Source organism: Candoia aspera, chromosome 1, assembly GCF_035149785.1.
Source record: "Candoia aspera isolate rCanAsp1 chromosome 1, rCanAsp1.hap2, whole genome shotgun sequence".
In the NCBI taxonomy this organism is placed as follows: Eukaryota; Metazoa; Chordata; class Lepidosauria; order Squamata; family Boidae; genus Candoia; species Candoia aspera.
Window position 1 is genome coordinate 190,203,875 of NC_086153.1, and position 144,179 is coordinate 190,348,053.

Sequence of the window (144,179 nt, forward strand, 5' to 3'; positions counted from 1 at the left end):
TCAATATGCTCCTTACCTTTGAAGCCCTAAATTTCTTGGAGCCCATGTACGTAGCTGAAGGTCCACACATTTTCCTAGTAGTTTGTGTGTGGCTATCAATGCACTCTTACTGGGGTCAGAAAGAAAGGGGGATTTTTCAGATGTGGAATCCCACTTATGGAGACTTACCTAGAGAGCCAGTGTGGGTTGGTCTAGGACTGGGGAGAGTCAGGTTCAGCTCCAACTTTCAGGGTGGAAACTGACTGAGTCACCTGCCCTCGGTACAAACTACCGAGGTTGTCGTTGTGGGGACATCATTGAAGGGAGATCCCCATGTAAGCTGCTAAGACTTAAAAATTCTCCTGGGTAACATATCAGCCCCCAAAGACTAAATATCACTGTCAGCAGTTAAATCTATTGTCAGATAAGAGACTTTATAAGCCAATATGATTGTGTGTCAAATAGCAGTATCAAAGAGGAGAGTGTATTCAACACACATGCAAGCATTAAGAGAACATCTGGAGAATATTCCACATCGAAAGCAGCAGGGAAGAATTTAGAGAGGAAATCCATTTCAGTATCTGTGGCAAATGTGCCATCTGTACAATGAACACTTTAGCCCTGGATGTGGTCTATGCTGGGATTATAACTCCTTGTGTTCTGGAGTTATAATCCCAGCATAGGATTATATGAGGAAAGAGAGGAAAATTCATAAATCCTATGGTTACTGGATCTCCTTCCAGGGACTCTAGAACTGCAACCTTATACTGTAATATTTAGGTATTTAAAAAAAAACCTGTCAGAATGTAGATTCTCATGATTGGTCATGATATTTGGACCTGCTGAGAATTATAGTTCAGTGACACTCATGTGGCCACAGTTTTCCCATCCCTCTTTTTCAAAGAAATTCCATTCAACTCAACACAACGATAGGATTTCTTTTTAATTCAGTCAACCATCTGAATATTGAACTTCAGTTTCCCAGCTGAACTAATAATCAGTGTTAGAAATAACTTCTATAAATTTGCCTTAAAAAAAAAAGCCTGGTATGTAATAGGTGAATAAGATGGAAGGACCTACAGAGAAAATACCACAAAAAAGCAGGGTGTGGGGGGCAGATGTTGGGAGCCATGGCAAAGTGTACTGTCCTGGGTCAGGTTCTGTAAAGTGTTGCATGTTGAATGTGGGTATTTATATTGTTGGAAGAGAGAGAGCATGAGAGGGAAGCAACAGACTTTCCAGCCAATATTTCTGCTACTCATTGTGTCATCTTTTTCCTATAATAAATAATGATTCCACTGTCTATTTCTGTTATTGTGTTGTTTATCAGAAAGATAGACCTCTAATAATGTCATCATCATATCACAGTTTGCCATCACTCTTGTGCTCGTTTTATGCTAAAGAGCTCTTTCCACACATTTTTTGTATTCCTGCAGATACAAACATCTCTGCAGTATTGCCTTCATATTACAGATTAACACAAGAAGAATCAGGGAATTGTATTTGTGAGGCTGTGCATAGCTTTTAGGTTAATGGATTGTGTTCTTTTCCCCCTGCATCACAGACTCCCTCCCATTCCTTGACTCCCTGCCGTTCACATTCTCTAATTGCTTTCCCCCTCTGAACATCAAATGCCTTCCTCTTTCAAAATAAGAAGAGGATGACTGCTCCTCTGGAGCAGAGTAGGCCATGCATTCAGGCTGGATATCTTTTGCCAACTATGGCCAGCTCAATGCTTTAGGAAATCAACATGGGGTAATTATCTCACCATGTCCCCAACATTGCTACTTATCCACATCTAAATATGGAGCTTCAACTAGCATGGATTATTGCCAATAACAGATCTGATCTGATCTGATCTGATCTGATCTGACTTCTATGGATTTTCCTGTTTTTAAAAAACCCTGGGCTACAATAGGTTAACTATTAAGATGGAAGGACCAAAAGAGGAAGTAGCAGAGAAAAAAATAGGATCTACTACAGATGTTGGGAGACATGCAGACTTTTAAGATGGAACAAATTTCCTCATATGGAAAGCAGGATAATATTGCAGGGAAAAGGGTTGACTAAATGAGCACAGCTGAAGTAACTCTGAAAGAAAGGGCGGTGGTACCTCAAACAACATTCTTATCATTGCTTAAGTCTTCCGCTTGTAAAATTTAAATGAAGAACTTGGGTGGCCCTGCCCTGCCCGGCCAACAGATAAACTCAGAGATATCTTAGCCAATCAGAGCTCATCTGCTAGACAGCAAGGACTGTCTCCATTTTTTGTGCCAAAACCTGAATCCCTTTCACCTCCAAAAACTAAAAATAAAAAGTAAACTGCAAGCCTCTCATCTGCTTGGAGGTGGGATGAGCCAAGCATCCCTCACCCCATACAAAGAAATGGGTGCAAACTATTCTGCCTCCGTGGAGAGCAACATTTGACCTGACGTGTCAATTGCATGCCAGAGTGGAAGAGCCCTAAACAAATTCCCCTACTTCTGTGATTTTAGGAAGAGGTGGGCAACATAACAAAGGCCAGGGGATGCAACCTAGTCCCCCAACTGGCCAGAGGGCAGCATCTGATGTCATCACAGTGAGGGACAGCAGTTATTGAGAGGAGTCATTTTCTTTTTTTAATTTTTAAGTCTGGGAGTGGGAGCACAAACTGTAAGAAGCAAACTATTCCAATTTCTACCCTTTAAAAACCCACAAGGTTAAAAACTCTGGCTGTCCTGCAAAGCCACACACAGTACTTGATGTATGCGTGTGAATTAATAACTCTTATTTTGAGCACCAAGGCATATGCTTTAGACCAGGAGGTGGCAAGGAATTTAGACAGAAGAGCAAATTTAACTTAAACTCTAGCTTAGAGTTAGAGAAAGTTATAGTGACAGGAACAATATAGGAAAATCATAGGAGCTTCTAGGAAGTCCTGAATAAGCCACATGAAAACATCCATATTGTACACCAAGAACTGCTATGTGATTGCCACACACCAACTTTTAATAAGATTCCAGAGCAACCTGCTTGATCTTCTAAATCTGCTGTTAACCTGGCAGCAGATCCCCTGAGATCAGTGGATACTAATTTTATCAACACAAACATTCCTCCTTGCTTTCTTTCTGGTGGTCTTATGCAGCAAAGGCATTCCTCACAGATAAATGGGAGATTTCAGCAGACTTGTAGATCAATACAATAGATATGAAATCATCATCATCATCATCATCATCTCCCCCTAAAACTAAGCACAATAAGTGTGGTATAGTGGTTGAAGGATTAAACTAGAACCTGGGAAACCCAGGCATTCATGTATATATGTAACTGTATTCTATCAAATTTGTACGCTGCAGAATCTTCAAGACTCACAACTTCCACCATCTAATAAAATGCTCAAAGCACAATACTTCACACAAACAATTATTACAGTATGGGTAGTCCTCAATTTACAACAGCAATTGGGACTGGAATTGCCATCGCTAAGTGACATGGCCATAAAGCACGAACTCATGTGACTGTGCTACTTAGGGATGGCAATTCTGACAGTCCCAGTTGCTGACATTAAGCAAATCAACTTGGGTCGTTAAGCGAGGACGTCACATGACCACAGGGACGCTGCAGCGGCTGGAATTCAGTGCTGTCACAAGTTTGAATCGTTGCTGAATGAGTGGTCATTAAACAAGGACCACCTGTACCTAACGATGGGGTCAAGTCTAACCTTAGCTATAGAAAGACACTGACTTTGAGCCAGTCACTGCCTCTCTGATCAACTTATCTCAGCAGAATCATAAATGTGGGGGAAGAAGATGCCCATGTAACCTGCCCTGAGCTCCTGAGGAAAGGTGGGCCATCAGTCTAGCAATGAAGCCAATCCAACGAAGTGGAGAGGGGTGGAGAACCAGGAAGAGGTAGATTGGAACAGCTGAAACCCAGAACCACAGCAGCACCCGATCAGCAACATTCCAGTGAAGGATGTGTTTCTTCCTTCTATTTCCAATGTTTCAGCTGCCAGCACCATTACTTTGGTCGCACTCCATGCTCAAGAGGGAGATATAGTTCATTGGCTTGAGAAATTTGTTTGAAAGGCTTTAGGAAAATAAGAGAGGGGAAAAACAAAGCAAAAAACACAGGAGTGTACAGAGCAGCCACAACGTGCTGGGTTTTTGTTGTGTGGGATGGAAAACCAAGTTGCTAGCTTGGTGGGGGGCAGTCAGCGATTAAATGGAATGTCCTAGAGAAGGGCATGGAATAGGACCTTTCACCACTGCCACATTCTATTGCAGACCCCACTTCCACATCCTGTGTTTTGCAAAACAGCTTTCGCCGATAATTGCACTTTCAGCCAATTTATCAATTTTACTCTTTTGAGCAGGAAAGAAACAGAGGTTCAAAAACAAATTCATGAAGCTGACCCAGTAATTCTGGGATAAACAGCTTTGTGAAATAGCACCCCTATGCACAACTTTGTTTCCTAGAATAATTTGCCAGCTTCTTCAGCATGTTTACCTGAAAGTAAGTCCCACTGAACATAAAGTGCTGACTCCTAGCTAACCTGTGTTTCTCCTCCATCATACGGCATGGTGTAGGATTTGTTTTTCCTTTGGAATTTTGGGAGACGTTCCCATTTTGTCATTTCACCGAATATTGCTGAATCAAATTGACCCATTTCAATGCAAGTGGAAGAGTGTCACTTGCTTCATTGTCGATTCCACTTGTAGCTCCTGGGAGCTGCAGGGCATGGAAGAGATGGGCTGGGTGGTGGGATTTTGCCAGTGCAAAGTCTGGCACTGGCTCATTGAAGGTCTGCTGGCAACACACCAGTCTTAGGAGATTTCAAAGAGCAACAAAGGAATATAGGCAAATTTATAATCCTTTCCTTGGGAAAATTAAACTTCAGTCTGCTAAATTAGATGACCTTCAATTTTTCCCCAGGGGATTGATGTAAAGCTGGAGAGTTTATCTGAAGAAATTAAAACAGAAAGTTGAAGTCAGAGGGCTAGCTGAATGGCTAGTTCCTGGGTTGTTTGTTTAGCCCATATTTAATGAAAGCATGGTGGAATAGATCTATTAAAGCTATCTCTGGATGGAAGTATGCATTCTGTAGCTGACAGAGTTCTATTTCTGCCACAGGCAAGCCAGTCAAGAGAGGGAAGGGAAGGAGTAAATTCATCACAGCACAATGGTACAAAAGATACTTTATGGGCTTAAAGAAAATACCTCTGCTGCAATGCAATTATTGCCCTTAAAGAAGTCCAGGATGGGATTTGGTTTTTCAATAAGATCTTAACAATAAATTACCTAGTAATCTCTGAAACCTCTCTCTGTCTCTGTAGACAGGAGATTTTAACACAAGGTTGTGACAAAATTATAACCACTCAGCTGATTCTCAGCATGGATATTCAGATTTATTTTATTGTATTGATTATTGTCCTGAAGATATCTGGATATCTAGATATATACACACCCCACCTTTCGATAGCAACACTCAACAGCAGCTTACAACAAGAAAATATATACACATAGCCTTGGTTCTCACAGCATGCTAAAATTAAGCCATGGTTTAAAAACTACATAGGCTAAACCAAAACCAACAAAACTACATTATGCCTTATTATGTTGTGTAAACCAGACCATTATATTAAGCCATCATGGTTTGGCTTCATATGTTCTGCTTTGTTAATCATGATTAATGGAACAGCATGTTGCACAAACCCAGTGCAAATTCTTTTGAGCCTATATTCTTATGAAAACTCTGTGAAGTGTTACAAACCCATGTATACAATATGGCATAAATGGCTCTTCCATCCCCATTCTGCTACCCATGTGATCCTCATAAACTCTATGAAGTAGGATGTCACCAAGTGAGCTTCATCATGGTTAGTTGTGGATTTGATCCTGGATCTCTTGATCCAACACTAATCCCTATATTGGACTTCTAAGCCTCAAACCACCTGTGATTTTGGAGATACACGAATCCATCTCCATATCTTCAAAGAGCAGGTATGGCAGCTCTTTGAAGAGATGGAGATGGACTCATGTATCTCCATCTTCCAGGGAGAAATCATCTCCCTTATAACTGCTGCCAACCATCAGTCAAGACCTATACAGAGAGCAATACAGAGGCTCAGTTTGTAGCTATTAGCAAGTCTTCCACAGATGTACATCTAGAGACCCTAGAATTTTTAGGTTTCCATCCAAAAATACCTTGAATTGAAACATTATTTGAGGTTTTATTTGTTGTTGCTCATGTTTTTGTTTTCATCATCATCATCATCATCTCTAATTCAGTAACTAAAATTATTTAGATAGCAATTTTCCCTGACCATTCATGCTTTTATTTTTGATTTTGTGAAGCTTTTAAGTGGTATTTTTATTATATATTGCCTAAGGCACCTGTGAAATGAAGAATGCAATTCATAAATGTACTCAGTCAGTCAATAACTCAATCAGTCATACAATCATAGGGTTGGAAAGGATCTTGCAGGACTTCTATCAATGAAGTGCTTCCAAGGAAAGCTGCAATCCTGAGCATTTTTATCTTCAAGTAAAATCTAGTTTGATTGTAAGCCTCCCAGAGTCCCTCTTTTGAGGGAGATGGGCAGTGACTAAATCTGAAATATAAATAAATAAATTACTTTTATGCCATTATTTTCTAAAAACATAGCACTGAAAGGTAGTTTAAAGGTAGGAATATTCTAAATGCAAATGACAATTTGTCCCATGTAGCAATTAGATTCAGTGTGTTATATTTAATTTATCCAGAGTTGTTGAAAGTTTGCTTATGTTGGGGTACCCAAATGGAAAACAAGAAAATTTGATGTAGAGTGTTTGGAAAATGTTATGTGTGAACGCATTCCATGACATACTACAGAGGTTAACCCCAATCCCTATTAAATGTAACTAATAACTGGCCTCCAGAGTTAGCTAAAATTGAAAATATCATCATTCCTTAAATTCTTCACTAGGATATGCAAATGTGACTTACTGGATGTTGCTGAATGTGCAAGAATGTCTATTATTTTCTGAATCAAAGTGTGTAACATAGAAAATATTTTACAGTGAATATTTTATAGTGAAGTGGTAAGACATGCTTTTGCCATCATTAAGTCCCATCCACCTCAAACTCTATGAACTCAAAAAACTGCTTTAAGTTGATATCAACTGACATCCTATCTCCTGGTGCCAAGACAGCTATCTTGTGTCAGGGAGAGGTAGAATCAAATATGTCTAGTTACACGCCGTTGCCTCTTCATTTCACTTCCAACTGCTGTGAGAAATGTGGGAAGTATCATATTCATTATTCAAACTGATAACATGAGAGGTTCAAAAGATACTGTTTGCTAAATTTCTGAATCAATATGTCAAGGATTGCTGTGTTATGTCATGTTACATTGTGTTATGTCCTAATCTGGTTTAACAAGATTACATGATGTATTAGATCTTGAAGTAAGAATTCCTTTGAAATGTTTGGCAGACTTACAAGCCATCAGGTATTTTTTTATTATTATTATGGACACACAGGTCAAATCTGCAAGCAATTTAATGCCCATACATCTCAACCCTTGTCAAATGAATCCTTCCCATAAGAGTGCTACAGGAAGTGTTTTTCCAGATGCTGAGTGCCCATGGCCCCATTCATCTCAACTGATTGTTTGGGCTACTCATGTCAAGGAAGATTAAATCAGAAGTAGCTTGCTTCTGCCTTTTCTGTCTTGCAAATCATCCTTCTTGTATGCATTCAATATCCAGATAAACTTTTAGAAGATCTTTTAAAAGATGAGAAAGGTCTTCAAAAGTCTCCTGGAAAACAATTCCTGGTGGATTGATACTTTACGGGAGAGAGATAATTTACATTTGATCTCATTAACACTTCATTTCCTTTTCAAGAAAATATTGAACCCAAGACTACCATTAAATTCAGGGATATCAAGAAAATTACATGGAACTGAAGCAAGAACGAGGGTCCAACTTCAATGTGAGAAATAGCAAATAAATGTCTTATATTGATTAGACATCTAAGAAGAAGATGGAATATGTTGTAATAGAGTTTCCTCTGGCTTCCAGAAAGGATCAACATGGCATTTTATGAATGAAATCACTCCTTTTAGGATAAAAATACAATTGATGACAGTTAGCAGCCACAGCAGTGGTTCTTCTTCCTGCATCACCCCTGGAAGGAAGAAGGCTTCTTCTCTAAAAGTTCCCACCACATTCCCCTTGTCAGCATTGTCTGCTTGCTGTTATCAGAGGATAAACCACACGTGCTCAGTATTGATGCTGACACCTAGAAATACTCCCTTCTGTTCCCATAGAGAAGAGACTGTGGTAGCAGATGCTGTGCATGCAGAGCATCCTAATTCCATCTCTTGCACTGGGTAGGAGATGACCAGAAGGAACAGGTAGCAGATAATGAGAAAGAGGTCTGCCTGGGAGCCTGAACTTTTGCTGCTCATCAGAATAAATAATATTGGTCTGAATGAACAAATAGTCTGACCCTCCATAAGGCAGCTTCACTCCATGTCAGCTACCTAGGAATTGGAAATATTGTTTCAGCTCTGGCTCACGGCAAGAATGATAAAGCTGACTTGGGTGTTTTTATGATAGCCAGAGCAGACTATTTAAAATACAGGCTGCAGACCTCTGATATCTGTGGCATTCGGACAACTCCTCATTATTTTCAAAGGCACAGAAGTTGATCTAGCTATCTTGTGCATTACACTCATGCCTCAAGATAACAACGCATACATACACATTTATCATGCGCTCTCTGAAGCTGCTGCTGACATTGTGTGGCTCATAAGTAGATAGATCTTGTACTGCTGATGCCACAATACAGTTGCATCTAACTTTAATCACAGGTGCCTCTTGAAGGACCGCAATGGGCTCTCAAAGTACACAAGAATTGCTTTGCTGAATAACGGGCACAATCCATCTGGGACAATGTTTTTCTTCTAACCATAACTAGTCAAACAGCATTGGAAATTCACAAATGAACAATAATAATGTTGCCAGTCTGTGGTCTGCAGATCACTGATGGAGAATCAGATATTCCAATTATTTGATGTTCAATCTGATGCTACCTTAAAAGTTGTGATATGATTTGTTTTGCAACTTCATATGAATGCACTGCAATGAGTACTATATTCTGAATGAGTATTATAAAGTAATTAGAATAGCTGCATTTTAATAATACTGATATAAAAATTTAACCCTTACCCACAATAGGCTTCGTTTAAAATGGCTTGCTTCTCCAAGGATCCGCCAAGACTTGCAGTGACAGGCTTGCACAAAAGTGTGGAACCACAGAGCTACTACAATGCTAGCCACCCGTTTTTGTAGGGGCAGACCACTTTATAAGGACCAGGTACTAGGGCTGGCCCTCAAAGTTGCTCTGTGAAGCAGCCCAGCCCCCTTGTTTCTAAGAGTCAAATGGCCACACTGCTTTGCTTCACCTCTTCTCCTCTGAGATCTTGGCCACCATATGCACAATGAATTGTTGAGGCGAGGCAAGGTCTGCAGCAGGTACAGAAATGATGCTGAGTGGGTTGGACTGCCATGCCTGTGGGCCAGTTAGAGTCTTTCAGATTTTTTCTTTTCCCAAGGGCAGGAGTTGAGGGTTTTTATTACGCCTATGTTGCTATTTACACAGAGGTTCTCATAGGCTTCCCACGACAAAAGGGCTTGCAACCACACCATTGCTTTTGTTCAGAAAGAGCTCCAGGGAGTGCAACAAAGGGTCTTGTGACTGCCTACCCTTCTTGTCTTTTCTCTCTGGCGTCTGGTTTCTACAGACAGATCACCTTTGAGACAGTGCTAGAATTACGGAGGGTCCAACATACTCATTCATTTGCATATTTTCTCTGAATCAGTGAAGCACCACAATCCTGCAGGTGACCGAAAGATTATGATAGGAAAAAATAAATAAATGCATAAATACTATTCTATAATATAATCACTATAAAACAGAAATAAAACTGTAAAAAAAAAGATGCAAATATTACAAACTAAAATTGTAGAGTTAAGGCAGTTTCATTTATTGTATGTACCTGAAAAGAGGAGCAGGGTTTTTTTTTAATTATTTTATTTTTATCCCTTTATTATTTTTACAAATAACTCAAGGCAGCGAACTTACCTAATACTCCTTCCTCTTCCTATTTTCCCCACAGCAACAACCCTGTGAGGTGGGTTGGGCTGAGAGAGAGTGACTGGCCCAAGGTCACCCAGCTGGCTTTCAGGCCTAAGGCAGGACAAGAACTCTCGGTCTCCCGGTTTCTAGCCCAGCACCTTAACCTCTAACCAAACTAGACCAAACTTTTTAATACACACAAACACACACACACACACACTAAAACTTATCTTTACCATGGGTAAGTCTTAAATCCATTGAGAATACAATAACTTTTTCTGTCTAATCTTTTAATGTGGGATGTTTTTTTAAATTCAGAATCTCTTTCCATTTGGGGAAGTATGGTAACAGCTCACAGAAGCTGAGCAATCTTCAACTGACAGTTCGGAACCCTGCCAGCAACAGATCAGCAAAAGTGGGAATAGGTGAGGAGTAGCATTCATTTCATTCATTTGTTTGTTCATTTAACCTAAAAATTGTTTTTTAAATGTGTTGTTGTTTGCAAGAAGTCTACCTTTTTGCTACTTCTTAACTCTTCCCAGCCACGTCCCTTTTTAGTTCTATAGACATCTGAGTTTCCAGCTCATAAAGATCCGGCCAGAATAGGTGACAGGAAGGGTGATTTCCACTGAAAAGGAAGAATAGATTGACATCACTGATTGTTTCCCTTTTCAGAAGGAACCCCCTTGTGTCTCTTTCCTAATATGCCTTTCTGTTACCTGAGAACATTTATAATAAGCAAAAGGTCTACCTTAGCAGATCTGCAGACAGTTGACTTTCTTAAGCAACTTAAAACTGAATCAAGCTGCAGATTGGGCTAGCAAGTCTTCCCATCCCGCAAGATATTGGGGGGGGGGTATTTTACTTCTTCCTGCATTCATGCCCATGGGCACAGTGGGATGGCTGCATTAGTGTTATCATCTGCCTTTCTGCCAGCAAAAAAAGTAAGCCAGCATAAAATTTGCTGCCCTCATTGCTGAGTTATATTATATTCTGCCACAATAACAGAGCTGATAACTGGTGTTATCCTTATTATTTTGAAGCATGACAGATTAAGAAACACAATTGCTGAATTCCCTTGGCTTCATTTACCCTCCCACCAAGCCTAATCTGCTGGGGGAAAAATAATCGTCAATAGTTTTCCCTATCTTGGAGTGGGTTGGGGTTGGGTAAGTGCAGAAAAGTGCTTGCAACAGCATCTTCAGCTATATGCCAAGTTGCCCAAATAACAGGTCCGTGCTTGTGACTTGTCTGTCAAGATGTTTCTGAACACACTAAACCCATATCCTAAACTAGGGTGGTTGACAATTTTCAGTCATGGAAATGGGGCACTGAGTGAAGCAGGAGGGAGCAATTGATAATGGGTGAGTCCAACCCAACCCTTGTGGTCAGCATCACCCAGGAGTAGCTCATGGCTGGTCATTGTGATGAAATGTCTAAAAGGCTCCTGGAACTCAGAAGGGGCAGCAAGACCATTCAGGGAGGAAATGGGGCCATTACAGGAGAGATCCATGAGTCCAGGGGAGGGGGGAAGCATGAAAAAGAGAGGCAATGTGTAAATTGTGTGGGAGAACTACTTCAAGATTCTGTTATGCTGTCCTGCTAGCGATGAAGCTTTTTCCAGAAGTCCAAATGGTTCTTGGTACCTGAGTTTCTTAGCCTCACAGAGCTTTACAGGTACAATTATTCCTACCAACTCACCCAAATAACAGAAACAGCAAAAATGCAGCCGCCTCAAAACCCTTGTTGGTGGAAGCAACAGAAAACCTGTGATTAACCACAGTGACAGAATCAGTAGTGCATAGCTGGCAGAATCTCCTCTCTTTTCTCATTTGAATCAATGTGCTTTACACCACAGGACTAGCAGCACTCTTTCAAAGGAGTTCTACAGCCCTGTTTTTAAAAAAAGACTTAGCGCTCTTTCAAAAGAGCCCTAAACCCATGCAAAATGGCCATGGAGAGCAAAGACCAGAAGGAAGAGGCAGCCCACAGGCACCTAACATGTCCAAATGCAGCTGAGCAGATCTCACCCGCTGACCCTTATCAGCAATCATATTGTCTATGAAGGATATCGGCTTGTATCCTTAGCCAGAACTGCGTTCCGCTACTTAAAACTGGAACAGCTTAGAACAGTTAGGGGCTCATGAGGAAGAGCCCAAAGATTCTGTTAGGAAATCCTGAAGGGATTCTCCTTCTGTAGAAGCTGGAGTGAAATTTTCTCTCAGTAGTTTTCAGCTTTGCCATTTATTTGAGCTGCACTAGTTGGCCTGTCCTGCTGATATTCCTCTTTAAATAACTAGACTAGAGCACCTCACATTCTTTTTAGACTTGGCCGGGCATACTATATTTGGAATTTTGAAAGCATTTTATGAGCATTTTTACAAAATGTCTGTCACGGACAACTGGTGCAGCTACTTCCTGCCAGCTCCTCCCAGGATTCTTTATAACCTCAGCTTAATTTTTACATGGGGGGTGGCAAGCAGGCATCTTTCCAAATAAAGCACTGAGCTGCAGTCCTCCCTGATTTTACTTTGTAAGACTGCTTCTGAGTTTTATGTGGGGACAAAAGGCACAATGGGAAATGTAACTGTTGTTTAACATTGATATCTTGCAAAATACTAGTTTTCTGGCTTATTGAATAAAGGCAATGAAATCAGGTGGCATAGAGAGACTAGCAGGTCCAAGAATAGTGCCTCTGGATATTACATTGATAACCTAGGAATTTGATGTTCCTAAAACTTCCATTGGCATGAAGACCAAAATCACTGCCTTCTAAACATCCTTAAAAGCTCTTCAAAAGTACAGTATAACCAACAGGCAATTTTAATCCACCTCTAGTAACTCTACTCACACATAAAGGGTATATTCTGTAGACTGTGATGTGCTGATTTTAATAGATCCAAGTATCATAAGTGTCTTAAGTGCAGGCAATGGTTTTCCCTGCAATACTCTATTAAAGTGAAAGTTGGACTGTGAAGAAGCAGGATAGAAAGAATATCGGCACTTTTGAACATTGGTGTTGGAGAAGACTCCTGAGAATACCATAGACAACCAAGAAAACAAACAAGTGGATCATCAAACAGATCAACCCAGAGTTCTCACGTGAGGCACAAATGACCAGGTTCAAATTATAGTACTTTGGTCACATTATGGGAAGACCTAGCTCTCTAGAGAAGTTTAGAATGCTAGGAAAGGTGTAAGGAAAAAAAAAAAAGAGGACCACCAGCAGCAAGGTGAATGAACTCAATTGGAGCAGCAATGGGTGCACCTTTGAAAGACCTGAAGGACCAGGTTGGAGGAAAGATCCTCCTGGAGAAAATCTATTTGTGTGGTCACTAAGAGTCAATATCTTAGTGTCTTAGGGCCATAGTCAATCACATGTCTTAAAATAACCCATCTGGTTTTGCTTGCTGAAGTGTCTAAATAGGGGGAGGGGGAAGGGGAGGGGGAGGGGGAAGGAGAGGGAGAGGTGAAGTTAGTTTTTCAACATTTTTTTTTGCATAAGTAGCTGATGTTGTGTTACAACATTCTTACAAGTAACAGCAGTGAAGCTGCTTCCAATGAAGCTATCCATTCTGTTTCATTATTATTTTGACAGTGGTTAAAAATGCTTGCTTTTCCATTAATTTTTCAATATTTTCTTCAATGGTACTGGCTTGTTCAGTTAAATTGCTATCACTTGCTGTTCCTCACTGATGTCATCATACATAGCCAAATCAGATAAGTTATCTTTTTATTTACTGGCAGCATCCAATGAGATGCGCCTCATGACCTCATCCTGCTCTCTACATGATAGGGCGCAGTCACTCACGTGACATTCAGGAAAGGGATGCGGCAGCTGGAGCAGGATGCGGGAAGAGCCATCAGAGAAGCAGCATTTTGTCTTTTTTTCTGTGAGGGAGACAAGTTTCTCCTCTTGAAAGAGGTATTTTTGATCAAAATACAAAAACTCGTGAATATGAAACACATGGCTGCTTTCGCATACGCATATGTAGTCAAAATGATTGTATTTAATCCCAGGAAGTGTAAAAGTGTTGAGAAAAAGGAGCATATTATTTTGAAAAAGAACAAAAAGGTCAGATTTGTACACCATTTCCATACTTATGTGCGACTACACTTGCACACACGCCACACATTTACAAATCACCACTATAATTTTATTCCATTTCTATGATGTTGTATTGCATTGATTTGTAAAATTGTTTATGGGTTCCTTTTGTTGACTCCCTATGCACCAATCCAGCATAACATGTCCTCCTGAAAAACACATCGCAGGTGAGTGGTTTTGGAGGAAAAGGGTCAACTGATGCTGTTACAGATTAATTGTGGCTGACAGTAGCCATGCCAAGTAAACATGCCCATATCTCTTTCTGTTCAAAATTTATGCTTCCTTCTGTTGTTTGTTCTCTCTAGCCTTCTGTTTTCAAGTTTTTTAAAAATTATTTTTAAGGGTTTAATCTGAGTTTTTTGGATGAAGAGTGGTGCAATCTAGATATATACATACATAAATACAAGGAACTGACGTGACATTGTGCAACCATTTGAATAAACTGCAGCGTTGAATGCAGATTGGAAGACCTTTCTCATTCAAAGCACTACATGGGCAGACAGATTGTGCCCTCACTTTGACGCGGTGGGTCTGTGCATCTAAATATGAATCTGTTTTCCACTGGCGCTTTCCAGTCCAGCAACTAGCAGATACAGAAACTTATTTATGCATTACTGAATCAGTGAAAATTAAAGGGAAGGTACAAAATAAAACCAGTGCCACCATTTAACAGGACAACATGCTTCTTGTGCAGAGATTACTCCAAACAACATATAGCTGTATGCTGAGCCTTTAAAAATTTTGTTCATGCCACAGAAAAGAACAACACAGTGAGAGCATTATGAAGCCGCCTGCTAGTGAGGATACCATAATAGCTCATTTCCTGATCATTAATCCAGACCTCATGCAATCACTCAAAGGAATCCATTTTCCTCTGCCTCGATCTTGGAGGCTGCTGCCCTGTTGTCACCAGTGCCAGGGACCCTTGACTCAGCAGCCCATGTCTTTCCTTAATTAGAGCCTGCGATAACCTGTGGTCAAGCTCACTTTGCCAGTGGCCATCTATCATAGTGCCTGAACTCCTTGGCATCAATCTTGGATACAGAGACAGCTGGAATGGGAGCCCCACTGAGGACAGAGGAGGGCATATTGTGCATAAATGGAAATGGCTGCTCTGCTGAAGGCAAGCCTTCCTGGGTTGCTCCTGGCCCCCTTGGAAAGATTGCAAACCGAGGCAAGAGAGTCAGGTTAGGGTGGGTTTGGTAACAGGGCAGCAGCTATCAGGCCAGCATGGTTTTCTGCCCACCCGAGGATGGGCGGAGAACGCTTTCAGGTAGCCGTGGGGAAAGGCCTTGGAACTCAGCGGAACGCTGGCTTTCTAATTTTGTTCTGACCTCCTGTCAAAAACCAAGCAGCAGACCTTGGTGATTTCAAAGGTTCATTAACAACCACCACCACGACAACAAAGTTGAGTTCTCTTCCCAACCTACTGTTTTTCTATTAATACCAAACCTCATATTCTTACAAATTCTCCCAGACTGGTTTTGTCTGTGGTTACAGCTGCTAGATCCTCTGTGCTTCTCAGTGGAAATTATGTATAATCTCTTCTGTAGAAGAATGGCAAATTCAGCTGTGGGAGTGTGCATCGATGTCAGAAATAACCTCATATTTGAAAAACAAATCTGATATACAATTCAGTTCAGTATGGAAACCATCCCTGGATCATAATTCCACATAAAGGCTTGTTCTGCATCCAAAGTTTGGGTTTCTTCTAACAAAAGCACTTTAACATTTAAGTTACTTTATGACTAGCAAAATAAGGATAGAATTTTTAGACTAGGTAGAAATTATCATAATCTCGCATCTTGATATCTAATGTATACTATACTGGTTATTATAGTTAATTATTGTATATTATCTTGATTTTAGTAATGATCTGAAGTTTTAAAATGACCTAAGGTATTTTAATATGATGAATCAAACTAATGTGACTTTGAAGTTTTCATTTAATTTTATAATGCTTGTAAATCCATTTACTTTTTGCTTTTTCTGCTGTTCCTTCTGGCTTTTTCTTTATTATGTTTTTAAATATTTCATAAAACAAAAAAAACAAAAAAATCAAATCCACAATCAAAAGGAATGGCTTTGCTAGGACAAACCAAAATATTGCAAAAGAATAGATTCTTCATAATTCCTCATGCTGCTGGGTCTAACAAAAGGTGGGAGGGGGAGAGAGAGACTGAATTGAAGGGTTCAAAAACTTGCTCATCGTTTGAAGAGATTTTGTTTGGGTAGCTCACTATTTTTGTGACATGGTGGAAGTTAGCTTCATGTTTCTGCTGAGTCATAGTGGAGTGAAACTGAAATATCAATATTGGAACAGGAAAAGTCTATAGAATAGGAAGTCATTCCACAAACTCCACTTGGGTAACTTAGCATCATACCTGAAATCACCTGGAGAGAACCAGGTTTCACACCTCTGCTCTATAATCATCATACAAGAAGCTTGCCTATCCAAAGCTATGTGAGTTATTTTTGTGCTCTTAACTAGCTCTGGCTACTGTAGGCCATCAAATAAAGTCTGAAGGAAAAAGGGAGGGAGAAGGCAAGAAACTTCAACTCTTTTGGCTTGTTTTAATGCTTTGCCTTAGTAGCCACATCTGGCCTCCAGGCCTTTGGACCAACCCCCATTTACTTTTAGCACCAATGGTCCCTAGTCCTGATGGTTGACTGCTAGCTCCGGAATCAAAAGAGGCATGCCAAAGCCAAATAGTGGGAGAGAACTATTATTCTTGTAGCTTGCCTAGAAGCTTCCTGGATGCATCTAATTGGCCACTATAAGGTGGAGAATGTTAGAGTAGATACCTCCTGTGCAATTAATGGGCTACCATGTAACACAGAACGCTGGCCTGATCTAGTGGGACTGATCTTATGTCTTAAGAGAGCTGCAAGATGAATAGGTAATCTGCATCACGTAGGCAAGCCAGAAGAAGTTGCTTTGTTTTCTGCTAGAACCCTAAGAACTGCCAACCAACCACAGCCACATGTAGTCATCTATTTTCACTTTTGCTATTGTTGTTCTTATGCAGTTGTGAGCTTGAAATCTACGTCAGACTATCTCAAATCATCCAAAGATCTGTCAATATATTCTGATCTGCTCTCTGTCCGCCAGACCCTATAACAGAATCTACAGTTTGATCCCTTGGATCACTAATGGTAAGACAAAGCTGGTTGTATAAAAGAAATATACACCTGTAGCAGTTTCAGTTGACTTTACCTCATGGGCTATCTCTTAAAATGGAGTTTTGACCTTCTATAACATAAGCCAGTGATGTCAAATCTCAGCACCTGTGTTCACTATATACCCACTATATACCCAACATACCTGATCCTAGAAACTGATGTTACTGTCAAGGCTAAATCTTTCTTTTTTTTTTTTGCAAGACATTGAAAACAATTTTGGAGAGCTTTGGGGAGATGAATAGGGGCCATGAGCTTTTGATTAATTGATTGTTTGACTACTTGTTTATGTATTCTGTTTATTCAGTGGGTTATTATTTATATTTATACCCTGCCCATTGTATTGTCATTTTTATGGATGTGTATAAACCCACAAGAGTTTCTTTTGGTTGTGCTGAGTACAAGCCAAATAAATAAAATTTACTGAAGATAACAATAGCAGTCAGGTCAATACAGCCAGCTCGCTCGTCCTGGTGGTGGGATGCATCATCTTCTTCATCATCATCATTGCTATAACTTTCAGGTAGGTGTGTATGTTCTGACATATCAAACTACAAATGTGATACCATTACAGTCTTGGGCAGTGGACTAGAAAGGAGTAGATAGACCTGGAGACTGCCCATCATAGTGGTTGAGCTACTGGGGAGACTGACAGAATATTCAGAAGCTGGGCCACAATGGCCAGGAAACAAAAAAAAAGTCAAAGTCTTTGGGGCAAGATTTCCCTCCCCACTCTTCCTGTCAGTGAGTGTTGCAATCTGGATGCCAGTGAAAGAAAACAAAAAGCCTGGATGGCCACTAGAGACACAGCTGAGATCTGGTCTCAGGAAATCTGATTGGATGCGGTCTATCTCCTTCAGGTACTGAGCATAGCACAACTGTGCTGAGGGAAGAGCAGGCAGCTGGCTTAACATGCATAAGTGTGCTGCATTCCCACAGCTAATATCTACTCTGCCTTGCTGACAAGACAGGCGAATGTGTGTTCCTGATGGTTTGATTCAAGCAAGTTAAGGTGCAATGACTGGTGGTTGAATTTCATCTCCCGTCAGCATTGCCCTCCACACCTACCTGGTAAGAGAAATTAGCACAAATTGTGCTCCTTAACACAGTAGGGAGCTGGGGGCATAGCGCATAAACCACTCAGAGTCCCTCCTTGGGGGGAGATGGGCAGTAGTACAAATTTGAGAAACAAACAAACAAACAAACAAGCATTACTAGGATTGCCCCTGCTGCCGCTCCTGTTCCATGCAGTGGGTAGAGTGAGCCAAATGACCCATCCATGTGGTAGGTGGAGCAACACCCCCTCCCCCCATTCAGTAGTAGAACCCACACCAGAAAATAGCTGATGGATGGGAGGGCAAACACTTATTGGGGATTAAGGGAGACTAACAGGTTGATCACAAAACTGCACCTCTACCGCTCTTCCTAAGCACACAAGTGGTGACCCAGAAAAGGGATCCTTGTGGGGACCTGCCTTTGATTCTCACTGTTTTCCTAATGCTGGTCCCAATGGGGTGGCAGAGACAAGTGGTTTTCCTGGCCCCGTCGGGGATTTGTAGCCGGGTTGCCTCTAGAACTTGTTTAAGAACACATAATAGTGATTAGCCATAAACAAGTGGCAGAATAAGGCTATCTTTCCAGGCAAAACCAACATCTGTGAGAAGGTTTTGGAGATGTCATCTGACAAGAGTGCTTAAGAGTGCATACAAGTTATGAAAAAGATTTATGCTGAAGCCAGGTATCATGTTGGTCCAACAGTACAAAACCACTGTGACCATGAAGGGCAGTGCCTAGCAACTGGAGTGGAGGGGATAGGCAAGTATAATGTAGCCCAAAATGGCCAGTAAGAACTGGGCAGATCCCAGTCCGACTAGGTCATCACCATAACTGGTGACCGAAACGACACAGAACTTGTATTTAGGAAGGCCAGATCAGAAGACACCGATTCCACACCAGGAAGCTTTTGCACAAGCCTAGACTTGCTCATGTATCGCCTCTTTTGTGAGAGCTGCATTGGTTGCCAATTTGCTTCCGGGTCCAGTTCAAGGTGCTGGTTATGACCTTTAAAGCCCTACATGGCTTGGGGCCAGGATATTTGCAGTACTGCCTCTCCCCAGTCATATCCACCCAGCCCACCAGAGCGGGGAGGCAGGGCATGTTGTGGGTTCCTTCAGGTAGAGAAGTACATCTAGTGGGGCCAAGGAAAAGGGCCTTCTCTGTAGTGGCTCCCTCCCTTTGGAACACCATCCCCCCAGATATAAGATTGGCCCCCTCCTTGCTCCTGTTCCAGAAGGCCCTGAAGACATGGTTCTGTCAGCAGGCCTGGGTGCCCCAAGCTGCTTTGGAGCCAATCAAGTGGCTGGTATGAATGTGTTTGCTGCCGCCAGGGGGTGTCTATTCTGTTTTTATGGTTTTTCATTCTGTAAGCCACCTGGAGTCACAGTGTGTGAGTTGGGTGGCCTTATAAATCTGTTAAATAAATAAATCAAATCAAATCAAATAAATACAAAACTGGGGAGCCTTGGCTAAAGACTGAGGGTGACAGGAAGGCTGTGTCATAAGGATACATCCTTCATGAATTGTTCATGAGGCATCTTTCAGCCAATGTTAGAGAGAATGTGTGAGTATGCCCTTTTTCCACCCCTCTTTTTAATTTTAAGGCCCTTAACATAGAAAGGAACAAGTCAGATTTATTATACCTATCCTACTCACTGATGTATCGGATGGCAAATAATTTGTGGTGCCCACTTTTTTTATCCTTCCTGTTTACTATTATGTTGGATTTTAGGGTGTGTGCGTGTGTGTGTGTGTGTATTCATTTAAATAAATTGGAAGTGACTTTGAAGGATAATCTTGATGGAAAGAGGTCCTAGAGTTTTAAAAATAGTTAACAGTTAAGTTTGTGATGCTATACCAATTGCTTTGAAGTAAGTCTCATTGAATTACTACCAAGTAGGTATGCATAGGATTGTAAATGTAAAGTTTACAAGTTGTTCAACTCCTGGTGACTTCACGGACCCAATCATGTACTTTCTTGGCAACAGCACAGAAGCGGTTTGCCCTTCGCTTCTTCCAGGATGTTCTTCAACTTCCCAGTTTAGCCTACTGCCTTAATATACCCTGGAGGGCTCCCTCCAAGTACTATCCAGGCCTGACTCTGCTTAGCCTCTGAGCCCAGCCAAGGTCAGCTTGGTGCTACCATCTACTGCTATAAACCCCCCCCCCCCAAGGTTCTGAAAGAGAAAGGATGGCCCTGTCATTTAAGTATAGGGAAAGCTTCCTACCTCTAAAAATGTATGGGAACTATTTTCATGTGATTATTAGAGTTTGCATAACCATTTGTCAAGGATAAAATAAGTTAACCGAGTCCCACCACAGTGCTAAGGTTTGGCTTGTTGACCAGCATGCAGTCTCTTGTAATTTTACAATTGTTGCAGGTGACAGCCCTTGAATTCAAAGCTATTAATAAGAATCCTGGCTTTGGAATCCAATGTATATATTCCTGTTCAAGGAGGGGGCTTTGGTGTGCTCAGAGATATTAAAAGGAAGAGACCATCTAACCTGAGCAAAGATATTTTTTTCAGCATCTAGGGATGAAGCACTGCAGAAGGAACACTAAAGCTACAGTGAATTACATTTAATAATCCATCCTGTGTTGTCAGATAAGTGTGTATTCTTTATAAATCACTCAGTCCGGGGAGGAATTTTTCTGGCCAGATTGCTAAAAGTTTCAGATAAGGATATATATCTTTGTGGAGAAAAGAAAACAAGACTGTACTGAATCATTTAGCCTAAAAGTTACAATAATGCTCAGGGCAGAGTGCAGGTGATACAGCCATTATTGAAGGAGAAACTTTGCAGGTAAGAAAGCCAAAAGCAGAAGCACCTGTGTTTCTCAATGACAACATTCTCTATGTTCATTAAAACTCAAATGTCAGATTTTGTTGTTGTTTATTTTACTTCTAGGCAACTTTTGATTGCTTTGATATTGGCCAGCTACTTATCCCTGTCAGGTAATAAGCAACATTACTGGGGAAAGAAAAGCTTTGAAAATTGCCATCGTTTTTCACTGTTTCAGTTACTGGTATTGTCAAATGCTAACTAGTACCTGATTCAGAAGATCAGGTAATTAACTCCTTTGGCCAGATACATAAGGAAACTTAATCTTGTTGCCAGAGACCCTACCTTGAATCCAGTTATGTTCAATCTGGTCAGCCCATCCTTTTGTGGTCATGGAGAGATGTAGTAATGATACTGCTCAAGTGGGCAAGGCCACTTGTTCAGGGGATGCTGGATTTTGGGAAGATGTGGTCTTTGCTCTATTTGTGTGTGTGTGTGTGCCTTCTAGTCAGCCTTGACTCCTGGTGACTCCCAGGACAAGTCCCTGAAGTTTTCTTGGCAAGATTTTTTTGGAAGTAGTTTGCCCTTGCCTTCTTCCTAAGGCCGAGAGAGAACGACTGGCCTAAAGTCACCCAGGTGGCTTCATGTCCAGTCAAACTGGCTCTCCTTTGCTCATTTTAGGTGCAGTAAATCTGTCCAGAGGTGCAATCTTGGGTGGTGTGTGTGCAGTCAGAGAATCCAAGAAAGGTTCAAGGGCCATATGCCTACTGCAGGTAGCCCTGTCCTGTCTGAGGCGAAAGACTGGACTAGAAGCTTTCACTCTGATGTGCTCATCTGGGGAAGAGCTATAGTCCAGAGATAAAGTATATGATTCATGCAGAACATTCTATACTGTTATCTAACAGTCAAGGGACAAGTAATTGGAAAGAGTGTTACTAGGGAGATTTCTGCAGGGCTAGATGGGACCACTGATCTGATTCAATACATAGCATCTTCATATGTCCATATTTCTGATACTCAAAGTCAGAAAGTAGCCACTATCTGTTAATAAACATCACTCTCTTTTTGGATAAACTATAACTTGAGATGGAGCACAGTGCTTAATGATGCAGAAAGTTGTAAATATCATCAACCCCAATACAAATGGATCTTCAGGTTAAAGGATCTCAGCCAGCAAGATTTTGCCCAAGATTCAGGAGACTTACCATGTGTCGTTCTGTACTGAATCAGGTATCTCTGGCCTGGCTTAAACAGTAAGTGCCTTATGTGTGGCAAGTTCATGGATATTTGACTAGATAGGATTCCTGCATGTGTTCATCACATAAAAGAAAACAAGCCTTGCATATACATCTTAACAATATAGAACAGTCCATTGATCAATCTCACATCATATTATGCATATTCTATGGAAGGGATGCATAACCCAAACTATTCCACTTTTGCCTACCCAGTCACAGTATTAAACATATCATACGTGTGAACCAGTCCTCAGAAAAATGGGTTATGCATTGTTGATGGGATAGCAGTCCAGCCTGAGTTGCAAGCATGATGGGCCACTGAATATTGTTACGGCATTCACCTGAGTGACCTACAGTGGGCACGTTGGCTGGTGAGGACTGGAGTGGTAGTTCAACAAATTTGGAGGACAACAGAATTAAGAAGTCAGCTCTCCTACACAGTGCCATTTCAAAGTTCTTTCTTTGGGTTGGTATCTGACATGAAGCTTGAATACATAAGCCTTTTCTGCCTGGTTATTTCTAATAACTCATGATCTTCAGGAACAGTGCTAAGTAGCTGGTTCTTGGTTAATTACTCATTAATAGAAATGTCATAAAACTTAAAACAGAGAATAACTGGAAACTCATCTCCACCTGATATAGCTCCTAGAATAGTGTGAGTACTTTTGAAGCATTTCTGATAGCGTAGCATGTTCAGCAGTTTGCATATTTCACTTGTATGCACAACACTTATCTGAGTGTCTGTACTTCTCAGAAGGATGTAAAGTGACTGTAGGAATAATGATTGCCAACAACATAAGAAGATGTATTTTCATAAAAACGGTGCTCTAAATCCTTCTATGTTAAGATTGGCTAGGAAAGGCAGGATTCTTTGCTGTTGGCAAGGGATTACAAGTAATTTTCACAAAAGAAAGTAAATGCTTTTTTCCCCTTAAAGACAGGTTTCTCCAACCTGGTGCTCTCTGGATGTATTGGACTGAAACTCCCATAGGTTTTAGGCAGCAAAGCTAGAAGAATGATGGGAACTGAAGTCCAGTATACCTGGGAAGCACCTGGCCTCAATTATTAAATGTTCTCTCTTGAAAGTAAGCTAACATTTCTACACTATTGTTGTTAAAATGACTACAGTAGTCACTAAAATCGGCTGTGATATAGAATGATTTGGCTGACCCTGCGCTCTGGAACCATCTCCCCACCCCTGATATACAATGGGCCTCAATTCTGCTTGCCTTTAGAAAAGTCATCAAGACCTGGCTTTCCCCCCAGTCATTTGGTCCAGTTGAGTGAAGTCCCTTTTGGGTCGTTCAATTATTTTACATTTTATATCTTATATACTGGGTTTTTTTTAAAATGTTGTATGGTTTGTTGTTTTGTTATTTTTTTAAGTTGTGCTGCCTTATAAATGCATGAATTCAATAATGGAATAACTGGTATTCAAAATCTCTTGATATCAAATTAATTCCTTGGGACCCTTTAGGAGCTAAAGTACCACAGAGTTCAATGGGATTTTATTTATTGCTCATATTTATATGGCCGCCCATCTCCCACAAGGTGACTCTGGGTGGTGTCCAACAACTTTTCAAGTCAATATAATCTCATTTCTCAAAACTTAAAAAAAACCCCACAGACTTCTGTGGTAGACCATTTGCTGTGGACAGCGAAGGTCTCTATTAGTTCTAGGTGACACTGGGTGAAACTCTGCCTGAGAGCCTGAAGAGCATCTAGCCAAGTAGGCTACTTGGACAAGTGACCCGAGAACTTTCTTGCAAAAGAATCCAACATTTAATAAGCAATGACAAAAGTTTCATCCCTGCATGATAAATGAGCATTATGGAGAAGAAAATGAGAGGCCTGAACAGAATGAATGTGACCTTTAAGTGACTATTTTAATAATATCTTTTTTTTAAAAAAAAGCAGTTACATTTTTTTTTAAATGATGGGATTATCCTGCAGACCAATCTCAAGAAGAGAATGAGCTTGATGCTACAAATATCAACTGCTCTGAAACCGGTTTCCAATTAATTTCCCACTGGTTTTGCTGTCCTAGGCTTCCCTGAACTCTAGTGTGGTTGGCAGAGTTCTTTCTTAGAAAGCTGGAATTCCTATCTGAAATTACAGCCTACCATTTTCTCCCAATAGGGAGTGGTGACAATTAAACAATTTCCAAAGTGGTTCCAGCTTGCATTTGCACTGTAGCAGAGAGCCTGAGGTGCGCATAGGACAAACACACATTCACCATCTCCCGGTGTTGGCAATGCACCAAGCAGTGTTATGACTAAACTTAATCAGCTTTGATGGGTGTTCCACGCACTCGCCAAAGAACAAATACACCAAGCCACCCCTTTTGAAAGCTTAGCCCAACGATATAAAATGGCAGCGGCATGGTTCATCTCTTCAGCTGACAGAATGATGTGGATTATTGCAAGGACAACAGCCCTGGATATGTCAACTATTTTGCAAAATAATGTATGTCATCTCCTCCCCCCACCCATTACTGTTTTTCAGAGGCATCAACAGTGTCACCAATATTAAGCGGCCTCCGTTTGAAAAACCTAGCTCAGCTCTTCCTTCTCTCCTCCTCCTCCTCTCCTACCAGGCCAAGTCCACAGAGCCATCTGCGCAGACAAACATACATATGGCTGTCATTTGTCCAGCACTTTACACAATGTGAAGGCTTTTTAAAAAAAAAATAAAAAATGCTTGAAACGCCAGCCCATGTGGCAGATGATGTATGTGTTTCTTCAGGCCTGTGATTACCAGCACAGAGAAGCTGCGCGCTGCTCTTCACCTCATCAGTTCCACAAGCTGCACTCCAAGGTGTGTGAAGCATTTGTAGCAAGATGGCTTCTGACATGTAGCCAGGCAGAGGCATTCTGCTGGGAATATATGACTTCACGTTTCCTTCCAACTGAGGTCAGCATCTGACCTGCTGAAATTAGTGTGGGTGTGGGTGCAGGTGTGTGCACACGTGGTGAGAATGGTGGTTCAAAAGCCAGAATGAATTTATTTGGAAGGAGGACAGAGGGCATTAGGGGTGGCCTGACACCTCTTAAAAGCCCCTTAACATGATAAGGAGAAAAGGAAGATTAATCCAGAGTGATACAGAACTTTTAAAAAGCAGAGGCATGTACGAAGGGGAAAAAAATCAACCTGCTGCCATAAGGTGATTCTCATTTTGGTCTTTTGAACCCAAAGCACTTTTTAAATGTTTTAGTGTATGTTGAATGATACAAACTGACATCAATCTGCATCAGTTTTCTTTTTATATTCTTCCATGGCATGTACTGAAGACTAGCCACATTCACACGTGCACCCACACATACACATGAATCAACCCAATGTGGTAGCTTTGGATTGTGTAATCAACACAACACTACATTTCAATTACGTGCCAATCACTGCAGACTTAGGATATTGCAAGAAATACCAAATGCCCAGTTAAGAATGGTTTGGCCAGACAATGCATTTTTAAGACCTCTTCAGATCACAAATGGCTCAGACTAAAATGAAATGCCAGGTCTTCTGTTGAAAGACTGGAATTTTTCATTCATAATTTTTGGTTACAGTTTTACTTCTGGGGGGGAGATAAATTGAGAGAGATTCCTCCTGCACGTGTGTACTGATTGTATTTGATTTTGTGGCTCCTTGGCACAGGAATATTTTGTCCTTAATTCGTTAATGTCTGCTATTTATTTGGGCTACATTTTGGAGTTGGTTCTGAATGTAAGCTACTCAGAGCTGGTCAAAGATTGGAGTGGTACCTAAGCTAGTTAAACAAACTTGGGATATTGATAAAGGGAGAAAATCACACTGGTTGTTATGGAGATTGCAGGTGAGGGAGGGGATGCCTTCCAGGGAGAAAAATACACACAGTATAGAAGACCTTGGAGGCCTGGCCAAGAACTTCAGGCAGGACCTGCCTTAGAGTTTCTGGAGTTTTCCCCTTAGAACCTGCTAGTTTTGCTCAGTTTGGCAAGATTCTGTTTACATGGTAGAAACAATAAAGACTACAGCTTCATTCCTAGCTCAGTGTAGTTTCTTCGCCTTATTCCTGACACTGGTTAAATGGTCTCTTGCGTCTTTTTTCAAGGAGAGAAGAGTAAGATACAAGTGTAAATCTTTAGTGTCAGCTGCTCTGGCTGGCTGGGCAGGACAGGACAGGTCCAATCCACCAAGAAGTAACAAAAGCACTGTGTTGCAGCATCATTGCTGCCCTCAACCTATGTGGTGCCTGCACCTTTGTGGTGTGAAGGTCTTCTGGGTTAGGGAATAACCTTGCCTAAGAGTGGAGCATTAATTCAGATAGATGAAGATCAAGATACTTTGCCTTCTCCTACCTCTGCCCATTTGCTTAGTCTTCTACAATGAGTACGTCATCTCTGGGAAAGTATGAATGGATTGGTCTGTTTGCAAGCAGCATGCTTAGACTTAACCCTGGAAAACCTAGCTTCCTTTCTCTCGTGTTTGTGTGTCACTACAAGTGTAGTGTTCTAATTGTCTTTGACTTCAATATCTGATTTTGCTAATGGCTAATCGCTTTTGGCTTGAATCTGGTTTGCTTACATGTTCTTTTGGGAGTATCAAATGCCTGGTCCCCTTTGATTTACTATTACAATTACTATTATTGCAGAGTACAAAACGATTAGCAGCATTAAATACAAAACACCAACTACAGTACAATTAACTCTTTTTCAACAGTCAGGAACAAATGCAGAAGAACGAACCAAAGGCATCTTAAGCAGTTTAGGAAGATGATTATTGAAAATGTCCAGCATAATTATAAAAGCAAGAAATTCTGCAGCGTGGCCACCACAATCAAGACACTGATTAAGGTGATGCAAAGGCTGGCAAAAGCAGGCGTTCTAACTTAGCAAAACTTCTTTGGGGTCATGTTGGAAGAATTCCATGCTGTATATTAAACCAAAAATCCAGCTAAGTGCCACCGAGTCTAAAATCTGGGGGCTGTTATGAATTGGTACCCCAGTCACATATAACTGGGGGTTATTTCTGCTCATATAACAGGACTTTCCCTCTCTTCTTTGTATACCCTTTGCTCTGGAAAATGTGGGCTGCAGAGGGAGGGAAAGGAAAAATCTGTTCCACCAGCAGGTTCTGTTGTGATGACAATAAGTATTGAATACAACCCATTGTACCTCCAGGTGAAGACGGACAAATACACCTTCAACACTCACTCACGCGTCCTTCCAAACCTGATTAGAAGAAACCTGCATCCAAAACACGCCTTTCAAATTCACAGCCCTTTTCTTTCCATCAACTGAAGTTTCTCACGAGTAGACACAGTAAAGCAACAGCATTGCTACTCTCTGCCAGGTGGGAGCATTTTTCAAGAAATACCTTGCTCCCATATAAGTGTATTCATGTGAGCAAGCATATCAATGCTTGTTACTTGTCATCTTTGTCTGTGCCTAACTACAAAAATGTGGAAAATGGTGCCTGGATAATGAAAGAAGAATAAAAAAATGCAACAGAAGATGCCTTGGGGGCAAACACAGCCTCAGATTTAAGCTCCCAAACAGGTACAAAGCTGTTATGAAGTCCTTTGGAATAATATGCAAATACTTAATTACATACTTATAGAGGCCCATTCATTGCTTTTAGACATCATCCATTTATTCAAGACAGTTGCTCAGATGCCCCTTAATTAACTATTAATCATTATGTGGTTTGCTACCAAGGGAATTTCTACCCACACAAGTGTTTCCTTCTGGTGATGTCTACAGGGCAGTAGACAAGATGGAGCCATACCCCATGCCAAAATCCTATAAAGTACAGGAGATAGGTAGGAGAGGGAACATTTCTTCCCATAGATCCTCCTCCTATCCCTGCCTCCTGTGCTTTCTTCAGCTGTTTCTCTCCCATCAAGAGTTCCTTTTGGTCTCCACTATGAAGGGGGGAAAAGCTGGTGAAATGGTTTTAGAGATGAAAATCACAATAAAGGTTCCGCCTTTAGCCATTACCATTCTTCTTGCCCATGTTGCCATTTAAAGTTTCTTTGCACCACCAGTCCTACTCTCATGCCTTACAGGAAGTTAAGATAACTTGCATGCTTTAAAGTTCTGCTGCTGCCACACCTATCTTACCCTTTGGTATTCAAAAACTATCTTTCCCCAACCTGGTGCCCCTCCAGATCTGTTGAACTACAACTACCACATCCCCTAGTCAATATGAATAAATGCATTTCTTGCTAGGAATTACAGGAAATGGAGTCTGCCACATCTTGAGGGCCCTGAGTAGGTGAAGTACTTTAAGCACTGTGGAAAATCCAGGATCTTGTTTTAATCCCAGTATGGTAGTTAAACAATGAAAATACCATGGATCAGCTTTTGCAGTTCTGGATAACCTTTGAACCTGCAGAGGGTATGGAGTCACGGAAGAACAATTCAAATCTTTTATGAATTCAGACAAATCCAAATAGAATTTGGGATGAGATTGCATTGTTATCAATTTCAAGAACAATCCTCTGTCCTCTGTCCTGGGAATAATCACACTGAACTTACTTTTAAAAGAGATCTGTAGGATTGTTCTTTAAGGAACCACTAAGATAAAATTCTGTCAGAGAACTACAAAGCACAAGTCAAGGCATTATTTTCAGGGTTGTCTCTTATGAAAACCCTTAGTACAATCAGCATTCATACTTGGTTTAAATTCTCCTTTGTGAAAACAGTCTACAGTGCATTAATCAATTTTTCAAAACAAAACATTCTGCCTAATCCATTTACATCCATGAATTGTAATCATTAGTATGGAAATGGCGTGGATGTCATATGGTTACAGATTCAAGAAACAGAATCTGTGACTTGTTCTTAATCTGTATGGAGTTATTTTAGCAGATAGTGCGTGCACATGTGTGAGAGATCTGCGACAGGTGTAACCTTATTTATTTTAATCCCTTTATTATTTTTTTATAAATAACTCAAGGTGGCAAACATACCTAATACTCCCTCCTCCTCCTATTTTCCCCACAACCACCCTGTGAGGTGAGTTGGGCTGAGAGCGCGCGACTGGCCCAAAGTCACCCAGCCAGCTTTCATGCCTAAGGCGGGACTAGAACTCACGGTCTCCTGGTTTCTAGCCCAGAGCCTTAACCACTACACCAAACAGGCTGTTATGTAAATTCATTAAATATCATAGACAATTACACTGATTTTGAACTAATATTGCTCAAATAATGCTAAGTATTATACACACATACTGTCTGTCTCTCTTTCTGAAGAATGCTCACCAAATGCTGGTTATATAGAGTCAATTCAAGCTTTAGCTCAACGGCTAACAAATAGGGCCATAATAGGCCATAATATACAAAGCCCTCTTCCTTTCTACCTCAAACCCTCTTCCTCCTCCTTAGGTGGCCAGAAACAGTGCTCTTAATTTTTGGCAGACAATTGTTCAAGTCTCTCTTTTAATATATTTTGGATCCATTGTGGACCCCAGTATATTTGCACTGCCATTTTATTTTATTATTCATTTACAATCAAATTGGGCTGGGAGGGGGGATAGCTATGCATGGAGCCAAAGGTAAGATCTTGTAGTTATATTTTATATTTGTATTTTATAGTTATAGTTATATTATATTTATATATATTTACATGTACATTGTATTTTTTAAGTGATAGGTTATTTTTATTATTTGTAAACCACCCAGAGTCATCATATACGAATTGGGTGGTCGAGAAGTTCAATAAAATAAATAAATAAAATAAAATAAAATAAATCAGGGCTATTATAGAAAATACATAATGTTCCTACTTCACAAAGGATAGTTGTAACCTGTAATAGAGCTAAGTAAATAAGGACAGTTCTTGTTATATGTAGAACAGTTGCATAAGTATTATACATCCTTCCAAGTCTAGCAGCTGTTGTGTTAGATTGTCCTTGTTGGAAGAAGGGAATGGTCAGCTGCAAAGCCTCAATGAAATACATCCAAGTGTCCTTGTGAAGATACTCAACACAAATACCAGCAATACATGATTGGACAGTGCCAATGCGGCAAGGTCAAGTCACAGAGGAGGAAATAACCCATGTTTAGTACAGAAATAAAAGTTGCACCATTTTTTATTTCCACTGTTTAATATACTGTGGTGGTTCACTATAAATTCTCAAGCAGCCTTATTGATCCCACTGAAGAAAACTTTAGCAGATGCCTAGGCATCCAAGGGAAGAAGAAGAAAAAAAAAAGGGGGGGGTTGATGAAACTCATGCTTTGAATCTGTAATGCAAATTCCTTCCACTTATATACTTGTGTTGTGATGCCATCATGTATATTTCATCATTTTGGATTCACTGTGATTAGGAATGGACATCAGCGGCGAAATGTTTAGAGGAATGTATCCTGAAATTAGAGAAACTCCCGTATTTAATTTCAGCTTCTATTGTAAAATCAGTTAACAAACGGCATTTTCTTAGTAACACCCCATTAATCAGAGAAATGAAGTTTGCTGGTATAGAGATAATTTACTTGATTTGGCAGTGTTCTGGCCTGCTGCTCTACTTGTGCCAAAATTACGATTTCTTCCCTAGCAGGTAATAAATAGCAACCAGTATGACTAATATTATGAAAAAGCACAATGAAATCTGCAATGATGAGCTTAAGATTGTGGCAAGAACTTTTTTATTTGTTAAAAAAAATACTAGCCATCCCAGGTATTAAAAGGAGAGCCTCTGCTAAAAGGCAGAGATGATAGAAGAGGAAAGACTTTGAAGTAACATAGCTTCAATTCATCTGACTAAAAAAATATGGCCATATTTTTATACATATTGATATGAGTCAGCAAGATTTTCTCAATCCTACTGAAAAAGGTCAACATTTATATTATAATGTCAGTTTAGTATCCACTGTATCTTTGATCCAGCTCCATTTTCAACTATTTAGTCACTTTCTTTCTCTTAATGCTATAGATAAGCACATCCAGGGTCGTCTTCATTATGCTCCAACTGCGAATTATGACCATCCCTTATTAATGCATGCTGGACCATGCAGCTATGTCAATTCAATTCACTTCACTTCACTTCACTTCATTTCAGTTCTAATCTACTCTTTAAAAATTCCACTGTACTGCTGCAATACCACATAATTATGATTTTCATGTAAAGAGCAAACGTTTCGCAGGCAGAAGAACCTGTGGCCCTTGGACGGTGTTAGAATCCAACTTTCATTAGCCCATCAGCACAGCATGTAATCAGGAAAGGTGGGAATTAAACAGTTTCCGTGTCACTGTTGTCAAAGCAACGTAATTTGAGACCATGAAACAGTAACAGATTTCTATGCAGTGTAATTGACCTGTTATAAGGACCAAAAAATCTTGCCAGGACCCAGAATTATCAAAATAAGTCACAATATATGCATTTTAAAAAGTCCGTATATTATACTTCAGTCTAAAGCTATACATTGGCTGAGCAGGTCATATCATAACAAATCAGCACTATAAACTGCACCTCCCTTCATAAGGAAAGAAAGTTCCATTACACATTTTCAACAACAACAAAAACTCTTTGCAATGTTAAGGGCAATATCCCTATCCCTGATTCTATGAAAGAATCTAAGTTTTTTACATGATGCTCATCAATATTACTGAATGCGCTATAGATGGTGATATACACAGAGACACACGTTACATTAGCCATGTACTGCCAGAGTAACTTACATCTTTTATTAATTAAGCTGTTTCAGAATTACAATTCTATTATGGACATTAAATGTAAGTAGAGTTTCCCTTGTTGTTAGCTACTAGACTGTTTTAAAATTAATTTTCCAATCCTAGAAACCTAACATTTTTAAGCCTACACTTAAGCCACCATAATTGTTTTAGTTCTTAAAATGGTACTTTCTCCAAATGAAAAGTTTGAAAGAGTGCAGTAACTACTTAGCTTTGTCATTTGAACAAGTATTTCTCGTGTTTAACCTACTTTAAATAGAGCATTCTGATAACTCAGAGCATTAAAAAGGAAATGATGTTGATTGGGGGGCTGATGGAGAAGACAGCTACGTTTACAAAAAAAATAATTATATGGAATAGCCTTATGGATTTGCAGCTCATCTTACCTTACTTATTGAGTTTGCAATGTAATTCACTCATCTCCATATCCTTAAGTGCAGTCTAAGTGGCTCAAATAGATTTATGCACACTTTATTTGCTTATAATAGATCCTATCTCTTGCTAAGTCATTTCGAGATAGTGGGGATTTATAGTCCAAGAGACACTTTCAAACTGAGTTAATGCATAGTGTCAGGCTTTAAGAAGTTAAAAGGTTGACTGGATGCTGCTGAACAAGACTTGCAGTCATTTTGTCTTGTAAACTAGAATTCAGATTACTGATGATGCAAGCATGAAACAAATTGGGCTACCAACATTATATAGGGGAAAAAACCCTTTTATTCCATAATACAGAATAAAATCATCTGGTAAAAGGGAACACAGACAGACACACGCAGTGGCCAAGCCATCCTCAAAGAACTAGCCTTCCACTAATTCCCTGAACTGAAGTATTTTCAAAGAGCAAGAATATTCCTTTTCCACAGCCTTTGTTTTCAAATGAAAAGACTGATCAAATGAATTGGAAAAAGCCAGAGAACAATTTTGAATTACATACTATGATTCTATCTTGGCTATATTTGACTAATAACTTAAATACAGGTTCTAATTAATAGTTTTTAGAATACATTAGCAATTTTTTATCTTCACAGGATATAAAAAGCTAAGGTAGGACAAATACCTTCAGATGACCTGAGCAAACACTCAGGGACATGTAACTAAAAAAGAGAGATGACCAGCTCAAAAACAACAGGGGAATTATTCAGACTGACTTTCTTGATCTCCAGAACTATGAATGGTTAGAAAGCTGAATAATTTCTTCTTTTATATATTATTTTCACATTTTTACGGTAAATTAATGCATTTTACTGGTTTTTCACTATGCTTAGTTTTTTGTGTTATTCATTGTTAATATTTAAATAATGTTTAATCAGGCAAGAGAATTCTGTTTATATAGCAGGATAAAAATACAATTTTATGTTTTCATTTATTTATGTAAACATTTTTACATAAATACATTTAACTATAATCCCAATATAGTAGTTCAATGGGTGTTATGCAAATAATTGTAAGAATGTAGCATGTACAGGCAGTTTAAAATATTAAGAAAAACACTTATAGAATTATCTAAAGTTTATTGTTTTACATCTTGACACAATATTGCTTCAAGGTCACTTCAAAAGAATATTAAAATGGCACACAGGCATTTACAATGAAAAACTCAAATAATTTTGTTTTAAATGCAGTAGGTTTCTTGAATTTATCACAGGTAATTTCTCTTGGGCTATAAGCGTTTCGGCCCAGCTGACTCAGATGGTAAACTAAGCCCAGTTTTCAAATCTGCTGCTACTATTCGTTAAACAAAACAAACATGGTCAAAATATTAATTATTACTATCACCAAAGTAAACCAGTTTGGAGAAGGAGCATTTCCTTGGGCCATCTTAATTCTGACCTTTGAAATAGTGCTGCTCTATTCTTCTGCAGAATGCAGTGAGGTTACTGTAGCCTTTCACTTTTTCCAACAGTTCATCACTAATCAACTGGGTAGTAAGGATTGTGAACAGATGTCCAAATACCAAAGCATCTAATTCAGTTGGCCTATGAATAAAAGAAAATTAGTGTGTTGAAAGAGAGAACATGACCACTGCAAGTCACACTAAGCATTAGTGCCAGGTGTATATCCAGACCACTGCATAACATCTTGATCCTGCCATTTTGAGGAGAAAATGCTACTGAGTGCCTTTATTCCACTTCTTCTCCTTACCATGGTGACAGAGGGTTGCCAGTTTGAGGCCTGAAAACTACAGCAGTGATGAAGAAGCATAAAAATGCTTTGCTGAGTTGGAACCACGTCTGCCCTAATGATGAAGGAATTGGCAGGGAGGGGGATGTTAATGCAGGCAGAGAGGACTAGGATTTGGCACCTAAGTGTCCAGTCACTGCACAGTAGCAATGATCTTGAAGCCTTTGTTTTCTGAGTTCTGACTTTTAATCTGAAGATCTAGAGGTGGACTGCATTCAAACTCAGTGTTAACATAAGAGAATGGAAAAAGTCTTCCCCCCGTCCCCCACTGCCAAACAAGGTATTCTGAGAGAATGGAATTGGTATGAATTCAAATTATCAACACACTGAAAATATGAATCAAATGCAATTTTTAAAACATTCTATTCTATTATTTAGGGATAGATGATATTATTAAAGGATTACTTATAATGGGAAATAACATACTGCAGTGGTAGCTCACATCTTAGATTTTTGATTGTGTTACGGATTTAGACAAATAATAGTAAAAAAAATCAAAACTTGAAAACTTCTTTGGAAACTCATTTCACTGAAATTTTTCACATAGTGCTTTCTCAATTGATCCCATTAACCTTCCAGGATGTTCCTCAGTGCCTCCTTCAGTGGTTGTCTCAGGTTGCCCAGAGGTAATCTGGCCATTCTTTCACTGATAAATTAAGACATACAGTAAGAAGCTGCTCCCTGCTTCTTAGCTCCTCAACCAATAGGCAGGTACTATGAAGCCTTTTTTTACCAAAAAGTGGAGATGAGAAGAATTTTATCTTTTGTCTATAAAAAAGGAGATTTGGGGAAAATTGTCTTCTTGGCAGAACATTAACTTAAACAAGTAACTTACTTCTTATTGAAGAAATACAGTTGTGTTCCAAGCCTTTGAGAAAGGGCTTGACAACACTGATCTACATCTTCAAGCACCTAAAAAGAATACAGGTATCACAGAAGAGCAGAAAATAATTTTAATGAAATGCTAGAGAAACAAAAGCCTCAGTGAAAAATACATTGCACACATGAGATTCAAAGGATGCTTAACAACATTCATCCTACAAAGATCTCCCCCTTCCTGTGTGATTTTCTTTTAAATTATTTACCATTTAAAGAATGCAAAAACAATGTATTTGCACCTGTTTAAAAAAACAAACAGGAATAGCCACTACAATTATCATGTTTCCATACCAAGTATATAGATTCAACCCAGAGACAAACCTATATAAATGACCTCATACATACTTTTTCTGAACATGTGGTTTGTTTCCCAGCTTTCTTCAAACAGCCTTCCTCCAAAGATTAAAGGGACCTCCAAAATAATATCTGACAGCAGTTGCTGTTAGAAAATAACCCTGATGTACATACTAGAGCGCATTTGGGAACTTCAGTTAATACCAACTTCTACTGATAGTTGTCTATCCAATGCCCAGTACTATGACCTTATTACTCAAATATTGAAAGATTTACATTGGATGCCAATTTTTTTTTTTCAGTATTAATTCAGCACATTGATCCTAACTGTTAAAGCTCTGAACAGCTTACCGTCTGGCCATCTAAGTGTCCTCCTGTTTCTTTATGGACATACCATATCATAAAAACAGAAATTAAAAAATATACATATCAAATCAAAGTATACCCCAAATAAAACCATCATCTCAAATTATAAGTAGCAGAGGCTAGTTTAGAAGCCATACATTTAACTGACTAAGAAGATACAAAGAAACCAGCGCCTCCCTGAAACCTTACATTTTGCATTTTCTAGGGGAAAAAAATCCAACTTGGGGAACTAATGACTGACCTGATCAAGCGACTTATTGCCCCAGCCAACAGCCTTCATTTTACGCTGGACCTCCCATTGCTTCTGATAGGCCAAAATACGATTCAGAGGCCAAGGATAAGGAGAACCATATCTTGGATTAGTGATCTTTAAAGGGAAAAAAAGTATTTTTGTGCTCTTATATAACTGAGAAAGCTGTGTTTTAGAAAAGACTAGGGTTAGTATGATTTTATTGCCATGGCTCTGCCTCAGAACATGATTCTGTGGAATTATTTATAACTTGCAGCTAAAAAAGCAAGCCTTTAAAATTATATTAAAAACATTTTCACTTTAAAACCAGCACATCCAATAATGACATACAGCTACCCCAAAATGTATATGCAAGCAAAATTAAAGCAAAAAAAAAAGGTATCATTAGTGGTATAAACCTCTATGTTTCATTTATGAGTAGGGACTTGCAGTTGTGAGCAAAAGTGTTTTCTCATTAAAATTTAATTAAGATGTATGCTGCAGAATCACTCACCTCCTGGACTGTAGCATCATCACACCACTGAAGATACAGCTAGAAACCAAAGAACACTAAACTTCATAACAGAGAAGGTTACAGACATTTATTCCTTGCAGCTTTGTCTCCTAGCCCTACCAAACAAGCCATTAATAATATTTAAAACACATAACTATGGTTACTAGATCTGTCATGAAGCAAATACAATATTTCAGTGTACCAAAAATAACCTGAAAAGGACTGCAAAGTGTACATTAAAAGTGTGCTGCTTTTTGAGAAGGACTGTTAATCATAAGTCCACCTTTTTTGTTTTATACACAAATGGTAGCTATGGCTTGCAATATCACAAAGAAAATAGCACTTTACTCCCTCTCTCCAATATAATTCATTTCCCAAGACTGACAAATTACTAGTGTTTTGCCATACCTCTGCTGTCAAAAGCATATTATTGACTAATTCCATGTAGGCTTTCATCTCAGCTTTTTGGACTTCATCCAACCCATCACTAAGTGAATGGCCCTAAGGCAGGAGAGAAGGAAGGAAAGAGAAAGGAGAACAAAAATTACCCGTTTGGGTTCTTTCCAAACTTTGCTGAAGTCCAGTGCTGTAGCTCATTCAGAACAATCCTTTGTATCGTTACACATTAGAGGCAGCATTGTAGACCTCAAAGACTATTAAATACTCTGGGGGAGGGGGGGAATATTGAAGTGAAATCTTTTAAATAGAAAAGTATAGAGTGATCAGTAAACAGAACTTCCCACTACAGACCTTTGTTTTGCTTTTCTGCTGAGTGGTTTTTATAAATACAACATCTTTGTAAATAAACTGAAGTGAGTTATGATGATGTAAATACCTTATTAAAATACGATGCATGGGTATCGATTTACAAGACTAAAGAAAGAAGCAAGAGTAAGCATAAATATTGATTATTTGGAATTTTTTAAGATTTAAACAAAGTGTTCTCTATGCAGTAGATTGCAGAAGCCAAGAAGTAAGTGCAACATTACTTCTTGGCAGCAGCCAAGATAGCAGAGAGAGCATGCAGCAATCGGGAATAGACAACCTGGTGTGTCTTTTAAAATCTTAATTTCAAAAGCCACTGCATGCATGGCCAAGGATCAGAAATGATCAAAGTTACAATCCAAACCCTCTGGGGGGCACCGGGATGCCTACCCTATCTTAGATGTAAGACAAGCTCCAAAGGGCTTTTGGACAGCTCAAGCCTCTTTCTATATGACCAAGACATACCAAGAGAAATAACTAAATGGAAGCCCCTTCAAAGAGACATCTGAACCATTATAATTGGCAGAAAAATTTATCTAAAGAGGCTTTACCGCAGCTGACTCAACTGAGAATTCATTAGGTAATTAATGGTGAAACCTTTTCATACTGGAGTATATAATCAGAAATCTCTTTACGCTGAACAAATGTTAGGATTCAAGCTATAATTTAGCTTTTTCCCCATTTAGTTACTATGTGATTAGTTTAGAAATTTCTATCTACTCTATCTCAAGTGAAAACAATCAACAGGCAAGTTGATATTATGATAACATTTCATCATGATACTGTATAACAAAATAAAAAAAAAAGTCTGAGAAAAATGCTGGAGGAAAATATATATATATATATATATAGAGAGAGAGAGAGAGAGAGAGAGGGAGAGAGAGAGAGAGAGCATGTGTATGTGTGTGTGTGTTATGGAATTGGCTTTTAAGGCCATAAGAATTAGTAAACAACCTGAATGAAAAGTTGCTCACTTAAAATCAAAATTACACACACAACCAGAAACCTACATTCCACAAATTTCACCTTCATAAGATGGCCCAACAAAACCTGGTGGGAAATCACCAACAAATACCAATCTTGTAGATTAGACTGAGAAGTATAAAAAAATTCCAAAATACAATTTCATGCTCCTTCTATATTGTTGCAAAGAAAACTACAGGGACGTGTCCATTACATCACAATTCAAAGGAGACTTTACAGTACTTATCTTTTCAACCTTCTTCAACTTAAGGCTCCCTTATATGCTAACTGGGGAGATCTAGGAGCTGCAACTTCAATACAACTAGAAGACATCAGGTTGAGGATGGCTGCTGAGGTGCTCCTTCTGAAGTTCTTGAGTAATAAAGATTTGTGTGCTATCTGGATAAATCATTTTGTTTTCTATATAGACATATAGAGAACAAGATGAATATTGTAGAGAATATTGTTTGTACAAAAAAAAAGAGTTCAGCCCAAGAATAACAATATCTACTAACATAAATGTACAAGCCTTTTTATACATAAGCACTCAGCAAAACAGTAGCTCATTGAATTGGATGATATCCTAAAGTGTATTAATATAGTATTTTCTGAAGCAATAAATTATGTTACTTTATTTTTAAAGCTATGATTTTATTAAATCATCAGGATAATTTCATAAGCAAATAATTAAGACAACTGCTGAACAGGTATTTATCAAATTGTTTTAATATATACACATTACCTTGGCTTTTACAAACTGGACAATGGGGCCAAGTTCCGAAACTACTTGATTTCCTACATGAATGAAGGGCACTTTTCCTATGGGTGAAAAAAAGAGTATATTTCAACATCATCACCAAGCATATCATTCTAATCCAGTGATTTACCTAAATTCAAAAGAATAGTGTTCCACTGAAATTAAAGAGATTTCAGTGTTGTGTTTATCTGTTTGAAAGATGTATGAAAACACTAGTTTATAGCATTTGCTCTAGGCAAAGGTAGTTGATCCTTTCCTGAATATGAAACTCTGTGAAACCCAAATGCTGTTGTCTTCATTCAGTGATACCAAGACCTCCACTCTTCCTAAAAACCCTAACCCTTTGCATCCTGGGAATTCTGGACAGCACACAAGTGCTTCTTATCGACACAGAAGAGCTACTGGTGTTGAACATTCTGTGTCAGATCACATTTCTTTGTAAAAGCTTCTACGTGGTCACTTCTGATTCTGTGGTAAACCCAAAAGCCCAAAGTATAAGAGTCTTCTCCTGTTTGAGGGTTCATACTCCACAATATAACTACCTTGAGCACCATTTATTAGCAGAAAGGCTACTGCACATGCACAAACGAGCATGCATATTTTGTTTTGGTACTGTATAAATCTGCACATCAACTGACCAATTGTTAATTGTAACTATTTCTTCAGAGGAGCAGGGAAAATCAATTTTAAAATCAACTAGCCTCAACACGGTAATAACAAATCAAAGATTGTTGAAACAAATGTCACAAAACACCTGCCACTTAGTATTTGTTCCAGATACTAAAGTAAATGCTAAAGTTGATGGACTTCAACAGTATAGCACTGTGTCAGTTTCACAGAAGTTATGTACAATATAAAAGATACATTCTTTAAAAAGTAACATCCATAAACAGCACTCAGGGCAACTTCTAGCAAGAGATTCATCAGTGGCGCTGCTAGTGTTTGTGTTTTCAAAAAAGGGGAAAAATAGGTCACTATCATTTTTTATTCATGACTGCTAGGTATAGTCCAATATCCGCTATCACAAAAATACAGAATTTTCATTTTGAGACAGGCTGAAAACTTTAGGCTAAGGCAGCCAGCCTAACTTTTATACCCTTCTCTGCTTCTTCCTATTCCCCAGTGAAGAGTTCTGAAGAATTCAAAAGCTTGCACACTCCTCTATGACAGCTGACCTAGCTATAAAACTATCCACCCACTATGATTCTAATAAAAATAATTATCTGTGCGAACTCTGTGCTCATACCTTGGTGACACATCATCCGAAACTGAGCAAACAGTGAACTAGGTTGCCTGGTGTTCATTTGTTGACACTGAAAGGCTGCAATCCTAAAACCTCTTACTGTGGGATAATATCCGTCTCTTCAACGAGGGACTACACGAATAACTGCGGAGGTTAAACAATTCAGAATATTCTTGCTTTTAATTTTATTTTTACTGAGGAAAGGCAAAGAAGATCCTGGTCACTGCCAGTTACACTGGCTCGAAAAAGGAATCACAAGGAAGAAACACAGTGCCTCCGCACAATGACGTGCACTGCAAAAGGAACGCAGGGGCTTTTGAACTTCCAGACCTCTCCACGGTCCTATCGATCAAGCTTTTACCTCCACAGAGCTACTATACACAGAATGAGCTTTTGGTGTTCCTACAGCAGGAGTCAGCACATCCGTGCTCTCACAAGGCTCTCAGAAACAGATGGAGAGAAAGAACAGAGCCAACCAAGCAGTCCTCAGATGCAGAATCCCATAAAAGGGGGGAAATGCATTCGTGGTTCTGAATTTTAACCTCATACAATTAGGGCCACAGTTCCTGCCACACAGTTGTCAATGGAAGCACCATTTATCAAAGCACTAATTTATAGGCAAGAATGCACGTCATAATGCGTGATAAAAAGGGTTTTGCGGTAGGCAGTAGGAAATGCTTTCAACCTGCCAACTCCAAGACTGAGAAAATATTCCCATTAACATTTAATTTTACTTTATTTAGATATTTTTTTGCCCAGCTAATGGGGAATAAGAACCCACCACATTATTGGCTAATAGCAGGCTATCTTCATAGAAAGCAACAGACATACTCCCAATAGTTCTAGGCCGTAAGGGGACATGCCCAGATGATGAAATTTAGGAGAACAAGTCTCAGTGAATTCAGCCCCACAATACTCACTTGAAGCATCTTTTAGCCTGTTAACCAGCCCAGCTGTGCCTACTGCAGGCACATCTTGTTTCCTGCAATGAGGAAAGTATGTATGCATGTGAGTATGCACGTCTAGGTCTTTTCATGCTCTTCATCTGGGCTACCATATCTGCTCTGCAAAAATCTGGGCGACCTCTAGATAGAAGCAGAGAGTTTTATTTTTCATTCTCTTTTCTGCCATTTAGTGGTCACCTGGATTTTGTAATCCAGATATGGTAGTCCTACTCTTCATATGCAATAAAGCTCCAGCCGTGTGGGAAACTCCTTTCTGAACATGCCCCCTTCGGTAGGTAATAAGCATCAAATGTATAAGTAACAGACAATGCTACTTTAGTGCATAATGAGACCAAATGAGGGAGGACGGCAGCAATCCCGTGTATTTACATATGGAATTGCCCCAAATTAGAAGAGGATGTTTACTGTAGAAGGACCTGCTTTTACAAACTGAAAGGGGTATGTAAGTGTGTGTACAATGATTGGTTACCTCCATCTGGGCCCTCTCTCTTCAATCATTCTGAGAGCTCAATTCTGTAAAGTAATCTTTGTTAGGGTATTAAAGGAAAAAGCTGCTCAAAGGTAAAATGTAAGAAAGAAGACAGGTCATCTCTTCTCATCTCATGTTAAAACCAGACTCTTCCATCTCCTTCCATCATGACTGAGGCAATTCACATTTAAACACACAGAATTGTTGGCAGTATGTCTACCTCGGCCTTACAATACTGTCTTTTAATACACTTTAATGATGAAAATGTATTATTTCTGTTTCTTGCAGGAAAAAAATCTGCAGCATAACAAGAAGCAAGCCACTGCATAGTACAGCATACAGTAACTCCAACTGATCTCCAAGATGAGATACTGTTGCCATAGTTTCCAAGCACAGGTGTAATGTAAATGACTGCTACACTTACCAGATGGGGACATATATTCTGCATTTGCCCTACAAACCACTTGGACTGGCAGATTGCACATTTGTAAAAAAGCCTGAAAATAAAGAAGAGTAAATTAAAAGTATACACATATGAAGGCAAAAGCAATTTTTAAAAAATATTTAGAATTTTAAGCCACAAGATATATTCTTTCCTTTGTAATTATTTCCCAAAACAGGTAACTGGGAGAATTGTAGATACTGGCTCCTCACATTGCGCTTATCACAAACTATAGATGCACACAGAATTACAGCAATCCAAAACATACATCAGTCTATCCCCTTTACTCATTTCCTTGTACTTTACTATGATAACCTCTCTTTAACACACTGGAAAAAAACTCCTGCATTCTGTTTGAGACCCACATTACTGTTGTTTTAAAATGAATCAATGAAAGCTTCTGCTACAATACTAATTTCTCATGAATCTTAGCCCACAAATTAAAGTGTAGCCCACTTCACATGTTTAAAAAGATGCCATTCTGTTGTTCTTCTGTTACCTTTAGTCAAGCATTAAAAGTGCCCAGTCTACAGCACATAAAGCTGTCATACCTGTGCCTTGCATTACAGAGCTGTGCTAACTGAAAAATACATCCTGGCTCTCCTAATGGACTAGCAGCTTAGGAGCTCAAATTGTGGGTAAGGATCCCCTAGGAGACCTCTGTTTAAACATATCTCACTCCTAAGGAAGTAAAAGGCTTAATGTCTTTGAGCCCCTGAATAGGCCATCTCTGCAAACAGGGAAGAAGGGCTGAGTTCTGGAGCAGATCAAGCCTCGAACAGTCAAACAGGCTGTGTTGTTATACCTGAAAATGAGGATGGCAGGAGTAGTGGGCAGCAATGGCAAAAGCACTGCTCCTCATAAACCTTGTGCTTTGATTCATAGGTTCTTCCACAGCAATGGAACACACATTCCAGACAAGCAAAATTTCCATTAACCTATTCCCACAAAACGTTCAATGAACAACATGAAGAGGGAAGATATCCATAAAGTATGAAGAAAGATTCCAAACTCTGGTATTTTGAGTAACGCCAAGGCTTTTCTGGAGCTGCACGTTATTAATCTTATAAATAAATCAAAACCATTCAAGTAGTATTGTAATGATTAATATTTAAAACACAGCTGTAGAGGATGTCAATATACAGACACTGAAGAGGATCTGCATTTTCTTACATTAAAAAATGACAACTGAAAAAAAGTGGAAATTATACCACATGAACTAATGCAAAAAATATTCCAGTTTTCCTATCAAGCGGTGGCAGACGCTGTAAATTGCAAAGTCTGTCTAAAATTATAAATGAAAATGGTTCAGTATCACTCCTGGAGTGATAGAGTATATGCCTAATGCAGTTATGATAATAGTCACATTTGTAGTTTAACATAAATTAAGAGTTTAATTGTATTTGTGACTACTTTAAACAAAGTAACACGTCCTTTTGTACCTGCAAATGTAATTTATTGCAAAGCCAGGTTCATTTTCCAGAACAATCTGTTTTATACTACCCTGGAATGCTGCTATAATGTAATTCCTGCTGCAGAATGTGGGAAGGGTACACTCACTGGTACCACAGAGGAGGCTTTGAAGATAAATGAAGATGCTATTCATTCAGGGGTAATTTCATCTTAGAACCATATGAAAGATGTTTCACTCAGACACGGTAGATGCCTGGCTTGGGATTTCAGTCTATTTTCAGCTACAGTGTAATGTTGTTAAATCGATTATGTTGATACTGTATTTCTAATCATGAAGAATTTCAGCTATTATTCTACTTAAAGAATGGATTGTCAGACTTTCATTATACAGTCTCTCTCCAGTTTACAACACAATTATAGTTTCAAATCACAAACTGAAATTATAAATTCACACTAAAAGAAACAAAAATCAGTAAAATGAAAATGAGATAGTCTGCAGCAACCTTTTTTAAAATCATTATAGAAAAATGTCCTTTTTTTCACTGCAAAGCAACTAATGAGCTTCCAATGCATCATGAAGATTTCTTTCATGTTTTACCCCAATTGTGTTTATGTTTCTATGGTATGTTTATGTTTGGTGAGCAAACTCCATCATCTTTCTTCAAAATACATAAACATTACAGCTTCCAGAACTGCATGGAATATATTATCATTTATTTTAATTATTGTTTATGTCCCACTTTTCTCCAAGCCATGAGGGAAGACTGAGTGCTGCTCCCTATCCAATTTTAACAAGGATACAGATTCAGTCGATCCAGGACTGCATGTACACAGTTGTAATCATACTAAATTTAATGCTAATTAAATACATTTAAATATATTGATTTAAATCAAATTTAGTTTGGTCTTAACCATGCTGACACTTGCGAATGTGGTGCTGGCACATCATACAAAGGGTGTTTAATAGCATCCTTCCATTAAAACACTATGTTTACATAGCAAATGACAGCCACCCTCCAAAAATGAAGCAGTGAAGCTTCTTTCTGGATATTCATTTCGCTGAAAGCTGGAAAACAGTTGAGATAAAGTAAATAAATACATTACTAATATGTACCTAAGAACAGCAAATCAGGATTAAATGTAAGTTTGTGTGTCTGTTTACACATACTGTCTATGTGTATACAAAACATACATACATACATACGTGTGTGTGTGTGTGTGTATGTGTGTGGATGTACTGCACAAAACAATATATCTAAAGGGAAGGGGGAAATAGTTTCTGCAAGAATGGTGATCTGAGTCAGATTTATAATAAAGCAATCATCACATCCTTATTATCTTTACAATCCTGAGAATATTTATCACAGAAAATTACCACTCCAGTGCACAAATAGGAAACAGAGGATGCCAAACAACAAATCCTAAAATTTCCAGCGTTTAAGAACTATAGCTGCATTTCCTGACAAGAAAAAAAGCAGGAATCACTTTTCAAGATGTTTTTCTTCCTTTGTTTCTAGGCAGGAAGTATAGACACAAAAAGAAGAGTAAAAATTTTGTAATCTTATAAAAGATGGAGCAAAGAAAGAATCTACACAGCATATTCAAAAAACAGGAAGTGGGGAGTTTTTCCCATGTTAAACGTCTCATTGACTCTAATGGAAGACCATTTACTATTATAGCTCAGGAGCTGTTTCAGCTCCTGCTCCATTTGGGAGAAATGAATATGGTCAGAGGGAATTTAACATGGCAGCTTTCTCTCTCATTGCTCCTGTCTTAAATTCTTTCAGTCTTGTTTCTGCATCAGTTTGTAAATTTTCTGTTAAAAAGCCCATCTAAAACTGCACACACCTTGTCCCAAGCATTTTTCATATCATATATACTTGCAGATAAGTCCATCTGCGGATCAGCCGACCCTCGAAATTGCAACCAAAATACCTACCATGAAAAATGTGTCACCTGGGATAAGCTAACTGTGAAAATTTAAAACAGAATCTGTTCTGAAAAACAAATTCTATTGATAAAAAATATGAAAACAAATAAAGTCCCTCAGAATTTTTTGAAACCCTATACAAAAATTACCAAAATCTTAAAAAATCCACATCTTTATCATCCAATTTTGCAAAAAGACATTCGGATTCTTCGTTTGTAATACTGTCAAGTGTAGACACCGTCATTACTATCTTCCTCGCCTTCATCTTTGTCAGTGGCAGCTGCTCCATCAGCTTCATGTATTGAGTCATCTTCTGTTCCATCCATGGCATTGCTCATGCCACACTTCGAAAATGAACGGCGAACCATATCCAAAGAAATATTTTCCCACACATCATTCTGCTATCACCTCTATACAGTATCTAATTCTTTAAACTGCCCCCCTTCCTTAACTCGGCTGGGCCAGGTATCATCCATTCTTGCCATTTTTCTGACCCTGTCTTTAAATGGCTTGTTCAAACGCACTCCAACAGACTGCAGCACTGAGGTAAGGCCACCTGATAACATATAACAGCCAGAGTTGTCTTTAATGGTTTCACTTTATCCTCAATATTGTCTGCGATACGCACTCAGAACATGTCCCAGATGAGAAGGGAAGGTTACTTCTTGAGAGCAGCACCAAGCCATTTGTCCCAAACCTCCTCAAGCTACAGACTGTACCATATTTGTCCATCCAGCCCTTTTCATGGCAACGCTCAGTCACACAGACACACAACCCCACACCTGGAAACTTTGCTTGCTTTGGGAGCTTTTTCCACTTAAAAAGAATAACTGGATGTAACTTAGTTCTGTTCACTAAACATGAAAGAACCACAGTAAAGTTATTCTTTTCATTTCCTGTTGACCTTACAAAAACCGTTTTTGCCAATACTTGTCACAGTTCAATTGTATGTTACATCGAATGTCATCAGTTTCATCCATATTTCTGATATCACCAAGTTCATACCTATAAAGCTTACACTGTTCAATAATAATTTGAAAAGAAACCACCTTTTCTTCAAGAGTTTTGGGTAGTTCTTGAGAACTTTTACTTTGCTGTCTCAAGCAAAGTCCACATCTATTCATGCATTTGCAACACCAGCCAACAGAGACACAAAAATTTGCGATGGCCTCAGCCTGGTATTTTTCAGACTTTGCCATCTGAAGTGCAGGCAGACAAATATTGGTCCTGGTAATGGCTATGCAAGTAATTTTCTAGTGCTGGGACCGAAGACACTCCATATTGGCATGCCTTCTTCCATTTTGGCATATCTTCTGAACTAGTTTTCCTTTTTTTCCATTCACAAACTTGTTTTTCATTTACCTTAAATTCTCTGGCAGAATTGTTCATCTCCTCCACTCTCCTAATAACTTTTAGCTTGAAAGCTGCATTATATGATAACCATTGGCTATTTCCAGACATGTTGATTACCTACCTACCAGAAATGCATGCAGCAACAGAGGCGAAACTGCAAACTGTTATGTCATCACACAATTTTAAATACAGTAAATGTGCTGAGGCACATTCTTGTTTGGATGTAAATTCATGAAGATCATATTGAAATGTCAGTCAATTAAATCTCTCTCGTCTAATTAGCTTAAGAGATGGCATAGTTCCTGGCCCACTGGAAAATGAAAGTCACAGAGTCCTCCACTTCTACAGACTTCTATAATATGCAATCAGAATTCACCTCTTCCAGCTTTATCACTAGAAAATCACTATAAGAGATACAAGGAGAAGACTAGAACTTTCTACTGCTTTGCTAAGACAGCTTATTTATTTTTCAAATTTTGCCACCGCCCATCTCCCCACAGAAGCTTCTTGTGTAGACTTCCCTCTTTGCAGAAAAACAAAATATAAACATCCTATGATCCCTGAGTGACTCCTTCCAAGGAATATAGAATTGTTTCTTAGAGCATTTCTACAACTGTTTTTTGTTCATTTTTCTAAAAATAAGTCACTCTGGTGAAAAAAATGGAAAGAAAAGTTGTATGCCATCTTCTTTAAGTGCTGGTTATTTCAACTAATGCTAAATATATTAGCCTCATAAATAGAACTGCCTCCTGAAATGATATTAAGCAAAGGACAACATGAGGAAAACAGCAGAATCTATTTAATTGATAAACTTAGATATGAGAAGGAAAAGTGATGGAAATTCATTGAAATGAGATATATTCATTAGAAATTGGAACTGAATTATAGAATAAAGTGGTATTCAGACCTTTCTCTGTTTTATTACTTAAGAAATTTATATCATATCTTTTCAACTGCTAAAAGGACAACTTCAAGGATACTTTAGATACCTATATTATCTTTAATCACAGTTTTAAAGATTAGAAGAAAAAAGTCAGAACATTCATGTAATGTACCTACACTTGTAAAAAAAAAAGACAATATTGAACCAAAATCAAATGACATTAAAAAAATTAAACGTCCTCCAATATAAAGTGAAAAACGTATTTTGAAAAACTGCACAACAAAATATATTCAGATAATTTTATTGTTATAAAAACTTTTTATGTTTTGAGTAAAATTTTCAAATGCTTATTTCTTTGGGAGAAGAATTAATGTTATTCAAGAGTCAACATATTAAATTAAAATCCACTTCCAAATGTCTCACAAAAACTCAGGAGAGAGGAGGCATACTGTTGATTTACAGAAGAACATGCACAGAGTAAGGACAAGGCCTAAAATTCTGTTACTATATTTTTTCAGAACTCTCTCCTTCAGAGTATCTAAAAAGGCTCTTGCTTTAGGAAAATACATTTTCAATTATATCCAATATTGTCTTTCTGCCAACCAGTAACATATGGCAGAAGAGATTTTCTCTCCACCTGTACCCCTGTATAACCACAAATCTGCTCTCGAGAGCTGAATGTTCTCTGAAGGGGGTGATGCATGCAGGCACAGAGGGGAATAAAGGAAAAATAATTTGCAAGTACAAGTCAACTTACATATCTTGGAAACCATTAACATTGCAATCTTATACAGTTCTAATTGAAAGAAAGCTCTCAGGTAAGCACATACAGGATTGCAACTGATTATCAGAGTGAGAAATACTGTTTTAATCTACTTACATTAGACAATTAAATAAATAATACATATTCTTTGGTAATGTGATTCTTACTACACTGAGCCTATCTATATTTGTATGTTATTGACAAAAAAAGTAAATAGCCTCAGAAAAATGATATAAGTAGAAGAAAGTAAATGGAATGTACAGTTACTATAGTTTAACAGAAGGCACCTATATCATGGACAACACAGAATTCCCAGTTTAAGGTTGTAAATGTTCTAAAACACATTATGCAATTACTTAATATCTTATTCAGCTTCAACCTTAATGAAGACAAGATTTCTATCAGTGTTCTGAATTTACAATACAAAAAGAAATAACCATTGCTACCAAGAACTCTAAATAGTGTTTTGATTATGTGACATCAAGTCAGTATCAATTCTCAGCAACCATATAGACAGACCTTCTCCATCTGTCCCAGCCTGGCCCTTCAGGTCTCCTAACAGTACAACCATCACCTCTGTAATCAAACCTACCTATCTTATTGCTGGTAGTCCTCTTCTTTTCTTTCCTTCCACATTTCCCAGCAACATAGACTTCTCTAGAGAATTAGGTCTTCACATGATGTGTCAAGATGATCATCTGAACCTGGTCATTTGTGTCTTGAGTGAAAGCTCTGGACTGATTTGTTCTATGATCCATTTGTTTGTCTTCTTAGGTAGCCATGGTATTTGCAAGAGTTTTCTCCAATACCAAAGTTCAAAAGCACCAATACTGCTTCTATCCTGCTTCTTCAAAGTCCAGCTTTCGCTTCCAAACAGTACCACAGGGAAAGCCATTGCCTACACAAATTTAGACTTTGTAGGCATAGACACATCATAGCATCAAAACATCTTTTCCAAGGATTTCACTTAATAGCCTGCCAAATATTAGTCTGCAACTCATTTCTTGACTGCTGGTTCCTTTACAATTGATAGTTGATTCTAAAAGACAGAAGCTATCCAGCACTTTAATGTCTTCATTATCAGTTCTAAGGTTTGTGTTGGAGCTGTTGACATTAGTTTGGTCTTCTATGCATTGAATTATAGACCCATTTTTTTCACTGGGCTCTTTGACTTTCATTACTAGAGCTTGCAGATCATTTGCATTTTCAACTATCAGAATAGCGTCATCAGTTGTTTCTTCCTCCAATTTTAAAAACACACTAACCTTCCAATCCAGCCTCCCTCAATACATATTCAGCATATAAATTTATTCAACTTTTGACTAAATGAGGTGAGAGTATACAGCCTTGTCTCACTCGTTTGCCAACCTGGAGCCAATTTGTTTCACCATGTTCTGCCTAGACTGTGGCTTTCTTTCCTATGTATAGTTTCCTATGTATAGACAATGAGATGTTTCAGGATTTCCATTTTCCTAAGGACATTCCACAGCCTGACATAATCAGCACCACTGAAAGCCTTTCCATAATAAATGAAGCACATGTTGACTTATTTTTGGTATTCTTTCATTTTCTCAATTATCCAGCATGCATCAGCAATAATATCTCTTGTTTCTCACCCTTTCCCAAAGCCAGCTTGAACAGCGGCATTTCCCTTTCCATGTAGGGCTCTAATCTGCACTGGATTATCCTAAGCAATATTTTGCCAACAAATGTGTGAAATTAAGGCTATTGCACAATAAATTGCATGCCCTGTTAGGTCTCCCTTCTTTGGCATTGGTATGTAAATCAAGCTCTTCCAATCCGTTGGCCACTTTGTCATTCTCCAGATTTGCTAGAGTAAAGGTTAGAACCTTTACTGATTCTTCTTCTATTGCTTGACATATTTCTGTAAATATTCCATTAATTCCTGTAGCCTTCCAGCTTGGTAATGATCGGAATGCTGATTTAACTGTCTTCTAGTAGCAGAGGTTCTTGTAAACAGGGAATATTTCCTAAAGTATCTTGGATGTTGACATCTCTACTGTATAGAGAATGTCAGTATATTCCTTCCATCTTCTTTGAACTAATTATCAATAACTGTCCATTGGTATCCTTCAGCATACTAATTTGGGGTCGAAAATTCCTTCCCATTACAGAAATCAGTTGGAAAACTTTCCTTGCTTTTCAGTGTCTCTTCCATTTTCAATGGTTTTACAGATGTCATTGAAATACTGCACCTTGTGTCTTCCAACAATTTTCCAAAATTCTCTGTGAAGCTCCTTCCTAAGATCTTTGTCTTTCTTGGCTTTGGCTTCTTTTCTCTTCTTGGCAATTTCCATCACTTGTTCTGACATCCAGTTTGCTGTAATGGTTGCCTAATCCCAAATACTCAGTCTCACAAGCTCGGGTTTAAAGATAACTGATTTATTAAAGGAATAGTATGCAAATACAGAGAAAGCTGAGAATGAGCAAAAGCGCGCCAAATACAAACTTAAGAGTCTTGCGTTCAAACCAGTCCCGCCCCGAATGCATGACAGCCAGCACCCCCTCCCAGGTGCAAGCAACCGTTACACGCGCCTGGGAAAGTAACCTTGAACAGGCTTGCAAACCCAAACATACATTCCAGTGTTGGGAAACAAAGAGGAGGGCAGGAATGGAAAACCCCCAGCATGAAATAACGTGAATATAGTAAGCAGAGAGGTTTGACATGTGAACCGTTACGATGTACACAGATCATTGAAACGTGGAACATGACATATCGCCCATCCCCAGAAAATTGCTAAGGGGCCGGCTTGGCAGGGTAGGCAGAATGAAAGCGATTCACAAGGATAGGTGAATGTACATCAGTGGCAGACACCCATTCGGGATGAGGGAAATGTTTCCAGCGAACAAGGTATTGCAAAATAGAGCGCTGGCGACGGGAGTCGAGGATGTCGGCCACTTTGAAGCGTTGTTGGTTATCAATCAGGATCGGAGGAGGTGGGACCGGTTGGGGGTGCCAGCGGTCGGATGGCAAATACGGCTTGAGTAAGCTGCAATGGAAAACAGGATGTAAACGTTTTAGGTTGTGTGGTAAATCAAGTCTAAATGTAACAGGGTTATTTGTGCAACAATGGGAAATGGCCCCACAAATTTAGGACCCAGTTTTTTGGAGGGTTGTGGGGAATTTTGTGGATAAATAGACTTTATCCCCGACAGCAAAGGCAGGTTCTGGGGAGCGCTTGGCATCGGCGTGTCTTTTGTAGGTGGTTTGGGAGTGGGCTAGAGCTTGTTGAATATTGTGCCACGAGTCTGTGAGAGTGTCAGCCCAGTCCGTGAGGGAAGTCGGAAGTGGTTGTGAGTGCGGGAGCTCGGGTATTGGGACGAACTCACGCCCAAAGACAGTCTTAAAGGGAACTTGTCCAGTAGTTTGATGAACGGCGTTGTTGTAGGCAACTTCTGCAAAGGGGAGTAAGTCAACCCAGTTGTCTTGTTGATAATTGACAAATGCTCGAAGGTATTGTTCTAGAGTAGAGTTAACGGCTTCAGTAGATCCATCTGTTTGTGGATGCCAAGCAGTGGAAAGGGCTTGTTTGGTTCCAAGGAGTTTCAAAAATGCCCGCCAAAAGTGTGACGTAAATTGTGTGCCTCTGTCACTCACCAAACGGGAGGGTATTCCGTGGAGGCGGTACACGTGAAGGAGGAACAGACGTGCGAGCTGCTGTGTGGTAGGAATGGAGGCACATGGTATGAAATGGGCTTGTTTAGAAAAGAAATCTTTGACCACCCAAATGACGGTTTTTCGTTGGCTGGGAGGGAGGTCAACAATAAAGTCCATAGATATGTCCTGCCATGGGACGGATGGGGTGGAAACGGGTTGTAAAAGTCCCTGTGGTTTGCCAGTCTTGCGTTTTGTCATGGCACAGACAGGGCAAGTAGTAACATATGTTTTAAGGTCTTTCAGCAAAGATGGCCACCAGAATTGGCATCTGAGCAAGTGAAGGGTTTTGAGGTACCCAAAATGTCCTGCTAATTTGTCATCGTGGCATCTCTGGAGGACCGTTTTTCGTAAAGCTGCAGGAACGTAAAGACGATCGTTCCACCAGGCAAAACTGTCTGCAAAAGTTACAGTGTGTTGGTTTGCTTGCAACCAAGTATCAGTTTTGAGGTGGGAAAGCAACTGTTGTTTCAAATCTGAGGGAATTGGCAAGCGTGCTGGAGTGGAGGGAGGCGGAGCGGAAGGGGGCTGAGGTTGTTGCAATCGCGCCCGGCTGCGCGTCACCGCTGCCAAACCCAATTGTTTTTCTGTCCAGACTGTACCTTGTATTGATGGCCCCGGGCCAGCATCTTGTGGTCTCCGGGAGAGGGCATCAGCTAGAAAGTTTTTCTTGCCGGGTATGAATTTAAGGGTGAAATCAAAGCGACTGAAAAATTCAGCCCAGCGAAGTTGTTTGGGGCTGAGTTTGCGGCTGGTGCTTAATGCTTCCAAATGTTTATGGTCAGTCCAGACCTCAAAGGGGTTGGACGCCCCTTCTAATAAGTGTCTCCAGGTTTCCAAAGCTGTTTTCACAGCAAAAGCCTCCTTTTCCCAAACGTGCCAGCGTCTCTCTGTTTCCGTAAATTTACGGGAGAGATAGGCACAGGGCTTTAAGGCGTTAGAGTTATCAGATTGGAGCAGTAAAGCTCCCACGGAGAAATCAGAGGCATCCACTTGCACTATGAAAGGCTTAGTGGTGTCAGGGTGCTGCAGAATTGGTTCTGTTGTGAAGATTTGCTTGAGCGACTCAAAAGCCTGTTGGCAAGCAGGAGTCCATTTAAGGAGCGCTCCCGGATTTTTGGAACAGCGCGTATCGCCTTGCGCCTTGGTTTTTAGCAGTTGAGTGAGGGGGAGGGCAATTTCTGCAAAATTTTGGGCAAATGCCCTGTAAATATTTGCGAATCCTAAGAAACTTTGCAATTGCCTTCTGGTGCGGGGAGGTTCCCATGCCACAATGGCTTCAACTTTGGCAGGGTCCATTTCAATACCCTTAGCAGAAATTCGGTATCCCAAGTAGTCTATTTGTGATTGATGGAAAGCACATTTGGATAATTTGGCATATAATTCCGCATTCCTTAACTTAGTAAGCACTTGACGCAGCAAGTGAACATGTTGAGACATGGTTTCAGTATAAATCAATACATCATCCAAATACACCAATACCCCCTTAAATAGGTGGTCATGCAAGACCTCATTGATAAGTTGCATAAAAACCCCAGGGGCACCAGAGAGACCAAAAGGCAAAACTTTGTATTGGAAGGCACCCAGGGGACAGTTAAAAGCTGTTTTCCACTCGTCCCCTTCCTTTATGCGAATGCAAAAGTAGGCTTCCCTTAAATCCAATTTTGAGAATATTTTGCCTTTGGACAGATGTGATAACATGTCTTTGATTATGGGCAAAGGATATTTATTTGATATTGATACCGCATTGAGCCCGCGGAAATCTGTACATAACCTTAAGGAACCATCCTTCTTTGGTCTAAATAGAACAGGTGCCCCCACCGGGGAGTTTGCCGGCTCAATGAAACCCCTAGCAAGATTTTTGTCAATGAATTCCCTTAGCGTAGCTAGTTCTTTCGGAGACATGGGGTAGATTTTTGGCGGAGGTAATTTCACATTAGGGAGGAAGTCAATGGCACAGTCTGTTTTTCGGTGAGGTGGCAATGTATCTGCCTCCTTCTCCCCGAATACCTCAGCTAGATCCTGGTATTGGCTGGGTAGTCCCTCGAGAGGTTGAAGTGTTTGTACAGTGGTGTGCGCTACCCCTCCACCCTCCATGTCGTCTAGGAGATCCTTTTCGGGTACTTTGTAAAATCCATCCGCAAAGGTGACAGTTCTATGTAGCCAGTTGATAAAAGGATTTTGTTGTACGAACCAGGGCATACCTAAAATGACCAGAGGGCCCCCCACTGGAGCTACAACAAATGGTAGCTTTTCCCCATGGGAACCCATTTGTAAGGCAACCAGTCCTGTGGAATGAGTGACTGCTTTTCCCCCCGCCATAGTTCCATCCAATTGGGTGAAGATCATAGGTCTTGGCAAAGGGAACGTGGGCAGTTCCAGAGCCGCTACGACATCAGGGTGCATAAGGGAACGGGAGCAGCCCGAGTCAAGCATGGCCCAGACTTCCACAGTTTTGGTTTTAGAGCCTATTTTAACTTTTACAGTCAGTGTAGGGAAATTCCCACTCACCGAATCGTGGTCACGCCCGGTTTCTTCCACCTGCCCAATGGCGCCCTTCAGGGCAGGTGGTAGCCTTTTCCCGCCGGCTGTTCAAATTGTAATTCCTCTTCCTCTTCCCCGAATGGTAGTTCTGGTGGGTCTAGCTCCGCGATGGCAGCTTTCATTTTCCGCGGCAGAGCAGGCGACTTCACTGAAGGTTTCGCCTGCCGTTCCTCTGGACGGCGTCTAGGGCACGAAGTGGCGCGATGCCCTTCTTTTTGCACATCTCAGGCATTGACCTTTGGAAAACCGTCGTTCCTTTTCCTCTTCCCAGGTTTTTGGTTTGAGGCGGCTGGCAAGTCCAGTCGTACGCGCTCCTCTGGCAATTCGGGATTGTCTAAGTTCTTTAGTATGGGCATAGGTCTGCAGGGCATTTTCCGCGCTGCCCGCCAACTGAATCCATCCGTATAGCGTTTTAGGGTCGTCTCTTCCCAGCGCCCAACGGAGGATTTCTGGTTCTAGCCCTTGCTTGAACATTTTGATTAAAGTTGGCTCGGACCAATCTTCCACCTTCCCTGATAAGGCTTTAAATTCAAGCGCGTAGTTGGCAACGGAGAGGGACCCTTGATAGAGTTTTCTCAGGGCGTTTTTTGCTGTCTCTTGGGCTAGAGGGTCTTCGAAGTGCTGTTTAAGTGCCCACAGAAAGTCATCGAAGTCCTCTAACTCTGTTGCCTCGGTTTGGCACAGTTGCACATACCAATCAGCTGCCCTCCCTCTCAGTTTGTTGGCAATAAAATTGATTTTGCCATGTTCCGAACGAAAGCTTCGGCCCCAATCCTCCATATAATGCTTAGCATTAGTAATAAAGAAGGAGAGTGTAGTGGGATCCCCATCAAACTTCACCCCAAACGGTGGGAAGTTTCTTACCGGCTCGGCTGGCTGTGGCGGCTCCATAAACGTCAACGTACGCCGAGCCCCCAAGGGTGGCCGATCTCTGGGCAGTCTTGCCTCTCGCCCCCCCAACTGGCGGGACGCTCGAGTCCTGCTCCTTCCCCTGGGTGGCAGGGTGCTGTGTCTTGGGTAAGCCAGCTGTGACGGCTCTTCCTCCCAATCTTCCTGAGTTGGCTCTGCACCCTTGGGGAGATCCTTTAGGATTGTCACTATCATATTCATTTTGTCCTCGATTGCTTTTATACGAGGAGTGACCGGCTCTTCCATAGGTTGGTTGGTTACCACCACCCTCGGTGACAAGGGGATTTCGGGCTCCCAGGATAGTTGTGGGGACCCCCTCCCCGGTGCCCTTTCCACTATGGATTTGTGTTCACTCCTGAGGCTCTCCTGCATGGATAACAGCAACTCATCTAATTGAACTTCCCGCATTTCTCGACGTGCTGCTCTTTGCGCTCTCGAAGTTAGAGCGGGCCGGGTCCTTGTCAAATCCTGCTCTTCCTCGCTCCCTTCACTCACGCGAAGCTGTTGGTCGGTCATCGCTAGCGCTCCCTTTTATCCAACGTTTGGATGGGGCTAGCGGGAGATGATTGAAATGATTCTCAGCTTTATGTAATGGTTGCCTAATCCCAAATACTCAGTCTCACAAGCTCGGGTTTAAAGATAACTGATTTATTAAAGGAATAGTATGCAAATACAGAGAAAGCTGAGAATGAGCAAAAGCGCGCCAAATACAAACTTAAGAGCCTTGCGTTCAAACCAGTCCCGCCCCGAATGCATGACAGCCAGCACCCCCTCCCAGGTGCAAGCAACCGTTACACGCGCCTGGGAAAGTAACCTTGAACAGGCTTGCAAACCCAAACATACATTCCAGTGTTGGGAAACAAAGAGGAGGGCAGGAATGGAAAACCCCCAGCATGAAATAACGTGAATATAGTAAGCAGAGAGGTTTGACATGTGAACCGTTACGATGTACACAGATCATTGAAACGTGGAACATGACATTTGCTCTCTTCTATTTATTGGTCTCTAGCAGTCTCTTTTCACATGGATGCTTAACAATTTCTTTATGTTCACTCCAGAGTTTCTCTGGTTCCCTATCAATGAGGTTAAGGACTTCAAAGCAATTCCTGATTTTCTCCTTGAAAATGGTGGTACATGCTCAAGATCATAACACAGAACCTGACTGGATTTGCTCTTCTGCTTTAGCTTGACTTGGAACCTTCAAATGAGCAGTTTGTAATTTGAGTGAGCTGCTGGCCATGTCCTTGCTGTTATTAATGAGCTTTTCCACTTCCTATCAATAATATAGCCAGTTTGATTTCTGTGTATGCCATCTGGTGATATCCATGTATAGCGGTGTTATTTTGATTGACTGAAAGTGTGAGCAATGAAGAAATCATTGGATTGGCAGAAACTGAAAATCTGTTCTGCTTTATTTGTTTCCTAGGCCACAAAGTCCAACTATGTTTCCTTCCTATTTCCACCTTTGGCATTCCAGCCTCCAACCAGAAACAGCAAATCTTGCTTGCATGTTGTGTCAATTTCAGTTTAAACTTGGCTATAAAACACATCAATCTCCTTGTCTTCTGCATCAGCGGCTGGAGCGTAAACTTGGATAATCGTTATATTAAAGGGTTAACCACAAAGTCTAATTGATATTACTCGGTCACTGACTGCATTGTATCCAAGTATTGTCTTTGCTATATCCTTCCTGACTATGAAAACAACACTACTCTTCTTTTTCATGTCCTGTGTAGTAAACAGTATGATCTTCTGATGGAAAATGTCCAGTGCCAGTCCATTTTAATTTGTTGATGCCTAAGATATCAATATGTAGTTGATTCATTTCATCTTTTACAATGAAATGAATCCCATGTTCAGATTCTTACATTCCATGTTCCTACTGTGATTCTGTCTTTGCAGCTTCAGATTTCCTTTTTCTGGATAGCAACATCAGCAACTAGAGAAGTCATTATAAGTCGCATTTTCAGTTGAATTTGGGGACACCACTTGAAGCATTTGTTGTGTTGAGCTATTTCAATTGCTTTTGTTTGATTTGTTCATTGCAAACAGCTGAAAGTCTGTACATTTTGACAATCAACCTGATTTGCAATGGGGGGGGGGTTTGAATAATTTCAATTACAACTGTATATAGATGATTTTTAAGTATTACAAAAAATAAGGGAACTTATAGAAATGCAATGGATCCTTCCATAAATGTAAATTCCTTCAGTGAAAAAAGCAGTTAAGTTTCAATCTAATCTTATATGGTCTGGGAGTCTCTTATACTTCTATATATAATTTTTCTTAAGAATTTTGATTATAATAGTAAAATCTAATACAAACTAAACTTTAAAAAAAGAAAAGAAGTAAACAAGTGCAAGAAAAAAGAAAAAAGAAAAAAGAAAAGGAAGACTATAACAAAGAAAGAGAAGAAATATATAAAGAAGTAACTTACAACATCCCAACAAGTATAAATAAATATAGTGACTCTTCACCCCCGCTAAGGTTACAAACATTTATCTCTTTATCCCATATCCCATGTCTTATCTATAAACAAATCCATAAAACATCATATTTTTGGTCCTGGTGTCAGCAGAAAGTTCATAAAGGTCTGCCGGAATTAACAACGTATCTTGTTTTAACCTTGATCAAATGAACCAACTGTATATTCCTTCCTTTTCCTTCTAACAGTCTTCATCTTTAGCTCATTCAAATATTGTCATAGGATTTGATTTCTCTTCATTTCTTCTTTGTCCCATCACACAGAGTTCTTTAAGGCTTTAACAAGCCTCTTTTGTAAATCCAGTAGGAAAAAATTATCCAGGTCACTCTCTTGGTTTGTCATTTGTATTTCCTTTTTAAAGTTTAAAACCTCAACCAGTTTCTTTTGTAGATTCAGCGAAACATCCTTTTCTAAGCCATTGTTTTAGCCTGTCACTTGTAAATCCACTTTCGATACCATCTCTATCTTGTCAGATAAAATTTGTTCTACATCTGTCATTTCTTCAACAACACCTTTTGGACATAGTCTATCCATAGAAGCAGACATAATTACTGATATTGTTTATATTGTGGCTACTATTTTATGATTCCATTCTTCAAAAATCTCCAATATTTTCACTGTTATAATGTTTTGCATCATTTTATAGGCTTGTAAATCTTTCCTCTAAAGGGGATGCGGTGGCGCTGTGGGTTAAACCACTGAGCCGCTGAGCTTGCCGATCGGAAGGTCGGCAGTTCGAATCCGCGTGACGGGGTGAGCTCCCGTTGCTAGTCCCAGCTCCTGCCAACCTAGCAGTTCGAAAACATGCCAATGTGAGTAGATTAATAGGTACCACTTCAGTGGGCAGGTAACGGCGTTCCATTCAGTCATGCCGGCCACATGACCACGGAAGTGTCTACGGACAAACACCGGCTCTTCGGCTTTGAAACGGAGATGAGCACCGCCCCCTAGAGTCGGACACGACTGGACTTAATGTCAAGGGAAAGCTTTATCTTTACTAAATCTTTCCTCTACCTAAAAACTTTAGTCCCCTCTAATGTCCAGTTTTTGAAATCATGAAATTGCTTATCTTTGTTGTGTCTTGTAAAAACCAAAATAGTATCTATTTCCCATGAGAAGCTGTTTGTTCTTTATAATTAATTCCAAAATCTTACTGTAAAAGTTTCAATATCCCAATTTTATCTAGTCACTTAGTCCATTTATAACTTTCTAAGACTTTGTTCAGGATTGAAGGTAGAATCACAGGGCATTTTCAAACTTGTCATTCTGAAAGTCTCTAATAGCTTAGAAGCAGTTAATGAGCAATTTCCAAAAGTGATTAATTACAAATTGAGGTTTGCGAACATAAGTGTCCTTTAAAAGTTTCTAATGCAGTTGCAAGCAAGATAGCTAATCCCATCATCTCCCAGCACTCAAACCAACAGAAAACTCCTGTCCTGAGGTCTCCTCATGAGGAGCAGCCATCCAGTCTCCCATCCTCTCCTTATCTGGTGACTCACCAGTTCCTTGGTCTTTGCCATGGGCATTGGCTTCGCTTTCACAGAGCCGTCTTCAGTTCACCATACCTCCCCCTGGAAGTCTTGGGAGTCTCTCATACTTAAGAATGATGAAAAGTAAGTCTACTGACTGCAGTGGATCTAGTCTAAGCATAGCTAAGTCTAGCTCTAAGCCATTGTTTTAACAGTGCCATCAGCGTCCATGTTACTTTATCAAGCAGGCAAAGGAGAAAGGAAGTGAGGACAGAATTTAAGGAGAAGAATGGGTCCCACTTGGTTGCACTGGGGAATCAAAAGTGGATGAAGAGTTAAGCAAGAATTGTGCAGGATATATATTGGTTTAAGCGTACATCTCCACAGAAATACTATACTGTGTCACAGAACAAGAAAAGCCTTCTCAAGAAGTTGGATGCAGCTGAAAGCCAATTATCACCACCATTGCCAAAGTTATCACAAAGAGTTAAGGATTTAGTAGAGCTGAAATAAAGCAAGTGCTGTTTCAGGTAGCACCTATATCATACATGAACCAAAAAGGGTAAAAGGTATAGGAAAAGTATCTGGAAGAGAAGAACAGAAACAAGCAGTAGTATACTAATGAACAGATTTCTGCATGCTTATTCTTTGTATTTCCAAATTTCCTCTACATACACAAATGTTCCATTACAATGCCTGTATTTTTTATTTATTTTCTATAAAATATTTATCATTTTCCGTGAAATCTTAAACTACAAGAGCTTACAATATAATTGTAAAACAATATACCATAGAAATTGGAACAGAAAAGGTTCCTAACAATCCAGTGGATAAAAGATGGCAACTTTAAATGCCTGAGAGAGAGAAAAAAATAACATAAAAGATTTTAAAGTAGTTACCAGGCAAAATTTGGAGTGGAAGGTGTTCCAGAATTAGGGGACAAAAAATAAAACGGTTCTCTCAATTCTAGCTCTCCATGTTACCTCTGATGGCAGCGGGACTCAGTGGATGCTGACATTACAGTAGGTGCAGGTGTTCAATGTTCCTGAGAATCTCAACCCATGAAAGGCTGTAAATGTCTAAACCACCACTTGAATTGGGCTTGGAAGCAAACTGATAACTGGTAAAAGTCTCCCCAAGTTGCAGAATGAAGTTTCTGGTTATCTACCTCAATCAGAAACCTGTCATATTTTTAGCCAATTACAGCTACTGAACCATCATTAAATAGTTAAATGATTTCAACCACACAAACAAAATAGTGTATGTAAACAAACAAAAACTTTGTAAAGCAGAGAACCACTACCAAAACTACAAAAAAACTAAAAATTCCTAATCATAAAACAATATAGGTTTCCTAATCAATTTCCAACAAGTACCCTCTGCCGCTCATGAAGGACATGTTAGCTCACTTGTCTAAGGGCAAGATTTTCTCCAAGCTCGATCTTTGTGAAGCCTATTTCCGCATCTGCATACGAGCTGGAGATGAGTGGAAAACCGCTTTTAATTGTCCACTGGGTTCATTTCAGTACAAAGTCCTCCCTTTTGGGTTGGCAGGGGCGCCCGGAGTCTTCATGCAATTGATTAATGAAGTATTACATGATCATTTGTTTAAAGGAGTCCTGGTTTATTTAGACGATGTTCTCATTTACACTGAAACCGAGGAGGAACACGAACGCCTCCTCAAACAGGTGTTAAGCAAGCTTAGAGATGCCAAGCTTTATGCCAAGCTTTCCAAATGTGAGTTTCACAAGACCCAACTTGACTATCTAGGCTATAGGGTGTCTGACAAGGGCATTGAAATGGACCCTGAAAAAATTCAGGCGATTTTAAGTTGGGAACGTCCCCGCACCCGGAGGCAATTGCAAAGTTTCCTCGGGTTCAGTAATTACTATCGCCAATTTATCCAGGGGTTCGCTGAGATTGCTTTGCCCCTCACTGATTTACTCTGTACCAAGGGCTTGGGGGAGACACGCAAAGTAAAAAACCCTGGGGCAGTGCTGAATTGGACGCCTGAATGCCAGGCAGCATTTGAGAAGTTAAAAACCCTCTTTACTGCTGAGCCTATTCTACAGCACCCCGATCCTGAACGCCCCTTTGTGGTCCAAGGTGATGCTTCTGACTCCTCAGTTGGGGCTATATTGTTACAGAGAGATTCTGAAAACCACATAAAACCCTGCACTTATTTGTCCAGAAAATTTTCTGAAACTGAACGCCAGTGGCATGTTTGGGAAAAGGAGGCTTTTGCTGTAAAAGCCGCTTTGGAAGCCTGGTGTCACCTCCTGGAAGGCGCTAAATGCCCTTTCAAGGTTTGGACCGATCACAGGAATTTGGAAGCCCTCCGCGTCTCAGTCCTAAACAAATTCGCTGGGCTCAATTTCTCAGTTGCTTTAACTTCCACTTAAACTTTATTCCAGAAAAGAAAAACTTTCTGGCCGATGCTTTGTCACGTTTACTTCAGGACCTTGACCAGGTAGCAGATGTGGTTGGGACTGTTCTCACTGAACCACAACTGGGCTTGGTTGCTGTCACTCAGAACCAGACCCGTGCGCAGGCAACTCCGCCCCCAGCCCAGTCTGGGAAGCGGAAAGTGCAAGTTCCTTGTCAGTTACAGAACGACTTTCTCCAGGCACTGAAATCTGACACTTGGTTGCTAGCTAATAGAGACAATGTTTCTTTTGAAAATGGTCTGGTGTGGGTGGAACACCGCCTTTATGTGCCTGAAACTTTAAGAGCTGATGTTTTGCAGCGTTCCCATGATGATAAACTTGCTGGACACTTTGGTTTTGTGAAAACCTTGCATTTGGTTCGCTTTCAATTTTGGTGGCCAACCTTAAGGCGCGATGTAAAAGACTATGTTGCTTCCTGGCCTGTTTGTGCCATGTCAAAGCAAAAAGGAGGGAAACCACAGGGGCTTCTACAGCCAGTGGCCAGCCCATCCCATCCCTGGGATGAGATTTCTATGGATTTTATTGTGGACCTACCTCCCAGTCAGAAAAAAACTGTCATTTGGGTTGTTAAAGATTTTTTCTCCAAACAAGCCATTTCATTCCATGTGCGTCCATCCCATCGGCCCCGCACTTGGCCTGCCTATTTCTCATCCACATCTACCGTCTCCACGGTAGCCCCTCCTGTTTGGTCAGCGACCACAGGACACAGTTTACTTCCCAGTTTTGGAAATCATTTTTAAAATTGATTGGCACCAAACAGGCACTGTCCACGTCGTCCCATCCTGAGACTGACGGATCTACTGAGCTTGTGAACTCCGCCCTTGAACAATTCCTTAGAGCATACATTAACTACCATCAGAACAATTGGGTGGAGTTACTACTTCTTGCTGAAGTGGCTTACAACAATGCTGTCCATCAAAGTACTGGGCAAACCCCTTTTCGTGTGATTTCTGGTCACGACTTTGTTCCCATCCCTGAGCTGCCACAAACCCCTCCCCAATCCTGTTCTGCCTCTGACTGGGCTATTAAGCTGGCTGATTCCTGGCCGGTGATTCAACAGGCTTTGGCTGATGCCCAGGCTGCTTACAAGTTTCAAGCCGATAAACGTTCTTTGCAACACGATTTCAAAATTGGGGATCAAGTATATCTATCTACCAAATTCATCAAGTCCCCACAACCCTCTAAAAAACTTGCTCCCAAGTTCATTGGTCCTTTCCCTATTGTTGGTCTTATCAATCCAGTTACTGTTAAATTGGACCTGCCTCACAATTTGAAACGCTTGCACCCTATTTTCTATTGCAGCCTGCTCAAGCTTGTCCACCACTCTTCCCGCTGGCATCCCCAACCTCCTCCTCCTGCTCCGATCATGATTGACGGCCAACAGCACTTTGAGGTCAAGGAGGTCGTTGATTCTCGCAAGCTTCGAGGCACCCTCCAGTACCTGATCTGCTGGAAACACTTTCCTCATCCTGAATGGGTGTCTGCTCACCACGTTAATGCTCCTGATTTAGTTAACCATTTCCACTTGGCTTACCCTTTGAAGCCTGCCGCTTAGTGTTTTCTTTCTTTTGGGGGGGCAGTATGTCATGTTCACTGTTTCAATGTGCACTGTACATCGTAATGTTTCACATGCCATGGCGCTGACGCGCGTTTCTGTTTGGGAGGGAGCTGCTGTGAAACCTTGTACCAAGCTCTGTATATGTGTTCATTTCAATGGAATGTGTTTGGGTTATGTGCTCTGCTCAAGGACTTTTCCCACGGACCATCAGAAGCCGTTAGGAGCACCTGGGATTGTGAGCTTGGGAAGATTCTACGGGGGGAGGGATCTCATTTGCACCGAGGGTTTTTAGTTTGCATTTGGCGCGCTTTTTTCATTCTCAGCTTTCTTTGTGATCCTGCATACTATTCTTTAATAAATCAGATATCTTTGTGATCCTGCTCATGAGTCTGATGGTGTTCTAGAATAGGCAAACATTACACCGGTCATATTTTTAACCAATCACAGCTACTGAACCATCATTAAATAGTTAAATGATTTCAACCACATAAACAAAATAGTGTACGTAAACCAACAAAAAGTTTGTAAAGCAGAGAACCACTACCAAAACTACAAAAAACTAAAAATTCCTAATCATAAGACAATATAGGTATTATTAGGTACTGTTTAATAATAGCCAGAAAACTGTACAAGTTGGCATAACTTCTGCATTCCTTATTACAGATTCTTCTAAACTGATACCATCACCTTACATCAAAGAAAATTGTTCCATAAAGTTTAAAATCAGATATCTGCTGAAGTCATATTTATAATCATGGCTACTATCAGCTGTCAGACAAAGAATATTGAAAAAAAGATGATTTTAATATATTATGGTTAATTTATCATTTAAGTGACATGTGTAAAACAGAACTGAAATACACAAAATCCTCCTTTGAAAAAGAACTTTGATTTTAACTGTTTATGATTATTATGATTAAAGGTTTTTAGCAGAAATCAGAAATATAGTTTCAAATACATTAGTACTATCGGTTCTTTATCAAGGATTTTTAAAAACCATTTTACAACAAAATACCCAGGGTCATTTCTACTGACTGGAGCTGCTACTTCTCACCTGCTCTGGCATATGTCCATTTACCCCTTCCCCTCTATCCACTGAGATGTTCTCCCAAAAATGTTTCTTAGGAATTTCCTGGGAACTTCTCTCAGAAATGAGGGAATACAAAGATATGAAAGTGAATTACTATTTATTCATCAAATAATACTTTCTTCAGATGCAGGATCAACATCATTTCCAATGATGGGGGGAAAATCATGGATTACATGTATTATTGAACTTGGTGCTGTGTATATTATTTATAGTGCAATCTGTTACTTTCTTCTAGAAAAAATGAGCCCCACTGTATCCAAAGGAAGCAGCTTCTGAATAGGATTAGAGTGCTATTGTTATAAATTTACCTTTTTGTTGCACTGTTTTGCTCTTTTCAGGTTTCATTTGGTTTCTTAAACACACTTCATCTTTTATTAATGTAGAAAATGCAAACATTCAAAACTAGCATAAATTGATAACTCAAGAATATATTTTCTATCCTGAAATAATTTTATTATTCCATGAAAGCCTCAGTTATTTTTCTAATGTAACCCTATCCATATTTACTCAATGATAAATCCCACTGGAATTAAATTAAACTTATTCCTAGTATGTGGGTATAAGACTGTGTCCTAAACTCCTTTGTAATGGTTCTACACAACAAGACATAAAGTTGCTTTTCTTGGACTTTCTAATAAATCGGTTTCAAATTCCAGGTTGCTTCTGTTACCTCTGTATGTGAAAGATACTTTTGCATATTATTTTACAGTATGACTTAATCCTATAATATCTTCTGTTCTTACTAAATAGGAAAAGATATATTATGTGCTAAAGATTATTCAAAAACAATCCTAAACTCTCACTGATGGCATCTTAGAGGATACTGTTCATATCTTTGCTTCTTGTACCAGCAACAGAAAGTTCTGTCACCTTAACTAATGTACAGGTAGTTTATTTCAGCAGCCCTTAAACAAGGTTGTTGAAGTCTCAGAGGTGGCCAACAATCTACGGGATTCAGGATCGACGGGATTCTAATTCTCCATTTTTCCTAAATATGACCTCCCTATAACAGCCCTAACTGCTATACAGGTAGTCTGCACTTACCAACCATTCATTTAGCAACCACTCAAAGTTATGATAGCGCTAGTCAAGCAAAGTCAATGGGGAAGCTGGCAGGAAGTTGCAAGTCATGCTTATGTGACATCGTGCTTAACAACCCACAATGATTTGCTTAACGACTGCAGCCAGAACTGACAAACTCACATCGTGAGTCAGGCAGAGTCACATGATTTTTCAATTTCAACTGCGCCACTTAGGGATGGAGTTGCCAGCCCCAAATGTGGTCGGTGAGGACTACCTGTACTTCAAGCAAGGATAATTCATTTATTCACACCAACCTCCATGATAGGAAACAGGGAAAAATGGGAGGATGAGGTGTTTTTTTTAAAAGCTACCATTCCCCAAATTTCTAGTCAGGTCACAGTGAGTTGGTATGGCCCCATTAAGTCTGACCTACTTGTCTTTCTATGAACATTATCTTGGGAGGAGAATGATTCCATAGGGGAAAAACAGAAAAATTTCTCAAATATTTAAGAAAATTACACTTTTTCTCATCTTGATTATTCTATACATAAGCAATATTGTGTTTAACAATGTTTTTTATATTTAAATTTAAAATATTCACAGATTAACTTGTTATCTGCTTTCGCCATTATTTTCTTAATCCTCCTTCTCCTTTTTTATCTTTTCTTCCCCTTAGTTTTGCTTAAGCCATTTGTCTCATTCTTTTGCAAAACAGTTTACTTCTAACACGTTATCACCTCTCAAACACTGATAATGTTTTACCTTCATTTTTCCTTCAATTTGTTCCAACATTCTCTTCTCTAAATCTCAACACTGTTTGTTCTGCATACTGACAAAACATACTTCACAGTACTTTTCAGAATTTTCTTTTGTAACTCCATTCTCTGAAAAAGTGTGTTCATGATATTCTAATACCTATTCTCAACCCCTGAAATCTTAAAAAAAGAAAAAACAGTTCTTCAATTTCTGGAACTTCTGGATGGGGGTAGAATGGAGGAACAGCTGCATCTGCACAGCTGCTCCCTCTCACATACTGATCCTCTTCAGCTATTTCTCATGCTCTGCTCCCAAGTATGATTTTTTTCTGCCTATACAGCACTGCCATTTTTTAGAAAGCATGAGCACGGAAGCATACATTGTATTGATGATTATATTCCATATCTTCAGGATGTTAGCAGTGTCTGAAGGATGTAGCCTTGTAAAAAGACCCATGTTATATTATTAGCTACACTGAACTGAGACAATCCTTTACTAGGGGGATCACCTGAGGCCATATTCAGGGCCATATTCAACCCTGAAAGTCTCTGAAGCAGTCACCCCAAACTTCAAAAAATTCCTAACTCAATTGTAATTTTTAAGATGACAAAAGAGGAAATTATTAGATACACAACTGGAGAATAATTGTATTAACTAGTCTAATCATAATTATATGGATATAAAATGGAACAAAAGTTTAATTTTTGTTCCTACTCACTAAGCTATGGCTCCTAGAATGCCATTCAAAAGGCCAAGTGCACCTGTAAACTAAAAAGTACACAAAAACAACCACAAGATTGTTTTCATAGCAAGAAAAAAGTATTAGTTATACATCCAGAAACTTTATCAAGATAAGTGAATGCATACTCCAAGCAATCAAACTTCAGTTGATCAATTAAGATAGGAAATTATGGACTGTACAATATATTCCAAATGTATTGTGTACATGAAACTTCTAAAACATCACCAACAAACTTTATATCACGAAGCACAGTTACAACATCTAAGTCTGTAGACTCAAATACCCAAGAAGCAGGCTAGTTCCTCATTCAAATAATGTGCTAATGAACTAAGTGAGCATTTGGCTGTTGTAAACAAAGCCCCAGAAACTGCTAGCCTTCTATATAAATTATTGTGGAGTATAAAGATCTTTAATATATTAAATTATTTCTATCTGGATTGCACTTGCACAACCCTGGGGAACTCACTGAAAAATATAAACCAAAAAAATTTCTACCTAACATCAGCAGGATGCCTAGAGACATACAGGTGGGGCCAAAGACATTGGTACCCCTCCACTTTTTCCCAGAGCAGCCCAATTTGCTGTGAAATAAGTTGAAACTGACACAAGTAAACAACATCCACCATTTTTTATTCCATAGTCCTCAGAACAGGCACTTTGCTTTTGATGCATGACTTCACATATTCTTGTAAATAATAAAACAAATGAAATTGTCATGGACATAATTATTGGTATCCATTACAAGGTAAAAGTATGGAATTTTAGTAATCTCTCAAGCAGACTATTTATTTTAATTAGTATGATTTTGAACTTCTTAATTAATGTAATGCACATTACCTAAATGCAAAGTGTTGGACACTGAGAAGAAAAATCCCAGCCTCCCATATATTCAGACTGACCAGAAAATAGATGTTGGAGTGGTAAAGCACCTACTCAGAGTGCAGGTACTACAAAAAAGACAAACACCATGATAAGGATGTTTAGGAAAGGAATAGAAAACTGAGAAGAACAGACGTCCAAGGAAGGAATGGCGAACTGAAGATGGTTCTGCTAAAAGTGGAGCCAACGACTACAGTGGAATGAAGAGCCAGAGAGTAGACTGGCTCTTCATAATTCCTCTCTGGACAAGGAGAGGATTTGAGATCGCCCACAAGTGCTCCAGGCAGTTGCTCCTCGCGAGGAAACTGCAAGACAGCAGTCTCTGGTGGCTTTAGAGCTCTGGGAGATGAAGGAATACCCATCTTTTAGCTCCAACCATAGTCAGCACTTTCAAAAGGACACTGGGTTCGCATACTTCCTTTACTAATCACTTTCAGAAATTGCTTATTAACTGCTTTTCAGCTATTAGGAACCTTTGGATCAATAAGCCTGAAAACACCGGGTGAGTTTCCTTCAATCCTTAGTTAAAGAAGTTTTAAATACAAGTTTAAAGACTTAAAAAATATATTTTGGAATAAACAGCAAAAGGTTGATTAGAACTTTGATTTTGGAAAGTTACAAACGGACAAAGGATGCAGATGGATTTAAGATTATGGAATTAATTATAAAGAATCCTTCCCATGGGAAAATGCTTTTGTTTTGAATTCTCTTTAAAAAAACAAATGATAGGTTGAGACATTGAAGGTTGGACACTAGAGGGAACCAGAAGGAACTAAAGATTACAATTAAAGGAAAAGACTTAGATTTGACTTATTAATACAGAATGAAGCAAATGTTTTTAACACTGGACATATTAAAGGATATTTTTGACCAATGGACCCAGAAGTTATTTTTAAGAGTGTCTACCTCTATAGATAATCTGATTGCGTTTCAAAGATGTTATGAAAGGAGAACAAGTTTTACCTGACAAGACTGAGACTGAGTTGAAAGTGGATTTAAAAATGACAGGCTACAAGAATGATATGCAAAAGGATGCTATACTGGATATACATAAGAAACTGGCTGATGTCTTAATAATTAAAAAGGATATACAAATAACAAACCAAGAGAGTAACCTGGATAGTTTTCCTATATTGGATTTACAAAAGAGACTTGTTAAAGCTTTGAAGAATTGTGTGAGAAGGGACAAAAAAAAATGAAATCAGGTTCTAGGACATTATTTGAAGGGACTAAAGATCAAGGTGGTTAAAAGTAAAAAGAAGGAATATAAAGTTGGTTTATTTAATCAAGGTAATAGATATGTTGTTATCTCTGGTAACCCTTAATGGACTTTTGCTGATCAGGACTGAATGACAAGGCTTTAAGGATTTGTTTATAGATAAGAAATGGGATATGGGAAGAAGGGATCATTTGTTGTATTTTAAGAGAAGGTAATAAGTTACTAAAATTGGTTATACTTGTTTATACTTGTATAAAATTACTGTTTAAAAAAAAAGGAAAGGAACAGAAAACTGAACTGCCAAAATGCTCTTGTGCAAAACTATGTTATATTCATATATAACATACTGTGTACAATTTTGGTCACAACATCACAAATAGGATATAGAAAAAGGTAGAGAAAGAGCAACAAAAATGATTAAAGAGATACACTATTCTGTATAGAAGAGTTACAGTCTATTTGTAGCTTTTAGGGTTTTTTAAAGAAATGTAAATAGGGAAAGAAAAACATGATAGAAATTTATAAAATTATGCATAGTGTGTACAAAATTTACTGGAAGTTCTTTCTTCTCAAAATACTAAACCACAGGGTACCTCTCCAATATTCTTTTAAAACTATCGGCTTCTTCGACAAACACAAGGCCAGCTGTATCTCATGCTAATTAGAACATATCATTCCCAAACGGCCAGACAAGGCATCTTTTGATAAAGACAGTTTGTAAGGAGAGGACCAAAATTTTCTCTGGTATATTTTCTTAGTTTCCATCTTGTAGTCTAAAAGTTGATGATTGGTTTCTAACTTGCCCCAGATGGGAAATGGACCATTCCTCCAGACATGGTCCAATGTTTGACAGGAGAGTTGAAGAGCCAAGGCAGATTTCCCCTCCCTTTAACCATACAAGGAATGCTTACTTTTTTGCCATTTTCATGCTCTAAGTCATCAGGCATATTCCTTAGCATATACCCATGGCTTGACTACCCATTAATTTATCTCTTCGGTGATCCATTACATGTGAGTAAATCCTCTATGGTACAATAGGCTAGGAACCTCAGTGGGCTTTTTTTCTCCTGTATGACCAACCTCTTTCATCTGTCTAAATATTTTGTGGATTGGAGGCTGAATGTGTCTTGATGAACTCTAAAGATCTGGCTGTCCTCACATGCCTAAGTTTCCTGTGAAACTATCATGAAACCAAGCTGTACCTAATTTTGGGGATGGGGGGGGGATGAAAGCAAGCCCAAGATCATGGCCATACTGTAGCCATTCAAGTCTCCTGGTTTTATTTGAAAAATCCCCATGCTAAAATCAGTTTTAAAATAAATTATGGCAGCCTAACTAGCTGTTTGAATACTATGATCAGAATTTACCTCAAAAGAAGGGTTAGGAAATGAAAGAGGAAACCTTTCTCTGTTACGCTAAGATCATCCAATAAAGCAGAATTGTGAAAGACGCAGGAAGTTAAAAGGAAGCACTTCTACATATAGCATGTAAGAAATTCTACAGAATTTGTTACAAAAAGATATAGTGATGGCCACTAACTCCAATGGCTTTAAAATCCGTAAAGAATAAAGCTAACAACAGCTACTAGACTTGATGGCTATATATCAGTGTCAAGATAGACAGACAGATCTTCTAAAACATTAACAAAGCCAGTAGATAGGCTTCTGGTTCGGCATCTGATTGCATTTGACATGGGCAATTATGGAAGCAAATTTGGGTCAGAATCTAATTCCACAGGACTCTTCTTTAGAACTGAAATCACTCAGACAATTATTCAGAAGAAGTGCCTCATACCTTGCATGAGCATATTTATGAAGTCTGCATGATTTTTTTCAGGGTACAGTATGAGTCTAAAGAAGGATACCACAGCTTTGATAAATCAATGAATCAAATAATTAAAGCAACACATCTTTTAATACAACTTTTAAAGCAGCAACATCCTTTCTCAGGCTTAGGCAGAAAGATGTTCATGCTTTAATGAACAGGAAAGAGGAGCTACCCTTACATGAAGTCCAAAGAACTTCTGAATCATTTTCAAAGTGTGCAAAAGCCTACTCTTCTCACATTCTAATGGATGGAAGATACACTAGTCCTGCCTGAGGCATGAAAGCCGACTGGGCAACCTTGGGCCAGTCACTCTCTCTCAGCCCAACTCACCTCAGAGGGTTGCTGTTGTGGGGAAAAGAGGAGGAGGAAAGAGCATTAGGTATGTTCGCCACCTTGAGTTATTTATAGAAATAATAAAGGCGGTATAGAAAACAAACAAACAAACAAACCTGCACTGCATCAGGCATAATACCACCACTGGACCTTCTTGCATCTCACGTCTACTCTAAAACCAATATATATTATTGTGCATTATTAAAATTTGAAAGAATTTGACAAGACTAGGAGGTAGAAAAGATCTTGAAAAAAAATGTTTTATATTTCTATTACCCTACTAGAGCATAAGATACCACAGCCGATTTGGAACAAAACACTACTGATGTCTACCAAACAGGAATGACTAGAGCTCAGAACAACAAGAAAGTACAAAACTCTAATTCACATCAACAAGGCATGTGAGTAAATCCTCTGTGAATAGGCTAGTAACCTTAGTGGGGGGGGGGGGTTCCCTGTATGGTCAACCTCTTTCATCTGTCTAAATATTTTATTTTGTGGATTGGAGGCTGAATATGTCTTGATGAACTCTCAAGATCTGGCTGTCCTCACATGCCTAAGTCTCCTGTGAAACTATCATGAAACCCAGCTGTACCTAATTTTGGGAGCGGGGGAATGAAAGCAAGCCCAAGATCATGGCCATACTGTAGCTGTTGGAGGATGGGGGCCCAGTTCTTCCAGGAAGCATTAGCAACCACAAAGTAAGAAAATAATTATAGTTACCTGAACAGCAAGACAGGCAGCATTATCAGAAAGTAAAATCTGATCCTCTGTAAAATAAAATGCAGGATAATTATTTAAAATAATGGTTCTTTCCTCTACTGATAATTGCACATCATTAGGAGTGCAAAAATAAATGGTATAGAAACACTGAGAGACAAACTATTTTAACACAAATCACATGCCCCATTACATTAATGCCACTTTACAAAACCTGAGGCCAGAAATCCCATAAAGATTTTTCCTATTATGTCCTACAATTTGTCCTATTGCCCCAATAGTTAAAGAATCCTAACAAAAGATGTGTCTTAAGGTTTTTATTTTCTTTGTTATAGGCAAAATAATAATAATAATAATCACTCATTTCCTAATAGAAATAAAACCAACAACTTCATAATTCTTCTTGCTAAAAAGTAAAAGCATTCATAAACCTATAAAAAAACCCAGCTTGCAGTTAATATTGCAGACTGTGTCTAGGTCTGTCACACAAAAGAAAGATGACAAGTACACAGCAATAAAAATTCCATGCTTAGAAGACTAGGGCTGCTACCTATTAGTCTTCATTACTTTGCAGTCTTCTGACAACTGTAGCAGGCTGCTGAGCCCCAAATGGGGGCCATAATGTGATCTGATGATATATGAAGAGCTGCTAAAGGGAGCCTGAACCATCCTAGCCTATACATTTTAACAGTTCCTTTTTACCAAGAGCCCACTTTACCACAAGACTTCAAAAATCTGCTGCCTCAGCTATTGGTGCAGTAAATCTGCCAACTGGGCCTGCAAACCACATCATTTTACACTGCCTACAGCAGCCAATATAATGAGTCAATAATAAACCAAGCACCTTATAGGCCATGAATAGCAGATTTATATTGGCAAATACAAGTTTAGCACAATCCTTTGACAAAGGATTCTCTTTTTAACAAGGCCTTCTCTGCCCTTCACCCCCCACCAGGGCTCAGTTGATTATGGGGATGCATATTTAATGAAGAAAGCTCAGCTAATTGCCGAAGATAAAATACACACCTTTCAATGGTTGATACAACACAGCATTCTGAGGCCAAGGTTCGGCAGCTATAGGAAGGGTGAAAAAAGACAATTACAGAGTTTTATAAGGCAAGCATTTGTTATTGCTTTTAGGCCAGATTTTCTCTCAATTTAGATTGATAAGGTAGCTTCCTCTACTTACAACTTTATCAACTACCTCACAAATTGTGCCACAAGAAACTAACTAGATGAGGATACAAGGTACAATTCAATGTTTTATAACACATGCCTATTAAATAAGCACATGTCAAAGTTTACATCCATCAAACCATTACAGTAGATTTCTCATCTGTACTCATGCAACACTACTATTCTGTCCCCTCATACAGAACCACATAACTTGAAGGCCCTATATTGGATGTTACAAAAAGGATGTGATCAGCTGGATGGCAAGGAACAATCAGTGGAAAGCGACTTTAAGAAATAAAATTTTAAAAAAAACACAGTAAAAATATGTATTCATGTCCTGAAATGGCTAAAATATATATCTTAGGTTAAGGGAGAAAATATCATGAACCAATACATATTCCAGTCTTCAAAATGTTTGCCTTCAGAAATTCCCTTCCTAGTCTAAATTGTCCATCAAAAAAAGTCTGCATCAGGTTCAGCTGTTTTCTGCCTTCTCCAAATACAGATTTAGACTGCAATCCTTCATAAACTTGAAGTTGGTGCCAATGGATGATTCCCTCCCCACAGTACATGTCAGCTTCAGAAGAGAGACTTTCCTCAGGACATAACACAAAGGGAAGGGTTAAATTTCTCTCCAACCAGCTGCAATGCTTATAATTATCACTGGCACATGCAATTTGTTTTTGATAAAACAACAGCTTAAATGCAAAGTTTGGCTCTAAGGTTAAATCTGAATTGGTAAATAAAGATGTTGTGATGCTTCTTAGGATAGGAGGGACTGAATTATACAAATAACTGGAGGCAAAGAGCTTCAAAGATAAGGTACTGCCAAAGAAAATGGATGAGGGTATGAGACAATAGATGCAATCTTTACCCTAACCAAGAGATTGGAATAAAAAAATGCAGAGCTCTAGAATGAGCATAAAGGCTTCCAAAGGGAATGGCGGGCTGAACGGCTGTGCCTGCTGGTTCAGCAGGCGGAGCTGACAACGCCGTAATTTTTTTCTGGCTCAGGCAGGTTTCTCCGGATCAAGGTTCTCTGGATCAAGGAGAATAGCTGGAATCATCCTATCTGTCCTCCAGACAGCTGTTTGCAGCCAGAAGATCACAGTGTTTCACTTTCAACTGGTAAGCACCAGCTGGGAGGCGGGGACTTCATCACTTTCCAAGCCACGCTGCAGCCTTAAAGGGACACTAAGACTAAAAATGATTCTCAGCTTTATGTAATGGTTGCCTAATCCCAAATACTCAGTCTCACAAGCCCGGGCTTAAAGATAACTGATTTATTAAAGGAATAGTATGCAAATACAGAGAAAGCTGAGAATGAGCAAAAGCGCGCCAAATACAAACTTAAAAGCTTTGCTTCCAACCCAGTCCCGCCCCGAGCGCTCGTTAGCAACCACCCCCTCCCAGGTGCTAGCAACCGTTACATCTGCCTGGGAAAGTAACCTTGAGCAGAGTTGCAAACCCAAACATGCATTCCAAAGTAGCAAAATAAGGAGCACAGCAATAATGGAAAATACCAGCAAACGTTCAAGCATGTAAGACATGGAAGAACGGTTTGACATGTGAAACATTACAATGTTAATAAGACATTGAAATGGTGAACATGACATATCGCCCCCCTAAAAAATTGCTAAGGAGCCGGCTTGTCCGGATAAGCAGAGTGGAAACGAGCAACCAGGTCGGGTGAGCGAACATCGTGAGCAGAAACCCACTCAGGATGAGGGAAATGTTTCCAACGGATGAGATACTGCAAAGTGGAGCGCTGGCGGCGTGAGTCAAGGATTTAAGGAGCGCGCCTGGGTTCTTCGAGCGCCGCGTATCCCCCTGAGCTTTAGTTTTTAGTAGTTCAGTAAGGGGAAGGGCAGTTTCAGCAAAATTTTAGGCAAATGCCCTATAGAAATTGGCGAATTCAAGGAAACTTTGTAATTGCTGCCTGGTACGGGGAGGTTCCCATGCCAAAATGGCTTCAACCTTGGCAGGGTCCATCTCAATGCCCTTTGCTGAAATTCTATATCCCAGGTAATCAATTTGTGATTGATGGAAGGCACACTTGGACAGTTTCGCATACAACTCTGCTTTTCTCAGTTTAGCAAGCACTTGACGCACCAAGTGAATATGTTCTGCCATGGTTTCAGTATAAATCAATACATCATCCAAATACACTAATACCCCTTTAAATAGGTGGTCATGCAAGACCTCATTGATGAGTTGCATAAAAACCCCAGGTGCCCCAGACAGACCAAAAGGCAACACTTTGTATTGGAAAGCCCCAAGAGGACAGTTAAACGCGGTTTTCCACTCATCCCCCTCCCTTATGCGAATGCGAAAATAGGCTTCCCTTAAATCTAACTTTGAGAAGATTTTGCCTCTGGCCAGATGTGATAACATGTCTTTGATGAGGGGCAAAGGATATTTATTTAATATGGATACTGCATTGAGCCCGCGGAAATCGGTACATAGCCTCAAAGAACCATCCTTTTTTGGTCTAAAGAGGACAGGTGCCCCCACCGGGGAATTTGCCGGCTCAATGAAACCCCTAGCTAGATTTTTATCAATGAATTCCCTCAGCGTGGCCAGCTCTTTAGGAGACATGGGATAGATTTTTGGGTGAGGTAATTTCACATTGGGCAGAAATTCAATGGCACAGTCTGTCTTTCGGTGCGGTGGTAAGCGATCTGCTTCCTTCTCTCCAAACACATCTGCCAGGTCTTGGTATTGCTTAGGCAGTCTTCTAGGGGTTGAAGTGTCTGTACAGTAGTGGTAGCCACCCGTCCACCCTCAATGTCCTCCAACAAGTCCTTTTCTGGTGCTTTATAAAACCCATCAGCAAACGTCAATTCTGGTGGCCAACTCTTCTAAGGGACCTTAAAACTTATGTGGCCGCTTGCCCTGTGTGCGCAACAACCAAGCGCAAAACTGGCAAGCCTCAAGGCTTTCTGCAACCTGTGGCAACCCCTGCCTACCCATGGCAGGACATATCCATGGATTTTATTGTCGACCTCCCACCCAGTCAACGAAAAACAGTCATTTGGGTAGTAAAGGACTTTTTCTCCAAACAAGCGCATTTTATCCCATGCGCTTCCATCCCCACCGCACAACAGCTGGCACGCCTCTTCCTCGTACACGTGTACCGTCTCCACGGAATCCCCGCCCGTTTGGTGAGTGACAGGGGCTCACAATTTACGTCACAGTTTTGGCGGGCATTTTTAAAACTGATTGGCACCAAACAAGCCCTCTCCACTGCATGGCATCCAGAGACGGATGGATCTACTGAAGCTGTTAATTCAACACTGGAACAATATTTACGAGCATTTGTCAATTATCAACAAGACAACTGGGTGGACCTGCTTCCTTTTGCTGAAGTTGCCTACAACAACACTGTACATCAAAGCACTGGACAAGTTCCTTTTAAAACTGTCTTTGGCCGGGAGTTCGTTCTGATACCCGAACTCCCGCACCCACAATCACTGCCAGCCTCTCTCACTGACTGGGCTGAAACCCTACAAGACTCATGGCACAACATTCAACGAGCCCTTTCCCATGCCCAAACCACCTACAAGAAGCATGCAGATGCTAAACGTTCCCCCCAACCTGCGTTTACTGTGGGGGATAAGGTCTACCTATCCACAAAATTCATCAAATCATCACAACCCTTGAAAAAACTTGGTCCTAAATTTGTTGGTCCTTTCCCTATTATTGCACAAATTAACCCTGTAACTTTCAAACTTGATCTGCCCCACAATCTTAAACGTTTGCATCCTGTTTTTCATTGCAGCTTACTCAAGCCGTACCTGCCGTCGGACCGCTGGCATCCCCAACCGACCCCGCCACCTCCCATTATGATCGATAACCAACAACACTTTGAAGTCAAGGAAATCCTTGACTCACGCCGCCAGCGCTCCACTTTGCAGTATCTCATCCGTTGGTGCTTAACGCTTCTAGGTTCTTATGATCAGTCCACACTTCGAAAGGGTGGGAAGCCCCTTCCAATAAGTGATGCCAGGTTTCCAAGGCTGTTTTGACAGCAAACGCCTCTTTTTCCCACACATGCCACCACCTCTCTGTTTCTGTTACGATGTTAACAAGACATTGAAATGGTGAACATGACACCTCCCATTTATATTAAAGAAAAAAAGTTCATATAAACCTCCTAAACATCTCTGGGATAAAATGCGCTTGTTTGGAGAAAAAGTCCTTTACTACCCAAATGACTGTTTTTCATTGACTGGGTGGGAGGTCGACAATAAAATCCATGGATATGTCCTGCCATGGGTAGGCAGGGGTTGCCACAGGTTGCAGAAAGCCTTGAGGCTTGCCAGTTTTGCGCTTGATTGTGGCGCCCCCTAGAAGGCGGTTAAGCTTCTAGGGGGCGCCACAATCTACTGCGTGAGACGTGGAGGATTTCAAACAGATTCTTTCTGACTTTCACCAGAATTTTAAACAGATTTCTTCTAGCAAACTTTTATGCAAGATATCCAGGACATTGTGGAAAATATGAGATCTAAAATGTGCCATCCGGTTGGGGATGTGGTGGATGAAACTTGAGGAATTTAAGAGCGATAGATGGGTTTTTTAAAGACTGAGATTGGGATTTTTATCGAGATGCTGGATGAAGATTGGATAGTGGAGTTGGAGAAATCTAAGGGAGAGAGTGATCTGCAAGCCATAAGCAAAATCGATCTCCCAGTAGAATGCCATGAAAAGAACCTGGAATCTTTGAGGGGGGCAGTTGGGCTGCTTGATTCTTGCAAGAGGAAAGCTCTGTGCACGTTGTGGGGATTTGTAACTCCTCTGGTTTATTTTGAAGTGGGATAAGGGTTAAAGAATGTTCATCTGGTTTGCTTTAAGGATTTGATTAAAACTGTTTATCTGGTTTAAGGATTTGATTGATGTTATTCCCTTTTAAAGATATGGAATTACTGTTTTGAATTGTCTTTGTTTCTGGGTTTATTAAGATTGGGATTATTAAAATTGTACTATTAAGTATAATAGCAGACAACTTGCGTGCTTTTTAATTTCTTATAGTAGACAGAAATGTATAGAATAGTGGTAGGAAGGGAATCATTAAATATGTTTTATCTTTTGGAGGAGAGATGTTTAGGAGGTTTATATGAACTTTTTTTCTTTAATATAAATGGGAGGAGTAATTGTACTTAGTGATTTTTATTATGTGTTAAAGTAGAATGACTTACAGAAATAATGTGGTGTTTTGGTTTAATATAGAGTAAGAGATTATGGAAATTTTTGTATATCCTTGCTGTTAAAAGTAAGAAGCAGCATCTTTTTGTAAATTTGAACAAATTTTCTCTTGTGTCTCCATACGTTTTTAGTTTTTTTTTCCTTTCTTTGTAGTTTTTGTAGTTTTTATTCTTCTCTTGAAATCTAATAAAATTTACTATAATAGAATGAGCATAAAGATACATTAAAGAAGGAAGTTAAATCAGGGGCAATAAAGCATAAATATTTAGAAGAAATAAACTTTTTAAATTAATAAAATACAGAAAAGGAAGATAGTGAAAAATGGGGAAAAGAAAAAAAAGGGAAGAGAAAGAGAGACTGTTACTCTATGTGGAGACAAGAATGTTAGAAACTGCAGGAATAAATAATACATGTATTAGCGTTTTTAGATTGCATAATCTTTCCCCAATCCAACCAGATGCCCCCAATGTTAAATTACAATTCTCACCATTATAAGCTAAGGATGATGGGGTTGTAGTTAAATACATCTGGAGAGTCACTGAAACAAGCACTGGCACAACCAAGTTTAATTTAAAAAAAAACACACAAGCTATTGCATATTTTTAGTAAATAAAAACTATAATGTGTACATTAATGTGAATATTGTTTTGAAAGAGTGACTCAGAAATAAACAATGAAAAAGTGTGAAGGATCACATTCCAATTCTTAATACCTACACTAAGGGTAACAAATTCACACAAATGTTCAAGTAACAAAAGGACCTAAGAAAATACTGAAAGAGAATGTACCTGACAGCAAAAAAGTATCCCTTTTCAAAAATATGCCCAATCATTAAACTCTGATCTGTAGAGATATTTTTCTTTGCCAAAAAAGCTCCACTTAGGAGATGGATGGAAAGATCTAATATAGCAATGGAGAACCAGTCTACAAACTCTCGTTAAAAATCCCAGAAACTGCCATGTATCTCAACTGCCACACTCCTACTCTAAAATTTCCCTAACTGTAAGGAGCATTTTACCATGATAAAGCTTTTCTATGCTGCACACTTGTGACATCTGTAATGTGTAATTTGCCTCTCTGCAAATGGTCTATGGTGTGAGAAAGAAAAAGGAAGGGTGGAGAAGTAATACTTTAAGAATATCTAAAGAAAACTGGAGGTGAAATGGAAGAGTTTTTGTAGGAACTGTTCTGCAATTTATACAGACATGGAGAACTTCACAAAGCAAGGATGCCTATGTAAGCAAATAGGTAGCAAAGGCTTTGTTTGTTTGTTCATTTATCAACTTATATTCCACCTCAAGAGAAAGGTGTTAGGCTTATGCTGGTCTATAATGAAATAAAGATTTAAAAGTTGCTGGGGAGGGCAGAATGATGAAGATACTTTTGATGAAAAAACAGTCCTCTTTATAAACAACTGCAAACAACATTGTTTTTGCTATCTACCAGCCTTCTCACACTGGGTCTTTCCAGATTTGTGGAACTTCGACAGTTCCCATCATCTCCAACAGTCCAATCCCAAACATCTGGACAATATCAAGAGGGAGAATGCTGCTATATGCCAGTTTAAAGAGGAAACAAGGGAACCAGGATTCTCCTGATGAGAATTTGTCTCTATCTGATTTATTATTTACAGTATGAATATACAGGGTTGAACAAGGTATCAGTAATACCAATATTCTGCCAGCCTTGGGGTTCTTGCAGTTTGGCATGAGTGTCTGACTGGCCCACAAATGAACCTGTGCATAAAGAGAAATCAAAATACTGTTCAATATACATTAGTTACAGAAAGGAAGGATACAAAACTATTGTACTTAATCAAATGTTAATGATTTGCTAAACCTACTTCCCACAGCTAGTGCTTTTTACTACAATTCCAACAGCAAAAATTTATAATGCTGATTCTATGTATGACCTTGGAACCATAGTAACAAATGTGCTTGACAGTTTTGTAATTATATGACACTTTTTGCAGTGTACTAAAATTATTTTTGCACAGGGGCTGGATGGAACTGTAAGACACACAAAATGGTATGTTGCTGTCATTCAGTCGCTTCCAATTCTTTGTGACCTGTTCAGTATCGTGTCACAAGGATGTCAGGCTTTAGGATCAGGATATTATCAGAGCCCAGTTTGTATTTTTGCCCTGTGGTGACTATGGACTTTATTTTTAATTTTTTTTTACTTGGCATCTTTTATTATTTCTACTATTTTTATGTATGTTTCTGTTTTTATGCTTGTTCAACGGCCAGAGTTATTTAATTAAGATGGGCAGTCATATAAATTTGTTTAATAAATGTCTGTTAATGCTTTGAGTTCTCATAAGCTCAAACTTGGGTTATCAGTGGTAATACCTAACCATCTGTCCACTTGTCGACTGCCTTTGATCCTTTCAAGCATCACAGTCTTCTCCAATGACTCTTGCCTTTGCATTGTTTGTCCCAAATATTTAAGCTTCAGCTTTATTATTGGTACTTCCAGTGAACAGACTGGAATTTACTTCACATAGTATTGAATTACTTATTTTTCTTGCAATCCAAAGAATTCTCAAGAATCTTCTCCAGCACCACAATTAAATTCTGCTGGTCCAGCTTTCACATCCATATAACTGAAAAACCGTGGCCTTCAAAACGTATTTCTGTTGTATTCATGATCTGTTTGCACTTTAACATTTTGTCTAGAAAAACTATATATATAAAAAGACTGCTGCCTTTAATATAAAATACACTGAGAAGCTAACTATACCCAAGTGTCATAATGGAATACTTTTTGTCATTATAACATTATTTTAACATCAATGCATTAGTGCAGCCTAGACCTTTCCACCAAATGATATACAAGGTGATCAATAAAACAATATACAAAAAAATCAAAGCAAACGTAACACATATTTCTATACTGTTTAATATAAAGTGAGCTAATGTTAAGGAGTACTGAAACCTCAACATATCCACATAAATTGAGAAACCTGAAATGTCATTGTTAGTCCCTATGGACCTGCATGAATTCAGGATCTTGGTCCATGCTTCTGTAGGAAGACTAGGTTGGGAAAGATTGGTAGAGACAATACAGCACTAAGTGGGCCAGTAATCTGTGGCAATATAAGGCATTTTCCTATATTCCTAAGATGAAAGTTATGATTTTAGAAGTTTTTTATGGACAGTTTTAGATATCTGAAAATCAAGAGTCAGCAAGATAAATATCAATGAATTGCATTAATTTTTGTATTGTTCTAGCCAGAAAGATTACTTCGTTCTTCCTGAGTTTTGGGGATGGTGTTGCTATAAATGTAAACAAATCATACACACACAAAGTTCACCAGAACAGAAAAAGTATTATTCATATATTTCTGATCTAAATGCAATAACTCCAAATTAGTAAAATCAAGAGAGTGAGGGAACTATGAAGGATAAGGTTTCTCAACAAGAGAGCAGAAAAATAAGCACACAACATTTTTAATGTACAGCATGACTCTTGCCTTGAGAACAATAGGTGAAGGCATAATTTGTAGAATAATAGGCACTAATATTACACGCTGCTTTAGCTCTGTTATATTTCCAATCCATCAAGTTGATTAATGCTATAAGTCTCCTTCAAGTCAAGCTCGACTCCTGGTGACTTCATGGACACATCCATGCAGTTTTCTTATATTCTTCCAGAATGTTTTTGTTGACTTTCCAACCTAATGTATAGCCCTGGAATTTTCTGGTGGTTTCCCACACAGGTATTTATCAAACCCAATCCTGCTTAGCTTCCAAGCCCAGATAAGATCACACAACAAACATATCATTTGTTCAAGCCAAATTTATTCTTTGGTGGCTAGATGCTTTTGATCTATAAATGATGTTTGTCCATAATACTTAAGCCACACTAAAACAGGGTGGAGATAAAATCAAGTATATAGCTCATGAGTTAAAACAAAATCTGCCTTGGGTCTGAATCCTGCAGGAGAAATCACTGGAAAGAATCACACTATTTTTTAGTTCTAGTCTTATTTAACAAATAGAAGTGCCCCATCCCAGTATTTGCATTCTCCAGATTATATCAAAGTATCTTAATATGATTTCCATTTAGCTCACTTCTCCATCTCTTCTTTCCCTGCAAAAATATTTTCTCTTTCCTTCAGCTGAAGAATGGTGAGAGACAAATATTAGTCATCTTCTCAAAACATTAAGAGAAGCTTCCTAGTATTTCTTCGCAGTCCAGATCATTTACCTATAGCTAACCTAATAAAAATATGTGGTTGGCTCACTTGGCCAGTGCCCATTAAGGAACATTAGCTTGTCATTCTAACCCAATGAAATTTCTTACACCAAAATCCCACAACAAACAGATAGGAATACAGCCCTCAGGCTGCATAATAAATAGTGCCAACTTGAATTGTTAAAAAAATATGCAACTTGATGTGATGAAAGATAGGAATTATATGAACCTATACTAAAATGTCTTTGTGTGAAAGGTCCCCTGTGCAAGCACCGAGTCATGTCTGACCCTTTGGGGGGACACTGCTTTCACGATGTTCTCTTGGCAGACTATAGCGGGGTGGTTTGCCATTGCCTTCCCCAGTTGTCACCTTCCCCAGCAAGCTGGGTACTCATTTTACCGACCTCGGAAGGATGGAAAGCTGAGTCGACCTGAGCTGGCTACCCAAGAATCCAGCTTCCCCTGGGATCAAACTTGGATCATAGGCAGAGTTTCAGATGCAATACTGCTGCCTACCACTCTGTGCCACACGAGGCTATATAAACTGTCTTTAGTTACCCTATAATCTGGTTACCCTATAATCTGGTCAATTATATTTGTTCCAACTCTGTTATAATGTTTTAAAAGAGATTGCTTTAAAAAGGATAATGCTATTGCAAGAGCAACCAAAACACTTCTATCAATTCCCACAACTAATCACTTTCAGTGTCATTATTAAGGATGATAAATACCTCATACAACAATTCAAGAGCCCGCCCTCTTTTTATCTCTATAATTTTCTCAATTTAAAAAATGCTCTCTGATTTTAAAAGCAAATCAACACATAGGCTGAGCTTTGCATGAATCAAGTAAATATGTTTTTTTGCTAGTTAATCATTCCCCCACCCTCTGTTGATATAGATAATAAAACTGCACATCTAAAGTTCAGACCAGCTAAGACATAGATAGGCAACCCTTAGTCTGTACCTGGCCTCCTCCTCAATCTACAACTCACGTTGCAACTGCCATGGAAATTGTGACATGGCTTATTGCCAAAATCTGGTAGCAAGCTCATTTCACTAAGGGTTAATACTGTAACGCTATTTAGCATGCTGAAAGCATAATGTTAGGAACAGTGGTGTGAATAAGATGTTTCAAACTGGTCCCAGCTTTTTCACATGGCCCTGCCCTCTTTGGAGGAAGGCTCCAACTACGTCACTCAAAGGATGTACAGCCGAACCCCAGGTCCTTGTGCCTATGAGTACCTTAATGGATAACTAGTTGTATGAAATGGTCTAACACTTCAGTAAATCTTATCAGTGTGCAATTCATGACATTTGCCAAAAAGCCTATGAATGTCAGAGTTTCTGCCTACTGAAAAATATTCAGAACATCAATGGGTTCATGCTCTGTAATAAAGTAAACAAGAATTAGATTATTTCACTTCTCCTATATAATACCAGTGAAAATTCTAGAAAACGTTCTATAAAATACTAGAATATTTCTAGAAAATTCTCAAAAATACTTGAAAAATAAAAATCCAATTTCAATCTCTTGTATAATACCAGTGAAAATTCTAGGAAAAAAATAGGAAAAAATTCTAGAAAATTCTCAAAAATATTTGGAAAATAAAAATCTGATTTCCTAAACAGATGTACTAATCAGTAATATAGATTAATTTTAAAAATGTACTTCCAGCAGCATACAGATACAGGACTCTGCAGATAGTTTGACTATTATTTTAAAATAACTAAATATAAAATCTTTATTACTTCAACAAGCCTGCAACCAGTCTGATGCTTCAGTTTAAAAAATCTCCCATCCATTAGGAATGATCAATAAAGAATGCACAAATACATCCCTTTATGAATTAGCTGCCTCACTTTCATCCAACATAAATACCTATATGAAGACACAATCAATTTCAAAATGTACTTAGACCCTTTCATAAAACTGACCTTATATTATTCATAAAAAGGGTCAGGAAAACAAGCTCATTGAGTCAGTACTTCAATGGATCTTCAAAAATCATAATAAAGAATCCCAAATGTTTGTTTTAAAGCATCATTTCAGGGTACAAAATTATATAGACATCCATAATCTCTCTTTATATTAATTGAAGTTGCAATCCTATGCATACTTGCTAAGAAAGAAGTCAACTGAAGTAAAATATACTTGCTTAGGACTACACAGTTAATCAGGTACAACTCTAATTGCAAATTCTAGTTAAAACCCCAAATGATTGTTCCAGAGATAGAATGAAGCTTACATTCATGGAAGTGCTATTCAGTTATACAGTAAGTACATTCATATTTAAGAAATGATTCCAAGGGGGAATCAAGCTGAATACTGTCTTCCTGAAAATTTTGATTATGCTTCAGAGAGTATGCCAAAATCTGCTCCTCACTGAAACAGATGATTGTGTACATCTCTAACAGAAATAATAAACAGGTAGTTTAGATTTAAGGTGATGGGAATTATAATCTGAAACATCTGAAACAGCGAGCTGTTTATCCTGATCTTCTCAAATCATGGAAAAGTTCTCTTACAAGATTTTGTATTACAATACTCCAAAAATAAAAAGTGTGTTATCTACCCTGATCTACCTTCTATCATACAGATGATAGAGAAGTATTGGGAACTCTTCTGAGATTCCACATCATGATGCTATAAAATAGACATATGTGAGAGAGAAGAAATAGGAAACAAGCAAATTAATTACAGATTAAGGCTTTCTTCTTGAGGATTCTTTAAAATTTGCTGTGAACTAGCTTTTTCCTGAAACTGCAATCTATAGGAAATCATTCCATCTAGCTAAACAATATAGACTTATAAATATAGTAAAGGAAAAACTAGAAACATGTTTGAACTTTAGTTCCCTGAGTACAGACTTTGACATAACAGTTGACAATAGTAGCAGTTGCAATCCCAGGTCTGCTGGGGCTGCTAAGTTGCATTATTAGCCAGGTGTCTTGTCATCTATCTGACAAAAATGCTGCGGCAAATCATTCTTAGATTATTTCACTAGTTAGAGTAACTTTCTTTGTTCCACTCACCAAAAATATCTAGTGTCTTGCTCATACATGTCTGATAATAAAATTCTAAAATTAGAGTACACGTTAATATATTGATATATTATTTGATGAACTAATTTAAAACATATACACACATACACACACATACACTGAAGTACACATTAGAGAGGCACTCTTTAACTCTGGACCTGAATCTTGGCATATAGTTCCCCTCCAAATTTTCTAACTTCTACTTAAAATTGGGCTATTCAACTGTATCTGAAGAAATATATCACTCAATGAACATTCCAATCTGGGATAAGTTACTGTATATGCACTCTCTCTCTCTTACACATTCCATTTTCTTGAAGAAAAGAAGTATGTATTTGCATCTAAACACTTTCCATAGTGCTTTTGCAATACACCAGTGTACTACTTTACTTTAACGTATGCACATATTTGTTATCCTGTTTTCCTTGTTAGTTAGAAGAGCGCTCTTGAAAAGATTTAGGTTTGCCTACAAAGAACTTTGTGCTGCATTCTGCATATTTATTATACAGTAAGAACAATCATGGTTCAACCTACTAGATCAAAATGCACACTTTTGTACTGACTGGAGATGAACTTCAGGGTATTGTTATATGCCATAAAAGAGCTTTCTAAATAAGCAAGTGGTGAATGTCTGCTTCTCAGAGTAGCCTTTTCTCCCAGTACTATAGTGTAAGATTATAAAGGTGATCTCTCAATTTTGGTGAATAAATGTTTTCCACCCAATATCCATAGAATGAATCTTTCATTCACACTTAGGAAAATTCTTTCTTCAGACTCACTAATCTATCATTTTTGCAACCACTTTTCTGTTCCAACATCATCAGTTGATATTTAAGTTGCTGCTATAGGAAAGATTAAACCTTGATACCATCTGAAAACCAAGATGTTAACTTTCAAGCGGTATAAGAAATTCATTTCCTTATCCTGAGAGCTCATTTGTGATACCTATACGATAAATCACTATAAATCCTCATATTTGTCTATGGAAGAATAGGCTGTACTGGATTTCTCCCTAAAATAAATTTTGAGTACTGCCATGTATGACAACCAGTTTGAAGTATGGTTATCATTTATAGCATTAAAGGGGGGGAAAAACTGTTTTCTTAGCATGAGGAGCTACGTCGAGCAGATCCATCACAACTTAAATCAGTAAGATTTTGCAGAGTAAAATGCAAGCAAATGATTTCTTCATTATTTGGTAAACATCATCACGAAAAGCCTCTTAACGCTTCATAAATGATTTGGTCATCATTCTATATTTAATCATTAGTGCATTAGAGCAACAGACTATGCTCAGCATGTTCAGACAAATGCAACTTACCAAGTAAAAGGGGCAACATTTTAGAAAATCAACATTTACTGTACTGCAGATAAACAAGGATAGAAAGCAAAACAAGCCATTATGTCTGGCACAGACTACATCCTTTCTCTAGAGAGAAAAGGCATTTTTAAAGAGTCGACATCCCAACAAGTCATGACCCACTTTGGGGCCAAGAAAAATCTTCCTTTTCTTTAAGTATAACAAAGAACTATACCTAAACATAATTTTGGGTCGGCTCAGGGAGTTGGGGGTGGGCGGCGTGGTCTTGCGCTGGTTCACCTCCTTCCTCCAGGGCCGGTCCCAATTGGTTTGATCAGGAGCGAGAGATCCGGCCCGCGACCCCTCCGTTGTGGGGTGCCGCAGGGTTCGGTTCTCTCTCTGCTCCTTTTTAACATCTACATGAAACTGCTGGGTGAGATCATCCATCACCATGGGAGGAGGTATCATAAATATGCTGATGATATTCAATTATATTTCTCCACAACTAGGGCAGGGCCACAACTAAGGGGAGGCAAGCAGGGCATGTGCCTGGGCACCGTGCTGGGCGGGCATCAAAATGAGTGTGGGGGGGTGTCAAAATGGGTGTAGAATCCATGATTGCCCTGGGTGACACAAACTCTAGTTGCAGGTCTGCCCGGGGGACTTAAGTGATACTGCGGCCACCTTCCCTCAGTGCCTGGGGGCTGTGGGGGGTCTGGATAGGGAACAACAGGCTTCAGCTGAACCCTGGTAAGACGGAGTGGCTGTGGGTTGGGGGCTCCTCAGCATCCGGGAATTTGCCATCTTTGGTTCTGGATGGGGCCGCACCGCCCCAGACAGATCCGGTGCAGAACCTGGCAGTTCTCCTGGACTCACAACTCCTGCTCAAAGAGCAGGTGGCAGCTGTGGCCTGGGGAGCTTTGCACAACTTCATGGATCAGAAGGCCCTACAATCAGTCACTCATGCCCTAGTCATCTCCAATCTAGACTACTGCAATGCGGTCTACACGGGGCTACCCTTGAAGAGTATCCGGAAGCTACAGCTGATGCAGAATGCGGCCACGCAAGCAGTTTTAGGAATCCCAAAGACAGCCCATATAACACCTTTGCTGCGCGAGCTGCATTGGGTGCCAGTCTGCTTCCAGGTCCAATTCAAGGTGTTGGTTATTACCTTTAAAGCCCTTCATGGCATGGGTCCAGGTTACCTGAGGGACCGCCTCACCCCCATTACATTGACCCACCCTGTCAGGCAAAGAGGGCATGTTACAGACCCTGTCCAAGAGAGACTGTCGACTGGCAAGGTCCAGGAAGAGGACCTTCTTTGCCGTGGCCCCTGCCCTCTGGAATAAGTAACTCGCAGAGGTGAGGCAGGCCCCCACTCTCCTGCCTTCTGAAAGGGGGTTAAAACTTGGTTGTGCCACCTCACTTGGGGTGGGAGGGGGGATAGTCAATCATGGGGGTGGTTGGCATCTTGACATGGCCAATGATGACACTGTTATTCCACCATCTTGGACTTTATATTTTATATTTTATATTTCTTATATTTATGTGTATTTATATTTTAGAATGTATTTGTTTAATGATATTTTAATATTTTATGTCTAATTTTACTTGTAAACCGCCCAGAGTCGTTGCAATATGAGATGGGCAGTAAAGAAATATGATAAATACCCTAGAGCAGTTTAACTGCACATGCAGTGAAGATCAATATTTTATTGCTGCCATCTCACCACAGCAGTTATAGTTAATTGGAACTGCATGACAGAGTGATTGTTTTCTTGAACAGGATCTTCTATCACTAGCCAATCAAATTTCATTTTTATTTCTGATATTAAAAGTTCCACATTTATGACCATGTGTGAGGGAGTGAAGTTGGAAAAAGTAGCTGCAGCCAGGCAGAACTGCTTCTCACCCCATTTCCCTCATATTCACATTCATTAAGTCACAACTTTACTCACGTGCATCCAAGCCGAAGTTCCAGCTGGCTGTGATAATTGAGCCACACCCTGGTATTTTCAAGGATGTACGCTTGTCCAGAGGCAGCCTCACCCCACCCAGGCCCTTAGCTTACAAAAGCAAATGCTAAGACAGAGCCTGTGAGGGTGTGGAGGAGAAAAGGAGATAAGCGGACAGCATGCAGACGGGGAAGCGGAGGCAACGTCTGGAGATCGGCAGCTATTGCAAGCAGGCAAGGGGACTATCAGTCAACTGCCAGGACCACAAGCTACGGTGAGCAGCATATCCTGGTGGGACTCCTGCCTGGAGCTTTGCCAGGAGCTCAGTAGCAACTGGAAGAGGAACAGCCACACTGAGGCAGCACCTCAACCCAACTAGTGTAAGAACTTCTGGAAGGAGGCAAAGGTTGTATGCCACTTTGCAGACTTTGAGACTTTTGCTTGAACTAAGTATTAAAGAACTGAGTATTAAAGACACAGTTACATGGCAACATTACCCTGCAAGTGCTAGAAGGGTGGAGAGCAAGTCTGTGGCTGGGGAAAGTGTGTGCTGTAATAAAGCATTGTGTACAGATTTGCTATGCTGTGGTATGTCCAGTCCTTGGAAAGCAAAGAACCCTCACACCGCACTACTATGCATCTAAGATACAGAGGGTGATATTAAGAAAATAGAGGAACGGGAAATACATTCATTATTATTTTAAGAGGTGAATGTGTGGACAACAAATAACACCTCATTGGGTTAGCCTGATGAATGCATTAACTTAATATACAAGTAGTCCTCACTTACCGACTGCCTTGTTTAGTGACTGTCTGAAGTTATGATGGTGTAAAAAAAAAGAAAAGTCTTGTGACCAATCCTCACATTTATGACTGTGTCCCACGGTTATATGATCACCATTTGCATGCTTCCCAACTGGCTTGCGACAAGCAGAGTTAAATCGTAAAGGAAGTAAAAGTAAAACCAGGTTACCTGAGGGACCGCCTCTTCCCCGTATCATCAGCCCATCCCACCCACTCATGCAGAGAGGGCATGCTGCGGACACTGTCAATAAGAGAATTCCATCTGGCGGGGTCCAGGAGGCGGGGCTTCTCGGCAGTAGCGCCCGCCCTTTGGAACATCTTGCCCCCGGAGGTAAGATTAGCCCCATCGCTTTTAGCCTTCCGGAGGAAGTTGAAGACCTGGCTCTGCCACCGGGCTTGGGGCAGGGAGGAGAATTGACATACTCGGGGTTGGCTGGTGCCTTGAAGTGCCCCTCCTACATGATGGTCGAAGAGATCATAGCCATCTGGATTTTATGAGCTGGGGTAGTTAAGAAATTGTTTTGGTTTTTAATGGGATTTTATTGGAATTTTACTGTGTTTTTATTTGAGTTTTTCTTGTATATTTATTCTGTGTTGTAAACCGCCCAGAGTCCCTCCGGTCGGAGATGGGCGGTGACAAATTTGATAAATAAATAAATAAATCCGTAAGTGGAAGTGAAATTGTAAGTTGCAGTCAGGTGATGCTTTGCTTAATGACCATGGTGACTCACTTAAAAACCAAATGGGAAGTGATGTTGTAAATCTGTCACGGTCACATGATTTTCCACTTCACAAAAGGGATGCTTAGCAACAGAGTTGCCAATCCTAATTGTGGTTGCTAAGTGAAGACTACCTGTATACCATAATCTATGCGGTACAGATGCAGGATTATTGGATATCCAAATCTTTCATATGTGCATCCTGTTTTTCTCCAGGACAATGTATAAGGGATTAGCTAATCTTTGCCTTTTACTCTCTACATCAAACTATGAGGTAGATTATATTAAGAGGGAGTAATTAACACAATGCTACCCCATGTGATTCATGGCTGAGGCCTTCAACTATGATGCTCTTATCCCAAGCATAATATTGCAAACTTGTTCTTTTACTTGAAAGGCACTAACTTCCAAAATAATAGATCAGGGGGAACTAAACTGGTGCCTTCTAAATGCTTTGGATTTCAATTCCCATGAGGTCCTGCCAACATGGTCATAGTTAAAATACGTGAATTGCAATAAAATATCTGAAGAGCATTTGTTTGCTAGTGCATTTCTAAATCACAATGAATTATCTGAAGCTTTATTCATAGCATAGTCGTCTTGCCAGTAACAGTAACAGTAATACATTCTACATTTGCCTTATAATCCAGGAAGATATATTCCATAATATGCAAATTAAACTATTTTCTATACAGCATGTAGAGTATATCAGCTATGAATCTAGGGTTACTATTTGGTTGTTACATTTAAGGACTCAAAACAACTTAGATCATTAATCAGATCATAAGCAGTCTGGGAGATTTGAGAAGTCAAAAATTTATTGGTATGAAAAAGAAATGAACGAGCTCTCTTACAGACTGGAATACATGATGCCATGTACAGCTCATTAAAAATAGAATGGTGGATGAGAGATAAAGTTTAAAACAGGTCCTATACTAAAAGTTTTCTTGTTCTACAAACCAGTCCCTAACTGTGTAATTGCTGAAATCAAAGAAAGGATGCAAATCTCAACATTAATTTACTTATCATTTTAGCTGAAAGTTTGCTAACTGTATTAACACCTTAAAGATAGTTTGGAAGTCATTTTGAGATTGAAGAACATAATAAAGACATAAAGACAATACATTTCAGATTAATACTTTTCAGCTTAAAGAGAAGACCTCAGAAGTTTCTGCTTCTTGGTTCCTTGCACAAATAGCTAGAACTACCTTAACTGTCTCTCCAATGTTGCCAAATTATAAAGACTGAGAAGATATTAGCAACCTTTCTGATACCTACGCAAATCTTTTAAAAATTAACATAAAAAAAAGTTCAGATGGTGTATGTGTAGAGAGGTATGTAGTTGTTTGGGGGGGGTTGTTTTTTTAAGAGTTTCCAGATGGAGTGCCATGATATCCATAGGCTTACATTGCTAATCTCTGGACTAAGAAGTATTGCAACTGAAAACAATGCTTAGGATAGGCACATCAACCATACACCACATCAAGGGGACAAATTCTGCTGAAAGGTGAGAACACAGTAACCAAGAGAATTTCTAAAATTGATATGCCTGCAAATCATTTATCCTTTAATGCTGAGGGTCCCATGGGGTTTTATTATTTCCAACACAACTTTGAAAATAAATTATATAAAGGAGCTCAAGACTCTGTCCATCTGTTTATCAGTCTGTTTATCAATAGGATAACTCTCTAAAATTCAATGCGGCCAAATATAGCATGCAGACAGAAGCCAGCAAAAGAAAGGCAGAGTCTGAATATGAGTGGGGTCAGTCCAAAGGCTGCAAAGAAAAAAATAATTCCCCCATGTGAGAGGCAGTTAAACAAGTGGCTCAGAATGCTTCCAAGGGCTCTGTTCTAAACACCATTCCCTTCCCTTCCTGGTCACCTGAGGGGGTGCAAAGAATTCCAGAAGCCATGTTCTGCATGCTTTCCCTAACTTGGGCTTCTTTTAAAACTGGAATGTTGATAAGCTACTATATTAAAAAACAGTAACTAATACCATTTTTATCTCTAAGTAGTACCTCAATGTCCTATATAGGAGTCTTAGAAAAGAAATGTAATAAGCGGTAAGCTAGATGAAGAAAGAGGGTCCAGGAAAACAAGGGAGAGCAATAGGGTTGTTTTACCTATAATATATCTGAGCTTTATCTTTGAGGTATGTGACCAACAGCTAACCTGTTTTGGTGTGTTTGTGATTTGCCTAGGATTATGGAAAATAATTCAACTTCAAAATGTCCCACTCGGAACTCTTAACACTACTGTACTTTCCACTGTGTTCCATTTTAAGCAATGCCCCATTTCCTATTTAATCCCATCTGTTTAAAAGGTGCACAGAAGAGAGATCAGGACCTACTAGCATCTACTTGAAACAGGTAAGTAAGGGTTTCCAACCCTGAATATGCAGATCATCTCAAAAATGTAATTCACAGAATTTACAAAATCACTGGCTGCACCCTAGAAGATGCCATTTTGCATTGCCTCCATGCCTCTTTTGCACATGGATAGGATTGGTGGATCTAATAAAGAATAGAGGGACAACACCAAAATCAGATTGACTACATCCTTTGCAGTCAAAGGTGGCGGTCATCTATACAGTCGGTAAAAACAAGACCTGGAGCTGACTGTAGTTCTGATCACGAACTTCTTCTTGCACAATTTAGGATCAGACTAAAGAGATTAGGGAAGAGCCACAGATCAGCTAGATATGAGCTCACTAATATCCCTCAAGAATATGCAGTGGAGGTAAAGAATCGATTTAAGGGACTGGACTTAGTAGATAGGGTCCCGGAAGAACTATGGACAGAAGTTCGCAACATTGTTCAGGAGGCGGCAACAAAATACATCCCAAAGAAAGAGAAAACCAAGAAGGCAAAGTGGCTGTCTGCTGAGACACTAGAAGTAGCCCAAGAAAGAAGGAAAGCAAAAGGCAACAGTGATAGGGGGAGATATGCCCAATTAAATGCAAAATTCCAGAGGTTAGCCAGAAGAGATAAGGAATTATTTTTAAACAAGCAATGTGCGGAAGTGGAAGAAGACAATAGAATAGGAAGGACAAGAGACCTCTTCCAGAACATTAGAAACATTGGAGGTAAATTCCAGGCAAAAATGGGTATGATCAAAAACAAAGATGGCAAGGACCTAACAGAAGAAGAAGAGATCAAGAAAAGGTGGCAAGAATATACGGAAGATCTGAATAGGAAGGATAACAATATTGGGGATAGCTTTGACAGTGTGGTCAGTGAGCTAGAGCCAGACATCCTGAAGAGTGAGGTTGAATGGGCCTTAAGAAGCATTGCTAATAACAAGGCAGCAGGAGACGACGGCATCCCAGCTGAACTGTTCAAAATCTTGCGAGATGATGCTGTCAAGGTAATGCATGCTATATGCCAGCAAATTTGGAAAACACAGGAATGGCCATCAGATTGGAAAAAATCAACTTACATCCCCATACCAAAAAAGGGAAACACTAAAGAATGTTCAAACTATCGAACAGTGGCACTCATTTCACATGCCAGTAAGGTAATGCTCAAGATCCTGCAAGGTAGACTTCAGCAATTCATGGAGTGAGAATTGCCAGATGTACAAGCTGGGTTTAGAAAAGGCAGAGGAACTAGGGACCAAATTGCCAATATCCGCTGGATAATGGAAAAAGCCAGGGAGTTTCAGAAAAACATCTATTTCTGTTTTATTGACTATTCTAAAGCCTTTGACTGTGTGGACCATAACAAATTGTGGCAAGTTCTTAGCGGTATGGGGATACCAAGTCATCTTGTCTGCCTCCTGAAGAATCTGTATAACGACCAAGTAGCAACAGTAAGAACAGACCACGGAAAAACGGACTGGTTTAAGATTGGGAAAGGAGTACGGCAGGGCTGTATACTCTCACCCTACCTATTCAACTTGTACGCAGAACACATCATGCGACAAGCTGGGCTTGAGGAATCCAAGGCTGGAGTTAAAATCGCTGGAAGAAACATTAACAATCTCAGATATGCAGATGATACCACTTTGATGGCTGAAAGCAAAGAGGAACTGAGGAGCCTTATGATGAAGGTGAAAGAAGAAAGTGCAAAAGCTGGCTTGAAACTAAACCTCAAAAAAACCAAGATTATGGCAACCAGCTTGATCGATAACTGGCAAATAGAGGGAGAAAATGTAGAAACAGTGAAAGACTTTGTATTTCTAGGTGCGAAGATTACTGCAGATGCTGACTGCAGTCAGGAAATCAGAAGACGCTTAATCCTTGGGAGAAGAGCAATGACAAATCTCGATAAAATAGTTAAGAGCAGAGACATCACACTGACAACAAAGGTCCGCATTGTTAAAGCAATGGTGTTCCCCGTAGTAACATATGGCTGCGAGAGCATAAGGAAGGCTGAGAGAAGGAAGATCGATGCTTTTGAACTGTGGTGTTGGAGGAAAATTCTGAGAGTGCCTTGGACTGCAAGAAGATCAAACCAGTCCATCCTCCAGGAAATAAAGCCAGACTGCTCACTTGAGGGAATGATATTAAAGGCAAAACTGAAATACTTTGGCCACATAATGAGAAGACAAGACAGCCTGGAGAAGATGCTGATGCTAGGGAGAGTGGAAGGCAAAAGGAAGAGGGGCCGACCAAGGGCAAGATGGATGGATGATATTCTAGAGGTGACGGACTCGTCCCTGGGGGAGCTGGGGGTGTTGACGACCGACAGGAAGCTCTGGCGTGGGCTGGTCCATGAAGTCACAAAGAGTCGGAAGCGACTGAATGAATAAACAACAAGGATTGGTGGATCTAATAAAGAATAGAGGGGATCCCACGAGCCTGAAATACACACAAAACTGAAATGGGTGATTCAAATGCAACACTGAAGATACCTCTTCATGTTGCATGTTCATGATACCAACAATACTATTACAACTATTGAATCATGAGAACCTCCATGGACTCAGCAACTGCAAAATGCATGACAGCAAAAACAGTCAGGATAAGCCATTACGCCTGCCTTTATTCCTGTGGCTGGGTTAAATTAGGGCAGCTAGTAAGAAAGCACCTAGGGCCATCACAGGCAGCAGAGTGATAACAGTACAACTTCTTGACAAAGCTGGGGCCTTCAGAGCTGTAGGTCATTATTATTAGATTTTTTTATCCCACCTCTTTTATAAAATAGTCAAGATAGCAAACATGCCTAATGCTCCCTCCTCCTATTTTCCACACAGCAACCCTGTGAGGTGGGTTGGGCTAAGAAAGAGGACTGGCCCAAAGTCACCCAGCAGGCTTTCTTGCCTAAGGGAGGCCTACAACTCACAGCCTCCTGCTTTCTAGGCCAGCACCTTCACTTCTACACCATGCTGACTAAGAAATCTAGGAGCTGAGCTCCAACACCTCTGGGGTTAGCAGGGTAGGCAAGCAGGCAACCCTCTTCCACTAATACTACTGACAGGCCTCCATCCGGAAGTGGGGGGGTCCAAAATGCAAACGCGAAGTGGGGCAACGCGGCCGCCTTCAAGAATACGACCTTTCCGGCCCAGAAGAGAGTTCCACTTTCCCTGGGCAGCCCCAGCCTCATCGCCACCAACTTCCAGGCAACTCTCCAAAGGCCGGGCGCCTCTCCTTCTTCGGAGGGCGCGAGGTAGAGCCCAGACCAAGCTCTACCACGGCAAGGCTGCCTGCAGCCGTTCCCCTCCCGCTCTCGCCCTCCATTCCCGCCGCTGCTTCCCCCTCACCTGCTATCTGAGTCACGAAGGCTTCCGCCACCAATGACATCCTTCTGACGGCAGAAGAGTCCCTCCGGGCCGCCCTTTCCCTCCCGCGCTCAGGTCTCCGGGCCGCGTCAAAAGCGGCCCAAGGTTAAGGGCACCAACCAGAAAACGGAGGCTGCGCCGATCAGGCTGCGGGAGAAGTGCATCCGGGGCCTGCTCCGCCCCTCGGTGCAGCTGGCCGCGAGAAGGAGAAAGCGCCTACTTGCAAGAGTGAAGGGAAAGCTGCGCTTCCCGCCTGCTCGCAGGATCAGCTGCGGGTCTGAGTCCGAAAGCGGCCGCGGTCCCAATTCCCCCCTTACTCGCACCCGGGTATGTTAGATTCGCCAACGCTTCGTGCATTGGGGGTAGTGGACTCTAGTCCGCCGAAGCCGAAACCCCTGATGGACTCGTTAGTCGCAAAATGTGTTCGTTCGGTTTTGCCTTCTTTTCCCCCTGGAATTTTTGACGAAGGGCTGAAGGTGGGGAGTAAGCACCGGCCTACCGCCGTCTGTAATATCCCAAGATAAAAACTCCCGGAAAGCTGACTGCCCCAACCTCAGATGCATTCAGGCACCGGCATTTCCTAATCAGTATGGATGATGATGTGTACGTGGAGCCTGGGGGTAGCCGTGAAGTTCCCTTAGAAATGATAGCTTTATGATTTTCATTCAAGGTAGTAAAACCAATTAGTAATTAGCCAGATAATTACACAGCAGTGGTACCTAATCAGTTTAATTTGGTTTGTGAGAATAGTTATTATTTTTTTCTAGCACTTCAACAGAATATGGTGGGCAGCATGCTTAGAAAATGGAAGGAGTGGTGGCACAGCCCCTCCGAAAGCACCTGGTGATGCCAGCCCAAAAGCACAAAGTGGATGCCATCCCCATGCCCCAAAGGGCCAAGCAGAAAGTAGGGTAACCCCCCACCACCAATGAGGGAAGCTGTGTCCTGTTGCCTCACGCCCACTGCTTGGTTTGCCCTGCCCCTTATAATTTCCCCACACACTCTCATTTATTTGGTATTAGTTGCAGTGGAGAAAAAATGGCATTAACAATGTTTGGATCTTTGGTAACAAATAAGGTTTTGCTATTCACTGGTGACTTCTTTCAAACAACTGTAGATGTACAGCTCAAGGGAGGCTAAGTGGTTCCCATGGGCATCACTGAGCCATGGCTGCCTCCCTTGGAATCCACCAGGCTGCTTTCATCTGACTTCAGATTTCTAAAGATGTTTCTAATTCAAAACTGATGAGAAATGAAATGCTGGCATGCTGCAGGGCAAAGTGACCAGCTCCAATATCATGTTGATTTACAAGAATGTCTTTTGGCCCTCTATATGTTTTGTGGACAGTCCTGCAAAACACAAATGGTAAATGGCTATAGCCAAATGCTCTTTTTAGGAAGTGTGTCCACCTACTGGGGGGTGGGGGGGGAATGTAACCACAAAGTTCAGCTGTGATGAAAGGGAGCATCCTTGGAAGCCAGAAGAGGTAGTGCGGTAGAACTGCCATAAACTGGCCACCTTCTGGTCAATGAGTGCTTTGAGAATGGCCATGCCTGTTGTTGCAGCCATTTTGTGAATAATAAAGCCACTTCACGGTAGCCATTTTGTGCAAGTGTCCAAGATGTGCTCTCAAAATTGCAAATGTGCTTACCAGCCCAAAAGATTGCCTAACATTGATATATCTGAATTTCAAAGTTCAGTATTTTTACGAAAATGTGTACTTTGGAATTATGTGTTTGTGTTTTTACCCCATTATTAGGCAGCTACAGTACTGGAGATCTACAATTTTACATGGTATATATGCATATTACACATATTCAACCAGATACATGTTTTCTCATAGATCTGACTTTAAACAGCATCGACTAACAGTAAAGCCGACAGTATATACTCAAACAATTTCAATGTCTCCAGGCTTTCTGTTCTCTTACTTCATATTTCATTTTAATAGCAGAAGCAGAATTAAACTGTCAGCAATATTTGAGAAGCCAACACTGTTTATGTTACTAACAGGTTTTACATCCGTCATGACTTACGTAGTAAATGTCATCACCTTCAAACATATGCCTTGCCTCCATTTGCTGGATAGTTATGTGGCTAATCCTCAAACCAACAATCCATCATAATGAACAGAATTATGATAAATATCCCCATCTGTTATAATACTGCAATATTGGTCAATGCTTTTCATTACTGCGTTGTCTAGATCTAATTTCAGCGTGGCTCTTTCTTACTGTGTTTCCACAGTGAGCTAGTCATTATCTCTGGCCTAATCTTGTAACTCTCAGTGAAGCAGGGAGGGGAGAGCAGTCTAATGAAAGGTTTTATGGGGTTTTCACTTCAGGTTGTACCTACCATGAACAGTAGTGTTTGACCTTGAAGGGAATAGCTGTTGATATTTAAAATAAAAATTTTCCTCCTTTCATTATTTCTTTCTGAACTGTGTTTTATACAAGAATTGGAGAAATAAAGTAAGCTGTATGCTTTATTACACTTGTCCTCAGCCTTTTATCTGTCGGCTCTATTGTTCATTGGGAGTTCCAGCATACACAAATAAATTTGACAAAATATTCATACAACAGAAGCTAAACATGCAAAAACTGAAAGTTCACTCACCATCCAGAAACAAATACAGTGCCAGATTTTGTAGCTGAAGCCAACTACTAAAGTTTCCCCAAGCAAATATTTTTGTCCTTGCATAGCTAATTTCAATCTCATAATTGTGACATAGCTGAAAAGCTGTGGTTGCAAAATAAAGTATAGTTGTCCCAACATGAACCTTTGCTCAGAATGAAAGTGTAATTTTTGAATTTCCCCATAATAAACTGTCTTTTTAGGAAGTCATTTTACAAAGGGGAAATTACTTATGAGTGACTGTTGGCCATCCATGTGACAGTCTCATCCCCGTTACATCAACCCGTCCCACCCGCTCATGCAGAGAGGGCATGCTGCAGACCCCATCTGCACGAGAATTCCATCTGGCAGGATCCAGGAGGTGGGCCTTCTCTGCAGCAGCTCCCGCCCTTTGGAACACTTCCCCCGGAAGTGAGGCTAGCCTCCTCTCTTTTGGACTTCAGGAAATGATTGAAGACCTGGCTTTGTCACCATGCCTGGAGTGGGGAGAGGAAGAGCCACTCTTGGGGTTGGTTGGCTCCCTAGTCCTGCCGAGGCCAATCTTGCTCCCCTCTGGGTGGTATTAGATCTCCCAGTACTTGGATCTCATTACATTTTATATTTATTTATTGATATAGATATTTGTAGATTAATGATATTATGATTTTATTAATTTTAAACTGTTTTATTGTGAACCACCCAGAGTCCCCCATATGAGGAAGATGGACGGTGATAAAAATATGATAAATAAATAAATAAAAAATAAAATAAATGTGTCAGAAAACATATAAGCTGAATTACACAATTTGGGACAAGCATGCCATACTGGACTTGATGTATAATCTCTCTAGCAAAACAGCAAGTGTAGGCTTAGTTTGGGAAGAAAATTACTCTGTGTACCCTAAACTTTAAAATTTTCCTTAGTGTTTCTAGGTATTAGATGTTAACTGTACTCAGGCCTGGAGTGTGGTGGATCATGTACTGATTCACCACTTCTTGCACAACTAGGTTGCTGATCACAAGGCAATACCTTCCCAGTCACCATCACTATCCATAATCTTCCTCATATTGGAAGACAAATTGGCTGCCACTGACTGAGTTGAAGTTTCCAAAGCTAGTGTATTCTCTTGGCTGGGTATTACAAAGAGACTACAGGCCTCTTCTATGTACCAGTAGATAAATGGTCATTAGTTTTGGTTCCAAGTGACCATAAAAAATATTCTGGCTATACTGATGTCTTCTAGAAAAATAAGGAGCAAGTCACATCCACCTGTATTTTGCCAGGATGTTTTTTAAGCCATGGATGATCAAACATCTTTTACAGCATCTCTGTGGTTAAATGTTCCTATTTCCACATCAGAGCCCCTGCAGGCTCTGTTATCCACAATCTTTTCTGTAGACAATACTAACTTCATCCAGTGTAATTTCTGCCTATTCGTTTGCTATTTGTATAGTCTATAGCCTAAAGGCCAATCTTTATTCCCAAACTAACTCTCAAGATTTCAGGCATGTGAATTAAATGTTTGCCCTTTGAGATCAGACACAAAGAGAAAGGACATTTCTTCAGTTGATAATATCTTGTGACTGACTTACTGCAGTAATGGGCAAAGGCATAAGAAAATAATTCACATTTTCCATGTGACAGGAATCTTGTATCAAGATTGTCAGTGTCTTTTCAGCCCAATGCTCTTCCCGTTTAAATCTATGATAGGAATCAGTTAGGAGTGGAGCTATATAGCTGCAACACCTTGCAAATTGTAGATAGAGTTGATATTGGAGAAAGCTAATTAATCAGGCATATCACCTCATTTCAGTTGTTTCTCAGGCATTTTTGGCAATACTGATCAGGAAATTTTGTGTGCGTGTATATATATATACACACAGACACACACAAACACACACACACACACATACATACCTATGGCAAACAATTATTGTAACATAATGTACTTTCAATTCTATAAAGCTCATGGATACACCATTGTTAAAGACTGTCATGAGAAAGAAGCTAGGTAGATGATATGTCGGATGAATTAGTGCAGATCATATAAACTAAGGCTGATTCTCCATATTGCCCAGAAAGATGAGAGTGAGCAAGTAGAAGAAGCTGGTGACTCACAGAGACATATGATTGTTTGGATTGGGCCCAGTATAGAAGACTGAAGCAACTTTACTGTTTTGCTTTAGGTCTGATGTGATAAGATGGGAATAAAACATCCAGAAAACTTGCATCATTCTGTAAATAGCTACATACATACTTGAAAGTAATTTGCCAAAACTGAGGGATCTGAATATTCAGCTATGACAAAGCCCCTGAATTATAACAATTCCATACTTGGATAGGCAGATTAAAATGATTTAGTTTAATTGGATTTTTAAGCCAATTAACCTATTCAATGGTAAGTGTATGTGTAAGTATATGTGTGTGTGCATATGCATGTGCATTGTTTTTTATGTTGACCTGGTCAAAGAATCTTAGAAGTTTGGCAGAGTCCTCTTCAAACTGATGACATCCAAATCTGTAAGACTTCAACTCCCAGAATTCTCAGCCTGTATAGCCAATTTGGGAATTGAATTTCCACACACCAGGAAGGCACCAGACTGGTCTACCTCATTAAAAGGCTGTATTTCCAGGATTCCCATCGGAAAAAAAAACGAACATTCAGCTCTCTAATGCAAATGTATACTAAAATGGTTCAAAAAGAAGGTAAAAAATGATTTAACTCTTACTGCTTAAAAGAATTGAATGAATACATTTAGGAAGAAGAAAAGGTAAACAACTTCCCACATAAATCAAAAGCTGGTTCTGTGGGTTTTAATCAATGGCCTTTTTGTACAAACAATTCATTCCATATGCTGAAATTTGCTAGAAACCACCAGAAGCAGATTAGAAAAGAGATACGCATTTCCGTGTATCTCACTTGAAGCTGTTTGAAATAGACTTTTATACCTATCAATCTAACAGCAAGCATATTGGGGTAGTATTGAACAACAGAAACATAAATTTAAATCTAGCTAACTAATTTCTGAATGAAGCCTTCTGAAGAGTTATAAAGTTGTTTTTAAAAAGAGAGTTGAGCTTTAATATCTAAACCTTTATGTCTGTTGACAGAGCCTTTCAATCATAAGCAAAGTCAGATAAAAATGACTTTCAAGCTCTGTTGTGAAGAGAGTTTAATGTATCCATTTGTATGTCATAAAACATAGGTGGTGAACTATGAATTTATTGGACAGTAGGATATGTTGAATTATAGGTTCCCCCCATCATTAGTAATAAAACAGGTTGGCTATGGCTGATGGGAGCCGGATAGAAGATCAACAGCCATAGATTTTCCTCCTTAGTTTTATAGGATAGGAATTATTTCTGCATGTTCTGTAGACATTTAAATATATTTCCTTTTGGAAACAGTTTTGTGAACATACAGTGTAACTCCAGTTTCCCAAAATTGTACGTATACATGTGCACCTAGTTGATAGCCATCTTTAAAAAGTTATATATAGATATTTCTGTACCTATGGTGCATCTGTGGCAGGATCTTATGGTTCAGTTCTTTACTAAGTGAATGCAGCTGGTTCACAATTAGTAACACGAATAGATAAAAAGACTGATTGGAAAGATCATGTGAAGAATGTGTATTTTATCTATAATAAATGTGTCATAAATGATTATTGGATCTTCAGGACTTTCTTTTCCAATGCAACTGGTACTCTCTAGATATGTTGAGCTACATCTGCCATCACCCTCAGCTACCACAACCAATGAAATGCTGGTTGAAGTTGGTGAGGATTATAGCCTGACACATATGGAATATATAAGGGAGGAGCTATCAGATAACTTTTGTGTGATGAATATATCATACCATAAATGTTTTCAGAAGTCATGGAATGTACACAGGTGACATTGGATAATATTGATTTTTGAATTCATTCCAGTTCAGATTTCTGTCTGGCTTTGAGAGAGAACCAGCCAAGGCCAGCCTGGTAGATGACTTATGCAGGGAACTGAATGGGGATGGACAACCCTGTTGATTCATTTGGAGCTGTTGATGACTTTTAATAACTTCCAGCCATAGCAGACTTCTAAATCATGGTGCTGAATTGAGCTACAGGGACATTGTGTTACAGTAGCACTTACTCTTTCTGACAATACATTTCAAAAAAAGGGGTAGCCAAAATAGGCATCTGTCTCTAACCACAAAAATGCCAAAATGATGCAATGTACTTCATAACAATGCAATACAATTTTCACCCTTTCATACTTTTGTATTTCTGTCACAATATCACACACAATTATATAAGAGGTGAAGACACTTTATATCCCCCACCCATGGCTGTGGGAATTTGTTCTACACAACAGTTATTGGCTTATGAGATGCCTTGGGCCCTCTATGCTTCCCTTATGCTATTTAACATCTACAGTACATGCAGACACTGTGTGTCATTTTCCAGAGATTTGCCCTGTCCTCCTCCTCCCCTTCTCCTTGATTCATATTGGACCTTTTCTCCTCCGGGAGTTCATGTTTGCATATATGGCAGGGTTCCTCAACCTTGGCAACTCTAAGCTGTGCGGACAGCAAAGTTGGCTGGGGAATTCTGGGAGTTGAAGTCGTGTTAGCAGAGTGCTAGAAAAGCCTTTGGCCCAGGAGAGATCAGAAAAGTCACACACCAGGCATTTCTATAAAAATAATTTTATTTACAGAAAACAAACATATTTAAAGGCTTCTGCATTCTTACAGGCTCTCAGTGAGAGCTGCTTAACTCTCTACATGCCTACACAGAAGGGAAACTGAAACTAAAGTCCAGGCAAGTTCTTCTCCCCCCCCCCAGTGCAACAATTAACAACTGAAAAGGGGACAATTAAATTCAGCCTCTTCACCGGGCCAAAATGATTAGTTACCATAGTAACCTTAATCTGTAGTAGAAAACAATATATTAACACTCCCCTTTTTATACTACAGAATAAGATGCAAACCAATTTTCTTTGACAACTCTGTATATCTTTCCATTCACAATATTTTAACATTATCTCCCCTTGGTTTAACAGAAAGCTACCATCCTTCTTCTTGTGTATTTCCAAACCTAGGTTATTTGTTACAGTTCCAAGGCTTTTTAATGTGAAATGGCTTTTCATGCAGGCTTCAAAATCAAGCCTTTGTTTTTCTGTTGGTGTGAACAGCAGCAAATCATCAACATAAATGCACAGATACATACAGCCTTGTCTGTCTTTCTTCATATATACACATGGATCTGCTTTTCCTTTTTCAAAACCAAAATTCTGCAGTTTTTCATCTACTTTTTGGTTCCAGGATCTAGCAGCTTGTTTTAACCCATAGATTGACTTCTGCAGTTCACAGACTAGATTCTCCCTTTTTTCCAGGGGGTTGCTGCACATATAATTTGTGGTCTAAATCACCATAGAGAAATGCAGTTTGAATGTCATAGTGGTGAACTGACATTCCTTTGAGTGCAGCAATTTTTAACAGTAATCTAATTGATTCACCTTTAGTAACTGGTGCAAAAGTCTTGTCAAAGTCTAAATCTTTCCTTTGAGTGAACCCTCTTGCAACTAACCTTGCTTTATGTTTTTGGATTTTGCCATCAGCATCCCTTTTCAGTTTGAAAACCCACCTGCAACCTAGACAGCGTTCATTGGGAGGTAGATTTACCAGTTTCCATGTTTTATATTCTTTCAAGGATGCTAACTCCTGTGCCTTGTTTTCCTACAGATATTTTTAAAATGGCTTCCTTATATAAACAGACATTAAAACACAATCCACTTATATATACAAGTAGCACTAGAAAATTGTGTTTCTAGCACTCTGCCAACAGGTTATGGGCCCAGTAAGCAGCCCAGTAAAACCCCAGAGAGAATAGAGGGATCAGCTCCACACCTCATGCACAAGGCAGGTAGCAAAGACCTGTGAAGATTTTCTTTGGAGCTGCCTGGAGATTTTCCAGCAACTGCCGGTCTACAGGACAAAGAAGCCAGCTGAGGTGACTTGCAAAAGAAGGACGAAGCCATGGCTACCTCCCAGCCCTCAGCAATGCCTCTGGAGCGCCTATCAGAGACCAACTATTTGAATTGGGCCCTGAAGATGGAGATGTATCTTCACAGACAGAATCTTTGGCTGCCAATTGGTGAGCAAACCCCGCAAAATCCCAGTGCTGAATGGCTGAGACAGGATGAGCGGGCTAGAGCCACCATTATCCTGGGAGTTGAGGACAATCAGCTAGTCCACGTGCGAGGTATGCAGTCTGCAAAGCAACTTTGGGACGCTTTGAGAGACTTGTATATAAAGGCAACAGCAGGGAGTAAAGTTACCCTGACAAAAAAGCTGTACAAAGCCTACCTTGCAGAAGGAGATAGCCTTCCTGAGCACCTGCATCATATTCAGCAGCTGTTTGTTGAGTTGCAGGAGAAAGGAATGGAATTTACACCTCTCACAAAATCCTATATCCTCCTGTCCTCACTAAATGCAACGTGGGAACACTGATTTGTACCCTGGAGGCTATGCCTGAAGCAAACCTCACCCCATCGTATGTTACACAGCGCTTACTCGCTGAATGGGAGAAGAGAGAGGAAAGATCCCCCCCCCATCTCTTCTGGAAAGCTGCAACACCAGAAAACAAGGGAAAAGAAGGGAAAGGAACCTGAGGCCACAGCACTAGCAAGCCAGCGATGCTTCACTTGTGGTTCAGCTGGACATTTGTAGAAAGACTGTGCCTTGAGACCCAAGAGTAGAAAGGCAGAGAAGAAGAACACAAGGGCAACACAGAAGAAGGCTCTTCAGACAACCCAAATTGCACAGGTTGCTGAGAAGGGTAATTCTGATGTATGGGTGTTAGATTCTGGGGCCAGTTGTCATTTATGTAATTGTAAAAGCTCTTTTGTGTCACTGTCTAAAACTGAAAGACAAAGTGTATCTTTGGCTGATGGGTCTGTGACCAAAATTATGGGACAAGGTGACTTGTATTTATCCTGCTTGGGAGAAACTGTAAAAGGTATGTTGTATGTGCCAAATTTACAATCAAACCTTTTATCTGTGGCACAATTGGCTGCAACAGGATATATCATAACATTTAAGAAAAATGGTTGTGAGATACGAAAAAATGGGAAATTGTGTGCTACTGGTATGTTAAAAGACTCCTTGTACATTGTGCAGAATGCAAGGAAGCCAAGCTGCAAGGCTGCAGTTGGCAACACTCCATATCATGACCAATGTGTACACCTGATGCACAGGAGATTTGGTCATGCTAATTTCAAGTATATAGCACAAATGCCACAGCTGTGTGCTGACCTAAAGATAAAACCCTGTGACAAATACTTAGACTGTGTAGTTTGCAAAGAATGCAAAACACTAAAAGCTCCTGTGAGTAAGCACAGTGACAGAGTTACAACTAGACCTTTGGAAATTGTACACTCTGACATTATTGGTCCTTTTGCTCCAAGTCTTGGACAAGCAAGGTATGCAATGACCATCATTGATGATTTCTCAAGATACACATTTATCTACATCTTAAAACATAAAGATGAGGCATTTGAGAAATTTAAACGTTTTGTGACATGGGCAAATGGAAAATTCCCTAGGCCTGTATCTGCACTCCAATGTGATAGAGGAGGAGAATACCTTTCTCACAAATTCAGAAGGTTCCTAGTAGAAAAAGGGATAGAACAAATTCTTTCTAACCCTTACACCCCTCAGCAAAATGGTGTTGCTGAAAGAAAGGGCAGAACCTTGCAAAATGCGATGGAATGCATGATTAAAGATTCACAATTATCTTTTAAGTACTGGGGAGAGGCCATATCTACTGCCACTTATGTACAAAACAGATTGTATAACTCTGTGATTCAGGACACTCCATTCCATTTGTTTTATGGTGTGAAACCAAAGGTAAACCATCTTAGAGTGTTTGGTAGCACTGCATGGGTTCACATTCCAAAACAGCAGAGAAGGAAAGGAGGCCCCACAACAAAGAAAGCCATCTTTGTTGGGTATGAACAAAGCCAGAGGAGCTACAGGTTCATAATGGGAGAGAAATTAATAATTAGCAAAAGCGCTTCTTTTGCTGAACAAAACTGGGGGAGATTAAATTCTAGCTCTCCAGTTGATCTGACCACCACAAGAGAACAGCAAGGACTTGCTGATGGTGATCTTTTGCCTGATGAGGACATTAAACCAGAAAAGCAAACTGAAGAGCTGTCTGATGAGACAGATGCTTCTCAGGAAAGTGATAGGAGTCAAAATTTAAGCCCTGTATTACCTCGCAGATCTCAGAGGAGTAATAAAGGCATTCCTCCATCACATTTTCAGGCTGAAACAGTAAAGGCTTTTCACATATTCACAGAACCTGAGTCTTTAGAACAAGTGAATGCTTTACCACCTGAGATTGCACAAAATTGGCATTCTGCCATGCAACAGGAATTAGCATCCTTGAAAGAAAATAAAACATGGAAACTGGTAAATCTACCTCCCAATGAACGCTGTCTGGGTTGTAGGTGGGTTTTCAAACTGAAAAGGGATGCTGATGGCAAAATCCAAAAATATAAAGCAAGGTTGGTTGCAAAAGGGTTCACTCAAAGGAAAGATTTAAACTTTGACAAGACTTTTGCACCAGTTACTAAAGGTGAATCAATTAGATTACTGTTAAAAGTTGCTGCACTGAAAGGAATGTCAGTTAACCACTATGACATTCAAACTGCATTTCTCTATGATGATTTAGACCACAGATTATACATGCAGCAACCCCCTGGCTATGAAAAAGGGGAGAATCTAGTCTGTGAACTGCAGAAGTCAATCTATGGGTTAAAACAAGCTGCTAGATCCTGGAACCAAAAAGTAGATGAAAAACTGCAGAATTTTGGTTTTGAAAAAGGAAAAGCAGATCCATGTGTATATATGAAGAAGGACAAACAAGGCTGTATGTATCTGTGCATTTATGTTGATGATTTGCTGCTGTTCACATCAACAGAAAAACAAGGGCTTGATTTTGAAGCCTGCATGAAAAGCCATTTCATATTAAAAAGCCTTGGAGTTGTGACCAATTACCTAGGTTTGGAAGTACACAGGGAGAAGGATGGTAGCTTTCTGTTAAACCAACGTAGTAAAATTCAAAAGCTCCTAGAGGATTTTAATATGCAAGACTGTAAACCAGTCTCTACTCCGATGATAATAGATTTTCAGAAAGATATAGGAGAAAGTCAATTAACTGAGGCAGAGAAATATAGATCTGCAATTGGAAGTTTACTGTACATTGCAAATCATTCTCGCCCAGATATCTCAAATTCTTTGGCCATTTTAAGTAGACAGGTAGAGAAGCCTACATCTGCTGGAAAAGCAGCATTGAAGAGGTTAATGAGGTATTTGCAAGGACCAAAGAATTATTGCCTGAAGCTAAATGCCTCTGGAACCGAGAAATTGCAGGCTTTTGCTGATTCTGACTGGGGAGCAGATGTCAGTGACAGAAAATCCACTTCTGGGATTTTAATTCAATTTGCTGGATCTAGCTTAGGCTGGCATTCTAGAAAACAAACACTTGTTGCTCTTTCCACTGCAGAAGCAGAGTTTTATTCTCTAACACAAACCTGTAATGAGGTTACATGGTTTAAACATTTGTTAAGAGACATAGGCATGGAAGTGAACCAGCCTATAACTGTTTATGAGGATAATCAAGCTTGCATTGCTATGGCAAAATCTGAAGCCTGCAGAAATAGAACAAAACATATCGATATTAGATATCAATATATCAAAGATATGATAAGCAAAGGAGAAATAATGTTAAAATATTGTGAATCAAAAGACATGATTGCTGATATTTTAACCAAACCTCTTCCTGTACCAAGACACAAAGAGTTGTCAGAGAAGATTGGTTTGCATCTTAATCTATAGTGTAAAAAGGGGAGTGTTGATGTTTTCCTACTAACGATTAAGACTGCTATTGTACCTAATCATTTTGGCCGGGTGAAGAGGTTGTATTTGATTGTCTCCTTTCACATGCTTGATGCAAATCGCCTGGGGGGAGGAACCTGCCCGGACTTGTTTCTTACTTCCTCTTTTTTTTCTCTCTGCTGATATGTAGCCAAGCTTGGTAGCTCTGAATGAGAGCTAAGTCCTTTAAATATGTTTTGCTTTTGTTTTGCTTTTTGTAAATAAATTATTTTTATAGAAATGCCTGGTGTGTGACTTTTCTGATCTCTCCTGGGCTAAAGGCTTTCCCAGCATTCTGCAACACAGATGTCAGTGACAGGAAATCCACTTCTGGGATTTTAATTTAATTTGCTGGGTCAAGCTTGGGCTGGCTTTCTAGAAAGCAAACACTTTTTGCTCTTTCCACTACAGAAGCAGAGTTTTATTCTCTAGCACAAACCTGTAACGAGGTTGTATGGTTTAAACAGTTGTTAAAAGACATAGGCATGGAAGTGAACCAGCCTATAACTGTTTATGAGGATAATCAAGCTTGCATTGCAATGGCAAAATCTGAAGCCTGCAAGAATAGGACAAAACATATAGATATTAGATATCAATATATCAAAGATATGATAGCCAAAGGGGAAATAATGTTAAAATATTGTGAATCAAAAGACATGATTGCTGATATTTTAACCAAACCTCTTGCTCTACCCAGACACAAAGAGTTAACAAAGCAAATTGGTCTGCTTCTCATTCCTTAGCATAAAAAAAGGGGGGGGGAGTGTTGGCGTTTTTGTTTTCTGCTTTTGGTTGTAGAGCCATTAAGGTTACCATGGTAATTGAGTACTTCCTTAAGTATCGGCAGGGTGAAGAGGTCGAATTTAATTGTCCTCAGTTTGGGTGTTAATAGCTGCATTGCCTGGAGGAAGGCAGCTTGCCTGAGCTTGTTTAGTTTCACTTTTGCAGCTGAGTAAGCAGCTCAGTTATCTCTGAGCATGTGTGAATGCACAAGCCTGTAAATATGTTTTTGTGCTTTCTGTAAATAAATTTATTTTTATAGAAATGCCTGGTGTGTGATTTTTCTGATCTCTCTGGGCCAAACACTTCCTAGCATTCTGACAAAAGGTTGGTAAGGGGACCTCATATATGTCTTCCAGGGTGGCTGCATTGTCCCTACAGCTGAATGGCTTGTTAATTGTGCCATGGAGGTATAGATTGTCCTTGGGATATCTTACTCCTAAATCTCTTGTTCATCCCCAAGTGGATCATTAAGAGTGGCCTTCCTGGTGAATTTGTGAAGTGGTCTTAATCTTCCTGGGGACTAATGAAAGAGCAGCATGAAAAATGGGGGACAAGTTGTGTCAGAGGCCTCTGCTTCTATTGAGGGAAGGATTTTCCACTTTGGCAGGAACGGATTCCTTAACCCCTCTCTCAAACCACCTATCTTCTCTGTCCAAAATGTGAACATTATTGTCCTCAAATGAGTGTCCTTTTTCTTTTAGATGAAGGTACACTGCTGATTCTGGTCCTGTAGTGTTGCTTCTCCTGTGTTGGGCCATCCTCTTGTGTAAAGGCTGTTTGGTTTCTCCAATGTAGAGCTCAGAACACTCCTCACTGCACTGGGTTGCATATACGACATTGCTCCCCTTATGTTTCGGTGCTGGATCTTTAGGGTGTACAAGCCTCTGTCTCAGTGTGTTAGTGGGTTTGAAAAATACAGGTATGTGGTGTTTTCCAAATATCCATTTTATCCTTTCCGACACGCCGGCCATGTAAGGAATGACCAGGTTCTTCCATTGACTCTGGGTCTCAGCTCTGTCTGCCATTGTTTTGGGTCTGGGGTAGACTTAGATTTAATGAAGGCCCAATTTGGATACCTACAGGCCTTCAGGGCTGTCCTCAGGTGCTGGTTTTCTTTCTTTTTGGCATCCATGGAGGTGGGGATGGTTTCTGACCTGTGAAGTAATATCCTGATGACTCCTAGTTTGTGCTGCAGTGGATGGTGGGAGTCAAACATCAGGTATTGATCTGTGTGTGTGGGTTTCCTGTAAATCTCTATTCCTAGCTTGCCACTGGTCCCAATAAGAACCTCACAGTCTAGGAATGCCAGCCTGTTGTCCTTAGTGTCTTCCCTGGTGAACCTAATGTTTGCGTCTATGGTGTTTATATGGTCTGTGAAAGCCTGTACCTCCTGAGCCTTGATTTTTACCCAGGTGTCATCCACATACCTGAACCAGTGGGTGGGCGCCATTCCCTGGAATGTGCTGAGTGCTTTCTTCTCCACTTCTTCCATGTATAGGTTGGCAACAATGGCTGACATGGGGGAACCCATGGCACAGCCATGTTGCTGTCTGTAGAAGTCACCTCTGTAAGAAAAGTAAGTGGTGTTGAGACACAGGTCCAGAAGATGGCAGATCTGGTTCGGATTGAGGTTGTTTCTCCTGTCGAGGGTGCTGTCCTCTTCTAGTCTCTTCCTAACCGCATTTAGGGCATCAGTGGTGGGGATGCTGGTGAAAAGAGAGGAAACATCGAAGGAGACCATGGTTTCATCTGTATCCAGTTTCAGGACCCTAGCTTTAGCAACAAATTCTTCCAAGTTATGAATGTGGTGGTCAATGTATCCAATCAGAGGTGCTGGTATGGTGGCAAGGTGTTTGGCACTGTTATATGTTACTGAATTAATGCTGCTGATAATGGGTCTGAGATGTGCCCCTTCCTTGCGGATCTTAGAGAGTCCATAGATGCAGGGATGGCTTCTCCAGGATACAGATGGTGGTAGGTTGCCCTATCAATGGAGCCCTCTTGTTCCAATTGTTTCCAATTCTTTGCCCAGACTGAAGAAGCTGCTTGGACAAGCAGCGAAACGTTTCAACCAAAAAGAAAGAAATCCAGTTGCCATGACTCAGCCTCAAGATTTTTCTGTATCTCTCTGCTGGTTATCTGGATTTTTGCAGTCTAGATCCAGTAGTCCTAACTGTGATATGGGTAGGGCAGAGCTAGTTTTTTTAAAAAGAATATAATAAAAATAACATAACTAATCTAGAAAATGTATCTATCCTAAATTAACAATTGGTGTATGTCTTTAAATTCCTTAGAGTGCTTGCAATTGTTGTAACTAAAAGAACTAGTTTCTTTTTCATGAAGCACTTAATGAGAGGAAAAGCAGGATATAAATCAAGCAAAGAAATTAATAAAGTAAAACATGCCAGAGTATGGTTATGCACACTACTGTGAGCTGGCTAGTCACCTGAGCTGCAGTGATACATCTTTCTGGTTATCCCTTGTCTTTACATAAAGCAGCATGATATCCAGCTTTTCAGGATTGTAAGGATTTCTGAATGGAAAATCTTGCAAACCATTGCAAATTCCGATTGCTATCCACAGTTGCTTTCCAATTATTGATGTACTCCTTTACGCAGCAAGTAACTGAAGAAGTTTCCTTTGGTTGTCCGACAGGAAGAAAAATATCAAGAGAAGAGTAGATTGGAAGGAGTAATGCTATACCCCAAGCTCTTTATTCCCTCTTTGAAAAGAAATTAAGTACAAGGCTCAAAACTCTGTCCACTTTTCTGAAAGCAGAATAACTCTTCAAATATAGAACCAAATGGGCCTCTTTTTTTTTGGTGGTGGTTGTGGTGGAGATGGGAAGCTGGCAAAAGAAAGACTGAATTCGAAAATGAGCTGGATCTGGCTTGGAACTGCAGGCAAAACCATTCCAGAAAAATTCCCCCAAAATCCCTCTGGGAAAGGCACTTGGGCAGTGACTTGGAATGCTGCTGAGTCGTCTATTCTAAGCCCCCTCCCTTCCGGCCACGTGACCCAGAAGAGAGCACATGCAATCTCAGTGTGTGCTGTGCACACACACAAGCACCTCACTTTACTTTGTTGCACAGAATAAAATACAGATGCTTTCTATGGCCACTGCTAGGAAAGGAATTGGACAGAATTCCAGAAGCCACGCTCTGTATATGTTTCCTCTGTTGTTTCGGTATATTCTTAGGAGATGTAATGCAGCCCAAATCCACTTTTTTGGCTTCTTATTTATCCTTAGCATCCTTATCTCTTAAGAAACCAATAAATATACAGTGTTTTAATTATCTGTGTTCGTAACAAACGTACTGAATTTGTACATAGCTCATTACGTATACTAATGCTTTCTTTGCATGGAGGAAGAACGAGAGGGGAAGGTCACTGAGTTTTCCTTCTTAGATCCTAATGGCTGCCTCCACCCAGTGCTGGACTGAGGCATAAGCTAAACAAGCTACAGTTTAGGGCCTCACAATCCGCAGGGCCTCACAAAATTTCGGTGGGGTGGGGGGTTGGCTTTTAGATTTTATATGGCTTTTTATATGTACTATAGTTTTTAAAATCTTGTGTAGCAAATTTTTACGTATAGTTTTAAAATGGCTTGATATGGAATTAATTTAATGTGTATAGAAAGTGATAAGCTGTGTAGCATAGCCCTTGAGCACATAATTCATGATTTTGCTTTTGAGAAATTAAGAAAGAAAATGTTTTAAGTTGTGTCTGATACCAGTTTTTCTGATTTTGCAAAGGAGTTCATTATTACTTTATTACTAAAAATGATCCTGATTGCTTCTTTTATCAGCATTGTGTGTGTGTGTGTGTGTGTGTATAAATATATCTTAAAATTATTTTAAAAATTACATTTAAGTATTGCTTCCAGGGTATACTACATTCTGATCTATGAGAGAGACCAAGCCAGCCAAATGATAAATAGGGAATCTATAAATGCATTCATTTGAAAATAATTTGCATTTTTCACTTTAAATGCCTTGCTACTAAGTGATTGAAAGGCATATATACTGCATGTTTTCAGGTTTTTTGTGGCAACTCAAGGTCCTGGTTTGGTACGCACCTTAGTGAGACCTTCTGGAATAACTTTTTAACAAGGGGCCTCCAAGCTCTAGGTAGCTTAGAGCCTCACCAAGTCTAAATCCGGCACTGCCTCCACCAGCAGACAAGCTGTTTAAAAAAAAAGCCATCACGGAAATATAGCAGCCCCACCAAACCCTAATACATTGGTGTTAGATTTGTTAATGTTTCCTACTGCAGATTAAGGTTGCTATAGTAACTAATCATTTTGGCCAGGTGAAGAGGTTGAATTTAATTGTCTCCTTTTCACATGTTAATGGTTGCATCACCTGGGGGGAGGAAGTTGCCCGGACTTGTTTTTTTTAGTTTCTGTTTCCCTTTTGTGCAGGCATGTAGAGAGTCAAGCTGCTCTCACTGAGAGCCAAGACTTAAATGTTTTGCTTTCATTTTGCTTTCTGTAAATAAAATTATTTTTATAGAAATGCCTGGTGTGTGACTTTTCTGATCTCTCCTGGGCCAAAGGCTTTCCCAGCAATCTGCCAACAAGATTACAGTGTCACAGAGGTTGCGCACATGCACACGTGCACACGCACACACAGGCTAATTCTACAGTGTAAAGAGAGAGAAGGAGGGAGGGAGAGAAGGGAGAGAGGAACTGATTAGGAGCTTGTCATTAATCTCTGATGGTGAGAAGATGCAATGTGTCTTTTCCACAGACAGAATAAGAAACGGGAGACATCATATCTGTTCCAGGGACAGGGCTATCCAGAGTGCGTATTGCCTCGCATCACAGGTTGTTATGTCAGCCCTTTCGATGTATTTGACCACAACTTCAATAATCTTCAATCAAGATACAGTCTGGGAATTCTGGTGGACATTACGGGAGGCTGAATTATGTACTCTGTAGCACAGTTTAAAAATTGGATTAATTGTGATTTTCATATAAAAATATGAAAGTATGAAATCTGTTTCATATGAAACAGATTGGCATTTTATAAGGATTAAGAGATGTGCTTGAGATACCTTTTCTGGGAATGGAAAATGATATATAAAATTCTGAAATAAAGTAAACCTGACATTGGGTTTATGTTTTAGCTCAGCTTTCCCCAAGTTGGCATGGCTGAGAATGCATGGGCACTATAACTCTGAGAACTGGAACCCCAGCATATTGGTGGATATCAGATTGGAGGAGGTTATCTCAATCTACCTCCTCCAATCTGATATCCATCAATATGCTGGGGTTCCAGTTATCTCAAAGATGGCATGTAAGATATATAAGAATGGAAGGGAGGATTAAGCCCAAATTCTCATAGCAGCAGATTCTGTGAGGGGAATTTATTCATAGGACAATCACTTCTGGACAAGACATAACAGAGCACTCTCTTCTTGCGTCAGTTGGTTTCCTTCCTTGGAAGCAGACACCAATTTTCACCAGATGAGGAGATGGACTCAAGCAACAGACTGCATTAAAAGAAAACATGTCAATCATCTTGCAATTATTTCTCCCTACGAAGATCCTTTTGCCATTTTATTACTTAAGCATCTTTAGGCAATGAGATTTCTGTAATCAATGTTGCATTATAGAGTACGCAGGCATAATGCTAAGTAGAGGTTTGTGATTTGTGTGCTAGCCTACACTGGAGAAGTTGAAGCATGTATCAAAAGAGACTTGGGCTTCTAGCCCCACCACCACCACCACCACCACCACCACTATATCCCCGTTTCTGCTGTTTCCTATCCTCTGTCTTATGTGTCAGGATGAGTCTTACGTTTTGACTGTTCTGTCTAGCTCTGGTCTATCGCTCCAATCTTTGGCAGAAGCCCGTTCTTGCAAATGATGAGGATTTCAGAGTACAGCCCTTGAGTCCAAAGAAGTGCCAATGTTTCTAATGATTCTAACATTGCATTCTTAGTAGGCCTGGGAGAAGAACTGTGGTCTGCTTCACCTTGTTGTATAAAAGAACATTAACTTCTGTGCTATAATGGGAAAAAAAGCAGTTCTCCGTGTATCAACAGAATGAGTCAAATGCTAAACTATCTTTCTCTCACCCATAGAGAATGAGGGAGAGAGACTTTAATACCGATACAGACCTTGCATTGTATCCTCCTCCCTCTAAGGGAATTATCTTGTGTGTTGCTGCCAGCCTAGAACAAAATGAGCCTTATTTTTGCAGGGGAGAAATGTAAAAGATGCCAAAAATACCCTTTCCTTTCCAAGAGACCTATCACTGGGCAGAGTGGAACAATTGTCTCAGGCAGCAAGGTGTTGAGTGTCGAGAAAGGTTGTGTCGAGTGTCGAGACTGGTGATTTTTATTTATTTATTTATTTTGTTTATTTTGAATGTTTACTGCCAGGGAAGAAAGAGATTTTTGAGAGTTGCTGACAAGGGGTCCCAGGTCCTTTGATTGCATGCAGTTTAATTGTAGAGGGCTTGAATTTTAGTGCAGCTTAGACAATGGTGAGAAGGAAACCTGCCCTCTTCTTCTTCTTCTCTCCTTCAGGATGGGGAAGAACAGGAGGTTTGGTTTGGTTTGGTTTGGTTTGGTTTGGTTTGGTTTGGTTTGGTTTGGTTTGGTTTGGTTAATATCCCAGCTTCCAACTCCCCAACCCTAATGTCTCTCCTGCAGATATTTACTGTTGACTGTTAAGGGCTTGAACATGTCTGTCCTTCCTTCCTTCCTTCCTTCCTTCCTTCCTTCCTTCCTTCCTTCCTTCCAAGTCCAAATTTCAGCTCATCTCACGAAGATTCAATTTACAGAACCACACACTGAATCATATACTGTAATCTAAGGGTTGGAAAGGATGCTGGAGTCCAACTTCCTGTCCAGGGTAGAAATCCACCACTACAGCATCCCTGACAGATGGCCATCCAGCCTCTGTTTAAATACCAGAGAGAGAGTCCACCACCCCCTGAACCAGTCTGTTGAAAGGTCCTACCGTTAGGAAATTTCTCCTGATACCAATGTGAAATCTACTTCCATCTTATTTAAACCCGTTGTTTCTTGTCCTGTCTTCTGGGACAACTCTGGAGTTCTCCAGACTAAGGATACTCAGGGCCACAAACTCCTGAGCTGCCTCCAAAACTATGCCCAAAGAGGGCAAATTAGAGACAGCTCAGGAGTTCATGGCCTGCATGGCAACTTGGACCTGACCCAGCTGGTTATAGGCCCAACTCATAGTAGTGGTCACACATTACACCTGTTTCTTGTCTTGGGGCAGTGTCAACATGACTTGGAGTTGGGGGATATTATCATGGTCCCATACTATGGTCAGATCATTCTTGTTAGCTCTAAAGTTTTCTGTAGCCACTCTTCCCCACAGGGAGGCAGGACCTATTTGATTGGTCCAATCCAGATGCATGGTAGGCCCTGTTGGATTATAGAGAGTTGTTCCTGGGGGTCTAATGCATGGTTTAACCAAGGCCCTTGTTGCCAACTGGAATGAAGGGGCCTTAGATCTTTCCATAAACTCTAGAGAAGTCATTTTTTTTTTAGGAACATCAGGAGATGAAGCAGTAGAACAGATGCCTAGAGCACTATGGGAAGAAGACAGAAAGTGAACCTGATCAAACATGGGTAAGAGCCTTTGTAAGGATTACTGTGCAGTGATAAGAACAGAAAAACAGCTATTTTTCCAGTCCAGATAGCTGTTCAGATACTTTGTTTCGGGTAATCCAAACTCTCTTGGAAAGGAGGGACTGAAGAAACATCCACACAGATGGTCTGAAGAATATTCTAGGCATCTGTTGGATAAAATCATTGAGATTTCATCTAAGTTAAACTTTGTTTCTGCAGGTTCCTTAGAATTCACTAAGGCATGGTATCATGGATATCTGGGCAGAGTTTGAACCTGTTTGTCCTGAGGAAGACTATAAGATCCTTAATGCTGTTGTGCGTGTGGCCACCTGTGTAATTCCATGTTCTTTTTAAGGCCGCCCAGGAGATGACATTGGGTTAGATCCAAGTGGTACTTCATTGAGGGAGGCAATAGTAACTCCAGCTCTTAAAGGGGTGGCATTCTGTCTCCTCCTGAAGCAGCCATCCCTGGATCCAGCAGTATTGGAAAAAAAATAGTCTCCAACCTTCTCTCTTTAGGGAAGGTTGTTGAGATGGTCATCAGTTTATAACTCCAGAGAGCCCTGGAGAAAATGGATTATCTAGACCCCTGTCAATCAGGTTTCAGGCCAAGATATAGTACTGAGATAGCACTGATCACACTTATGATCTTTGACAAGTTCAGGATGGAGGTACTGCATCCAGCCTAGCCCTCCTTGATCTCAGTAGCTTTTGATGCCATCAATTATGGCATCCTTCTGGACTAACTTTGAAGTTTCAGAGTGGGAGGTATGGAGTTGCGATGGTTCTTCTCCTTCCAGGGCTGGTTCCAATCAATGTTGATAGTTGGGGAGAGATCTAGCCCAAGACACCTGCTTTACAGAGTCCCACACAGCTCTATTCTCTCTCTGATCCTATTTAACATCTACAAGAAAATTCTGGATGAGGTCATCTGTCATTGTGGGGTCAGTTATATATCACCATCCTAGGCTGACAAAGAGATGCCATCAAGGTTCTTTCCCATTGTCTATGGGAGTCTAGGTGGGGAAGAACAGGTTTCAGCTCAACCTAAGCAAGACTGAGTAGCTGTGGGTTTGGGGTCAATGGACTCTGGGTCCTCCCTACCTTGGGGGGAAGTCTTACTCCCCCAGATAGAACTGGTACATAATTTGGGTGTCCCCTTGAACTCAGATCCTGTTGAAAGAGCAGATGGCCACTATGACCAAGAGGGCCTTTGCACAAATCCATCTTGTACACCAATTGCTCCCATTCCTGGATGAGGAAGCCCTGCTCATGGTCACTCATGCTTTGCTTACCTTCCATTTGGACCATTACCTTATACTGTACATAGAAATGCCCTTGAAAACCACCCAGAAGCTGCAATTGGTCCAGAATGCAGTGCCACATGTATGGTATGCAGTGCCACTACACTGGGTTCTTATAAGCTTATGGGTGTAATGGTTGCCTATTCTAAAACACTATCAGACTCATGAGCAGGAATTCAAAGATATCTGATTTATTAAAGAATAGTATGCAGGATCACAGAGAAAGCTGAGAATGATGAAAGCATGCCAAATGCAAACTAAAAACCCTCGGTGCAAATGAGATCCCTCCCCCTGTAGAATCTTCCCAAGTTCACAATCCCAGGTGCTTCTAACGGTTTCTGATGGTCTGCGGGAAAAGTCCTTGAACAGAGAACATAACCCAAACACATTCCATTGAAATGAACATAGATACAGAGCTTGGTACAAGGTTTCACAGCAGCTCCCTCCCAAACAGAAACGCGCATCAGCACCATGGCATGTGAAACATTACGATGTATACTGTACATTGAAACAGTGAACATGACATACTGCCCCCCCAAAAGAAATAAAACACTAAGCAGCAGGCTTCAAAGGGTAAGCAAGGTGGAAATGGCGAATTAAATCAGGAGCATTAACGTGGCGAGCAGACACCCATTCATGATGAGGAAAGTGTTTCCATCGGACCAGATACTGGAGGGTGCCTTGAAGCTTGCGAGAATCAACGACCTCCTCGACCTCAAAGTGCTGTTGGCCGTCAATCATGATCGGAGCAGGAGGAGGAGGTTGGGGATGCCAGCGGGAAGAGTGGTGGACAGGCTTGAACAGGCTGCAATAGAAAATAGGGTGCAAGCGTTTCAAATTGTGAGGCAGGTCCAACTTAACAGTAACTGGATTGATAAGACCAACAATAGGGAAAGGACCAATGAACTTGGGAGCAAGTTTTTTAGAGGGTTGTGGGGACTTGATAAATTTGGTAGATAGGTACACCTGATCCCCAATCTTGAAGTCGTGTTGCAAGGAACGATACTTATCAGTTTTAAACTTGTAAGCAGCCTGGGCATCAGCCAAAGCTTGTTGAATCACCGGCCAGGAATCAGCCAGCTTAACAGCCCAGTCAGAGGCAGAACATGTTTGGGAAGGGGGTTGTGGCAATTCAGGGATGGGAACAAAGTCGTGACCAGAAACTACACGAAAAGGGGTTTGCCCAGTACTTTGATGGACAGCATTGTTGTAAGCCACTTCAGCAAGAAGTAGTAACTCCACCCAATTGTCCTGATGGTAGTTAATGTATGCTCTAAGGAATTGTTCAAGGGCCGAGTTCAAAATCTCAGTAGATCTGTCAGTCTCAGGATGGGATGACATGGACAGCACCTGTTTGGTGCCAATCAATTTTAAAAATGATTTCCAAAACTGGGAAGTAAACTATGTCCTGTGGTCACTGACCAAACGGGAGGGGCTACCGTGGAGGCGGTAGATGTGGATGAGAAATAGGCGCGCCAATTGCGGGGCTGACAGGATGGATGCACATGGAATGAAATGTGCCTGTTTGGAAAAAAAAATCTTTAACAACCCAAATGACAGTTTTCTTCTGACTGGGAGGGAGATCCACAATAAAATCCATAGAAATCTCGTCCCAGGGATGGCATGGGCTCGCCACTGGCTGTAGAAGCCCCTGTGGTTTCCCCCCCTTATGTTTTGACATTGCACAAACAGGACAGGAAGCCACATAGTCTTTTACATCACATCTCAAGGTAGGCCACCAGAATTGACGAACCAAATGTAATGCTTTGACAAAACCAAACTGCCCAACAAGTTTATCATCATGGGAACGCTGTAAAATGTCTGCTCTTAAAGTTTCAGGTACATAAAGGCGGTATTCCACCCATGCCAGACCATTTTCAAAAGAAACAGTGTCTTTATTAGCTAGCAACCAAGTGTCAGATTTCAGCTCCTGGAGAAAGTCCTTCTGTAACTGACAAGGAACTTGCACTTTCCGCTTCCCAGACTGGGCTGGGGGCGGGGTTGCCTGCGCACAGGTCTGGCTCCGAGTGACAGCAACCAAGCCCAGTTGTGGTTCAGTGAGAACAGTCCCAACCACATCTGCTACCTGGTCAAGGTCCTGAGGTAAACGTGACAAAGCATCAGCCAGAAAGTTTTTCTTTCCTGGGATAAATTTTAACTGGAAGTTGAAACGACTGAAAAACTGAGCCCAGCGAATTTGTTTAGGACTGAGATGCCAGGGGGTGCAGAGGGCTTCCAAATTCCTGTGGTCGGTCCAAACCTTGAAAGGGCATTTAGCGCCTTCAAGGAGGTGATGCCAGGTTTCCAAAGCGGCTTTCACAGCAAACGCCTCCTTTTCCCAAACATGCCAGTGGCGTTCTGTTTCAGAAAATTTCCTGGATAGATAAGCGCAGGGTTTTAAGCAATTTTCTGAATCCCTTTGTAACAAAATAGCCCCAATAGAGGAGTCAGAAGCATCACCTTGGACCACAAAGGGGCGTTCAGGATCAGGGTGCTGTAGAATAGGCTCAGCAGTGAAAAGGGTTTTTAACTTCTCAAATGCTGCCTGGCATTCAGGCATCCAATTCAGCATTGCCCCAGGGTTTTTTACTTTGTGTGTCTCACCCAAGCCCTTGGTACGGAGTAAATCAGTGAGGGGCAGAGCAATCTCAGCGAACCCCTGGATAAATTGCCAATAGTAATTACTGAACCTGAGGAAACTTTGCAATTGCCTCCGGGTGCGGGGATGTTCCCAACTTAGAATCGCCTGAATTTGTGCAGGGTCCATTTCAATGCCCTTGTCAGACACCCTATAGCCCAGATAGTCAAGTTGGGTCTTGTGGAATTCACATTTGGAAAGTTTGGCATAGAGTTTGGCATTTCTAAGCTTGCGTAACACCTGTTTGAGGAGGCGTTTGTGTTCCTCCTCGGTTTCAGTGTAAATGAGAACATCATCTAAATAAACCAGGACCCCTTTAAACAAATGATCATGTAATACTTCATTAATCAATTGCATGAAGACTCCGGGTGCCCCTGCCAACCCAAAAGGGAGGACTTTGTACTGAAATGAACCCAGTGGGCAATTAAAAGCAGTTTTCCACTCATCTCCAGTTCGTATGCAGATGCGGAAATAGGCTTCATGAAGATCAAGCTTGGAGAAAATGTTGCCCTTAGACAAATGAGCTAACATGTCCTTCGTGAGCGGAAGAGGGTACTTGTTGAAAATTGAGACCGAATTTAACCCTCGATAGTCTATACAGAGTCGAAGCGTGCCATTTTTCTTTTCCCGGAATAGCACAGGGGCCCCAACTGGGGAATTTGCAGGTTCAATAAACCCCCTTGACAGATTTTTGTCAATAAAGTCCCGTAATGCCCAAGCTCCTTCTGAGTCATTGGATAAATTTTTGGCTTGGGCAATTGAGCATTGGGAACCAACTCTATCTCACAGTCAGTTTTCCGATGGGGGGGGTAGCTGATCTGCTTCCATTTCCCCAAAAATGTCTGCAAAGTCTTGGTATTGAACAGGCAAGCCTTCTAAATGTGCCAAGTTAGGGCATGGCATGGTGGTTGCAGCCCTTCCAACCCCCGCACGTGAAGCTCTCTCCGCTGTAGGAGCTTGGTAAAACCCATCTTTAAAAGTCACAGTTCTGTGTTCCCAGTTTATATATGGGCTTCGATAGGTCAACCAGGGGATCCCCAGAATTACCAAGGGATTGCCAACAGGTGCTACTACGAATTTTAAAGTCTCATGGTGGCTGCCCATTTGCATTGCGACAGTTCCAGTGAAATGGGTTGCCAGCCCCCCCCCCCCGCCATTGAACCATCCAACTGTGTGAAGATCAAAGGCTGCTGGAGGGGGAAGCTAGGTAGGTCCAAAGCAGCAACCAGATCAGGGTGAATTAAACACCTGGAACACCCAGAGTCAACCAAAGCCCAGACCTCTGTAGTTTTTGTGCGGGAGCCCAATTTCACCTTTACTGCTAAAGTGGGACAGTCAGCACTCACCATAGTATCCTTGCACCTATCCTCCTCCACCTGCCCACAGGCGCTCTTCATGGCAGGTGGCTGGCGTTTCCCACCAGCTCCTTAGAGTCGTCTTCAGCCTCTCCCAAGAAGTAGAATACTTCCTCAGCGTCAGCTGCACCCTTGGCTGCTGTCATCCGCCACGAGGGGGGGGCGATTTGGCCGGTGGCTTGCCCGCTCGATCTCCAGCCTTGGCTTTTGGGCAATCAGCTGCTCGATGCCCTTCCTTTCCGCATCGGAGACACTGACCCCTCACGTAGTGCCAATCTCTCTCCTCATCCCAGGCTCTATAGCCTGGCTGGGCAGCAGTCGCAGCACTTCAGGGTCCCCTCATGGTGGCTGGTGGTTTTTTAGGTCTTCTGGTTTGCATGAAGTTATGCTGAGCGTGCTCAGCCTTGCCGGCCAGACAGATCCATTCATACAATGACTCTGGGTTGTCCCTACACAACGCCCACCATAGGACGTCCCAGTTGAGTCCCTCTTTAAACTGTTCTATTAAGGTTGACTGAGACCAGTCAGGGATTTTCCCAGCTAAAGCCTTAAACTCCAGGGCGTAATCAGCTACAGACAGTTGGCCCTGGGTAAGATCCTTCAGCGCCTTCTTAGCTCTTGCCTTGGCCAGAGGTTCCTCAAAATGCAGCTTTAATGCCCACATGAAGTCCTCGAAATAATCAAGTGCAGGGGAGTCAGCCTCACTTAATTGAACATACCAGTCAGCCGCTCGACCCTTCAACTTGGTGGCAATGGCAGTTATCTTAGCCTCTTCAGAAGGGAAGTATGCTCCAAACTGCCTCATGTAACTTTTAGCATTAGTTAGAAAGAAAGATAACTTGGTTGGATCCCCATCAAACTTGACAGAAAAGTCTCTCACCCCCACTCCCGTTGGAGCAGAATCGGCGGCTGCTTGAGTGGTTGGGCCCCAGGTTACAGTAGCTCTCCCTCTTTGGGGCCGGGACACTGGTGGTCGAGCCCTGCAGGGTGGAGATTCATCCCGGAGCTGTCTCCGGCCCACTCTGCCGGCAGTCCGGATGGGAGGATGGGGGATGGTTGTGTGAAGCTGGGATCTCCTCCACGCCTCCCCTGCACCCCCAATGACAGAGACAGGTTTCTTAGCATGTACTCCATCGATTCTATTTTGGCCTCCATCACTCTTAGCCTTTCAGGGGTTTGAGATTCCTCCCTCCGTCACGTGTTAGGCTGTCTCTCTGTTGATACCGTGGTAGATTCTACGTCTGGGGTCAGCGGGAACCGATACTTCCAGGATGCCTGGGACATCCCTGGCTAGGGTTCTCCCACTTCATCCCAGGTGATCAACTCTGTGGGCAATTCGCTGGGTGCTGGTTGCTCTGGTTCTCCCCCATCATCAGATTCCTCCACCTCAGGACTGGAACTCGATTCCTCCTGGAAATCTGAAGGTCCTGGAGTGAGGCTCAGTTCTCCGCTCTTGACCGTCGACTCGGGCATCAAGCTAGCCGTCTCCTCAAGTCCCCCAGTCGTGAGCTTGGACTCGGCCATCGTTAACTATTTTCCCTCACAAGAAACTAATCTTGGTAGGAGCTAACAGTACAACTTAGGTGATTCTCAGCTTTATGTAATGATTGCCTATTCTAAAACACTATCAGTCTCATGAGCCGGAATTCAAAGATATCTGATTTATTAAAGAATAGTATGCAGGATCACAGAGAAAGCTGAGAATGATAAAAGCGCGCCAAATGCAAACTAAAAACCCTCAGTGCAAATGAGATCCCTCCCCCTGTAGAATCTTCCCAAGTTCACAATCCCAGGTGCTCCTAACGGTTTCTGATGGTCTGCGGGAAAAGTCCTTGAACAGAGAACATAACCCAAACACATTCCATTGTAATGAACACAGATACAGAGCTTGGTACAAGGTTTCACAGCAGCTCCCTCCCAAACAGAAATGCATGTCAGCGCCATGGCATGTGAAACGTCACGATGTATACTGTACATTGAAACAGTGAACATGACAATGGGTTCAGTTCAAGATACCAGCTATCACCTATAAAACACAGGGCTAGGATTTTTGCAAGACCACTGATCTCCAATTCTCTGCTTGTCTCGTGTGATCCAGCAGGTTGAGCATGCTTCATGTCCTTTCTACAAAGCAATGTCACCTAGATTGACTGATGAGGCATGCCTTCTCTGCCACAGTGCCTACCCTATGGAACAACATTTCTCCCAGTCTTCAGATGGCCTTTTGTAACCTGGTTCTTTCCCCAAGCATTGGGCCAGAGCATAAGATGAGCTCATCTAGACTGAAAGGTCTTGAATGGAATATGTGGTGATTGGCCTCAGTTATTCTGCTTTTCCTGTTTTTCTGTTCTGGGTGTTTATCGTGTTTTATTTGTAATCCCTTTTTTATGGTTCTAACTACTGAGGTTGTAAACCATCCAGAGTTGTTTTGTGATTTGGGCAACTGTATAAATTAAATAAACAAACAGCTCTGGATAATGCTGCTACATCTTCTACATGACAGCCTTTCAAATACCTAAAGACCACTATTAGATCTCTCTGCAGGCTTCTCTTCTCCAAGCTAAACATACCCATCACCTCCAACCATTTCTTACAGGTTTTTCCTTTCAGACCCCTTATGATCTTGAGCATTCTGCTCTGGACATGCTCCTGTTTGTCAGTATTCTTCCTAAAATGCGGTGCCCAGAATGAGATACAATATTCTAGGTATAGTCTGACCAATGCAGAATAGAGAGGCATTATGACTTCTCTTGATATTTACAATAGAACATCTGCAGCTGTATCCCACTATTGTCTCATGTTCATATTGTGATCCACCAGGACACCCAGATTCCCAAAGGCTCTGAGTAGATGACAATCAAAATCATCAAATAAAAAATAACCCTCACAAAAATCTTTTTTTTAACCCTTCATCCAAGTCATTTATAAATATGTTGAACAGCAGAGGGCCTAGAACTGAGCCCTGTGGTACCCCACTCAACTCTTTCTTCAGGCTTGACATGGAGCCATTGATGTGCACTCATTGAGTATCATTGTTTAATCAGCTTTTTATCCATCTAATGGTAGGGTAGTCCAGCCCATATGTTACCATCTTTTTTGTTAGGTGTCAGATGCTTTGCTGAAATCAAGAAACACAATTTTTACTACATGATGATCAGATAAACTGGTCACTTTATCAGAAAAGGAGATCAGGTTGTGTGGGCATGTCTGACATTTTCTGTTCCAATCCTGGGAGAGGTGAGATGTACTCATAAAAAACAATGAAGAAATCCAGCCTACTAGCTAAATTGTGATTAGGTGATGGTATATATCCACCCCACCTATCCACTTGCCTGTCCAAGGTAGCAGCAAAGAGATTAGTTTCTATCCTTCGCATTTAGTTACAAATTCTCTCCCTAGGAGGGGGAAAAGGATGCTATTCTAAATGTCTCACTTTGATTGGTTCTGCTAAAGTCTCCAACTTTCAGAAGCTCACCCCATTACATTATTTTGAGGGGACTAAATATTCATGTTCTTTTAATTCACAAATTGTTTTGAATGTTTAGGTTTTCTCCTAATATGTAGAAAACAGAAGTAGACTCTTCGAGGGCCAAGGGCCAAACTTGACCTGTGAGTGGCCTGGGGAACAGTTATATGCTCCCCATATATGTGTAATTATGTAATAATTTACCCCTTCTATCACAGTGAAAAGGATGATCTGTCTGCAGCTGTTGCAGGGCATTTTGAGGCCAACCCCAACAGTTGAAAGGGGAGGCTCATTTTTGTGCATCTTGAACATGTAAGAAAGCACAGCCTTATTTTGTGGCTTTGTTTAGAATGATAAGCACTGAGCACTGAAATTTGCTAGTAAAAAGAGGGAAAAGAGGTGTGCTTGGCCCCTTCTACCACTATTAATGGAATGCACTGTTCTGTGAAGGTACTTGCAATATTTATACACTGCTGGCCTTAATCTAGTTGCTAAATTGTTTTACTAAATTGTCTAGCAGTTGTAAACATCCCCAGTGATCACTTTGTACCTATTCTTCTCTGAAGTGTCTGTGATTCTGTCTAATTCGGAAGTACCCAGGTAAAACCTAACATGTCTAAGATTCAAATAGCTTCCAAAAATAATGTTGGGGGCAGGTGATAAGATCAAACAACTAAATATTATAGATGAACAACCATGAGCATTAAGAGCGAGAGTTAAGAACGAAGGTGGAAGCCTTTTTCTGTCTTCTAATTCCAGTGAGAATACCGAGCCATGCCTTAATTCCTTCCAGCATAACCTACAACCTGTTTCCAATTGTTTGCCATCCACTGAACATGTGTGGCACCCAACTGCTGTGCGTAATGTTGTATGAATGGATGCTAGACCTTATCTATCATTTATCTGTCTCATGTGTATGCCCATATATATTACAGACATTTTTATTTAATTATTCAGGAATTGGCATATGAGTTGCATTATCTCATTCCTCTGGGCCCCCTTGCTGACAGAATAATGCAAAAGAGCAGTAGCTAACACTTACACTCTTCAGGTTGCTCGTCAGGAAATAAGGCCTCATTTAATTGCCTCTTTCACATGGGAAGAAAATTACCCTGAATAAGAAATGCTCATCATAAAAAGTATGTCTCTTCCCTTATCTCTTCTCAGAGTAAAAAGTTGCAGGGCTTGGTCTTCATTTGCAAACAGATCTCAACTTTGGGGCTGTGCCATTTGGAGCTGTGTCCTTCTACAGAGTCAGCATGTATATCTGTTTATTCTGGAAAATACATGGTATTAGTAAAGATTGGTATCTTTACTATAAGGCTCAGCTTCTGTTCGTTAGAAGGCTCTCGACAAATTACTGTACTCTCTCTCTCCTAAGTATAACATAGGGATAATAGTGACTCTTGGTTATAGGAATTAACACAATGTTGGGTGGGGAATAGTTTCAGTAAAAAAATACTGTGACTTCTACATGAGATCATGGAAAGGAATGGGTTTGCCGGAAAATACTGCCAGACTTCGAGGCTTGTGAATATCTTGGAGTGCAATCCCCAAATGTTGAAAAACAAGTTGCTGGGTAATATGGAACATTTATCTCTTCCAACCAGATTCATGTCAGATTTCTTAACTGACCTACCACTAAATCAGTTTACACACATCCAACAAGTTACACCATCTTCCCACCAATGCTATTGCAGCAAAAAGGCTACTCAGAAATGACTTTCTCTTATTACAGTGGGGCCTTTTCCAAATGTATACTAAGGACTGAAGCCTTGCTGGATTTTTAGGTGTCTCACAGATTCTGGAAACACAGTACTTGGATGGCCACCACAGGGGACAAGACACCCCATCATGTCATGGAGTCAGGAAATGAAATATCTGTAGGGCAATGAGAGATTGCCTAGTGAAGGGGGACAAACTTAATTACTTATTTCATTTATAGTCCACACAATCCCAATTAGCAACCACAATTGGGACCAGTAACTCAGTTGTTAAGTGAAGCGGTTGCTAAGTGAAACTGCAATTGTGCTTATGATCCTACCTCAGCTTTCCTTTACTTTACAGAGCTGCACAGGTTGTAAATGCAAGGATTGGTTGCAAAGTTACATCTTCATCACCACTGTAACTGTGAACAGTTGCTAAATGAGGCAGTCGCTAAACAAGGACTACCTTTATACAAAATCATATCATTACCTCAGCTAGCTGAGCAACATCTGCTTTGCTGGTGGCAAGAGCCCTCCCAAGTTTTAGACAGGCTGTTTCCTCTGTTCCACCAGGGAGCTGAACCTGTGACATTCTTCACACCCAGCATATATTCTGTCTCTGCTCTATGACCTTCAGTGTAATATAGTTGATAGTTGTACCCTCAAGATTCCTTCAGTTTCTTTATTTCTGTGTAAATGCATACATATATACTCATACCCACATAAACATGCATGCACTTTCTGACCAATATTGTTAAATAGGAACCAGACAATTCAGAATTTGTTTTGGGTTGGGTTGGGTTGGTTTTGCTTTGGAATAAAGTTTGTGGTTTCTCCATTGTGGTAGTTATACTGAACTGTGGTATGGTCAGTTGCAGGATGATCCCCTTCAATAATATGGTTTCACCTTCTAGAATAGTGATAAAGTGAAAAATGTGACAAATCACATTTGTTGTTTTCATTTGTTCATTGTTTCATTTGTACTTCCCTAGACATTCTAGAAGCTAGTTTAACCATACTGTTAGCCTACAAGATTTTGTGTGTCCCTTTGAGTCAGCATTGACTCCTGGTGATTGCCTGGACAAGTCCCTGCAGTTTTCTTGGCAAAATTTCAGAAGTAGTTTGCCCTTGCCTCCTGCCTAGGGCTGAGAGAGAGAAACTGGTCCACCGTCACTCAGCTGGCTTTGTGCCTAAGGCAGGACTAGAACTCTCAGTCTCCCAGTTTCTAGCCTGGTACCTTAACCAACACACCAAACTGGCTCTCACCAGAAATATAAAATTATATATATTTTTAATCTGTTGGTTGTATGTGTATTATAAGAGCTTTGTTTGTTCTAACCCATCCTTCCTCAGCTTTGCATCCTCCAGGTGTTTAGTTTATATCTTCGAAAAGTCTTATGGCCATGCTGGATGGACATTCTTGGAAGTTGTAGCTTAACACATGTGAAGGGTAATAAGCTTAGGAGGGGAAGGGAAGAGGAGGAAGGTAAGAAGGAACTCAGCAGAAAAAAGCTGTTACTGCAGCTGCAGTATGTGGAAGTAGAGAAAATTGAAAGAGTTTTGGGAAACTACAAGCCAAAAGCAAATACGGGTAGTCCTCACTTAATGGGGACTAATTGGGACTCGCAATTCCACTGCTAAGCAGCACAGTTGTAAAACGTGATGTCATGTGACCTCACTGACTTATGACGGTAGTTGCAGCAGTTCCGGTTGCTGTCGTTAAGCGAATCCCACACAGTTGTTAAGCACAACATCATGTGATCACCATTTGTGACCTCCTACCAGCTTCCCCATTGACTTTGCTTGTTGGAAGCCAACAATAAAGGTCACAAAGTGATCATTTGACCATGGGATGCTGTGACCATCATAACTGCAAGCCAGTCGCCAAGCACCCAAATTGCAATCACATGACCACAGGGATGCTGCAATGGCTGCAACTACAAGGACTGGTCATAAGTCTCCTTGTTCAGTGTCATCCTAACTTTGAATGATCGCTGAACAAGTGGTCATTAAGTGAGGGCTACCAGTAATTTTGGTCAATAGGTCAAAAGGGGGATAATATCATTTAATATAATTTTATGCATTTTTATTCAGAAGATAATCCTATTAAGAAGTGTATATAGGAACAATGCCTTACTTTCATATAATAAGCCAACGTGCCATTTGGTAGCTAGAATAAGACCTAGAGATATCACTGTTTAACTTGTTAGTAAAAGGTAAAGGTTTCCCTTGACATTAAGTCCAGTCGTGTCTGACTCTAGGGGGCGGTGCTCATCTCCGTTTCAAAGCCGAAGACGAAGGCATTTGTCTATAGACACTTCCGTGGTCATGTGGCCGGCATGACTAAACGGAACGCCGTTATCTGCCCGCCGAAGTGGTACGTATTAATCTACTCACATTGGCATGTTTTCGAACTGCTAGCCTTAAAGCTTTACTTTGTAGACGTATGTGAAGTCTAAGTTTACTGTAATATCAAGCCATAATACTTTTTTTTCCAGTTTTGGCTTAGTGCAATGTAGAAATTCAGCATGATGGCTTATCATTATATGAAAATCATCTAGACTCTTCAAATCTAACAGGACCAACTCAAGCATACTGTCAACCTTCTGGAAGATGACCAGGGTACTAGGGTGATAAATGATCCTAAATGTCTGTTTCATTCTTCTGACTTATCTATAGAATGAGTACTAATAAACTTGAGGACAAAATTTCAGTTGTAAAAAGGCCCTCAAGCTAAGCAGTGTACAACTGAGCTTTCGTTAAACACAAACTAGATATCCTGTACTTCAAAGCTTCCAGATAATTTTCATTTCTTCCTTCCCCACCCACTTCTCCCTATACTATACATCTGAACAAATGAGCTGCAATCCACAAAAATATATGCTCAATTTTTATGATGTTATAAGACCTTTCCTTTTCTTAGCCACTTCAAAGTACCTACAGTAAATTAATCTCATTGGGTTTTGTGGAATTTACTCCCAAGGAAGTATGCAAAGGATTGTGGTGTGCTTTTTATGACATGCTTAAAATTGCCTTTCAGATGTTTGAGCAACAGCTTTCAGAAATATGGGAAGAATGCAAAAGCCTCCCAACCTTTCCTTACATGAACTCTGTTTGACCTGGTCTTCCTTTAAGGACCTGTCATGGGATGAAAACACCATCATATTTATAACATCTCCCAGTGCGATGGAAATCTCCTCCTTCCAAACTTCACATTAATAAAACACTCCCGTCCACATTTTCTCTTGACACATTTATTCAGACAGAGCATGTTTGTTTGTCTTGCTGATGTCTTCCAGTGATCTAAAAAATCAAGTAGATTTTATTGGAAAGGTCGAAGGAGGAAACAAGAAAGCAGAGGGATTTTAAAAGTCCTGTATTGAGACTACAGTTTGATCATACAAACTATGCATGGTTACAGAAGTAAGTCTCACTATAGTCCAAAGACCTTATTCTCTAGTATGTAGAATTGCAACCCAAATTGGTAGCATAGCTCATGAACATGTTGAGGCAGACTTCTATATAAACATGGAATCATACTGCATGAGTGTGAAGTCAAAAATAATGGAAGCAAAAAATCATATCCTCTAAAACTTTTCCAAATATAATAGGATGTACAATCCACTGTGCCTGTTATGGTAGTTTTTAAGACTACTAAAGACTTATTTTTTCCCTGGGGAAAAAAATCCCCTCAGTTACTACTCCGGAAAGTATAACTCTTTAAGTGAGGCCACTAAGATATTGACCTGACTATACCCATGAAATCATGAGGCAGGAAGAGTTCAAATACACTTTTGCCAAGTAAAGCAATCTGATATGACTTACGTGACTCTTCAACAAAAAGTTAGCACTCTAAGCCTTGAGCAATTCAGTTCTATACAAGTCTACTCACAAGTCAGTGATGATTCCAGTGTGCTCAAATGGATTTACTTCTGTTTCAGTTAAGTCTTTGAGTTATGATTTATTTTTACTATTTGATAATGGTTTTAATTAGCTTCAGTGCCCGAGGGCTTCCTTACATGAATTCTGGGTCGGACTGTTATAACTTGTTTTTCTTCTTCACTTGCAGCTGTAACACTCCTCTAGCAACACTTCATGTTCCTCAAAAGAGGAAATGGGAGCCTGGAGACCTTTTGAAATATCAAAAGCCTCACAGGGCTCTTTTTCAAATCCCTGATTAACATGAAATTAAAAATGAAGATTGCCACAAACATAACAGCAACAGCATGTAAACAGTTCCCACTCAAATTTTATACATAAATTGTACTTCTATTAAAATCATAATATCTGGCTTAAGTGGTTCACACAAGAATAAAGCCCAGCTTCCTATTTACATGAATTTCCTGAGACACAGTGCTTTCTTCACTTTCCTATCATCCAGTTCTCTTTCCCTCAAAGCATGAAGGCGGGGCATCTGGTTTAACCAGCAGACAGAGTTTTCTCACACCATATTCATACTTGGTTAAATTTTTCTCAGAATAAGGAGAATTTCAAAGATTTAATAAAGAAGGAAATTTTCTCAGAAAAGGGGAATTTCAGAGATTTGATAAAAAAGAAATTAGTCGTCCCTAACTGAAACTAGACTTTACTTTGACCCTGGTTGAAGATTACATTGGAATTTTCATGAAAGTTATCTTCTGAGGAGGTTGCCCTATTCCTTTAGCAATGCTTGTTATTCCCAGCATAATGGAAATTGACTCAGAATTATGATTCAATGTTTTACTGTGAACCACTATTCAAAATTAAAATAGAACTTTAAAAACATACCCTGTAGTCTATTCACTGGGCTATGTTGTTTATATGTGTGCCTGTGTATTTTTAAAGAAGCTAGTTGGAAACAAAACTGAAGCCATTTAATGCATAATCAGAGGGGAACAAGGTGATGAAGCAAAAAAGGGGGTCCTTTGTTTCGGAATTGTGTTAATTACCACTCTACCTTGGTATACATCAATGTAATAAATAATCTAAATGCATTTGTTTCTCTTTCCCAGCTTTTAAGCCAATGTATTTTAAATCAGTCTAACTGCTTTTGCTGGAACTTTCTGACAAGTATCTTTGTTTAGAAGAATCACTGCTTGACCCCCAGAAACAAAAAGGACTCAAAACACCCTGATGGCTCCCCTGCTAATGATTGTGTTTCTATATACACACCTCAAAGAAAGATCACCGAGAAGTCCTAGAGGAGTCAGTCATATTCAAATTAAAAACCACAGGTTGGTTGGTTTGAAATTGCTTTAAAATCAGTGCAGAATAGACTCCACTCGTGAGTTACTCCCTATCTTTGGTTTTCTTTGTAGAATTCCCCACATCAATCCTAGGGGGCCTTCCTTTTAAGTAAACAAATGTAATATCAGCCTGTAAATAAATTCAGCCAGGCCACCAACAAAGTATAGCAGCACGTAGAAGCTGAAAGCAGCTTTCCCTGAAAATACCTATAAATAAAATGTAAACACGTCATCATATGCCTTTTATGCCTTGAATCAGTTCTGTGTAAAGCAGCAGGTTTTCATTCTATACAATGGACTTTTCCAAGGGTAGTGAAAACTTAGTGCAATTATTGTCTTTTCTCCCTTGACTTCAAATATCCATGATCTCACACATTTCAGAGTTGTCTGGTTTTGCTTTTGAAGTTTGAGTCTTTTCAGTATCATGCATCTGTATCACTTCTCAGTGTTATCACAATGCCACAGTATTAGGGTGAATTTTTGGTAGGTGAAGGGGTCACAGAACACATCCCTGAATGCGTGGGGCTTAATGCTGAAGGAGAGACTTGAATAGGTACTCCAGGAATCGCTATTCCTTCCCTTTCTCTTTTCTTCTGCTTCATCCTCCGATTTTGGAACCAGATTTTCACTTGAGTGTCATTGAGGCCCAGAGACTTTGCTATTTCCACTCGCCTGGCTCTGGTGAGGTACTTATTGAAATGGAACTCTTTCTCCAATTCTGTCAGTTGCTTAGTGCTGAAATTGGTTCTTACCACACTGGGAGGACTGGAAGACCCATAAGCCGTGGGTTTACCTGGAAACAATAAGCACTGAGAAGATTGGATTGTTATGGACAGTCATAAAATACACATGTTCCTTGAGTTAGATAATCAGGATTACACTTCAAAAAACTTTTGTCCCATTTTTCTCTCCTTCAGTTAGGCATGCATTGAGATGGTGGGGGAAAGCACACTATTTTTCCATCTGGATTAGATAAGAGGATCACAACCCAATGAAATACATTAAGTCCAGCCCATCTGGAGGGTCCCAGCATTGAAAGAGACTATTCTAATGACTTTCATGAGGGGGCTAGCCTTAGAAGAACGCACTGACCACCAGGTCATCCAAGTTCAAGAAAGCTTTGCGGGGCTCCTTGTTCAAGGAGAAACCTAAGTCAGGTATTCGCATCTGGCAAAGGTTCGTGTTCAAACTCAGCAGCTACAAGTTGGGCATCCGACGAGCTGAGCACTGCGGTTTTTCAAGACCAACCCACCCACGGGGCACGCGCCGAAGAAGCCCCGTACTTACTTTTAGGGGGCGCGTTCCTCTTGACTTTCATCCACTCGAAAGTGCTGAGCGCCGCTTGGGCGCTGGATTTGGTGCAGAAGTCTGGCGGCGGGGGCCGCAGCGGCGCATCCTTGGGGCAAGGATGAAAAGTCTCAGCGATCGCGGTGTAATCCATTTGTAGGTATGCGCCGCCGCTGCCCGGGAAAATGGGCGTGGCGTAATGCACCGCAGCGTTCTCCTCCGGAGTTGCGTAGGGCGCCTCGGGACGGAGCAAGCTGAACTCGGTTGAGGAGAAAATGTTCGAGGTAAGCGCGCAGGGCGCCAGCTGTTGCGGCTGCGGCGCCTGGTGCTGGGGCGCCAAGCGCGCCGAGAAGTCAGGCAAGCTTCCCGCTGCAGGACCCGGGTAAGCGCCATCCCCGCCGGCTGATAGGGCACAGGGCGGTCGCAAAGCCACGCCGCCGGGCTCTGCGCCGCTAAACTTCCCGGCTAAATTCAAGCTGTCCCCGCCCCGCGCCAGGTACTCCAGGAAGGAGTTCATGGTTCCCCCTGAGGAAGAAGAAGACCGCTGAGAAGAAAGCACGGCGGCAGCAGGACTGCGAGGCGGCGGTGGCGCCCGTTTCTCTGCCTCCCTTTCTTATTCTCTACCTGCTGCTGCTCTTTTCAGCCCCAGGAAAGTCGGCCGTGAGGTAACTATTGTCCTAATATAGAGCCGGGGGACTGGCACGTGCTTGTCTGCCGGCCAATGGGGGCTTCGGGAAAGGCAAGCCTTGGCGCGCGACCTGGGATGCAGCTGGTCCGGCTTGGTCTTCAGCAGTTCCAACTTTGGCAAAGGGAAGGGCGGGGGCGGGGCTCAGGCAGTTGCCAAGTGGAACCTGCCCGTCCTATCTAGAACCAGGAGGCGGATAGGAAGACAGCGAGAGAAAAGACCCTGACATAATGGTAAGTTAGAGACTCCGAAGGCAAAGCCCATTTCCCCCTTTCATATCAGATAGAGACGGTTTACATTAAGAAAAACAGATATTTAAGTCTTACGGTTTCCAAATGTCCAGTAATCGAAATACATCGCTTCTAGGCAGAGGAGGAGAGCTTCGGTCATCCGTGCAGGCGATCCTTCTCCGGCCAAGCTCAGGAGATCCTCCCTAAAGGTCAATGAGGACTTTTCCTGATGGGGTCGGGGCTCAGGAAGCTTGGCACCAGTACTGGGTCAGTGAAGGCAGGAGCTGGAAGGTGAGGAGGAAGTCAAGCCGCCATTTCCATTAATCATCCTCTATTCTCCTCCAGTTTGGAAATCCGCCTCTGTCAAGGTTCTAAACTGCAAAATATCTGAGAATTAGCCTTGTGTTAAGTTTGTACATGGTGGACAGAGATAGATGGAACTGCCACCTATTTCAAGGTAATTTTCACGGAACTCTATACAAGTAACTTCTCTTTTGAGGGGAGATGAGCAGACTGAACATTATTGTCACTGCAAGTGGTTACTCTCAACAGTGGGGATTTGACAAGAACTTTTTGTTCGTTTGTTGCATTGTGAGGCTGCAATTCTTTGTAGAGTTCAGTGAATGATTTACTGGGAGTACTTAACATTGCAGGGGATTGGGCTATAAAGCACTTTGCTGCCCTGGTAAGTGCTAAGAAAATTATTTCTGGTCTTTTAAAACGTGTATCTGATTTTTAACCAGTCCTTGTTCCTAACCAATATATTATTTTCCTGCTTTGTTTTCAGTATAATAAGACTCTCAAATCTCAGAGTTACCCAAGGTATGTTACTCTTGTGAGCTACTGCATGAGACTATAACACAGTCCAACGCACACTGACTTTTTGATGGAAACTACCCTTTTTCTCCCAAACATTCCAGACCTAAATTGAAAGTTCTCTCTTCTAACTTCCCCTCCTAAAGGGGTGGATTCTATGGGCTGAGACATGATGGAAATTAAGGCTCTTCGTGTAATCCTGGCAATGAAGAGATATTTCTACCCTGGACTCCCCCTCTCTTTGAGCAAAAGGAGGCAAAATGCCAAGCAGCAGTTTGAGTATGATGAAAAGGCAGCAAATTTGTAGTTGTTAATCTGGGTCCACATCAGTACTAAAACATTTTCATTCACCCAGTAAACTCATTGAAATAAATACCTACATCTCATTCATCTTAATGGTTATACCAAAGTACAACTAAGTGTGGGTCCAATTATTTTTTAGTCAGTAGAGGAGAGGTGTTTATGGGGTTTTCTGCCTTCAAATTAGAATCTTTTGATTAGCCTTGTATCTTTACTAGAGTAGGGTGGGGCATTTGGCACTGTACTTTAGGCAGTACCACATCTTGAACTGGCCCTAATTGTAGTACTAGAAGAAAGGGCTGCCTTTCTCTTAAATTTGGATCCTCAGCATCTTTAGGAAGAAGCTGTACAATTTGCTTTCAGTAGAATTTACTCACAATTGCCGAAAAGGATGAGTCTCTGCAATATTTTAGTTTTGTCTTTGTGATCTAAGAAGCACTTCATCTCTTGCTCCACGTGGGCTTTCTCTGATCTGGACTAAAAAGCATCCGGAAGCCGATACAGATCAGGATGGTATCAACAATGCATGCTACTATACTGAGTAGTAGCTATTAATGGTCCTTGGCCAGCTTGTAAGTGCTCTGTGAGTCCTCCTTGCCAGTGAATGTGAGGCCTCATGATGATAATGGGTTTCGTTGTTTCCCTTGGTAATAATAACAACAGTCTTCTTGCTTAATGACTGCTTTCAGTTGGCATAGTAGAAAAAAAGGAAGAAGGCACACAAGTGGTACTTTTTTTTTCACTAAAGTCTCAAATGGCTCAAATATCTGTCTCCTTCACCACTTTTGGGGAAATATATTTTCCTTCACAGACAGAAAAAACTCCCAAGTTGGCATATTAAATCATAACTCTTCTAATGTAATTCCCAAGTGACCATCTGAAGAGTTGAACTTCTAGACAAAAAAGTTCTGATCTTTAAAAGCTCACTTTGGGGATCTGTTCAAATCCAGGTGTGTCTGCAAGAATCATTTGTATTTAAAATCAGCCATTAATTTTAGCAAATTAACAGTCACAGCTTAAATCTGGTTGAAAATAATTCCCTGTGTCCTGTTTGAGGATTGTTTTTCAATAATAAGGGTAATGTACACATACACCAAAAATGCTCAAAACCTCTTTGTTATTATTTTGCATGTGTCAGGTATAGAATTATGTAATGCAGTTTCACTGTTAAATTCTTGAGAACTGTTTCAAAGCTGCTACTTTAACGATAGTTCCTTGAAACAAGCCTATTGAACTCAGCAGGACTTTTGTGGGGGGAAATATAGGATCAGATAGTCAGCAACAGAATCTTAGGCATGGAACAATCACCTATTAATATCTTGAATTCTTAGATGCTAATCGCTGGTTTCAACTTTTTTGCAATAAGATTGTATACAATGTGTTTGAGCGGCTTGATTAGAATTTCAGTAGCTAGTGCTGGGTAAAAAATATGAAAATTGAAGCATTGGGTTGGGAAAGACTTCTTTAGATGATTCAAGTAACTATCCAATTTTTCAAACATTCTGTAATACGTATGCCTAGAGCTGAAGATGGTGAGTTATACTATAGCCTTTCAACCATCCTTAGATTTATCTTACTAAAGAAGCCTGGCTCAGAGATTCACATTCTCAGAGAATCTCAAAGAATCCTATCATTTCAAGTAGAACTATCATTAAAGTGCCTGGACTTTTGTTTTTCAAAACTTCACTTCCAATTGTCATGCAAATATTGAGAACAAAAGATAGAGAACAATGAAATAGGTATTGCTTGTTGCATGGAATAGTGGAGAGTTCCCCCCACCCACAGACACCCTTCCCTTTTATATTCCCAGAATTCTCACCTGCTCTGTTGCTTCCTGAAAAGCTGCAATAGAGTAGGATGTGACTATTCTGTCTAATTAGCAGAGAAAAGATGGGAGGGGAGTAAAGACTGCATTCTGCTCCAGTTTCTAAGGGGTAATTCAATGCCCAAATCAACAAAAAAACTTACAGATCTATTAGTCAAAATCTGCTTCTTTAAGGCTAACTTCATCTCCTTGGTTTTGACAGTCTATACTGTGCTATTCTGTGACTTATGATGCAAAAGTGGTAGCTTAAAAAAGTAAAATCCAAGCTACATTGAATTGTACTGAAAAGCTAAGACACACTGTCATGAGAACCAGAGCATCCTTTTCTCATGTGTGCTTGCTTGGCCTGTCTGGTTCCACTATTGCATTGGATCTTACTTGTAACATAGAACTGCTTATTTTCCACTTGCTCCTCACAAATTCACATAGGAGTAATCTAGGTCTATTCTGTTCAATGGCACCTGTTCCCCACTCCACCCCCAATAACTATACAGAGGATTTTAGAAGAAAAGCGAGCAATGATCCATAAATTTCAAGGAATTTTCTAACCAAGCCACCACTCTTATCCCTTTTCAGATAAAGAAAAGGACAGAGGATGACGGTGTTCTTGGGAGGCCTCGTTTCCCATCCTAGCTCACTGTCATTATCTTCTGTTAAGACTTGTCCTGCGGCCAAATCTGTGCATGGAAAGTAATTCCTAAGATTGGATCCTAGAGTGATGTGGCTAATATTAAGCCATATAAATAGTAGTTTTCCCCATACCATATGCTTAGTCTATTGTAAAATATGGGACTTTTACAAAATAAATGGAAGATAAAACAGTGGGCTATAGTGATAAACAGGACACCTTGTTGTCTTTTTATTGGAGCTTCATGTATTCTTTATGTAGACTACTAATGAATCCCTCATTCAATTCAGATACCTTTTAAGCATAAAAACTGATATATCCCCAAACATAGCAGAAATGTTTGATGATGGGCTTTGATTCTGTTAATACTGTTCTACATGTTATAGCAATGTGTATGATTTTTCTCCTCATTGTTTCAGTTGTGGGAAATTTGTTGTATTGAATGAATATATAGTTCTAAAACTGAATCTCATGTATCATGAATGGGTTTTGCATATATTTAAATTTAAAACCAAATATTTACATGAGACTTTTTTTGTAAGACAGTAGCATACAAACTCCACAGGGCTAGAAAAAAAATCTGTATTTCTTTTTCATAATACAGGAAGATCAAATAGTTTGGTGCTGGAGAAGTGGACCCTGAAGATTTTTTTTTTTAAGGAACAGAAAAGTAAATACAAATGGGATGGCAAATGGTGAATGCTGACTGCTGAGGAGGGGTTGCCATTTGTTACAGTTTTCTCTGCAGCTGTAAAGCAACACCTTGGTAGAAAAAAAAACAAACTTTTAAAAACACCCAACATAGTCTGATGGTAAGAACTGTGTCACAAGTGATTTCATTGGCACAATCAAACTGGAACTAATGACAGGGGCTAAATGGTAGTACAAGAGATATCTCCATTCCCAACCAAATAATGTTGCTAGATTAGAAAAGTAAACAAATGATTTTCTCCAAATAACTGCAGTGGTGGGAACAAATGGAACAACAGCACACCGAGTCATTATTTCATGTCCTCAAGTTTTTACAAGACATTTGGTACTCTAGGTCATTACCAGAAGATGTTACAAACTGACTGGACTGCAGTTGAATGCTAGCGACAAAAGAACATCCTCAGGGCAGCAGAATATGGCAGCTAACAAGAGAGCAAAATTGGACCGTATAGCCAGTGCAGGTCTGTGTTCCCATTCCTTGCTGACACTACCTGTCCTGCAGCATCTAGTGCCTGGGGCAGCCATAATGCTGGGCTTAATAGAAGGGCAAGACTTGTGCATCCAGTTGCAAAAATAGTTGAGCAGAAGAGGGCTCTTGGAAGCCATCTGATAGTGAGAAGTCATAGCATGAAGGTTCCCAGAAGGGTGGGAGCAGTTTGGAATCTTCAAGACTGCATAGGAAGGAACTCAGAAGGCATAAAAAGTGGCAGGGACACACCCAAAGCCCATGAAACACAATATGGGAGAGCCATCCACACTTGTCCCTCACGTGCAGTAGAATGAGGTAGCCAAATGGATAGTAATATAGTTTTTTAATTCTCTCCATTCAAGTTTTATTTTAATATGTAAACCGATGCTGATATTTTGGTTTGGTTTGATAATCTGCTTGCCCGCAGGGATGAGATCCTACTGAACAGTGAGCAAAACGGTATGATCATACCGTAGTTCTGTCTAGTTCATTGACTCACATTTGGTTGAGAGATACAGAAAAATAGTAGGGGTTGCTGAGATAGACTACGGCAGTTATTAAGACTGTGGAGTCCTTGGTTCTGTCTGCGCTTGGTTGTTTGCTTGCAGACGTTTCATTACCCAACTAGGTAGCATCATCAGTGCACTGATGACATTACCTAGTTGGGTAATGAACCATCTGCAAGCAAACAACCAAGCGCAGACAGAACCAAGGACTCCACAGTTCAACCCTGAGCTATGTATATTTTCTTCTAGAATTATTAAGATAGACAGTTCTTCATAACTAGAGCTCACTTCTACACTTCATCGGTGGAGTGCTTATCCTCAGATGATGCAAATGTGTGCATCCATGCACATACACTCCTATGGGTTGGGCTATAAGATTCCAAAGTCCAAGAAATGCAAGAAACACAATACATTTATGATACGTTGCTAACAAATCTTCCAAATTTTGCTTTACATAATTGAATGCCTTTAACAAGAAACCCGTCTTCTTGGTTAAGCTCTAATTAACAGAATCAGAATCACTGATGAATTTTAGTTCAGCAGCCTCATACATCTGAGTTAGGTTTTGAAATCTTTTCATTTCTTGAGTTAGAATAGTGATTTCTCAGTGGTTTTCAGAGACTGAAATATACTGGTTCAGAAACCACAGGTTTCCATGTTCACTTGCTCCTTTGCAGAGGGACTAACATTTATTTATTAAAAGTAATTATAGATTGCTCCAGCCTACTCTAAGTGAATAGCAAACACCTAAGGATGCCCCTGTGATGTTGGAGGAGGAATATCTTAATCAGCTTTACCACTAGGCCAGCCCAAGAGAAGTTATTGCCTGAAGAAAAACAAATGATGGTTGTCTCCTTATCACACCACACAAAATACCAAGGTATTTTGACACCAGATCTAAAAAGCAGGAATCTCCAAAATGCATTTCCCTGATAGAAGTAATAATTGGCTGTCTTTTTATGGTTCCCACTATGAGCTAATCTGAGATAGCTGGTTCTCCTGCCCAAGCGTACAGTTTGCATCTGATGATATAAACTGCTAGTCCTTGAGATGTCTAACAATTTTGATGTTTTTGTTACAGCATGTAAACACTATTACTCTTTTTGAGCAGCATTTTAAGATCCAGTATCCAACTTACGTGATTTCTTTCCTAGTTCTTAGTAGTAGTAATAAGATTAGTAAATGTACTATCATTAATAAAAATAATATAAAACATGCTTTGTCCCAAATAGTATACAAATTAGTATACAAAGCTTTACTCCTATTTTACAAATGTCTCAGAAAGTGGGGAAGAGCTCTAGGGTACAAGAGCTTGTACAGTAACAAAACTGAAAGCATGGACACTTCCCTAAATCATTAGATAGCAGCAGATTTTCCAGAAGCAGACAGAAAGGCTGGCCCATATACTTACAGAATAAAAGCTCTGAGGAGCTTATTTTTAGATATTGGAACTGGGCCTTGATTTCTTAGCAACAGCAATATTTCTTTTAAGCATTATTTCACAGAAATTCTTGTTTTCCCCACTATTCTCTCTGAGTCTCTGGAAAAGATTCAGCCACTCAAAATTTAATGCATCTTTACTTTGAAATATTAGATAGAAGGCAATTTAAATGGCCATCACCATCTCAACCTTTAGCATTTACCGGTAACTCCAAAACTGACTTTTGACCCAGTCACTATGATTTTGTTTCCAGAACCATCAGCGAGGATATTTGATTGGATTAGTGGCTGGGTCAGGCATATTGTGAAACCAGGACCATATTATGTGCTGTGTGAACACAGCTTAATGGTTAGTTTCTGGGTCAGTGTGTTGTTCAAACTTAGAAATTGAGTTAATTTAATAAATGATGGTTCCCTTAACCATGGCAAACATATTGTGTGAGCATAACCATACTGAGGAAGGAATTTAACAGATATGGATCCTAATCTCACATTTTAAGGCAGGATATATGAAGTTGAAGCATTCCCAGGATATTCAACTACCTTGAAAACTTAGATGGAAACTTATCAAGTTCCTAGCAATCTTCCAGAACTGGCAGACCTCTGAACCCTTTATATCCTGCTAAATTATACTCCCAGAATTCCTCACCATTTGCTATGCTGGCTGAGGTTACTGGGAGTTGTATTCAGCAGCAGCTGGAGAGCCACAGGTCAGCTTAGATTGTCTTCGCTTTCCAAATTGCTTTTACTATGGAAATGTTTTCCTGTAATGTACTTTTAGGTTAAAAATACATTCTAAACTCATTTGAAATGATAGGCAAGATAAGTATAAATAATTTTGGGGGGGGTTCTCTATTTCAGACACATTTGACCTCAGTGTCAAACTGATCAATGAGGGGGGGCTGTTCAACAGCAGTTCCTATCTCCAATACTACATCTAAAAATGCTTTTGAAAATCCACTTCATTTCAAAAGTGGTTTTCTATTTTATCTGAGTGAGGATAGTGTCTATACAACCAATGTCCAGAATCTTCTTAAGCAGGTGAAACTAAGTTTCTGAGATCCTAGTTTATATGTTCAGTACTTGTATGCTAATATATCTACCTTATTATTTATATGACACCTTTGGTACATGTGTGTCTATTTAAAGCAGGGTTTATTACATTCTTAAATGGAGCTTCCTTCCAGATATATAGAACTGCAGATGAACAGTAAAGTCCGATGTCTACTTGGAAATAAATGTCTTGAATTCAATGGGCATTATTCCTAGATTAACAGCAATCAAGTCTGACATTTAAAGCTGCTCTAGAAATGTCTATATGTATGCCTTGGACTGGTTTACTAGTAAGGTGATATTTATGAACATATTTCTGAATACAGACTTTTGTTTGTATCACACAGTCTAGAGAGCTGTTATTTATGAGTGTACCTAGATTTAATTTTGACAGTCAAAAATCTGTGACGTGAAAGAAAATCTGTTTTATTATGTCTCTAAACATGTTCTCTCCTTGGGATTTACTGGACCTAGAAATGATTTTTATACAGACATATTTCAAAACTTGCATCCCCTGGAAGAGACAGAAGCATGTGAAAGCTGGAGTATCTTGTGAAAGAAGAAATAATTTCCAAGCTGAGAAGAGATTATCTCTAATTTTGGGAGAGGGGGAGGCAAAAAAGATTAACTCTCTAGCACATGCTGTGGGTGAAGGAGCTACTGCAACTTTCTTGCTCTGTATCTGGGACAGTATTAAAAAAAAAAATCAGCCTGTCCTCCCCTGTTTAGGAGTTGGGGATAAAAGGGGTAACATGCTGGTTTGCGAAGCCAACCTGTCCAAAGAGCTTCTAAAAAATTCAGTATTTTGTAAGGAATAAAATGTACACACAGAGAGAATTTAGTCCCTTCAGATGTTCAGGACTCCAGTTTCCATCAGCCCACGCTGCCTCAAAACTTGACCGATTCCAAGTTAGAAGCTGTTGTTCGAAAATCTGGCGGACCTCACGGCTTCCACGCACTCTATCTAATACACGGGTGGTGTCGAAAGAAAGATGCTGGAGATCTCCGACTCGTACTACTGTAGACTCCCGCTACGGGATCCGCAGTCTTTGTAAGCCTCCTAAGGTTTACAGCGGTGCGGAGTTACATAGGTGAAGAATGGAAGGAGACAGAAGAGGGCCGTTAACTCGGCAGATTTCTTTTCTTCCCTCTCCCCCAGATGCACTTTCTCTGCGGGCTACTCGAAAGTCAGTCGGGGAGGCTTAGGGGGCGTGTTGGCCCCTCTCCAGCCCTGGAGCCGGTGCTTTCTTGTCGGGTCCCAGC

General features: G+C 40.3%; 2 protein-coding genes across 3 annotated transcripts; both read right to left on the reverse strand.

The window, feature by feature from the left end:
* Nucleotides 1-33,618: 33,618 nt before the first annotated feature.
* MTX2 (metaxin 2) lies at nt 33,619-96,470 on the reverse strand. Of its 2 annotated transcripts, XM_063318139.1 has the most exons (10): nt 96,322-96,470; nt 73,240-73,287; nt 72,217-72,263; nt 42,177-42,249; nt 39,061-39,137; nt 36,999-37,091; nt 36,591-36,629; nt 36,089-36,214; nt 35,144-35,220; nt 33,619-34,103 (listed from the first exon to the last, which is right to left on the reverse strand). In XM_063318139.1, the coding sequence occupies exons 1-10, from the start codon at nt 96,359-96,361 to the stop codon at nt 33,947-33,949; spliced, it is 777 nt and encodes a 258-aa protein (XP_063174209.1). In that variant the 5' UTR covers nt 96,362-96,470; the 3' UTR covers nt 33,619-33,946. The 2 variants fall into 2 exon arrangements, with proteins under 2 accessions (XP_063174209.1, XP_063174210.1); XM_063318140.1 differs by lacking the exon at nt 36,089-36,214.
* A 36,515-nt stretch (nt 96,471-132,985) lies between these two features.
* HOXD1 (homeobox D1) lies at nt 132,986-134,882 on the reverse strand. Its single transcript, XM_063292000.1, has 2 exons — nt 134,254-134,882; nt 132,986-133,759 (listed from the first exon to the last, which is right to left on the reverse strand). The coding sequence occupies exons 1-2, from the start codon at nt 134,768-134,770 to the stop codon at nt 133,434-133,436; spliced, it is 843 nt and encodes a 280-aa protein (XP_063148070.1). The 5' UTR covers nt 134,771-134,882; the 3' UTR covers nt 132,986-133,433.
* Between the last annotated feature and the right edge of the window lie 9,297 nt (nt 134,883-144,179).

Excerpts from the sequence above, each read along its gene's own strand:
- MTX2 (XM_063318139.1), bottom strand. The coding sequence starts at position 96,361 with ATGTCATTGGTGGCGGAAGCCTTCGTGACTCAGATAGCAG. Across the intron at positions 39,138-42,176 it reads AGAATATATGTCCCCATCTG|GAAAAGTGCCCTTCATTCAT; the intron begins GTAAGTGTAGCA and ends TTTCACCCATAG. Across the intron at positions 34,104-35,143 it reads CTGTATTTCTTCAATAAGAA|GCCAACTGAATTAGATGCTT; the intron begins GTAAGTTACTTG and ends TTTTATTCATAG.
- HOXD1 (XM_063292000.1), bottom strand. The coding sequence starts at position 134,770 with ATGAACTCCTTCCTGGAGTACCTGGCGCGGGGCGGGGACAGCTTGAAT. Across the intron at positions 133,760-134,253 it reads GAGGAACGCGCCCCCTAAAA|GTAAACCCACGGCTTATGGG; the intron begins GTAAGTACGGGG and ends TATTGTTTCCAG.